Below are 144179 nucleotides of genomic sequence, written 5' to 3' on the forward strand. Positions count from 1 at the left end.
AACTCATATTCTTGATGTAAAAGAAAAGTAGCTTATTAACAATAGAGCATACCTCCATGTTTAAGTTTTACTTAGCAAAGTTTTACTTGGTAACTGAAAGAAATGGAAAACTATATAGTGCCAAGTTGGGAAAAGAGCAATATATACAATTTTATAATGTACAAAATTAAACTCGATAAAGAATCAAGAATGACTGACAGTGCCAAGAAATGGAACATTACTATGCCATTTTATTCACACAACTGAAATGAAAATATATTATCTTTTAAATCAATACTACAGTAAAGGAATAGGCTTAAATGTGGAGTCAATCATATTAATTTAAGTTGATTTTTTGTTAACTTTGTCAAGCATCTCAATTGCCATTGCTTTCAGACAGAATATTTTCCAACTCAGATTTTGTAATTTTGAAGGTGGTTGTAATTTTAGTAATTCAGTTTCTTTGAAAAGTCTTAAATAGGAAGTATTTGAAATAGATACTTATAGTACATTAAAAGTCTCTGATCACGTGAAAGGGTGATGGCAATGAAGAGGAAACAAACTTTTACATGCAAGCAAACATGTAGAATGCATGTGAGAACACACTGGTGACTTCTGCACAACAAAAAATAAAATGTCTTGAGGATGTTTTAAAAAGTGTTTTGGGGAAGAAGTTCACATAGCTCTCTCCCCCAAATGTCTTCAAAATGTTTTATTTCTCTCAACCTGGGTTTTTCAAAAATCACTAAACTAGCAATCTTTTCTTTCCAACTTGGGTTGAAGATGTTTCCTGAGCAAACAAAACCAGTCAGGAAACACTTTGTTTCTCCTGCCCAAACCTCTTCCTTTCATTTTCACTGGTCATGCCCACCATTTTGTGTGCTGCAGTGGAGATTCTCTGAACATTCCCCAAGGAGGTTTCCTCTGCTTGCAGCTCATCTGCACATGATTTCCATGTAAAAAGCAGTTGAATGAAGTTTGTTTTCCCTACCAATGCCACACATGTGTAGTTTTTTTTCTTTTTTGTTTTCAGGGGATCCCTGCAAAGCTATGACCTTACGATTAGAGAAGCTCCAATATGAATATATTTGTGTTGCTGTAGCTTTGCAGACATCCCCCTCAAAATGAAAAAAGGGAAACATGACACGTGCATAGGATAGCTAGACGAAACAAACTTCATTCATCTACTTTTTACATGGAAATTGCACACAGATGCGCTGCAAACAAAGGAAACCACTGTGGAAAACCTTCACCAAATCGCAGAGGCATAGAGAATCTCTGCAGCAGCACACAAAATGGTGGATGTAACTGTGCAACTGACAGAAGCTCCATATAGCAGGTGGGGAAAAAAGATCCATTTTGGCTGGCAATGCTTTTGGCTGACTATTTTTGGCAGGCTGTGTGCAAACTAAAAAAGCCAAAATAAATATTTTTAAATGTCTGCAGGATAGATCCAGGGGAGTATTGTGGCAATCCCTATATCATCTTTGAAAGGTATATTGTATAGTGTACTTTTTCTTCTCTCACTTTCTTTTTCTAACTCCCCTTCCCTCAATTCATTTGTCTCACAGGAAGGCATATTCAGGTGCCCAAATGGAATCTATATCTTTCCCCAAAGGATAAATAGCTGCTCAGAGCAGGATAGAAGGACTTACATTGGAAAAATAGCATGGTGAAAGATAAAAGTTACTTAGTGGCCATGACTGGCATTACCCAGAAGACTAAGGGACGAAGACTTTTTAAAACAGCACCCGATGACAGCATGTCATCACATCCAGCTGTGTAATTGTGAATTCACTGCATTGCACAATTCTCTAGAATGTCTCCCAATCTATATGGTAAAAACGATAGTGTTCCAGGGAAATCCCAGAGCACCCCACAATGTAGTAAAAACGTTTTTTTTTTAAATCCAGGTTGCTTTTTTTAAAAAGCTGTCTACATATAAATGCAATATTTCTTAAGAAAAGAAATGTGAAATGTTCTGAAATAGAATTTTGAGCAATGAAGTATGACGCAAAATCATCATGTATTTTTCACAAAAGAATGGTAACTTTCTGGACCTTTAATTGTTGCTATGCTGTATTTGTTGATTTTTAGAGTGCAATAAATATGACAGTGCTGTGTATACTTCAGTTCTATTTAACCAGACATACCCACCCCCACCCCCCAGTTAGAATAAGATATTAGACATATTTAAATGAACCAGGAGGTAAAGCTGCCTGGGAAAATGAGATTTAAATGTCTAGAAAAGTAGATTAGCCTTTTCCACTTGATCTTTGGTGAAATAAAGTTGAACTGAGATGTTTCAAAGCTGACAAGTTCTGGTGAATTCCACTTTATCTTGGCATTACTGAATCAGAGAGCAGAGGCCATAGGCCTTATGGCCCTTTTATTCTTCCACTGTTCCGCTGAGTTGAGTCTTATGTGAGAAGTTCTATTACATGTATCTACTGAATAGCTAAGGCCTCACTAATCATTTCACAGTTCATAATAGGTGTCTGCCAACTCTATCGACTCTTTCTGGTTATTGGAAAGACCAGAGCCCCTATGATTAATAGCATGTGACATTTGATTTTTTTTAATGCAAAGCAATCACAATGCAAAAGTTTCCTAAGTATGCATTTCATTTTGCCTATTTAATTATCACAACCTGTTCTCTAACACCTATTTCCTAAGAAAGTTCCATTAGGACTGAAGTGTTATAGTTGATTAATTGTTAAGAAAACTATAGAGAGAACTGGTCTCAGTCATACTTTTTTCCTTTGAACATTACAAAGCATCCCTCCTCCTCTGTGTTTTTAGCTTGAGACAAATTCTGGAATATTTGGACTGTAAATAGAAACACATGAACTATTTACCAGTCAAGGCAAAGTGAGCTGAAAAAATGACTCATAAATTATCATTTAGTTATAGATAACTTTTGTGATATTCATCTGAGATAGGTTCTACGGACTCTCATTAACCTTCCAGCATTCACCCATTGCATTTCCATGTAGCCCCATTTAACACTATCAGTCTAAGTAAAATGATTTGTGGGTTAGAGTTTAACTCACTGCAAACAGCAATAAAGGAGTTCTGTAGGTGGTTGTATAACTATGAAGATTAAGTCCCAGTGGTTTACTAAATGCTAGGAAAAGTTCATAAATTATGTTTCACTTCACTTTTTGCCTGTGCAAATAGCTTCTTCTCACTCATCCATTCTCTTTCTTTTCTTCACCACTTTTTATCAGCATCTGACATTTAAGCCCAGCCAGCCTTGAGTTCGTTGGTATGCCATAAAGCATTGCTTCTCATTTTGCTTTTAGTAACACATAACACAAACCACATATAAAGCTGATTAATTTTTCTGTTGGTGATTGTCAGGATAGTCAGTGATTGTCAGTATAGTCCAATTTTGATTGGTGATTGCCAGTATAGTCCAATTTTGTCTGATCTCAGAAGCTAAGCAGAGTCATCACTGGTCAGTATTTGGAATGGATGTGACCAATGAAGCCACTATGCAGAAACAAGCAACAGCAAACCACCGCTTCACATTTCTTGCCTTGAAAACACTATGAGATCACAGTTGTGACTTGATGGGAAAAAAATGCTAGGAAATGTATTTTAGGCCCTTTCTGCACGGGCCAGAAACAGCATCCTGGGGATGGCAAAAACGCTGTCCCCAGGGAGCTGTTCGCATGGGGGGTGCAGCTGCTGTGCAGCCGCCCCGCCCTCGCGCCTCCCGAGCGGCGCGAAGCTGCCGTTTTTCGACCTCGCTTCCCCAGCGAGGTTTTTGGAAAACAGCGGCTTCGAGCTGCTGCCATGCAAACAGCAGCAACTTGAAGGCGCCCTCCCTCCCCCTTTTTCACTGTTCACCTACCATTTCTGTGGCTGTCCGGCGTGTCGCCAAGGTCTGGGGACATGCCCCCTGCCCTGCAATGCCGGAGCAGTCGCACAGGGCAGGGGGGCGTGTCCACAGGCCTCGGCAACGTGCTGGACGGCCACAGAAACTGCAGGTCGACCGGGCGACTGCGCTCCGTGGGGCCGTCTTCCCGGTTGTTTCTGGGACCGTTCGTGTGAATGGTCCGAGGGGGGTTGGGTCGGCGTCGTGTGCGCCGACCCAACCCCCATCATGGCCATGCGGAAACGGCCTTACTATAAGCAGAGCTCTGTATCCACAATGAGCAGTATTTAATTTTTTGTTCCACTAAAGTGACAAGAGAACTGATTTTATTAGATGCCCTTTCTGGACCCAAAATGGCCACTAATTACCAAACTGACACTAATTATAGTTTGAACAGTAGTTCTGATTAAATAGAAGTAACACATTTGATTTTGGAATAAAATTCCAGAATTCCCTTGTGGATGGCATAACTAGTGTTTTGAACTTTCAAAACCAAAGAGATGCCATACAACCAAATCGTATATTTACTCCAAAGCAAGCGGGTCTAAGTGATTGCTGGGACTTACTTGCGTCAAAATGTGCATCAGATAAAAGGCTAAAACAGCCAGAAGTAAAAGGGGTGTTTTTTCCCAGTCTATTGTATACATAGATCTGAGGATGGCTGAATAAATCTTTGAGATGAGAACAAGCACTTAACCATCAATTACTTTTATTGCCCTAACAAAGGTATAGAATAGAAAGGGAGAATGAGACAATCTGCTCTTGAGCCCAATCCAAGGTTCTAGCTTTATACTTTCAAGACCTACATGAATTGAGAAGTAGAGTATCTGGAGGACCATCTCCCATATGCGCCTGTCTTAGAATTAAAGTCAGAGGCACAGGCTCTCCTGACTGCTCCCAGTCAAACAAGCTCATCTGGGAGTGCCACAAGGCAGAAAGGCAGCTAATAAATATGAGAGAGAGTAAAATAGGGGAGAGACATACCCTGCCTGTTTCAAACAGGTCTGGTAATGTAGGAAGCTCTGGTGATGGTAGCTGTAAAACTACGTTCAGTAGGCTACCACCTGCAAAAATGGAAGGATTGAGATGCTTGAGCACATGTTGTATTGGCCAAAGTTGGGGAAAAACTAGGATCTACAATAGAATTGGATCAAAAATACAGTCTTGCTTTCTATTAGTGAATTTGAATTTTTGATTCACCCAAGGAAGAGAAGGCCAATAGGCACCACGTGAGCGAGATAGTAGAACAATTTGGATGAGATTATTGAATTACCTGAGAGGCAGACTGGCAATAGTTCATTTAACAAAAATCAGGAGGTGGATCGATGGTCTTCCCTGTGCTCAAAATTGATTTATCAAGGAAAAATTCATTGTGAGAGGAATCCTGACAGTTTTAGCTATTGTCCTACAAACCTGGCTAATTCTTATGGACATGGATTTCTAATGGACAAGCCTACATTCCTGTTTGGGGGCAGTTAATAGTGGCAGAATGATCAAAATCCTGCCCATCTCCTCAAAGATTCACTTTAAATCAGATCTGAATGTTCACTAAGCAGGTGACAGTCAATCAAAGCACTGGGAACCTCAACAGAGTTGTTAGGAGACCAGAGTGGGAGCAAAAAGTAGTTAAACAGTAGTTTTTCTTCAGGCAGGATTGGTCACCAATGAGGCAACATAAGGATAGTTTGATTGGTTGGTGGGAAGGGCAGAAGAAAAGAGAAAAAGGGCAGAGTTTATATGGGGGGTGACTGCTGTCAGGGGTGAAATTGTTAAGCTAGCAGCACCAAAATTTCAGAGTATCTTTAGGAGATCCTCCTGACGATACCACCCAGGTTTGGTGAAGTTTGGTTCATGGGGGCCAAAGCTATGGACCCTCAAATGTGTAGCCCCATCTCCTATTAGCTCCCATTGGAAACAATGGGGAATGGGGCATCCCCTTTGGGAATCCATATCTTTGGACTCCCTGGACCAAACTTCACAAAACCTGGGTGGTATCAGTAGGAGTAACTTTCAAGATCCACACATTGAAAAGCTTCTCTGTAATTTATGAAACACACTTATTTTCTTCTGAAATTCTCTAATATGCCCCAGTTCCATCTTATCTGATATGTTTGTGCCACATGAACAGTAAAATCAAGCATGAAAAATCAGTTTAGGAAACATTAAATGAGACTAATTTTTCATTCAAATATATCTAGAATCTATATTAAACAGTATGTTTGACTGGGAATATATATGCAGGTTATGACATAATCTACTCAGTGTTCAGTGGCTTTGGCACAGTTTGGATAGGATTTCATGTTTTCTTTTACAAAAGAGTTAGCTAATTTCCTGTCATTCCTTTTGTAATTTCTCTATGATCCACAGCACAGTAGTCAAAGCATTAGCTCATTAAATCTTTATTGAAGTGTAAGGAGTGGCATCATTAAGTAATCTGTATGAACTTGCTTATTTGTTCCTTTGCAATTCTGCCTCTGAATAGCATATTCTTTTAGGATGACAATGTTATTGAACACTCAGAATCTTCCTACCAAATAACTACTGGCAATGTTGACTAGTAAAAAGGGATATTCTGTTGCCTAGTAAAATGTTGACTAGTAAAAAGGGATATTCTGCAAGAACAACACTAATAAAAACTAGTACTTTATGATAGGATGGAGGTGCACAGAGAAAACCATATATTTAGTTGAAGCTCCACTTACTGTTTTTTTGCACAGTAGTTCTCAAGATAGAAGAGACCAGCCTCCATTCAGTTTTACAAGTTGGTTGTATTTTGGAGAACTGTGACTAATAACAAACATCAACTGGACACAAAAGGGCTTTGTGTGTGTTGTGTGTGTGTGTTTGTGTGCATTCCACTTGGAGCTTGGATGTCCTACGAACCAGTGAAAATCCCAGAACACAAGTCTGGGGGTAAAAAGGTGCTTTGAAATTTCTGCAAATCCAAAATCTAGCACAATAAACTCTTGAGAAAAATGGGAAATAAACACTTAACCAGCATGTAACTTTATTCCCCTATCCAAGATACAGAACTATGAAGAGGGAAATCAGGAAAAGAAAACAAGACAATGCTCTTGAAAAAGTACCATCATGGTTTGCCCAAGATAATCCAATGACAACCAAGTACATTTTAACAATCCTAGGGCCACTCCCCACTTACCTCTTCTAAGTGCAACGCTGCAGTGACCCCGCGTAGAAAAGCCTCCGCGGCTTTTGACCATGGAGACATTTGTTCCCCACTCATTTGCCATTCAGGAAATAACGCGGCGGAGCAAGAGGAGGAGTTCCATGGCAATCGAGCGTTTTGATTGGCTGGCACGCGTGTGCGTCATGGACACATGGAAGTGGCGGCCAGCCAAAGGCGGGCCTCCATTTTGATTGGCTGACACGAGAAGTTGTTTTTGATAGGCTCGCAACGCGCACGCACCTATCCGCAGCGAATTGATTGGGCAGAAAAACGAAAGTGAAAATCAGTTTTGGTTTCCACCGCCCATAACCTCGTGCGCTCAGCGGCACTTTGCCATGAATGGGCGCTGCCAAGCTGCAAAGTTGTAAAGCTCGAGCAAAGGGAGCAATGTTGGCACGTCGCGTTGTGCACACGTCTCAATTTCCGCGAGCGTGCATTGTAAAAGAGGATGTCGCCTCGTGTCTATGTCATCACGTAGCTTCATGTCACCCACTTTCTGACGGGGACACCCTCCCTAAACAAAATGGAGGATCCTTTTTCCTGATTGGCTGGAAAGCTGTGGGTCACAGCGAATCAACCACGCATAAACAGCCGAGGTTCCCCACCACCCCGTGGCAATAGCGGGGTTTTGGAAAATGTTGCTTTTTGAAAAGGACCTAATTTGACATGCGCCAAGGAGGTGGGAGAGTGGCAAATTCTGGGCAGCTGCGCAGTGGCCGCTGGTGATGTGGGGAACATCCAGGATCCCCGTGTCTTATCAAGAGGTGACCCCCGCAGCTTATGGTGAGTGGGGAGCGGGCCCTAGTTGCATTGCTATAAGCTAGTGCCCAACTAAAGGTGACTATAGGAAAGACTTGCTAGCAGATAGGGCTGGAATCAGGAAACCAGCTGAAAGTAGGGGGGTGGGGCGGTAAAGTGTGACTTTTTTTCTCCATGCAGTTGCCAGCCAAATAAACAGCTATTGTTATATCCTGAATTGAAGTTTGGATTTAGTTTTTTGTTTAATAAATGAATAGGTGTTTTATCTCCAGTATCCTGGGTTTCCTATTCTATGGATATTAGCAGGAAAATAATCTTCAGATGAGTAATTTGTATGTTTGAATAGTAGTAAAATGTTCTGAAAGAATGTGTGCTGTTATATTGACTTAAAATATTTTTCCAAGGAATCTGGAGCTATTTATCACTGTATGGATCTGATTATGGGCTGCAGAGATTGTACATATCTTTTCACCAAAAAGAACTAATACCTCAAGTTTTAGTTTTATTGCTTTTATTCAGGAATTTTGATTCTGAACCCCAACACTATGTAAAAAATTTAACTAGCTTTCAGGAAATGAAATCAACCATTCACAAAGCATACCAAGACCTGTACAGTGTTCTTTCCTTCGCTAGCGAAAGCCTATGTCTGTGGATATTTTCAGATGTCAAAAAAGTCAATTGTATATTGGCCAATAAAATAGAATCTTTGGCAAACTCTATGACAGATATATCAGAAGCAGTTGCCTACATCTGATCGTATTTATCAAGGACCTACTGATGTTATGCTGTACAAACTGGAGAGATATGAACTTGTTTCATTTTATGTTTGTTTTCTTAATTATATTAGATATTAAAATTATGTGTCTTAGTTTTTTCCTTTTTTGTTTCCATTGATTTCAATTGGAAACACATTTTTTCTCTATCTAATTTAGATGAAATTGTACCCCTCATCCTAGGCATCCACTGTGCCAAATTGTAGACTGATAGAAAAAAGGAGCCCCATTTTACAGGCAAGTTGGCAGCCAAGGAAAGTAATTAGATGGTACAAATAATATATGATAGAAAGGGGAATTCATGTTGTGACTGTTTGCCTCCAACAGAGGCTCATGCTGCAAGTCATTTTGTCTCTTCTCTCTGGGTGACCAGCTTCATTCCTCACCAGCTCCTTTCCTCAGTTTTTTTAAAAACATTTTATTCAGAGGTGGTTCCCCATCTCAGGGCAGGTGTGATACCTTTTGGCCCTGCCAAGCCCCCTGATGGTTCTTTGCACAGTTATTCCTGTCCAGCAGAGCAGAGAAGAATCTCCCAGTAAGTTCTTGCTCCTCTTGTGGGCTTCTTTCAGCCCTGCCTCTATTTTCTTCCCAACCTGCTCCAGCCTCTGCACAAACATTTTTACCCTGGTCAGGCTTACAGAGATGCCAGGCCAATGTCTGCAGGTGATGCTGTGCCCCACTCACATTTATTTATGCACATTTGTATGCCACAGAGCTCAATAATATATTAAATACATGGGAAATCTCTGCCCCGCCCAAACCTTGCTTCAATGTATTGTTGAAGGCTTTCACAGCCAGGATCAAATGGTTATTTTGGGTTTTCTGGGCTGTGTAGTCAAGGACTGATAATTTTTGCACCAACATTTCACCCACATCTAAGGTTGGCATCTTCAGAGATATGAGGGCAGCCATAGATACAGATGAAATGACAGGAGCAAATCCTGTCCTTCGCCACACAGCCCGGACAACCCACAAACCAACACCCTGAATGTGTTCAGAAAAAATTACCAAAAGAATTAGAGTACAGTAAGTAAGATATGAGAAAAAGCAGGATTCCCTTATATGCATGCTGTAGCTCCTCCCGAATGCATACTTTTAAATACATTAGAGATGGCAAAATTTTTGAGCTTGGAGTATCATAAATTCAGAAAATGCCTAACTTGGCTCTGCTGGCATGTTTCAAAAGATAAACAATTATTTACATATTTATTTATTTTTAAAAACACAGTATAATCATGTGTGGTGCTGTGTATTATATAAAGAAATGTCAAACAATTACAAAAATGACTCAAACTCAAATAGGAAGAATAATTGTTGGGTGTTGGTGAACAATGGCATGTCACCCAAGATGTCATGGTGCACAAGTCATAGGTTCACCATCACTATTATTACATGAACAGCTAGACATTTAAGTAATTACATGTAGAGGTCCTCTTCCTTCTTCATCACATCTAATTTGCACCTGTATTTTATTTAGCTGAAATTTTTTTGCCTGTCTTTTCCCTTTTAGGGATAATATATATAGGTGGGAGATATTTTAACTTCAGGAAATGGCTTAGGTTTTTGCCGCCATTGCTCCTACCTACAGCAGTTGCTTTAAAATAAAATTAAGGATATCATATGATCTCATGTTCTTCTCACTGAGCTCTTGCACCTTGTTTGGTTTGGTCCAAGGGCTGCAGTCAAACATCAGATCTAGCTGACATTAAGCTCACACATTTATGCTCTGCTGCTCTTATTTTCTTTCAGTTCCACTGAAAGCATAATGAAGGCAATGTAGGTATATAGTTAACAGATAGCTTTAAACTAGGATTCCTTCATTATGCTTTGTGCATGAAGCAAGAGAGGAGGGAAGAATATGTATATCCACAGAGCAGTTTGACAGATTCAAGCACATTCAGGCTGAATAGGAACTGAACACAACTCAGTCTAAATTTGTTTTGCTCATGTTATTGTCACTGTTTGCCCTGGATATACATTAACACTTCATGGTAGTTGTTGCCTGGTATTCAGGGAGTACATCCACTCCTGTCCAATCTACATTTGTTTTCTTGCAAAGAAAAATGATACAGTAGCATATTTGTTGGGCTACCTAAGCAGCAATGTTGTCTTTTGCCAGGAGAAGAGATATAATTTGTCTTATTTCCTCCCTTTATTTGCAAATAAGGAACAAAGGGGACAAAATCAATTGGATCTAGGGGTCCCAATTTCCAGTGAGGCCTGGAATTTTAAATGACCACCTGAGGCCGTTTCCGCACGGAAGTAGATGACGCCGACCCGACCCCTCTGGGACCGTTCGCATGAACGGTCCCAGAACCGGCCGGGACGACGGCGCAGAGCTGCGCCGTCGTCAGGGCGACCTTCCTGTCCTGCGGCCCTCCGGCACGTCGCCGAGGCCAGGGGACACGCCCCCCTGCCCTGCGCGACCGCTCCGGAGTCGCAGGGCAGAGGGGGCGTGTCCCCAGGCCTCGGCGACGCGCCGGAGGGCCGCAGGACAGGTAGGTCGACGGGACATGGGGGGAGGGAGGGCGCCTTGGAGCCGCTGCCGTTCGCACGGCAGTGGCTCCAAGCCGCCGTTTTCCAAAAACCTCGCTTCCCAAGCGAGGTCGGAAAACGGCGGCTTTGCACTGGTCGGGTAGAGCGAGGGCGGCGCGGCTGCAAAGCAGCTGCGCCCCCTGTGCAAACGGCTCCCTGGGGACGACGTTTTTGCCATCCCCAGGGCACCATATTCCACCCGTGCGGAAGGGGCCTGATTTCCAAATGACAGAGATCACTTCCCCTTGAGAAACTGGCTGCTTTGGCAGGAGGACTTTATGGCACTATGACCTGCTGAGGTCCCGTGCCTCTCAGGCTCTGCCCCGATATCTCCATCAAAAAGGCAGCATAAGTCACTTCAACCCAATGGGAGTTTCTTTGCAGCAGGGATGCTTTTTTTTACTGTTCATGCTTCCCCATGCCACCAGGAAGCCTCCATGGGAGTGGAAGGGTGGTGCCAAATTGGCACCATGGCTCGCCACCACTAAGTTTGAATGGGGCTGCCTGTCTAGCAAACTAACATTAAACCAAAGGCAGCAGGAAAAAAAAGGAAACAATAGAGGTTGCATGGAAAAAACCAAATGGAAGTTGAATGGAAAGAACAAGGAAGCAGCAGGTGGACAAAATGGCAGATTGGCTTGGGACACTTCTCAGGAAGAGAATCCCTGAGCAAACAAAAAAACTGCAGAAAAACTCCACTGCGAAGCAAACAGCTGTTGATGAGTAGTGTAGGCATAAATGGTCCCAATCTGATACGGGGGGAAAAACATTTTTTTAAATTTTAGCATAATTTTTTTGCAAACTAGAACCTAGTTCATCAGGAGTCCACATATGTTTATGCTAGATTTTTTAAAAGTATGAATATATAAAATATCACAGGATTTCAGAACACACTAAGAACTGTGCTGCAAAGTAAACAAATTGTGTTCTGTAAGTTATACTTTATGTATAAGCAGTAGGGAATTCAAATAAAGTTCAAACTGTTGTATGTAACAATCGTGAAATAACACCATCTGGGCCTCTTTTATCGACTTAATTTTTTTCAGCATTTTGTCCCATATATTTTACAAATGAAAAAGAGCAATAATAGTGGTGCCACAACTATAGTTGATATGTCTCCTCACATCTCACCCCTGCCCTTTCAGCTCATGTTTCCTTATTTCTTTGCCCATCTGACATTTCCTATCATTGATATAGTCTGCTTCTGAAATGGCTCGGTGTCTCAACAGTCATTTTCAGTCTTTATGCATTTGTACAAAACATATGGCCATATCAGGTATGTCTAGACACTACAGAAAAACGTGCTCGATAGACGTACCTTGAACATTAAATACAAACATGATTAAGAGGTTGAGACTTGGATTTTAATAACTGTGCTTTTAGACTTCATTGAAAAACCTGCTTGAAATTGTTCCATTAAACATTCATTTGTGCGATGCATAGCTATAATAGAATGTGCAATGCTTTCTAAAAATGTGTTTATCTGGTTTCAGAAAATGCTGTGTTCTGAAAATAAATTTCTGCAGAACTGGCAGGGCCTTTGTGGAACGCTGCTCAGCTTCAGTTAAAAAATGACATCATATGTTTGCCATTATTTATTTATTTTTATTTTAGAATTTATTTTCTTGTAGATTATAATTCTCCATGTTTTCAAGAAAAAATTACAGGGAAAAAATTGATGTTAGGTAATGATAATGATACCTTTAATGGCATATATAAATGATACAATGGAAGTTAAAAATTGGCTTTAAAAATAGATCTGTTAAAACATGCATCATAAGAGCTAAAATATTAAACCAGTGAATTGAGGTTGAGTCTAATAAGCATTTGGGAACGTTCAGTGATGACAGCGCACAAGAATCTAGCAGTTTGTTCAATAGCAGCAGTTGAATTGCTGTCTAGAGAGGCACAGAGCCATGCACACGGGACTTGCTGGAGGCTAGAGCAGGCTGGCCCCTGCTCAAGCAGGTGGGATGGAGGCAGAGGAGTGGGAGGCGCTGGAGCAGTTCAGGGCAGAGCTGCGAGTCCACACAGGACCTGCTGGAGGTTGGAGAAGGCTGGCTGCTGTTGCTCGAGGGGCTGAACAAACAAAATGTGTCCCTTTCCAAACACCAGGGAAACACTCAGACCCAAGTTTTTTGCCAATCGCCTGCACAGATCAAGCCTAGGGTGGAGGAACCAAGATGCATTTAGGATTTTTTAAAAAGCGCACCAAGGCCTTTGCTAGAATTGCTTTTATTTTTCTGTTCCTGTTGCATTTTTGTGGTAAGTCAAGTGCTATGATGACATGTGAAGGAAAAACCACAGAGAAGATGGCTGCTCCACCAATTTAGCTTTCCTGAAGTTTTCCCACCCCTTGCACAACATTCTTGCTTAGGATTGCCTTCCTTGACTGCCTTTTTACTTCTGTTTTTGTGGTGGGGGTTTATTGGGTTTCGGAAAGTGAAAGTTTTGTAGTAATGCACTGCTGACCCAGCAGCACCGTGGTAGAACGTTGGGACGCCAACGGACCTACGGCCTTCTGGTCGCACCGCACCCCCACTCCTCATCCCCCTATGAGTCACGGGTCATGAACTGTCTGGCTCAGTCACCGGGCGCAGGGACAATGGTCTTGCCCCCAGGTGAGGATTAGGCTCAGACGCTTACGCTCCTCTCCGCACGTAGCCAGGTGAGCTCATGCATCACATGATGATCTCCCGACCTCCCGCTCTCCCGGAACTCCCCCCGGTCCTCCCTCCTACACGCCCCCGATAGAATAACAATAAAAGGTGCCAGGAACCAGCACGCGGGAGACTCGCTAGGAACACGGACCTCCGGGCTCCCGCTGCTGGCGATCTCCACCAGATGTTATCTCCGCGTCTCGTCTCGTTCTTACGCTGACCACGTGGGTCGACTACAAGTTTTCCTTCCCTCTCCCCCCACACCCCTCCCCTTTACCCGCCAGGCCCCCAGTGTGACAATAGTGCAGTTATGTCAGGAAGATTCTTAGCATTAAACCTAAGACCTAGTTTTGGGGAAGCAGTGTAGGTAACCCTATTGAGTGCTGTTAAACCCTATTGATTTTCATGGGAAAAACTGAAGCGTGATCCTTTACCTGGGAATAACCTCGGTTGCTGGCAATGGGGCTTGCTTCTGAATAAACCTTCCTAGGGTCATGATTCACCTGTTCGAAACATTGCATGGTTGCTTCATCAAGCTTACTCTCGAGTAATGCAAGCCTCGAAGCCAACAGTTTTTTCTAAACTAAAACCTCAGTAGTCAGGTTAAATTGCTGTGTTGGTACTTTGCGATAAATAAGTGGGTTTTGGGTTTTTGCAAAGTCTTACGGGAGTCATAGTTTTCCACCTTGCCAAGTTATTACTTGACCCAACCATCCACGACCCTAGAGAGAATCAATTTCATCTAGCAAAAGTGGCAGCAAGGCATAAGGAAATGAAACTATTTCACCAGTGCTGCTATGCAGCTGAAAAGCTGTTCAACAGCTGCTTGAGTTGGACAGGCAGTAACATGAAGGGATCACTTCAAGGGTGATCAGAGCTGTCAAAAACGGTTTGCTGTGAAGTTGTTACCACTTCTACTTGATATTAGTTGATGGACCACCTACTAGCACATAATAGACATCTTGCACCTAGTTAGTATTTACAAGTCCAGTTTTGGGATGTTTATGTAGAAGCTGTATTTATTCAAAACATTTATTTAAGAGGCATGTTAACATTCTATTACAAGCACTGTACAAAAGTAAAACACTGTAACACTAATTTTAAACTTCATAATTAAAAAGTACAACATAATATAAGAAGCATCATTTTAGATTCTGCACTGATGTATTTAAGCTGCCTGGTGAATCTTCCTAGAAAGCAACCGTACAGTTGTGGTACCACTGCTAAGAAAGCCTTGTCTCAGATGGTTGTTGTGGGTATTCCGGGCTGTGTGGCCGTGGTCTGGTAGATCTTGTTCCTAACATTTTGCCTGCATCTGTGGCTGGCGTCTTCAGAGGTGTATCACAGAGAGAAGTCTGTTACACAGTCTCAGACATTATCTTATGAATAAACAGAACAGAGAAGAGTATGTTCAGTTTATCTCAAAAGAATGGGGAAGTATACCTGCTTCTAAGGTACATTGGGCTTTATAACCTTGCATTGCACCTAGAAGCTTAATTATTGCACAAATAATATAAATGTCAAAATGCTTCTGCAACCTACTCTGTCAATACGAAAGCTACAGAATGTTGTGGCAGCAACAACCACTGGCATCTCTTCAAGAGCAGCTCCACACAGCCTGATTATTTACCATGGTTATATTTCCAAGTAGACAAATGTGTTAGTCTGTTGCAGCAGAAATGAACACAAGTGTTGAAGAACAGGAAGAGTTGGTTTTTATACCCCTGCTTTTCTCTATCTTAAGGAGCCTCAAAGTGGCTTACAATCATCATCCCTTCTTTTTCCACAACAGTCACAGGCATCTTGTGAAGTAGGTTGTACCGAGAGCGTTCTCAGAGAACGATGACTGGACCAAAATCTCCAGCAGTCATCATCTGGAAGAGTACAAAATCATACCCAGTTCTCCAGTTGCCACTCTTAACCATTTCACCACACTGGCTCTTGTGGAAATTTAAGGATTAACACTTTATTCCAGTATAAAATTTGATGCATGAAATGAGACTCTAAAGAAGTAGCTCTGATTCAGGACAGCTTATTTTGGAATATAATTTGAATAATTTTTAAAGTGCTACAAAGTTGCCTGTTTATTCTTGAAACTAATTTATTATACCAGCGTTTCTGGAAACCCGCAATAGTAGGGAGTCAGGAAGACTTAACTTTCCCTATAAGAATATAAGATGGTTACCAAATCTGCTTTGGACATGCCACCAGCAGTTAAAATCAGCACCCAGTGTACCCCAGCAGTCTCTTCTGTCATTGGCGGTCCTGTAAAGGCCATAATATGCCGTCTGCCTTATCTGGTTTACCATGGAAGCCATGGCAAACCAGCCCAAGTCTATGTAGCTCGGGGCTACTTTTGCAGTGAGTCACCAATTTGGTGGCATAAGTTGCAAAGAAGAATCGCCCGAGCCCCGGTGTCTTTTTTCCCCTTTTTATTTCCTTCTCCTCAGAGACGACTTATGGTCACCGACAAATGTTCGAAGTATGTGGGAAGGGGGCTCTGCTCCCACCCACCCCTCTTTGATGCTCGAGCGCAGCTTAGTTTGAGGCGCTCGTCTCCTCTTTGCCAATCCCTGGCTGGAAAGCAGGGCAGCCGCTTACGCACCCCCCCCCCCCCTTCCCGGAGCGCGCCCGTCTCCAGTCACTTTACGAAGCCAGCGGCTACTTGTGAGGAAGCAGAGAGAGGCGGGCGAGAGAGGGAAAGGGGAGGGGACGGCCCCGAAGACGACATCGAGCCGGGCGCCCTCCGTCCTCTTCCCCTTCCCTCCCTCCCCCTTCCCTCCCTCGCCAGCCACTCGCCTCTGAGGCACAGGCAGAGGGCGCCTCAGCCATGCCCGGTCCCTGCGGTCGCCGCCGCCGCCGCCGCTCAGCTCCGCGCGCTGAAAAGGCTCCCGCTCCCCGGCCCCTGCTGCTGCCGCTGCCCCTTCCAGACCCCCGGGGAAGCCAGGAGGAGGCCAAACCGCGCGGCTGCCCCACACCGGCTCCGCTCCTCGTGGGCTTATAGTCCCCCTCCAGGGTGACTGAAGAGGAAGCTTTCTCTCCCCCCTCCCTTTTCCATTGGCTCGGGAACTCTTGCAACCTCCCTGGAGCCCCGAGGGCGCCCGGTTCGGATGTCCGGCTTCCTGGTGCTTTTTTTGCAAAAAAATATATTTCACACACACTTTTCCCCCCCCCGCTTCAACCTGACAGACCCTAAGTAAACCCGTGGGCGAAAACGACCAGTCCGGCCAGCGCAGCGCCTGGCGGGCGAGCGGAGGGGCGGGAGGGCTCTGCGGCGCTTCCAGCTCGGGGCAGTTTGCGCGCTGGAAGTGGCCGGGCTTGGAGGGAACCCCACGGCGGCGGCCGACCCCCCGCTCCAGCCCGCCCGCCCCGCAGCCCTCTCTGCACGATGCACTTGCTGGGCTCGCTCTCTCTGGGTTGCTATCTGGCTGCTGCCGCCGTGGTGCTGCTGTTGGGAGCTCCTGAGCCGGCCGCTGCCTATGAATCCGGGCAGGGCTACTACGAGGAGGAGCCCGATCTGGGGGAGGCGAAGGTAAGCAAGCGCCCCCGGGAACCCTGGGGCTTGAGGTGGCTTCCCACCGCCGCTCCGTCTCCCCAAGCATCATGTGACCGGATCACTTGATGTGGATTAGTCCCCCCCCCCCCTTTATAGCTGGGTGATCAAACAAGGTCCCTTTCCAAGAACACCTTTTGTGCGTGGCCTGGAGACTTCCAGTCCACTCACCTCCTTTTGCACGTGCAGATAGGGGTCAGGCTAACGAACACGGAGCTTGACTGTTGCTGAGTATGGCTAGTGAAAGATGCTTGGGGTTGATTGTTGCTCTCTGCCTCAAAAGGTGCATTTGTCTGCGTGTTAGGCAAGGCATGTTGTCTGAAACTTTTGACCGTTTGAGTCGTCTGCTTTGGGGTTGAGCTGCACAATCGTTTTTGAAATAATAATAATTAAAAAGTATATTAGTTTACACGCGGTCTTCCGGTCCGTACAGGCTTGTCTTTACAGATTGTGAGATAAAACGAGCGCAATAAGGTGACTTCTGACCTGCACAATTAAAGCAAGCCATTCAGTCCCGGAGGATGTGCGGAGCAATAATAGTTGTTCTTTCTCTTATCTAATGTTTGCATAGGACTTTAAAGTACTGCAGGTACAGATAAGGACTTGGAGCTTCATTGCTTCCTATAAAATGCACAGTCTAGCCTACCACCTAGCAAAGGGGACTGCTGTGTTAGTAGATCTGTTGGAAGGTAGGAGGATTTCCCAGCTTCTTCATCAAGGGCAACAGTGTGGAACTGCCTATAGTCTGTGTCCTTGGGAGTGGAAAGTGCGCGCTGCTGAAACTTTCCAGTTTGGTTCTGAATAGCTGTTGGCTAAAAACTTTGAAAGGCTTTTAGGAAACTGGGGTGTTTGGCAACATGACTGCAATGAAGATTCGCAAAGAGAAGCAGTGACAAAATCAGAGAGTTTAATTGTTTTCTGAAGTTTGCTGTGGTGTTTCTGAAAGCAGTTGTAATTTCTAAAGGACAACTTGGTTTTCAGGAAATTAACTTGACCTTTCTGTTTGAAAGTGCTGTCCAGAAAATTCTTAGCTTCCAACAACAGATTCTCGAAAGTTCGCTTTAATTCAGAATTTAAGTGTAGCAAGATGTGAGCATAATATTTATTGTAAGCCTTAGTTTTAATTTAATTTGCTGTCATTTATCAAGTAAAAAAGATGTTTACAAAATAAGCTTCTGTGCAAACCGTAGCTTCGGGACATTTCCAAATATTTCTGTCAGTTTAAACTTAATAGCTAATCATCCCACATTACAGAATAAAGATTTTTTGGTGTTTGTTTTCTGTAGTCTTTGTGTATATGAACATGCAGCTAAGCTTCCCAAGGAAAACTATTACCCACATTGTTATGAAGATAAAAGAACAGAAATTCACAGGAACTTGTTACCTAGATGTGTGCATGTCCAATGTCAGAGGCTGAACTTGATTACTTCAGCTATAATGAATGTCTAAGTAATTTGTAGGATACCTACATGGCGTTGTGAATACTGCAGTCTTCCAGAACCCTTAGTGAGAACTGAAGAGTATATGACAAGACTCAGTTCAGTTTACATCGCAATGTAGGGTCTTGTCCATCACACTATACTCTATACTTTTCTGAAAATCAGAGACTCTGTGAGAAGCCTGGGATAATAAAACTAAGGAAGTGAAATGTAGATGAACTGGGAAGGCAGTGGAACAGTGGGCATTAAGTAGATTGAATGATTTCTGTGAGGGATGAAAAATCAGTGTTCTGTGCATGTGTGGGGAAGTATGCACACAGTCCTTCAGGTCATTATAAGTTTTGCTATCTGGCTGTCATGTGTCTGGCCAGCATAACTGATTTTTAGTAGAACAATTCAAGTGAGAACAATTGAAAGGATTTAGTCCCTATTTATTCTGCATATTTGTCCCACTGTGATGAGAGAAAGCTGAAGGGAAATTCTGAAGGAATTAAAAAAAGATTAGATAAGTAAACTGTAAGTAATTGTCTCAAGGAAAATGTAATCATACTGCCAAAGTTAAGTTACTTTTCTCAGCTCCCCATTTTAAAATGTAGTGCTTTAGAGATTTGCGTGTTTATTGAAAACATGCTTTCATTATTACCTTTTCCTTGTGTAATATTTTTAGTTGTGTATGTGCTACCCTATATAGCCTGTATGGTATCACAATTGGATTAGGCCTGTGGCTAGGTTGGCTAAAATTCCTGCTTACTAAGAAAATCTCAGCCTAACCTACCTCTCAAAGTTCTTGTGAGGATGACCTGAGCTTCTTGGAAATAAGAGCCAGATCAAATGTGCTAAATAAATAACGCTTACCCATATCACACTTTCTATACATTTAATACTGAGTAGTTTATTCCCATCGGTGTAAATATATATTGTGTATAAAATGCCATTAAGTCTCAGCTGATTTCTGGAGTCCCATCAAGAAGATTTAAGGCAAAGTGAGAAGCAGAGATGGTTTGCAAGAGCCAAACTGAAAAATTGTTTGCCTTCTTCTGCAGAGTCTTACTTGGTGGTTTTCCTTCCAAGAACCGACCCTACTTAGCTACTATTGTTACCTATTTGAGTTTAACTATTGCTGGAGCTGGACAAGTATCCGGGGTGACACCAACAAGTATCTCTTTAAACATAGAGAAAGAATGTAGATCTGCTTTCCTAATCACTGCACCATTTCATTAAAAAAAAGGGTTTGAATTAGGTGGCTTTTCTATTATTGAAAAGGGAGGATGGGGACCCTTTTTGACCACCAACAAGGCTGCTTTGGGGGGGGGGGGAAGGGTCATGGGATCATCATGAGCAAAAGCCATGCAGGATGGGCTGGAGGAAAACTGGGTGAGATTGAGAACAAAAATCTAGCTGGATCCAACACTATGATTTGTATAATAATGGACAGCTTTCAGATGCTGTCATCTCTGAAGAAAGGATAAATAAAAACTATATCTTACTACTGGTAGTTAACCTGTAAGTATTTTGAGAGCCTAAGACCGTTCCTTAGAGGAATTGCAGAGTTAAAAAGTACAGAAACTATTTGTTATCTCTCCAGAGTGGGATTCCCAAATTCCATAGGGGAATATTGGGTTGAAAAATGACATATTTAGTATATTTTATTTTTCATATATACATTTCATGCTAGTCTCCCATCCTAACACAGGTTACATCCCTGCCAGTTTGACGTCAACAATGCTGCCACCTGCATGATCACCCCAAATCATTCACTGAACCTCCAGTTAGCTTCTTCTGATGTGCAGGCCCTGTTTATTATAGCATCTGTTAAAAAAAGGTTTTTATCCAGTTCTTATTCTATACTAGGGGTGTGGTAGAACACATAAAGGTGTGGATGGTTGATAGCTTTCAGTTCTGCTTTTCTTCTCAGTGGCTGTTTCTGCATGGCACAATTATACCAGGTTACAATTGGTATCTTACAATCCAGGTCTGTTTTATCCTGGTTTCTCCCTTCGCATGGCTGCCCATTTCTGTGAAGGAATCAAGTGAAGACCTGGAGGAAATACTCCAGTTTGTTTCACATGAGCTCTTTTGTATTTACACTGTAAGCATATCCGCGCATGTGCAAACATCCCTGGTGTCCCACATTCTGAGTGGCTGTTGTTTTGGGGCGGCAGCTTGAATGAACGTCTGTGCCCTGCTACCTCCACAAAAAGGCTGCACTTCTGATTGGATGACCCACAGCAAGGGCGGGGGGAGAAACAAACCGTCCTTTTTCCAGTTCTAGATAGGGCCTGGTGCAGGCCTCAACATGGCAAGTGGGAGCAAAAAACAATGGGGCACAGCATCACAACACATTCTCACTCACGTTCTCATATTTTTGTGGGAAATGAGAGACACCCCCCACCCGTGATATGCCCACTAACATTCGGCCCAATGTGTACATCTCACTAGCTATGAGCTTTAAGCAACAGTACATGTACAGAAAATAAAATGGGGACATTTTGGGACTCCACTCCTGATTCACCCAGGTGAAATGGCACCTGATGTCCTTGGGGGAATGTCCTTGGGGGAACGTTTCAGGAAGGGTGGGCAGGAACAGTCGGCTCAGCAGAGTTGAAAACTGACATGACGTTAGGTGGGAAGATCAGGGGAGTGGGCAGCAAGGCAGGGAGATCAGGCGGCTTGGCGGGAAAAATAAACTAGTTCTGCTCCTGTGGTGTTTGCACGGTAGTGTGTTCACCGTGGGATTTTTTAAAAAAAAGAATCGCCAAACTGACGATTTTTGAAAATCTCAGGATGAGGGAAATATTACGGGACAAACCTGCTTTAGGACCAGGAACCATGCCAAACTGGGATATTTTCCTTCCTCAACCTGGATATTTGGACAATGCAGAAACAACCAATCTCAGTCTCCTTGGTTGGCTACATGTCATACTAGGGAGGAGGGTTCTGGGGGGAGTTATTTCTCCATTTTGCTATTCCACATGGAGTAATCTTTGTATGCTGAACAGCACAAATTGAGAAATAACTCCACCCCATGCTGTTTCAACACAGGAAAATGGCTTGGGGTAGGGAAGGCAGGAACTCTTCTCCTCCCCAGGAAGCGTTCCAAGCCCACTGGGCTCTTCTTTATTCTTTAAAGGTCATTTCCTGCAACTACTGTACAGCTACAGGGAACCTGAATTGGGTCTGGAGAAACCGAGTTGCGTCCTGGTTCCTTAGACTCAACTAATTAAAAACCTGAATGTGTAGTTTGGCCCTGAGATGAACTTGCATAGCACACTGTTAACTAAAATCTCACTTTTGTTTCTTAAGTAATTATTACATTTAACATAATTGGATTAATATTAAAGTTTAGAAATCAATAACTTATATGTGTATTACTTTAAAAGAATTGGGGCCAAAGTAAATGTGACAGTAGCAGATCTTATTTTAAAATGCACATCTGATCCAAACTTGTGGAATCAACCTCCTCATTTCAAGATTTTAAGCACTACATTCCCAGAATGATTTACTTCCTATGGTCTTGATTCCTACAGGCCCTATTTCTTTAGCTGGACTTATTTCGGAAATGGGCCTAGCTGTGAGAAAAGTGCTTGGAAAAGAGACTTTGAGGAAGCAAGTATAATCCATCATCCCTTATCTGTGCATTTCTTTCAGTTTGTACTCTGAGTGTTCACTTCAGGCATTAAGTCTGAGTATGATCAGCACCCTTTGCACTGCAGATGAGACTTGCATGTCCATTTGGAACACTGATCTAGGTGCAAACCTTACCTTTCATATAGAGTGCACCCCAATCAAAAGATAGCACTCATTGGTGCTTGTTGACCAGTAGTAAGTCAGCAGTTGATTTATTGGCCCTTATCCAATTTAGGTATTTTCCAGATACATGATCAGAATGTCTATTGTCTTACTTCTGAAAAGGAAAAGTAGAGTTAAGTGTCAACACTGATGTCGCTAATGACAGTTCTCTTCAAATCTACATATGACCTCCTCCAGTGATTTTATGTGGATGTTGAGAAGAATTGGGGACAGGCTAGAACCTTGCAGGATACTTAGGTATTTGTGATCAAGTATTGCTCCTCCAGCACCACCTTTTGCTATCAGCTAACTGAATAAGATTAGACCCACTTGAACATGATATTATATACTCATCTTGAGCAACTGGTTCAAGTTCCCCAAGTCTTATAGGTAATCAATTGGCAATAATACCAGATGTTGTTTGGTTTTTTTTCATGGTAAAGGTGAAAATCCTTTCTTTTCAACAGCTGTGTAAGTTTATCTCATTATTATTATTTGTGTTTTAAGTCTGTAAGCTATTTTAAGAATGCACAGTTGGATTATACATTGAAGAAAAAGATCATCTGTCATTAAAATCCTAAAATCTTGGATTCTTGTAGAAGGAGCGAAATATCATCTGTTAAGAATGTACCTTCATTTGATCTGCAGTTACAATTGATAGAATCCCCTCTTCCTAGAACAGTGGTGGCGAACCTGTGGCACGGGTGCCAGAGGTGGCACTCAGAGCCCGCTCTGTGGGCACACGCGCACAGAGTTCATCGGGGGGGGGGGAATTGCCCCCCTCACACACACACATCTAGGCTGGTCTGGGCCCCTGGACTTGATGTGCATACACCTCAGTGAGCAGGGAGGACTCAGCTGCCTGTGCTCCAGGTCGCTGCTGCCCGGGGGAGGGAGGGTTGCAGAGGTGGCAGAGATGCTAGAGAGGCACAGAGTGGTGCATGTGGGACTTTCTGGAGGCTACAGCAGGCTGGCCCCTGCTTGAGGGGGTTATTCAGGTTAAATTGCCGGGTTGGCACTTTGTGATAAATAAGTGGGTTTTGGGTTGCAATTTGGGCACTCAGTCTCGAAAAGGTTCGCCATCACTGTCCTAGAATTATTTCTGCAGAAACCCTTGGTTATTGGAATTGCAAAGTACTAGGTTATCTTTACCGTACAGTATAAAAAGTAATTTTATTAATAAACTGTGGGAAAAAGACTATCAAGTTCTGTTTGTCTCTGGCACTCTGTAGAGAATATGTTTAATCCCTGGTTATTTTTATGAGGGTGTTATGAATTACTGCAGTGCAAACTGTGCAATAGGATTTAGGATAGAAGCTCCATTCTGTCTCAATCAAACACAATGTGAGTATTTTAATTTTATTTATTGACAGCGTCCTACACTGAGACAGGATTTGGTAAAATTAAGCCCCTTCTCATTTTGTCACCCACTGAAACCACTCCTAATTATGGTCTTGTCATAAGCCTCTTGAGACCAAGTTTATAGTCCATGTAAAATGTTGTTAAATTGCAATTTGTAGAGTGCCTATTAAGCAGTGTTTTTCATTATCCATCTAATATAAACATAATAACAGGTTTTTTTATCCCTAAAAATAAAACAAATTACCTGAACTATTTTGAATCATACCTGTCTCTCTTTCATGCCACATTTACCAGATCTGTCACACTGGTTGCAATAAATAACCCCATTCTATTGGGAAAAGTGAAGTTTAACTGCTTCATATACCTTTTAAAAATTGCATATTGCATCAAACTTCTGACATTGTCCTTTTCTTTTCTGGACTTGACAGTATAGACAGCTACACATTAAAATGACAGAACTGTATATCAGTATATCTAAATTTTAGCATGGCCCCATCTGTGGATACTTAAATCCAGAGGTTGGCGCCTGGACATACATTACAGATCTTTCTGCAAATCTTAATAAAAGCCCTAGGTTTGCAGGAAAAAAATAGAATTTAAGAAATATACATGGGAGGGTTAAAACCTCTCACAATTGTAAAGTGTCCACAACTTTAAGAAGAGTTTGGATTTATAACCCACTTTTCTGTCCTGTGAGGAGATTCAAGGTGCTTTACACAGTCCTTTCTCTTTTTCTCCTCACAACAGTCATTGTATGAGGTATGTGGGACTGAGCGAGTTCTGAATGAACTGTGACTAGCCCAAGTTCACCCAGCAGAAATGTAGAAATGGGGATCTGGTTCATCAGATAAGAGTTCACCGCTCATGTAGAGATGTGGGAATCCAACTCGCTTCTCCAGATTAGAGGCCACCTGCTTTTAACCACTACACCACAGATGCCATCAGTGGCCATCGGTAAGCAATCACAGTAGTATTCAAGCCTTGGTTTCTGTCAGGAAAAAGACTGGGCCCTTTCCAAGGCTGTTTGGTCCCTTGAAAGAGGACTCGAAGAAGAAGAAGAAGAAGAAGAAGAAGAAGGAGAAGGAGAAGGAGAAGGGGGACGAGGAGGGTTGGATTTATATCCCCCCTTTCTCTCCTATAAGGAGACTCAAACTCCTTTCCCTTCCTCCCCCCCACCCCCACAACAAACACCCTGTGAGGTAGGTGGGGCTGAGAGAGCTCAGAAGAACTGTGACTAGCCCATGGTCACCCAGCTGGCATGTGTTGGAGTGCACAGGCTAACCTGAATTATAAGCCTCCACAGTTCAAGCAGAAGAGTGGGGAATCTAACCCGGTTCCTCCAGACTCAACAGCAACCACCACTGATTTGCTACCAGTCAACTTTCATGATTTGCCCAGGACTGACTGCTTGCTACTGTTCAACAACAACCACCCTACTAAAGCCAGTGTGGTGCAGTGGTTAAAGTTTTAGGATCTGGGAGAACCAGGTACAAATAACCACTCTGTCATGGAAGCTAACTGGTTGGCTTTAGGCCAGTTACATCTTCTCAGCCTAACCTATTTCACAATGGTGGAGGACAAAATGGAGGGCAGGAGAATGATTTAAACTGCTTAGGATCTCAATTGAGGTGGTGAATAAATAGATGATAAGTATAGCTGAGAAGGCAGATTAAAAACAGTTTGGTTGGTGGATGCAAAGAAGAGAAGAAAGTAGGGAAAGGTTGCGAGTAGGAATAAAAGAGAAAATAATGTGTGAGAGAGGGATATGGTAAAATGAGATGTTCCCTGCAAGTCAGGCAGGTCCCCACCCCAGAACTTCACCCAACCCTGAGCTCAGCACTGCACAACAGAACCATAGTATTCCCAGTTATGGACTGCCAGGGGAGAGAAGAAAGTTGTAGATAAAGGTGGGCTGGCTGGTGGGTGGGTGGGTGGGAAGCAGGAAAAGGGGATAGGATATGAGGGCTTCCAGAGGACATACTGAGGGAAGGGGAAATGAGATTTCACTGGAAGTCCTCCAATTTATATAATAAATTTATATTCTGCTTTTTCATCAATGGGGACCCAAAGCAGCAGAGGTGTTTCTCCCATTGAGCAAAGTGGGCAGCTGCCCAGAGCGCCACCTTGTGGTGGGCGACAAAATTGCAGGTTCGTTTGTCAGGGATTTTGTATTTTCAGTGTTTTTTCCGTTTTTGGCTTGCAGGGGGTGCAGATTTTAGGCTAGCAGCACCAAACTTTCAGGGATTTTTTGGGAGACTCTCCTGATGATATGATCCGGGTTTGGTGAGGTTTGGTTTAGGGAGTCCAAAGTTATGGACTCCCAAAGGGAGTGCCCTCATCCCCCATTGTTTCCAATGGGAGCTAATAGGAGATGGGAGCTACACTTTGGACCCCCTGAACCAAACTTCACCAAACCTGGGTGGTATCATCAGTAGGGTCTCACAAAGATACTCAGAAATTTTGGTGCTGCTATCTTAATAATTGCACACCTGACAACAGGCAACCCCTAAATTTCTTCAGATTCTCTTTTTAAATCCACTCCCTTCCTGCCAATGTTTGTTTTCTTTCTTTTATTCTCTCAATGCCTAATAAAGGTGGTGGTGGTGGTGGTGGTGGTGGTGGTGGTGGTGGTGGTTATTAAATCCACCCCCTTCGGCATGGATTTAAAGGGAGAATCTGAGGCCCCAGTTTTAACACTGAAAGTGATGCTGTTTCAGGGTGGGGGATAATCCAACCCAAAATAGCATCACTTTCAATGTTGTTTAAACTGGGGACCCCAGATTCTCGCTTTAAGGTGGATTTAAAAGGAAAATCTGGGCTCCCTAGTTTAAACACCATTGAAAATGATGCTGTTTGGGAGTGGATTCCAGCATCACTTGTTTAAACGAGGGAGCCCAGATTCTCCTTTTAAATCCACCTTAAAAGGAGAATCTGGGGTCCCCAGTTTAAATAACATTGAAAGTGATGCTGTTTCCCCCAATTGGGGGGACTGGATACAACACCATAAAATGTTTTCATAGCAGTAATAAAACATTTTGAAAATATTTTCCAAAAATTATTTCTGCTGTGTGGCATGGCCCATTGCTGTGTTCATATTTGTGAGTTGTGGGATGTTCTATAATGTGATGGTGACTTTGAAACGACCTGGTGGAAAAAATCATTGTTTGGTCATGGTGGGGGAGGGTGGCCACCCATGCAGGGGGGGGGCATCAAACTCAGATTTTGCGCAGGGCTCCAGTTTGCCTAGGTACGCCTCTGCAAAGCAGTCAACTCAGAAAAAAATAAGACAGTGAAAATAAGAATGATAGGGGAAGCTGGTCTTTTGCTAATGTCTAGGCTCTGACATTCAGATGTAGAGCCAGAGGACAAGAGTTTTGGCTTGCACCTCTGAGCATACCCACTGTGTGCAGACAGAACAGACTCAGTAAGACATTACTTGGTGCTAACTATAGCAGGATCTTCTCTGTTTTCTTCATTGTTGTTCCAGTTGCAAATTCAGATGCTCACTTATTTCCTGTCTGTCATTCATGTTAACAAAGCTCATGACAACTTTTTAGCTCCAAAGTATACTTATGTCTCATCAAACTGGAAAAAAATGATGATATGCAGCACCATTATTGTCCATGTTGCTTTATGGAGCATTGTAAGTATAAATAATGTTCCAATCTCAAATTTTTTACACTATAGAACAGACAACGGAAAGACAGAATTACACAGAAGTCCTGTTGAACCCTAAAGACTAACAAAATGTATGACAGCATGAGATGTCTTAAGTTAATGCTTATTTTGTCACGTTTCTACTCTAGATAGTTTACAGTGTTTTACATTATAATAATTCTAGAGAGATATCCTTGTTAGTTTGTTGAAATAAAATGTGCTCATGAGCTTGGTAGCACCATAAAGATTAACATATCTTTGGATCCTTTTCCTAGGACTCTTTCCACATGCAGATACATACCAGATTCTTACTGGAACTGCCTTTGGTATTAAAATAATTCCAAGTTGCCACATGTCTAGCAGCTTTTAACAGTTTGGCATCCAACACCTTCCTTTTCTATATTAGCTAAGCTGGTATTATAGAATATTCTTTTGCCACAGGAGTGCCCCCTGGTGGCTAGTCAAACCATGGTGGCCATATCTTTGGACTTTTCTGCTCCCTGTTGCTTTAGGAATCCCAGAATGCATGTATGTACATGCATCTTTGAATATTCATATATGTTTATCTGAGATCTGTTCTTAAATATAGCTAATTGAGAGGGGGAAGGTTTATCTCCATAAAAAATATTGGTTTTATTCTATATTAGCGATTGTCCAAACATTTTGCAATCAGTCAAAGAAAAGTGGGAAGCTAGTTCATAACCCTAGACACGTCTGTACATATTTCAGAATGAAATTCTCTGTAGAGTTTTGGTAAAAATATTCTGCAGATCCCTTGGCTTTGTCCTTAATTTATGTTCTAATGTAGCTTTTTAACCCATTTCATCATTCTGGAATGGTTTAAGCTTGTAACAGTTACAAGAGAAGTTGCTGTTTGGATTCTGAATGAGACCTATATGACTCAAAACTGTTCAGATTGGTTTTTTGATTGGACTAGTGGTGTTGACAGAATATGGTTAACACATCTGCAGTAAGTATGCTTTCCAGGGCAGAACAAGGCAGGAAGTCAGCAAAGTGGTAATAAGCAATCCTTGCTTTCTGTGTAACCTATCTAGATGTTCGACAGGGAGCTGCAAGCACAGGCATATTCCGTGATTACCTAGGTAGAAAGGTACAGCAAAGTGCAATATTGGCACTGATGATGTTAACCTTAGAATAGCGGGGCTGAGTCAACAGCAAGTAGGAAAAACAGCAAAAGCAGCCCAAGTGTAGGATTCTGATGTGAATATCTGCTGCTCCTGTAGTATTAGCATTTTCTGTTCTGTAGTTTTTTCCTTTTCTCAGTGTAGGCAGTTTGTTTCTGAACTTCAAATGGTTTACCACTGAAAGCAAAACAAAAAAACCACCCTCCAATCCTCCCCCCCCCCCATAAAATTGAGTTCATATTTAGTTAACCCAACATGTTTGCTAGATCATGCCAGGAAAACATATTCTATAATTATGTCTAACAAGAATTACTAAGGTTGAAATGAGTGCTGTGTTTTTCCCCCCACTTCCACCTCCATCCTGAATAGTAGTGTTCTGCCTCTAGAGTATACTGGTGGGGAAGGAGGGTAGTATTACACATCTATTTATTTGGTTAAATGCTATTTGCCAACATGTTAAATGCTATTTGCCAAAGGCAAGCTGCAAAGTCTATGGTTGTTAGATGAGGTAGGTCAGAGGAACAGGAGCCAATTTAGCATTACTGATTTCATTTAGAGAATATCAATTTTGCCTCTTCAGATAACATGTATGTTGACTGGTACAAGGATGCAGTGGTGGGATTCAAATAATTTAACAACTGGTTGTTTACAAGCACCGTTTTAACAACTGGTTCTGCCGAAGTGGTGTGAACCTGCTGAATCTCACCCCTGCAAGGGTGCTTCATTTTTTGGAATCAGTGGGTTGGATTCTTCCATGTGATCTTGGAAGAGACATCATATCTTAGTATAATTCCATTGGCATTTTTGTACAGTTTGAATATGATTTGATCAAATGAGGTCATTTAGTGGCAGGAGTTACTAAAATGTTCCTTACGCTATGCCTTGAGCACGCAGAAATACAAGGCGGGACACAATCAAGCTGACACAGTACAAGGGCTGTGTGCGATGACTTGCATTTACACTCATTCAGTGTGAGTGGAAGATCTTGTGTGAGTGGAAATGACCAGTGTTTTGCTGTTCTATAGCCAACCTGCCCTGTACATTCCTCTTCTGATACACTACTAGCTGGTACTAAAAAATAAAGAGGAGGAGATAGAACATTTCAAATTTTACCTCCTAGGTGGAGGGGAAAAAAAGGGGACAGCTCTAGCACACGATCCCCTTCTTCAGCAACTTGTGGTCTGGGAGGGATCATTTTGGCATAGGCTAGAACAGTGTTTCCCAACATTTTCAACATCACGGTACCCTTGACCTCACTCTTAATATCTCACGGTACCCCTGCCATCCTCCCCACCTTCCCCTCCCAGTGCCCCTGCCTGCCTGCATGCCTGCCTGCCACCCACCCCCTCCACCTTCCCCTCCCAGTGCCCCTGCTTGCCCCCACCGCCCACCCCCTTCTCCTCCCAGGGTGAAAGGAAGCACTGTGGGGTGGGAAGTGGCTACTGACCTTGCAGCAGGTCCTGCCCCCTGGGCCAGCTCCATGTCCTTGCTGGCACCGGTGGAAGACATTGCAAAAGTAAGGGGGGCTGGTACCCTGGTTTCCGTGGTACCCCTGGAACATGCTCACGGCACCCCAGGGTACCATGGAACCCTGGTTGGGAATCACTGGGCTAGAATCTCGATACAATGCTATATTGAAGCAGAAAAAAAAACCCCACTGAGCAATGAACTCAGAACAGATAACCTGTGTGGAAACCACCCTGGGCAGAAAACTGCAAATTGTCCCTGCTTCTATTTTAGGATCACATCCCATTTAGAATAGTTGTATCAACTTTCATTAGTATATTTGAATCAATGTATCCCAGGTATTAATCCAGCTCTTTGGCCATCAGTCTTGCTAGCTAGCAATGCTATAAAACTAAATTCTTATACAATTGCATAAGATTCTAGACCGTCAGTTCTAAAGAACTGAAACATCTTAAAACAGTTTTTAAAACAAAAATAGGATGTATGTGTTATATGGTAATGCTTTCACATTCTTCAGCAGGTACTACTGTGTATAATACTGACAACTTATTAAACATTATTTCAGTTGCGCAAAGGTCTTGCACTAACTGCAAGTAAAATAATGGCAGATTTTTGTCCTTTTAATTTTTTTGTCAAACACTGTAAAATACTGTGTACTGTGGCATAATATAAAATGAATATTTCAACTAACTTGTTTTAAAACAACAACCATTTGTCAGGTAAGCTCTCCTACTGCTTAGGACAGATGGATGCAAAACAGAAAATGTATGAAAAACTGAGTCTGTACTCTTACACTAGTTTTACATGCAGAGCAGAGAATCTCCTGGGGTAAAACATTTATAGATTCTCCAAATTCTGTTTAGAAAACTCTGATTTTAACTATGTACATACTGTGGATTGACTCACTGGGCAGTGAGGGAGAAAGGCTATGAGCTATATGAGCATGGAGGAAGAGCAGGCATGAAATACATTCATGTACAGTTATTTTCATATAGCCCTGCTCCCCCACCCCCAACTTCAATGTAATTGCCAGGATGCCTGCATACTGAGAAAGGGTGGAGGAGGTGCCTGCACATATACACCCTCCCTTTGATAACAACATTGCATTTTGCATCATATGAATTGGTCCTTGAATGAATGTGGGAAGGTTAGATCAATCACTGATTAGCATTCTGAAATTAGGATATGAGCTGTCACTATTATCAGGTAATGCTTGCAAGCACAGTATTTTGCATAGATGACTAAAGTCAAATGGAGTTTTCAAAGACCTTAAAGAATTATAGCACATGGATGTTTCTGTTTGCATTTTGTCACATATCTGTGCAGTGAAATCCAACAAGAATATCTGAAAGCTGCAGACAAAAATCAGAGGATAAAAGTATAATTTAGCCACATCAAATAAATAGTAAACATTATATTTTTCTGCCTGCTGAATGTAGGGTTTCCATACATTATAAATTTGACTATAATGGCTATAAATGGTATCAAGCAAAATGGTAGAAATTCTGCCTGCCCCAAAACAGAAACTCCATAAAATACATTATAACACAGCAGCCATAATTTCCCCAAGTATAAGCTGCCGGGATAGGGAGTACAAAAGTTGAAGATCAGGGGGGTTTCATGACCTTCAACTAGCTCAGTGCCTCTGGCTGTTTCCGCACGGGCGGAATACAGCGTCCCAGGGACGCTAAAAACAGCATCTCTGGGGAGGGGTTCGCACGGCCTCGCAACTCGTGAGCAGCGTGAAGAAACAGTGGCTTCCAACGGCTGGAAGGCACCACTTCCCCCCTTTCCCGAATACCTACCTTGTCTCCTGGCTTCCGGCATGTCGCAGAGCCGTCGCTCCAGGCTGCAGGGGTGTGTCCCCTGGCTTCTGCAATGAGCTGGAAGCCAGGAAACAAGGTAGGCATTTGGTGACTGTGCAGCCTGTGCGAAGGCTGCGCCGCCGTCTGCTGCCCTCCTTGGACTGTCCATGCGAACGGTCCCGGGGGGGGGTGTGTGTGCGTCGGCATTGTTTATGCCGATGCACCCCCACACCATTGCGGTGCGGAAAGGGCCTCTGATTCAGAGTCCTGAGTGGAAGAACACAAGGAGCCAAGGCCACCAGCTACACAGAAACATCAGGACCAGGAAGAGCATAACACAGGCCCTTAGTCTTCCAGGAGACACTTTCACTGTGCAGGCATGGCAATGGCAAAAGGCCCATGCTGGGCCAAAGGAGGTGGAATACTCAATTGACTGCCTGCAACTCCACCCCAGGCAATTAGAACAATAATTCTTCACCAGATTCTGGCCAAAGCACAGTGTAGCCACAGAAGATCAGTGCCTGCCACCAGGACACTTAAGCCTGTTTACACCTAAGCCTGGATTCCAAATTCTTATAATTCTTATAAGCCAACTAGCGGGGCCCAGCCACGCGCTGCTGTGGCAATTGTCCTTCTCATGACAGTCCGCAACCCACACAGATGTCCATGCAGGTCCAATGATCCACAGCATAGCCTTTTGGGGTGGTCAAATGGAATCCCTCTTTCCCTTTTCAATTCACATTGTTATATGGTGCTGTCTTGTTTTTTTAGTATAAGGTAACCCTTTCCATTCCACAACGGAACTGTCCAGAGGCTGGTTGACACGCACAGTCCTGGCATGGGTAAGGCAGAACTGGGGCAAGGAGGCTATCCCAGTCAGGCAGCAGAGGCAGGGTGGTGAGGCGCTCAGATCGAGACCAGCTCCCTGGGTTCTTAAAGGGCCATGTGCAAAAGAAGCAGAGCTGGTAGTGTTGGTTCGCCCCCCACCCCATGGATTTTCTTAGAAGAAAAGGCAAACCGCAGCTCGCTTTTAGTAAAAGAGAGCTGTGGCAAATATGGGTGAGGAAGTGGATAAGTGGTGGTTGGATGTGAGGGAGGGCAGAGTGAGGTGTGTGAGGATGAGCTGGATGTTATGAAAGTATGTGTGTTATGTGGTAGCAGTGAGTGAGGCACAGAAAGTGAAAGTTACCTGCGTGTGTGGAGGGGGAAACCCCAGCTTGGTGTCTCACATGGCAAAGTGTGTATGTGTTTCACTTCCAGTTGTATTACCTAACAGTGTTACCTATTTACTGTTTTCACTGCTCATCTCTGCCCATCTGCGCGAACATTCTAAGCCCTCATACCAAGCCCTCAGGCCACAGACATGATGCACAAACATTCTAAGGGTGACAGTTAAACACAGCCAGCTTCATGGCCTGGTGCGCCAGGAAAAAGATGTTTTACCTGGCACAGGTATCGACTTTCGGCGTTTTGAAGGTCCGATTACCTGCCTGCAACAGGGAGGAATGTCATGTGAAAATTTTGGGGTGATCCATCCAGCCTTTTTGGCGTTACGGAGTGACTAACAAAGTCACTGTTCGCTTTTTATATATATAGATTAGACTTTAACCACTCTTGTAAAACACTGTTTGATAAACATCTTTTTTCAAATCCACAAGCTTGCATTTTGGAAAATGATATATAACAAGTGAGGAACAAGTAGGCTTTTGATAGTTATTTTATGAGGTTCATTAGTTCATGCTGAATAATTCACAGCCTGATTTGAGAAAATCAGTGCTATGAACTTTGTTACTTCTCTTGACAAACTAAATACTCTGCAGTTGAATCAAAGAAGAGACTTGTGGAAAAGCAGTGTTTTCTCCAGTTCCTCCCCAGTGATGAAATCAGTGAAAAACAGGCATGACAAGTAAACACAGATTGTATAATGAAACTCATTATCCTACACACATGCACACATTCACTCACACTTAGATGAGAGCTCTGATTTTGCAGTATTTAATTAACTTGCACAGACTTGCACTCAGCCATTGGTAAATTTCTTATGGACAGAAGTAAACCAAAAAATGCCAGCAAAGCTTAAAAACAAATGTTGAAGAAGGAAAAGGTGCACTGGAGAAGGAAGTCAGCAGTATTAATAGAGTGTTGAACAGTTTTTACTGTGTGTTTATATATGACAGCAGTATGTAAAATGTGTGAGCAAGCAGTGTATATAAGTTGTGTAAACGAGAATGTGACTACCGTAACTTTGATTAGGTAGGCCTTAAAACACTAACTCTCAGTGTTCCTGGTTACTGCCAAATATTTCCAGGATTTTTCAGGTCCCATTCCCTAGTATCCTGGAAAATTCCAGATACCATCCAGAGATACAAATAGAAAATGCTGATAAAGGATACATCTAGATGCATATCTGTAATGGAAATAGAAACTGAAGAAAATAACAAAAAGCTGGTCTCTTCAAAATGAGTGACATGATTTTGCTAGCACATTTGCAGGGGACCATCTCTTGATCAGACTCTGTCCCATAGGCTTATTTTCACTTAAATACATCTCCTACCATAAATACTAATTCAAGAATCAAAGAATTTGCAAAGCTGCAACATGTGTTAATATTGCAACAGGGTCAAGCTACTTTTTGACTTATGGCAACCCTGTAGGGTCTTCACGTCAAGTGACTTTCATAGATGATTTTCCATTGCAAGCCTCTGAGCAGGAACCCTGGTATTTCCATCTAAATACTGATCAGGGCCAACCTTGCTTAGCTTCAGAGATCTGAGAAGTTTGGGCTAGTCTGATCTGGGTCTTGATCAACAGGATCTTATCTACTTCAGTATTATAAAATAGATAAGAATCTAAACTTAAATGGTTTTTGGCCAAAAAGTGTTTTTATCATGTTCTATAGAGTAAAAATTAATTGGATATCCCATATTTCATTAAGTATTAAATACTGGACTTGGTGTTAATGTTCCTTTTGCTAATAGGTATAAAGGGCATTCTTTCTCTGCCCCGACTTCCTAATAGGGTAACAGAATCATTACCTGTTTTATATGCTATTGATTCCATCTTCCATCTATAAATAGTTGATCATCTTGGGCTGTTTTCTACGTATTTCCTGTTCATTGTCTCAAGTTCTTCTAAAAATGTATAGCACTCTGAATACTTGTGATGGAAGTCTCTGACTTAAGGAAGGCAAGTGCCTCCTAACAGCTTCCTGTCTCTGCCTCTAAACTTGAAAGGAAGGATCACCCATATATTAAAGATGTTCTTCCTACCTCCAGGTAGAAGGAATACTTATGGTAAGGCCAGTGCACCATTAGGGACAGTTGGGTGTTCATGTTTACTGCCAAATACAAACCAAATAAAATGTCCCATTTCCTTATTTATCCATATTAAATTTATCATCGAATACTTTACATTCCCATGTATTGTTTGTTGAATTATACACTGAATAAATGTACACTGAATAATTTGGAATAATTTGGAACAGTCCTTCAGGACCATCTTATCCCATATGTCCCTGCATGGCCTCTGCATTCGACAGAGGCCAATTTGTTGGTGGTCTCCGGCCTCTCAATGATGCGGCTGGCCTCCACTGCCTGGCGAAACACTCTACTGCCAGCTGTCCAGGCCCTGCGGGATCTCAGTGAATTCCACAGAGCCTGTAAGACTGAGTTGTTCCACAGGGCTTTGGGGGGGGGGGGAAGCTGATGTTCGCCCCCTCCTTTTGTTTTCCTTCTGTTCTCCTTTACCTCCTGGACCCCTTAACATCTATGGGGCCCCGCTCCCTTTCCTTTTCTGGGAGGGTTTTTATGAAGATTTTAAAGCTGGATGCCAATATTTGTGTATGGTACGCTGTTTTCACTGGGTTTTCAATATGATGTTTAGTGGAGTCTATATTATGTGTGGTTGTGTTTGTGTATATGTTCCTTTAGTGTTGTTTTAATTTATTCTGTGCACCGCCCAGAGACCTTCAAGGGAGGGGTGGTATATAAAATTGATAATAAATAATGTGAATAAATTAATAGTCTTAACCAATCCTTCTTTGTTTGAACAAACCTATTTATTTATTTGATGGCTCTTTATTTTTTTTTATACTCATGGTCTAATATTTTTTTTATTGACATTTTTGTTAGAATAGGCTACATAAGGTAGGTGGTCTTCTAACTAATATTACTGCCATGGTAATACTGTCAGGTTCTATAAACTGTACAAAAATTGTTTAACAATTCTGAATTCATGCTCTATGACTTTAGAAGAGGCCCTTTGTTTTTGCAATAAAGTTTACCATTTGTTTGCAGCACTATTGCACATTACTTCATGAAGTATGGGTATTATTTATTCCCAAGAATATATTACTAGTTTCTGTTGTCCTTTGTTAAATATTTAGATTGTATTTTACTTTTGTTTACTCAACGTTCTAACAAATAATATGTAAACATTTGTAAGAATAAGAATGTTGCTTATTAATCTGGAACATATTATAAACAGAGGTAAGTAGTGAGATCAGTTTCCACAACTGATTCCATCATTTAAACATTCAGGGCTGTCAAAACTCAGTGATGATAAATACTGGCGAAGTCAGAGTAACATAATAAAATAATTATTCACTGGTTGAGATGTCAGATTTTAAATTACCAACAAGTCAACTATAACATATAACTCGATACAAGGAATAAGGCTAATGTGATATGAAAGTGAAATATTAGCACAGTGCTAATTAATACGAACTTGTATTTGAATTTACCAAGAATAAGCAGTCATTTTTTATTTCACCAAGCAACTCTTTAAAGTTTCAAGATAAATACTATTCCCCATCAAGTAGGTGAAATGTTCTAGCTCATTCCATCAAGTTATTCTGCCCAACTAGCAATAGCTAATAATATGTAAGAAGTTCTAGCAGCATTCTCTCCTGACGTTTCGCCTGCATCTGTGGCTGGCATCTTCAGAGGATCTGAAGATGCCAGCCACAGATGCAGGCGAAACGTCCAGAGAGAATGCTGCTAGAACACGGCCATACAGCCCGGAAACCACGCTGCACCCCAGTGATTCCGGCCGTGAAAGCCTTCAACAAAATATGTAAGAAGGCTTCTTAGCATGTCATTTGAGACTGAGATTTGAAACTGAGACTGAGATTGAATTTGGGAGATCCATCTCACTATCAACTTAACCAAGGAGCGTTTTTTTACTGACAGGCTCAGACTGTAACACATTTTTACCTGAGTCTCTCCATAGACTGTGGGATACTCTGAGTTGATCTGATATAGGTAAACAAGTTTTGTGAGTGAGCTAAAAGAGAGCCCATCTCTGAAGAATGGTGCCATCTCTGTACATCCAGTAGTTGTAAAAAAAGGTTTAAGGCTAACTGGAAAGTCATTGTGTATCAGTTAATTTTAAAAAGAGAGAGATAAGAGAAATGTCAACAAAAGTGAGAGCAACAGTAGCAGTAGACCAGGATGAAAAAACATACAGATAACAAGACAGAGGGAAGTTCTGTTACTCTAACTTTGTGCACCTAATGAGCTTTCTGTCATTCTTTATATCTGCAGATATAATTGAGTAAACATAATTATTCAAAGTAGCACACACACTGGCCTGTCTGCAGGAATAAAATGCAGTAAGCTGCCCTCTTCTGTTTTTCAATACCTCTTTCATTTGAAAGACATCTTTCAAGATGTCTTTCAAGAAGAAGACATCTTCTGATAACTTGGAGGTCTTTTTCTACAGTCATCTCCTTTTTGTATTTTTCATATTGAGTCTGTATACTGTTTAAAAATATACTGATCTTTTGAATTATAATTATTTTTTATTCTTTAAACTATCAGTAAAATCCATTGTGGGGGGAAATGAAATGGGCTCTAGAAAACTCAGGGGGCAAGCAAGCATTTTCTCCTGCAATGGGCTTTACTGAGGCTTGACCCAACCCTCCCCCTCCAGCTGGTCTGCTTGCTTGCCTACTGCGTCTCTCACTTGCTGCCCACCAACCCCATTGCCCCCCCTTTAAAAAATCAACAAACCTTTCATCCTTCAGAGGAAGCCCTCCTCCTCATGTCATATCATCACTAGATTCCCTGTGGGTTGATGCCATTTTCTAGTCCACCTTCCAGTTTTTCAATCTGGTACAGTAGCCCGCTCCACCATCTGGTACAGTAGCCCGTTCCACCCCGTCTATCATTGATGGGGTGGACACAGTTGGTAAGCTGTTTTCCTGACTCAGCTTACTGTCAGGGAAGGGGAGTGGGAGTTGCCCAGAGCATTCTCCTGCAGCCGCTGTTGACCACAGTTATCCAGGCACTGCCCCACCGGACCCTGGTTGCTCCTGGCTGGCGGGGAGGGCAGGCAGGGACTGGTTGGTTTGCTGCTGGGTCAGGCAGGAGGATGACTTGCCGTCTGTGCCCCAAGTACTGGTTGCTTCTGGGTCAGGGGGAGGGAGGGCAGGGGATTGGCCAGGCTGCTGCTGGGCCAGGTGGGAGGGTGGTGGAATGTGGTGGGGCCAATTGCCATTCAAGACTCACTTGCACACACGGCTTGCTTGAAACTGAGTCCTGCACATTGATTCATTGGAGATGAGTGGTCGCTACATGTTCCATACTTAGGCAATTATGTCTAAGGATTTGTTCTTTTGAATTAATAAATACGTTGAAAGAATAATGAATAAATAAATGAAATAGTTTGAGTGTTATTTATTTACTTTCATTTTTAAGAGCTAATTTTGTAAGAGAGATTAATTTTTACTCTAAATGCTTCAAGTCATATGAATAACAAATGAACCCAATTCCTGCCTTAGATCAGTGGATGTATGGCTCTGCAGGCGGAAGCAGCATTACACCTGTTGACTGACTACAACTTGCACAAATTCAAGGGTCTGAATTAAGGATGTTGCTCAGCATAGTATTTAAACAACAAGGATTGAGGCGTTTTAATAAGACTAACAGCCCCATTCAAGAACTGGCCGCCAGGTCTTTTCCTGTTTTACCCAATCAGGGTTCCCAGCAGCGTGGGGAGGCTCAAAAAGTGCAAAAGCCACCCTGCCCCCAAGAAGCCTCTATGGGCCACAATAGACCTACACCACCATTTTGGTAGCTAAAGTCTTTAAATGTGGCCCACCAGCATAATGCTGGCAAAGGCCAGAAGGGAGCTGACAATAACTTTTACCTGCCTCCACTACACCGGTAGCAGGGGCCCTAAGATGCCCATTCCATTGTGTGTGTGTGAGGGGGGTAAGTGCCTTGGTGAAGGTGAATCCACTAGTGTGGTGGCATGCTACTCCCAATAGCAGATCTGCTATTAATTGTGGAGGGCTCTCAATTAAGTGAAAATTAATATGTACAAAAATCCTACTTGCACTGTACTGCATGGTTAATAAAGCATACAGTGAAGCAATCTGGTGAACACTAATAAAGAGATGAACTATCAAACTGACTATTGAATAATTTGGTTTTTATTTGCAACTGAGCCAGTTTTAATAGATTTATATTGCAATCGTATGCATTTACTCCAGTCTATTGAAATCAGTGGGCTTACAATAGAATAACTGCATAGATTTGTACCAGTCATTACTTTTTGATATATTTATATGCATATTCTATCCAATCCCATTAATTGCAGTGTTATTACAGTCATATCATTGATATCTCACTCTCTCAGAATTGAAAATACTTTATTTCAGAACTGCATAATTCCTTCTTCACACATTCAACATAAAGTTTTACTGTCAATCATTATTTTACTGTTAACCATAAAAAGTGTTAAAATGCAAATATTTAATGTTTTTTAAATATTTTTGTATTTATCAAATATTCACAGTGCAATCCTAAACAGTTACACCCATCTAATTCCTTTAGTTACTCTTAACACATTTTAACCAACTTGTCTTGTACACAAGTAAACCTATAGTCCCTGTTGAAAAATTGTATTTAATTTTTATCTTAAAAACTATGCCAATAAATCTTTGAAAACGAAATATTCTAACAGGTGTAATAGCTACAATTACTTTTTATTATTGCATATTAAACTGTCAATATCTATTACAAGCTCAGCCAAATATGAAATATCCACCTGGGGTACAGGAAGAAAGAAGTCACCCCATGAAAGCAAAAACACTGTATTTTATGTTGGAGAAATTCATTATTATTTCTTCCAATAAGCAAATTGTTGATAATATAAATACAATATATTGTTTCTATTCATGGCTTTGCTTGTACATCCTGACAAAGTTAATTAGCTGTCTTGGTATTTGTATGAATTGTATATAAAGAAGAAATAAAACGTCATTCCCAGCTCTGTGTTGGAGGTTTCCAGCACAGTTATTTATTGTTCTGCATCCCAACAAACTGATTAAAAAATAGTTCAGTGCTGAAAAAATATTATAGTTAAAACCATGTTTGTTATTTATTTTGCTTATTTAGAGCCCCTTTTTCTCACTAAGTCTCAAGGCAGATTACAGTGTACAAAGAAAAAAATGTGATCATACAGTGTAGGGTATTAACAGAACCATGTAATGCGGCTAGGAACACAAATATGATGTGAACTTAAAATAAAGATATTCAAAAAACAATGCAAATGTCCAATGCAATAAAACTAGGAAAACAAAATTTAACGCCAATACTAATGCACTATGACTAGGAATACATAATTAAATTGCAATTGGAACAGCAAATTATCCAGGCCAGCATAGACATAGAAGTAGAAGAAGAGTTTGGATTTATATTCCCCCTTTCTCTCCTGTAGGAGACTCAAAGGGGCTTACAATCTCCTTTCTCTTCCCCCCTCACAACAAACACCCTGTGAGGTGGGTGGGACTGAGAGAGCTCCAAAGAGCTGTGACTAGCCCAAGGTCACCCAGCTGGCATGGGAGTGTACAGGCTAATCTGAATTCCTCAGATAATCCTCCACAGCTCAGGCGGCAGAGCGGGGAATCAAACCTGGTTCCTCCAGATTAGATACACGAGTTCTTAACCTCCTACGCCACATGCCATGTACAAGGCAATACAGTATCCACTTTCCACTCCCATGTAGAGGCACTCTTTTGGATCATTCAGTTTCACTGCATGATCAATTCCATTGCAAGAATGCCTTCACAAATATTTCTATACAGCACGTTTTGCAGAAAGTTAATACTGCAAGAGCTTTCCTGACCTCCTCTCGTGGATAATGTGGGGGCCACCACTGTGAATGTACATGAGCTGACAATTTCAAGTTTTACCAGTCTGTATGGAAGAAGCTTCAGTGGTTCTCTTCAAAACTGCCAAGACAAGAGTGCAGTAGGAGAGACAGTCCCATAAGTACACGGTGAAGAGTTTTGTAGGTGACAGCTATGTCTTTTTCCATGGAAATAGGTCAGTTCTATTGTAGGTCAATCCGCGGCGTCTGCCTGGACCTTCTTTGTAGTAGAATGCTCCGTGGTGGTCCTAGTGCCTACCTTATTCAATCCCCCCCCCACACACACATTTTAGAGCTCTTTTTCTCTTTATTGTAGCACCCACCATTTTCTGCAAACTTCAGGAGCCTCCATGCTGCTGCCGGTGCCACCATTTCCAGTACGTTGCCAGGAGTTTCCTCTTCTGTCAGCATATCCAATGGCTATTTTACTGTGAAAGATAGATGAATAAAGTTTGCTATTCCTTGCAATCTGTTGCCATGTGTCTTTTGTTTTGAAGGAGACATATTCCAAGCTTCACAGAGTTGATATAAGAGAATCCCTGCCACGCAGAGGGCTAGTCTATCTCCCATTAACAAGCATACTCAATGCTGCTTAATGAGAGGTAGACCAGCCCTCCAAGCGGCTGATGAGTCACACATATATAACATCCTGACCAGAAGAACAGTTTGCCTCTCTGGCATTCCCTGCAAGAAGGTAAAAGAGAGCAGATACAAACACTTCCTGTAATCAAACGTTTGCAATGAACTATAGTCAAATCTCTCTGCACACTGGAGCCTTGAACAAATGTACTTTGTTTATAATAGTAAGTTGATGTTTATTTAACCCATTCTTTTAACCTCTGTTTGCTTTTACCCACCATGTCACCCTAACGTTGAATTAAAAGAGTTGTCTTTAATTAAAGGCACATTTCAGTTTTTCTGCATTGATTGCAGCAGTGTTAATTTCAAACAAGGACTCATCAGAAATGAATTAATACACTAGGGTGCCCTCCTCCCTTGGGAAACAGAATCTAAGAATTCTGTAAGTATCCAATAACAGGCAGTTGAGATACAAAGGGATGCAATCTGGGGATTCTTGAAATCACATCTTCTGTGTAACATAAGCATGGTGGCTGCTTAGAGGAAAACACAGTGCAAAAAAATTTCTGCTGGGATATGTGATCTGATGTACACTGGGATAATTAAAGACAGCTTTGGGAATGTGGGAGTCACCTGTGTCAGTGAGTCCCATTTGAGGAAATCACATGCTTGTGATTGCAAACCCAACGACAGGTCATTAACTTTAACCTTTGCCCCTGCAGTCATTTGGGGTACAGCTATCCATTAATCTAAAACAAACATCCAACACATGGATTATTATTGAGGTGCAGTATGGGAACATATGTATGGGAAACATTTGTGATTTGGTTTCTTCATCATTTCCCCAAAAAGTAAACCAGCTTATTGATCCATCAAGTATCGCCTAATAAGACTGGCAGCAGCCATCCAGGATCCGAGCCAGAATTCATTCAACATTCATTAACCATCCTATCTGTAGGTTCCCCCCCACCCCCGTTTTGCTCTAATCTTTCATAGAGTGTTGGACTACGAAGTGGGAGACCCAAGTTTGAATTCCCAATTGTCCCACTGAAGCTCACTGAGCCAGTCACACGTTCTCACCCTAACATAACTCATAGGTTTGCTATAAGGCTAAAATGGAGGAGAGGAGAATGCTGTGAGCCACTTTGGGTCCCAATTGGGGAGAAGGTGGTGTATAAATGAATTTAACAAATAACACATTTCTGTCCACAACAGAAGCAGGTTTATTAACAAAATATTCGTTCATTTATTAACACAAATAAGTATACATGCATAAGCATCTTCACTATTGAAATACTTGCTCTCATAATCTGATCCCAAAGGGATCTTAGTGAGGACATTTCATGATTCTCTTGAAGAAAGTCAAGATCCCAGAACTGCTGCTCCTTCTTGATCAGATGCTGGATGAAACTGCTCCACACCTCTGGGGTCACTGCAAACATTCCTTCCTCGAATAAATTCTTAACATCATTCAGTTTAAACGTGGTGTTATTAAGTGCCACATGTCCTTTCATGTAGCTCCATGCCAACACAATGGGGTTCAATTCTGTGTGTACAGAGAGGGGTGAAGCACTTGATGCCCAGCAGCAGCAGCCATCTCATTGTCTGTTCGATACTGAATGAATCTGTGTTTTTCTTGTTGCACCAAAATAGGAAGCTCAGGCTTAACTTGATCAGACTCCCAAGAGATCCCCTTCTCTGTTAACTGTGTCCTGATGGTTTTCCCTTTCTGGATCAAGTCATTGAGATCTTTTTGGACCTCACAGAGTGATAAGATGCACTCTCTCTTAGAATCACGCTGTCTGGAGGCAGTTTAGTCAGCAACTCAACAGACCGTTTTTCGAAGTTGTCCACAGTCATTTCCTGATGGTAATCGCTTGTGGTTTTGGACTGAAACAGAAGCAATGCATCCATCACAAATCCTTCCTCCCGAGGAGAGCGAGCACCGATCAAGTGACTGCCCTTGCCAGATGGCTCTTTCAGTCCTGTACACAACCTTCTAAGGAATGCATCCTTAGCTGACTTGACAGTTTTGTCTTGCAAACATTTTGAGACTATTTCAGACTTGTCTGCCAAGGTGCAATCCTTGTTGCACCAACTATAGGCAAAGCCAGTGTCTTTCAAAATGCAGTACTGTTGTTTTGTACAATACTTCTAATGGTGCAGCGAGAAAAACTGTCACACTTCACATTGCTTTCCTTTCCCAGATTTGTGAGGAAGTTTCTTGTCTGGTGTTCCAAGAACTCTACTTGCTGTGCCTTGTAGATAGCCCTGGAAGATATGCCAGTTAAACTTGAGGTTTCTTCCACACATTCCTCGTTAGTGAGGGTCAGCTGCTCTTCCCAAATGTGTGAATCCACTTTCAGGGTTGCTTGCTGAGTTTGCCTTCAAATTGTCTGCCCTCTGCGATTTAATCTGAAGTAACACCAAAGAGTTATCTGTAGAGTTTGAAAAGGGTGTAAATGTTTTAACCATTTGAAGTTTACCGGGCAATATGCTTCTCTTGACTGTTGCAGAAGTTGCCACCCAAGTTTTTATATATATAATTTGAGTGTAAAATCCAATGAAAGTTCAGTGCTTTTAAGTACTAATTTATTTCAATGAAAAAGATTGAAGCATTCCTACTGAAATCCATGGGACTGAAGAGGGCTGAAGTTGCAGTTGAATTGCACTCTGTGTGTTTTTTGTAGAGCCTTCAGCACACGCTCTGAACAAGGGGGAAAGAAGCCATAGAAAAGCTCAGTCTTTCCACGTTGGCCCAGAAGTTTACTGATGTAGATTTTATCTGCTTCCAAGTAAGTTCATTTAAGATTGCAGCCAAAGGCTTCTTTCACATGAGGATTTTTAACCATGTGATTTGGCTGTAATCTATATATATGAATGCGAAATACCACTCACTCACTCACTCACTCACTCACTCACTCACTCACAAACCACCGAAGCAACACACATGAAATTTGGCACACCTGTTCCTTACGTACTCCAGGTGCTCACTAAGAAAGGATTTCCCAAATATTCACTTCAACTCGATTTATTACCTATTTACTGTTTTCACTGCTTATCTCTGGCCATCTGCGCGAACATTCTAAGGGCAAACCAACAGCTCAGTCCACAGACATGCTGCACAAACATTCTAAGGGTGACAGTTAAATACTATCAGCTTCATGTCCTTCACCAAGGTGCACCAAATGCACTTTAACACTGCCCTTCACAACAAATGTGAACCTATCCCTTTTGCTGAAACCACTACAGGGAGAAGAGGAATTAAACACAGAAAGCGCTTTACACACTGCATTGTAAAAAGACAACTACAGGAAGCTGCTGCAAAATATGTGAAAACAAACCCATCAGTCGACAGACAGGCTGTGAGGAAATATGCTGCATGTCACCCCAAAGTTCTCAAACAGGTTGGAAAGAAGTATGTTGAACGTCACCCCAAAATTCATAGAGAGCCTGTGATGAAGTATGCGTAGCGAAGCACGGGTGCCCTGCCAGTCTTTTATATCGTTTGACAGATACCAAAATATTGTTTATGTGGCACTCAGAAACAATTCATTAACCTACCAGTACTATGATCATGATGATTAGCACAGTTTGTGAAACTGAGAGTATTTTGGGAATTCTGGAAATACTTTTGAAATGCAAAGAGAAGTTGTCACACTCAATTCCTGTTGATAATGCACACAAGTATATGTATTCACATATAACCACTGAGAAGGAAGGATTTCAGAAGTTAAGCTGGGTCAGTACTCGGGTATAAGCCTTCCTTCAGTGAAACTTTACTGATCAAATTTGCCCTTCCATTTTTTCAGTTATGAACTCTAAAAGAGGAAATCTGAAAAGGCTGGCCTTTCATTGGTTGAACTGCACTTCAGAGATCTCTTTACCCCTGCACCACAGCCCTGATCTATATCTATACCATTTTGTTTTTAAAAAGCTAGGCTGATGCATTCTAACTTGTGGCATATTGTCTTGTGGCATATTGTCTAGTTTGGCCCTGAGTAGTGTAATATAGAAAAGATGGTATTGGGGGCAGCAGAACCAGGGTTGAGAGTGTGTTTCTCAAACCTATTTTCATGTCTCATTTGGGTATTCCTTAAGGTTTTAGAAACTTTGGCCGTTTCCCCACAGCCACGCTGGGGGGGTGCGTTGGCATATACAACGCCGACACACACACCCCGGGACCATTCGCACGAACGGTCCCGGTAGGGGCAGGGAAGACGGCGCAGTGCTGCGCCGTCGCCCGATCGACGTACCTTCCCTGCGATCTTCCGGTGCGTCGCCCAGGCCAGGGGACACGCCCCCCTGCCCTGCGCGACAGTACTGGCGTCGCAGGGCAGGGGGGGCATGTCCCCAGGCCTGGGCATTGCGCTGGAAGGTCGCAAGGAAGGTACGTCAATCAGGAAAGGGGGGGTTGGAAACAGCGGCTTCGCACCGCTGGGGGGGAGCAAGGGCGGCGCGGCTGTGATGCAGCTGCGCCCCCCATGTGAACAGCTCCCTAGGGACAGTGTTTTTGCCGTCCCTAGGGTGCTGTAAATGGCCCGTGTGAAAAGGCCCTCTGTCCCCTTCACAAGCAAAAGAGTTTTTAGAAAAGGAGATTAATTAGGATCAGCGTTTTCTCCAATTGTACTCATTTAGCTTCGAAGTATCAGATCCCTTAAAACCCCTATAGCATCCTTGACCATGTCAGGGGGAGAATTTGGTTTGTAAGTTGCATTCTGCAAAGTACACATTCTTTAACTGTATCCATCCTCCAAGGTGCTTCAAGCTGTTATATTTTCAAATAGGCAAATATCCCTTGCTCTGTTTTTCCTTTTGTTCTCTCCCATTAAATAATAAACTGTTCTCAGTATTTTATTGCCCTTCGATAACAATTAAATATTTTCAGTCCTTATTAGAAATGTGTTTGGATTTTTTCCCTTGCTTAATTTACAAACTAATACAGACTTCCCCACCAACCCTATCCACACACACCTTGTCAGTGGATAGTGAAGATTTGTTGCATTATTGAAAGTTATGAGTCCATTTTGTTCACTCGCAGAAAATGCAGCAATATTTATTTATTCAATTTTTATCCCACTCTCCCCCGTCTCAGCAGACTGAGTGGCTCAAAACAGTATAAAAACAATGAAATAATACCATTATAAGAAACAATAATACATTAAAACATATAAAGATGGTGCTTGGTCCAACCAAAAATGGAATGGCTCAGAAAGTTTCCAACTCTATGTCCTAAAACAACTTCAGGGTAACTGAAGAAGGGAAGAGAAAGAAAGGGAGGCCAGCTATGATGGAAACATAACGTTGCTGCCATCAACTCTAGGTGCAGAGAAATAGCTCTGTCTTGCAGGCTGTGTGGAACTGAGAAGTCCCGCACAGCCCTAATCTCATTTGACAGAGCATTCTACCAGACTGGGGTCAGGGCTGAGAAAGCCCTGACTCTAGTTGAGGAGAGCTGGACACTCTTCAGGCTGGAGGCAACTAGCTGGTTGTTACTAGTAGAATGTGACACTCTCTGGGAGACGTATTGGGGGGATGCTGCCGCAGTCACTCTGGTCCCACATCTCTTAAGGCTTTAAAGGTCAGAACAAAACCCTTGAATATTATGTAGGAACAGAACACTTTGGGGGTTGGGCGGTATAAAAATCAAATAAATAAATAAATAATCTTAGTTTTATTGGGAAATTTGGAAAACAGGGGAATTTAATATAACAAGATCTTTTCAGAAATGATATAATTGTCTCTTATCAAGAAGTAATTATATATCAAATATGAAATAAAGTAAGAAATCATTAGGAAATATGCTACTCTAATGGAAACATACTATTGGTAGTCTTAAATGTTAGAGAACGTATATGAAAGATTTTGGAATTGAAATTAATAAAGCTCAAACATTTCAGGTGAATTGGAAAAAATATGCAGATAAGAGTGATTTGGAAAGGGTTCTAGCACTGCATATAGCATAATATGTCTTCAAAAATTATTCTAGATTGTAGGAATCTCGAAGACAGTTCCAATATGCTCCACTCTAATAGGCTTCAGAAGATTTATAGATGGAGTGATGCGTAAGGATGGAGGTGTGAGAACCAATCTTTTGAGCATGTTTGGCAATACTGTTTAAAGAAATTCTATGTGTGTATAAAGTATTATTAAGTCACATCTGACTTATGGTGACCCTGTAGGGTTTTCAAGGGGGTAGACATTCAGAGGAGGTTTGCCATTCCCTGCCTCTGCTTGAGCTGAGACAGTTCTGAGAAAACTTTGACTGGCCCAAGGTCACCCTGCAAGCTTCTAGACTCTCCTGAGACCTTGCCATTAGGATGTATTCAAGACATTTAATTTGATAATTACTGGTGGCAGCAAAATATTGTATAGCGAGACGTTAGAAAGGTGCAAAGGACCCAGACACCTGAAGCTGGCTGTTAAAAATTTGGGATTTTACACTGATAGAAAAAGTTATAAACTTGCTTGGACTGAAAGTACAAAAGTACAAAATTACAAAAGTAATACAAACATGGTTTATGTATTGTGGTATTTTACAGTATTTTGGAAGAATCATAAGCAATCTCAGGAGTTTCATGTGGTTAACCATAAACCTTATTGGTTAAGAATTATTCCATTTAACAAAACTTGTTGCCAAAGTTCTTGATAACAAAAAAAGTCAGATTAGCAAGAAATATAGTATCACTGGTGGCTCCTGTTGTGGTTTTGTCTCTCGTTTTTATATGTACAGAAATGTGGCAAAATTGGTGCTATTTGGGTGCTGTGTGGTTTCCGGGCTGTATGGCCGTGTTCTAGCAGCATTCTCTCCTGACGTTTCGCCTGCATCTGTGGCTGGCATCTTCAGAGGATCATTGGTGCTATTCTTTGCACGTTTATTGAGTCTCTACGCTTGAGAGCAATGCTTCATTTATTTGATGCCATATATTCTAATTAGAACTAGATACCCACCCACTAGTACTTTTCTGTACAAAGTGTCCAGAGAAAAAGAAAAGTTGCATCTGAAACTAGTATCAATGAAGTAGGAAAATACAAATGACTGAAAATAACAAAATAACTCTTTTACTCTTTTCTGCTTCTCCTTTCATAGTGATTTTCAGTTGTTATTTCTTTGTGACATGATCGTAGTGTTGGTTTTTAACTTCCTATTTTAGGTCTGACTCTGGCAGATTTTTCTATATGCCCGTATTACAAGTTTACTTTCCTGTATATAAACTGCCTCACATGTATGGCTCTGAGATGTTTGCCAATGCTTGGCTGAAATGAGAAGAGTTTCTTAAGTACTATTGTTGCTTGAATAAGCCATTTTTGTGATTATATGTCAGCAAAGCGTAATTACTTTTGTGTTATGAAATGAACTCAGATAAAAAGTATGCATTTAAATTTAGGAGCCTTCAATGAATAAATAACATAGGGTACACACACAAATCTCAGACATCTCATAAGTATGTTAATCTGACTCCAGACAACATAATAGCAGTCATCATTAATTTATTATTTAGTTTTGTATTTCTTTTACTGTTTCTTAGCACAAAAGTTTTTATTAAGCTGCATATTTTTGCTATATGCCAGCTAAATCCTTGCCGTAGTGAATCTTTCCAAAATAAGAAAAAGCATTTGGAGCCCCTGTCAACTTTAAAGGATGAGTTTCCTTTCCTTTTTTTTCTTCTTTTATCACATTATTTATTACATTTATTTATTAAAGCATTTATATCTACTTTTTCTTGTGGTTCAAGCCAGTTTACAATAATAGTTAAAAACATTTCCAAATAAAAATAAGACATCTCAAATCTTTCCATATCTCCTTCTCTTAAAAGATGCCTACCATTTGTAGCGGCAAAAAACCAGCCACTGCCAATGGTCGTTTCCCCACTTTTAAAATAACGTGGATACTCACTGGTTTCATTTGCTGCGGGATCTTTTTAGCGTGAGGTCATGTTCCCCACCGCAGCTTCCGCCACTTCATCCAAGGAGTGCGGCAGCCACGCAGCAGCCCGGCAGGACTCCCCACGATCCACTCAGGGGGTGTTCTGATTGGCTGCTGCGTTGTGCTGCGGCGGGAATTTTTTAAAAATTTTCAACTGGACGAATCAACGTCCAGACAGATCCATGACTATTTGTGGACACATCGCTCCCACCCCCCAGCCTGCTCCCTCCCTCCCAAGTTACCACAAAGTGGCAGACTCCAAGGGGAGCAGGTGTGTGAACCCACCGCTGCTGGCTCATCCCCCGAAAGTGCTGCCCCAAGCGAGCCACTGCCCCCTCCCTCCCCCTCCCCAGTTTCCCAAAGCAACAGATACAATGGTCCCCAGCAACGCGCCCGTCACTCCCCTTAACCCTCAGCAATCGAGCTACATCCTTGCGACTGAATCTTTTTAATGGGGGAGCGGAGGGTGGGGGAGAGATGGGAACTCCTATTCTCAGATCAGAGTTTCTGAGAAGTTCACCAGGGCTTTTTTCTTTGGATGCGTGCCTGGGTGGCGGACGAGAGCGGAGGGAAAGGCCGTTGTATTGAAAACTTTTTCGGAAAACGCTGGCCATAGTTTGGGGATCATTTTCAACTAATCCTAGGGCTCCCTCACAGAATCTTCCAGACTTGGTATGAATTGTGCCTCTTAGCTATAATAAGCACTTCGTCCTTCCCATCTAGAAGTTTCTCAGCTGCATTGAATGTTCTAATTAGAACTGACTTGGGAATACATCCTTGAAGATAAACAATAAGCAAAAACAAAACCTTGCATATAGTTAGAACTAGAAGGTTCTCTTAAAATGGTTGCTTTCTTGACAGCATTCAAACCTTCTCAAAAGTCCTGGCAAACAAGCAGGCCTTGCAGCACTCCTGAAGATTTCCAAAAATGGGCCTTCCCTCCCTTCTTCAGACACTCATTCCACAAACTAGAAGTTCTGGGCTCTGGTCTGGTGAAATTGCCAACAAATGGGAGACTGAAGGCTGTAGTTGGTGCACAGATATACATGGACAGGAGGATTAAAGGAAAAGTTAGTCTGTCAAAGACTTATAAAAGCTTCCTTAAGGGTAATGGGTTGGTACAAGGTAAACCCACAAATTTATTTATTCATTTATTAGACTTTTATACCACCCTTCCCTGGCAAGCTCAGGGCAGTTACCAACATATATATTATAACAAGCACTATATCACAACAATAACTGATTCCCCATAGACAAGATATAAATATAACAACCCATTGAAAATCACATTTAAAAACACGATTTGTTAATCCATCCAACAGCAGGAATGTCCTATAGTCTGCTGGCAAAGGGCCAAAGGTGAAACAGGTAGTAGTGGTAAAGAGAGGCCTAGTCCAAACACCGCATCTTCCTCAACCATACACATGGTGAAAAAGCTCTGTCTTACAAGCCCAGCAGAACCCCATCAAGTCCTGCAAGGCCGGGGTCTTAGTAGACAGAGCATTCTACCAGGTTGGGGCCAGGGCTGAAAAAGCCCAGTCCCTGGTTGAGGCTAGCCAAACATCCTTGGGGCCAGGAATTACCAGCAGATTTTGTACAGCCGCTAGGTTCACATCATCAAGAGTTGGTAATTGGCATACCCCATCTAACCTTTCTTGGCCTACCCACAGGACCTATGTGTTCAGAGGATTTAACTTCAATCAGCTCTCTTTTAACCACTCCACAGCTCCTAGACAGCCCACCAAAACGTCAGGGGTGGATCCAGATGACCATCCATCAAGAAATACAACTGGTGTCATCAGCATATGTATATATATGTTAATATCAGGGAGAGAATCACATCAACGAATGGTGCATGGAGGTTCTGTCACCATCTGCTCCTTCCTCAACCCTAGAGAAATGAGCACAGCCACTGCAAGGCTGTTTCATGAATCCCCAAATCAGCAAGGTGGTTGGTCAAGATATTGGGATTGACCAAGTCAAACACAGCTGTCAAATCAAGTGCCGTGTTTCCCCGAATATAAGACAGTGTCTTATATTAATTTTTGCTCCCAAAGATGCGCTATGTCTTATTTTCAGGTGATGTCTTATATTTCTGTATTCTGTTCATCAGGCATGCTTCCAAACAAAAACTTTGCTACGTCTTACTTTTGGGGGATGCCTTATATTTCACACTTCAGCAAAACCTCTACTACGTCTTATTTTCCGGGGATGTCTTATATTCGGGGAAACAGGGTAGTAACAGTATCGTCTGCCCACCTCAGTCCAGGTGTCTTCAAAGGTTGTCCATGAGGTTGGTCAGAGCTTTCCCTGTCCCATGACCAGCCCACAAATTTGATTGGAAAGGTTCGAAGGCTGATGTTTTCTCCCAAAAGCCCTGGAGCTGCTTCACAACCATTCTCTCAACCACCTTACCCTCACCTTACTCATAACACTGAATTCCACCAGGCTTGCTGACTTCAGTAAAGTTTGTTTCCAAACAAGTGCATACGCGATTGTAGCCTAAGACACAGTGGAAATGTTTGTACTGTATGTTTGTTCCCTATCAATTTTATGCCTAAAACTAATTTAGGTGTAAATGTTTAGATGTCAGTGGCCCAGCTGACAGTCATTTAGGGTTAGTAATGCAATAAAATTGCCATAATAGAGCATATCTTTACTTTTCCTTGAGCATGTATGTCAAAGCCAACAAACACAATTCAAGAATGTAAAAAGCATTCATCATTTTAATCTGAAGACAATTGTTTTACAGGGGAGGATTTAAATAGAAAGGGTCATGAGATTAATATCTTATCAACCTTTGTGTGATATGAAAAGTAATTATTTTTGCATATTTTCTTAGCAGGCTCATGCAAGCAAAGAGCTGGAAGAACAGTTGCGATCTGTATCCAGTGTGGATGAACTCATGACAGTTCTTTATCCAGAATACTGGAAAATGTTCAAATGTCAGTTGAGAAAAGGGAGCTGGCAACATAGTAGAGAACAATCCAGTTTTGATGCAAGATCGGCAGATTCAAATCCAATAAAATTTGCTGCAGCACACTATAATACAGAGATATTGAAAAGTAAGTGTTAGAAATCTAATTTCTTCCAAATTCTGTAAATCCAAATCCTAAAAGATATAAGTTCTGTCAAATGTTTTAATATTTATGCACTGAAAATAAAAACTGCTAAGACAATCTATATTAATTCTTGATTTAGTGTTCTCAGAACTTTAGACCTCTCCAATGATTAGAAATATATATTTTCTATTTATATTTTCTAGTTATATTTTTAAAATGTTGATAAGGGGGAACACTTGTGCAGCAAGTCTGTTGATTTCTCTCTGTGATACACCTCTCAGGAGGCCAGCCACAGATGCAGGTGAAACGCAAGAAACAAGATCTACCAGACCACGGCCACACAGCCCGGAAAAGCCACAACAATCTATCCCTAGAGCTTTCCTCTTCCACACCCAAACACTTTTATGCATTTAGTATCTAGGAGCATCTGCTACCGTGCAGCTAAGAGGCTGGATTATGTTATTCTTCAGCTAATATTCTGATCACTTCTTATTCTGTAGGTTCTAGGGGCAGAATGTGGTACCGTATTTCTTTTGAGGTCCCAGCTTAAGCCTTGCAGAAAATGACAAAGGGTGCAAATAAATTTCATTCTGATGCTGCTCTTCTTGATATGCTGGTCAGACACACATATTCTATGCTTATGCAGAGCATCGTTTGTAAACTTGCTAAAGTTCAAGCCTTGAAGATAGCACCCGTTCCCTTATAAGGTTAACAGGCTTTGACCCTAAGACTCAGGTTTTGGGTCTCATTCTCGGATAGCATGTTGGAATCTCAGAGCACCAGTTAGCTCACACATTTGAGGATAATGAATGAAGATGGGAGATTGTAATCAATCACTAGCAATTTAACCACTTAAGAGATTTCGTCTTAGCCATGTCCAAGAGTGTTTCTTTTTACTGCATTTTACTCTAACAGTTCCCCCCCCCCCTTTTAACTAGATAACAACTTCCTTTGCATATTTGTTTGGTTGGATCACCCTTTTATTTTTCTTGCCCATTTTTACCGCTGGCTTTTTTAAAAGAAGAAGTACTATGAATATAGAGTTCCTTTTTGAAAAGTTCTATGAGAATAAAGTTCCTCCCTCTGATGGCCATGGCCACTGTTTAGGTATGATCATGGCCCTTTTATAAGATAAGCAAGTTTTAACTAATATTAGTGGAGACTAATTTTGAACTCTTAAAAAACTGTTTTGTAACCTATGAGCTTTCCCTGTGACTTGGCAGGTATTGATAATGAGTGGAGAAAAACTCAATGCATGCCACGTGAGGTATGTGTAGATGTGGGGAAGGAATTTGGAGCAACAACAAACACCTTCTTTAAACCTCCATGTGTGTCCATCTACAGATGTGGAGGTTGCTGCAATAGCGAGGGCCTGCAGTGTATGAATATCAGCACAAGCTACATCAGCAAAACGGTAGGTTGTTATCTCAGCTGCTGTACTTTCAAAGTTGGTTTCCTTTCCTAAGTTTATGCAGTTTGTATGCATTTTTAGTATTTATTTAATTTTAATTTTATTTCATTTCTATACTGCCCCTCCCCTTCTGGGCTCAGGGCGGTTTCCAACAGACCATATATAACAATATACTATTCCACATACGATAAAACAATATGCTACATTCAGCTCATTGAAAATTCAACAAGTTAAAACTATTCAATACAGGTGGGTGATGGTGAAGTCCCGTTAATCGAGGACTAATTGAAGGGTCAGATGGGGAGAGGCCAGAGATGGTAACCGTTGCCACCTCAACCATATGCCAAGTTGATATATTTTAAAGGAAATAAATTGTTCTATTATTGAACTATAAAATTTAATGTGTAAAAAATCATTAAGAACTATGATACGCTTTAGGTTCATACCACAGTGACTGGTAAATTGAGGTAGGGTGAAAAGAACATGTATCAGAGGTACAATATTTAGGACACACAAGATTTCCCACAGATCTCATTTGATCCCACAATCTTGGGATCTTGGTCGGAGGTTTTAGCAGTCCAGTTTTGATTTAACTTTTTTCATGGATTCCACAAGCCCTTCTGGTCTCTTTACCAGGCCCACCATTCACTGGACAGCCTCTTTTCAAAGTGCACTGCAAAATGCGTATGCCCCACAGAGACTTTTGTCCTTTGTGTTTGAAAAATTACAGCCAAACTATGGCAATCCATTATTTCTCAAGGCAAGAGAATAACAGAAGTGTTTGCCATTGCCTTCCTCTGCATAACAACCCTGGTATTCCTTGGTGGTCTTCCAAGTATTAACCAGGGCTGACCCTGCTTTGCTTCTGAAATCTGACAAGATCAGGCTAGCCTGAGCCATTAAGGTCAGGGCGCTCTGTTCTTTAGTGTCCTCAGAACAATACAGTGGGAGCCACATCTGATACAAAGCAAGCCGTATTGTCTGTACATGACATTGAGATCAAATCTTGCTGGGTAGCTGACTGACTAGAGTCATCGTTCAAAAGACTCTGACTCAAGTTCAGATCAGTCTAGCCACTTGATTGGAAGGGATTTCATGCTGAAGAGACCTAGAAAACTTTCAGAGCTGCTTAAAAAATTAAAAAGATCAGCATCACACAAAACTGAGATTCTAGTATTTAGTTAAAAACTGCCATCGGCTGTACTGTTTATGGATCCTGAGTGGCTTCTCTCTGTCTGCATAATGAAATCTTCTGCACTGAAAAATGGAATTAAACCAGTTTTATACCTGAAGTAACTGTGGCCCCTTCCTCACACGCAAAATAATGCGTTTTCAAACCACTTTCACACCTGTTTGCAAGTGGTTTTTGCCATTCCGCACAGCTTCAAAGAGCACTGAAAGCAGTTTGAAAGTGCATTATTCTGCATGTGCGGAATGAGCCTGTGACTTTCTGAGGTGACTGTTTTGTTAGGACTGTATCAGCTTTGTACCACTCAGCCACATGCTACAGCATGTTTTCTGGTTTGTTCTCAGAAGTAATCCAGAATTTAGGGGCAGCTGATTCCCTTTTCTTCTAGAATGTACATTGTCCTCCTTGTTAAAAAGGTGAGAGTGTCCTGTTTTGCATAAAAGCAACTCCGCAAAAGCACATGCCGAACAGTTTCTATCTGTTTCAAGAAACAAGGACAGAGTCTGTCTTTAAATGGGATTTTGTCAAATTTCCCCTGGAAGAGAGCAGAGGGTAACATGTTCATTCTAGCTAATGAAAAAGCATGTTGCTGTTGCAAGGAAATTAAATTATTTCAGTAATGGACTTTTGATCCGTAAGATGGTAAAATGCCCAACGACCGAGAGGAGCATACTCCTCATGCAAGGGATTCTAGTTTCTGTAATTTTATATCCAGCAATCATGTTGTAGGCTTGTCTTTCCTCCAACAAATACAACAGTTCTTTTTCAATACCAGTGGACTTTATCTTCTTAATCACCAAGTTGGTCCATTGGAATTGGGTGATATCTTGGAGTAAAGAAAAGGTTAAGCTGGATGAATTGGATTGATAGTGAAGACGTAGCCAGTATTTGACCATTTGCATCCATTCTTTGGTCTCCAGCAGATACGGACCCATTTCCATACTCAACAGGGTATACCCTGCAAATGTAGTAACCCCACAATTTTTCTCAGAAAGAATTATTGTGTGCTTTCAATGTTACTGTTAACTCCTCGATCCATATTGGTCAGGTTCTATTTTGCATTAGCTGAATGGGCATGAGATGGGCTCACTCTGTGTCTTTGTAAAGGACCCTTGTACCCCAGGAGTACCCTTATAAACTCTCAGGGATCCCTAATGTCCAATTTAGAAACTTTGAGCTAAGTCAAAAAACTATAATATCATTTAATTACTGACATCGATAACTGCGTGAAGATTGTTTTGAGAAGTCACAAGTATTGTCTACGAAGTGTGACTAGCAAATGTCAAGCTTTTACTGACACCACAGAGTAGTAGTGTTTATCAGCTTCGCCCAAAATGGCAGATGTTAGATGAAAGAGCTAATAGCCACAGATTAATTGTTGGAATTTGGGAGATCTTATTATGAGCAAATGCAAAATGACAACCAGCCTAAGAACCATTCAACACTCTGAGGAATATACTGAAAATCTCCAACAAACAAAATGCCTTTTTTTTTCATTTTCCAAACAAGTATTTACTAGATAGGAAAGATGGCACATAAAGCCTTAACTTTCCTGCATTCTGCCTTCGAGTGATAGTAGCTGGTCTGCTTAGAATAGAAGACTGCTTAGAATAGTTTATAATTATTTATTTCATTTTTTTCCCATTTATATCCTGCCCTCCCCAATAGGGCTCAGGGCGGCCAAGGAATCACAGCTATTCTAGTTATATTTACAAATATTCTTTGTATAAAAATTTCCATAACAAGTCAAATGCCAGGATGTGTCTGAGGAGCATGCTGTCCTACAAAGCATGTTGTCCTACTTTGGCTGTTATTGAGATATTTTATTAGACCTCAGTACTCTTCGGCATGCAAAAATACACAGTGAATATTTAATATGGTTAACATCCAGAAGAATTTAAACCGCGGATCAAACAGCAATAGAAGTGGCTACCCACTTTCTAACCCTCCTCAGATATTTAGAATCATAAATCACTCCATCAAAGTATTATGTTTTTAGAAGTCAATGAATCAGACTACAAAGAATTTGAACAATTCTTTTTTTTAACCCATCTTTAGTTTTGTGAAAATGTGAGTCATACTTGTTATTTTTAGTGTTATTTCTGCAACCATGGCTACAATAAAAAGACTAAACTAAGACTTAGAATCCTCACTGACCATGTGCAGGGAACCAGTATGGCCCCTAATCTTATCAAACAAAAAATTGCTTACTGAGATTTTCAGGTTTTAGTATCACTCAGGTCACTGTAAGGACATAAATATTTATGTCCATAGCTTCTGTCTCAAAGTTTACAGGGAAAACATCTTCTCAAAGTAGATCTAAAGAAATTTGTGAAATATTTTCTCAGAGAAGTAGGCAAACAGTTTTAAGTGTCATGTAACATTTGAGATATACATTGTGCTCACAGTCAGAATGTAAAGATATATGGATTAGTGGTATGCTTAAATCATTTTTAAAGTGTGTGGGACAACTTTCCCATGCATTTTTGTTCATTTAGATGATTTAGTGAGTGCTGTTACAATTGACATGTATATTAAATATGAGCCTCCATTTTCTAGTACAGCATTTTCATTTCTTTCCACATTTAACAGCGCATCTTGGTTTTATTGAGAGAAGGTGGCAGCATAAAAAACTAGCAAAAGTGAACTAAATATGTCATTAGTATTGCCATTTAGAGACTGTCTGTCTGTCTGTCTGTCTGTCTGTCTGTCTGATGCAGTTGAAGGTCAATATATGTTGATCCCACAGATTTCAGTGTAAGCATTAATCACATACTTAAATCTTTAACACTTAAGTAAATCCAATTCAAAAGCCTTAATTTTGGCTGGTATCACACCACAACTTTTATAAGAAACACAAATTAGGCAAAGTAAATCTTAATCAGACTTTTAAACAACATTTTCTTTAACACAATTCAAGTTACTCTTCTAAAATTAAAAAAACTTCTATGAACTTAAAATTGTTTTCTCTATTCTGTTTGCATAAATATGACATGAATAAATACAAATTCAAACATGCAAATATATCATCTTTCAAGCAAGAAAATCTTGCATCAAATGGGGTAAAAATGCAATAAAAAGTAAAGACTGAAAATATAAGGAAGTGAAGAGGGACAGTGTGAAGAAACTAAGTTCCACTATGCAATTTTTTTGCTTCTTCAAACACTGGTTCAAGCTTTAAGACCTTCAATAAAATAATGAGTTGAATGTAACTGCTGTGCTTGCAATGTAGCAAACCCTGGCCTTTTAAAATTGAGATAAGGGACCAGGTGTTGGGAGTGAAATATGGTTTCAAGCTTGACTCCTGGCCTAGTGGCCCCATGCAAATGGACAGCCAAATCTGGCAGTAGGAGTGAAGCATGGCCACCCTGCTGAATTTGCTCTCCCTGGGGCACTTGCTATTCTTCCAACCTGCAGCCACCGTGACCCTCCCCGGTGCTGGGACACAATGCCAGACATGGTGCCAGCATCCCAGCATACCTGTCACTGCCAGTGTGGTGGGGGCATGGTTAGGGGAGGAGCCAGCAGTAGTCAACTTTAGACTAAACATGTTCTTTAAATCTAGCAAACTCAGTGGGGCTTCTTGGTGGTGGTAAGGCTTTTTTGCTTTGCAGGCCTCCCATGCCACCAAGAATCCCCTGTGGGAGTGGTGGGTTGATGTAGTTGCAGTGCCTGGCCTCTTGGATGGGATTATATGTCTTCAAAGTCATAGAACCACATTCCAATCGTTTAAGATGGTGAAATTATTGTGTCACTGTAAGGGGAGGGTTTATGACTACAGATACATCCTGCCTTGCTATCTCACTCTCACCCTTTAGGTCACCTGGTTATCAACTGAGTTTTGTTATTGTCTTACATCACCAGACATGCATTTAATTGGTTTGTGGGCCCTGGCCATCTCAAAACCTCCACCCCTTAAGGTTCAGAATTTTCAGCCTAGCTAGTATTCTTCTAGTATCTTTCAGCCTAGCTAGTATTCTTCTAGTATCTTTGCTACAATTCCTTGAGCCATCATTTGGATCTTGAGAAGTGTGCTCTTGGTGCCTTGATACCTTGGTACACTGTGACTTAAGGGCTAGAAATGCTGCTTTATTGATGCTCTGGATAGAGTGGCCTTTTGGAGCTGAAGGATTACGGCTGGAATGGTTACCGTAATCTTGCTTCTTTAATTTTGAAACTTGCCTTTTGAACCAATGCTGTTTTACTTTGTAGTTCTTTGTGGTTTAGGTTTTATTTTAATCCTCATTGTTTTGTTCTCTTGATAATATTCTTGCACAGTTTTAATAAATTCATTTAATCATATTTTGTGATGTTTTTACATTCAGTCTAATTTTAGTCCTAAATCCTTGTGGTTATGCCAGGTTAATTGTTTCAGTGAAGCTTGTACTGTAGATGGTTTGCCTCACAAGAGTGACTTTCTTGACCATAATCCCTGGATAGTTAGAGCGTTGCCCCTTGGCTTCTGGCAATTTGGGTAGAGATAGGGGCTGGAGGTTTTGTTCTGACCCTTTCTAAAGTGAGTTGCCCTTGGACTAGGGTATCTCTACAGACAGTAATATCATTCCTTGCCAGGGATATTATCTGGTCCAGTGGTTCTCAACCTTCCTAATGTTGTGACCCTTTAAATCAGCTCCTCATGTTGTGGTGACCCCCAACCTTAACATTTATCCATTTTACAGATGGAGAACACTGATGCAGAGAGTCTTAGGCGACCCCTGTGAAAGTGTCATTCGACCCCCAATGGGGTCCCGACCCCCAGGTTGAGAACCACTGATCTGCTCTAAGATTAGCCCTGCTTGGATGTAAACCTTCTGAACTGAGTAGTTAAAACTGGACTGTATATTGAAGGGTTAAATTAAAAACATTAGGCTGCTCTGAAAATTATTGTGCAGATAATTTAATGATCATCCAATAGTCTGCATTAACAGATGATACATAGTTAATCAAAACCCATGTAATTTGAAGCAGCTGTGTTTAAAATCTATTTCAGATTCAAATATGAGGGATATGCTATCAAACAGTTTAGCATTTAGGAACAATTTTTGATTGTTTCTTGAATTCATCTGGCACAACAATGTTTACTTTATGACAGGTTAAAGATTACTCTGAACACAAGAAGGTTATATTTCAGATTTTGTTAATAAGGAAATATCTAAATAGTAGCATGCCTATTTATAGAAAATAAATTAGAAATCTTGCTGTATGATATGTCCATATATTTTTTTTAAAGTAATAAGCCACCCATTCAAAACAGGAAAGTTGAAGCAAGCTACTGTATTATTATGTATCATGAGAACTAATTATCTATTTTATGTTATTTTATAGCTTGCAATGGTGTACCGCCCATGGGGACAGGTGGGGTCAAATGGCCCTGGGCACAACAGTGGGGGACCCTGCAAAATCGCCCCCAACCACCCCTCTCCTGTGATGACCTGGCTCAGAAGAGCTGGGTTGACATGGGGGAGGTGCCTAAAGATATAGCCGGTCTGCTTCTGTGGCACCCTTCTGAGCCACCTCCTTTCCTCTCCAGACCCTCGGGGGTGAGGCTCAGGAGTGCTGCCAGCCTGCTGCCGCTGTGGTGCCCATTCAAGCCACTCCTGAGCCTGCCCCAGGCGCAGGGGGTACCCAGAGGAGGTGCTGTTCCCAGGCGTCATTTCCCCCGATACGCCTCTGATAGCTTGTGATCAATTTTCTAATCCATTTTCTAAACACTTTCTAAAACTATTATATAATCATTTTCTAATAATCTAATAAAACTGTCCCCTGATGGAAATACCCCTTGAATTTTGGGATTCTGAATAACTTTTTATCAGAGCAACACTAATAATGTCAAAATCCATAGTTCTTCCAGATTTATATCTCCAGAATTTGTGCCGTGAGAATAAATGAACTCAAGCAAGAGGAAAAGAAGTCTTGGGGTAGTGCACAAAGAAAAAAACTTTGAATGAAGAAACATATGTATTTCAGTCAACAATTGGAATCTTTATTTTTTAAATTAAGCTAGTTGAGGAGAAGATATTTTATCTTCATTGATGTGAAAATGGAGAACGGCAGGGTTTGTTTGTTTTTTAAAAAAAGGTTGTTTTAAATAACGTTTGTAATTTTATTAACTCTCTACTGGTGTGAAAGTTGAAATTATTATCTATAACCTCAAGCTATCACTACAAATAAATACCAGTTATAAAAGTTATAATACACTCAATGAAACCTAGGCCGTGGCTATGCCAATCCAGGAGTGGAAACATAAAAATTGGGACTGGACCTATTCTCAGTGGTTTCTGCTGAGTTTTGAATGAATGAATGAATGAATGAATGAATGAATGAATGAATGAATGAATGAATGAATGAAATGGGCTGCCATCTGTGAGGATGCATACCCAACCCCTTGCTTAACCACTGTGATATGTCCCATGGACAAGGAACAGTCTTATATACACCTCAAAGGTATTACTAAATCTTTTACTATATAATTGTCACTTTGTTACAGAGTTGTATTGGGGGCGAAAGGTGCCACTACCTTTGACACTGCATAACCTGTTATTCACCAACTGGGGTTCCACGGGGGGATGTGGTAAAGTGTGCTTCATACCCAGCACACTAAGTCATACTGGGGTGGATCCTAAGTTCCCTTCTAAACATATAGGCAGAATATCTGTTTACATGACGTTTCTGCTGATTCTCCCCCTTCCACTGCAGTCCCCCACATTTGTCCTGAGGTTCCATTAACCCCGTGTCCTGAATTTTCCGCGCACCACAGGCGTGTGCCCGTTTCACGGCGCGCACACACCCCGTCCCCTTGTAGCTCCGCCACTGCATGAGTTGACACATTGACATTACATGTTCTTGTAAATAGGGTTGCCAGTTCTGGGTTGGAAAATACCTGGAGATTTTGAGAGTGAAGCCTAGAAATGATGGGGTTTGGGGAGGGAAGGGGCCTCAGCAGTATATAATACCATAGAGTCGCCCCTACAAAGCAACCATTTTCTCCTGGGGAACTGATCTTGTTTATCTGTAGATCAATTGTAATAGCAGTAGATCTTCAGGTACCACCTGGAGGGTGGCAATCCTACTTGTAAACAAACTGTTTCCTTTTATTCCTGCTGGGGAAGAATGGTTAATTGTAGTAGTTAAAAAGCAAAAGCAATTGTGCTATATAATCACTGCACTGCATTTATAATACAATGCCACCCACAAAACAGTAGTACAGCAATCATTTACCACCTTGACTAACACTGCAGTTTTAAGCAGTCATTCAGAATCATAAATCAGGTTATTCAGTGGGCTTACTTCCAGGAAAGTGTTTTTAGGATGACACTGTAAGGAACTTGCCCATCTTACCAAAAGCTTATTGAGCGGTTTAGGTGAAGTTTAAGCATAACTGATGTTTGGAAAATATTTACGACGAATAATTTGCATGGTAAATAATAATTTGCATTTTTTTCCCTTTCAGTGCAATATTGCTTTTAAATAGATTTCTTCTTTTTTCCCTTTTATGTAGTTGTTTGAAATAACCGTTCCTCTGTCTCATGGTCCCAAACCCGTAACAATTAGTTTTGCCAATCATACATCCTGCCGATGCATGTCCAAACTGGATGTCTACAGACAAGTTCATTCCATCATTAGGCGCTCCTTGCCTCTGACACAACCACAGTAAGTATAACATATTTCTTCCTGTATTGCTATAAAGCTAGTAAAATCAGTTTAACAACCTTGTGCTCGTTTTGACAGTAAAGTAAATCATCCAGTATTAGAGGAATAGCACTTACCAGTTCCAAAACTCTGTTCAGTACCCCATGATTTCATTAGGACTTTTCAAGTTTTCTAGATGTTAACATGAGGGGTATATATTTTTTAAAAAAACCTCCGGCAATGGTAAGTTAGTAATACTTGCTGGAGTCCCAGAATCTTTGCCAGACTCCAGGGTCTGCAGAAATAATTCACTTTTCTCTGCCTAGAAATCTAGACACTTCCTTTATCTCACTTACCAGTGGTATTGAATATTCATTAATACTCATGTTGAATACTCATTGCGTGCAGATGTGTGGAGGTTCACTCCATTGAACACTGACACATTGAGTTGGAATAGGAAATTGGCCTCTGAGCAAGGGAGTGCACAACGTTCCTCTCATTTGCTGGCCTCAGAAAGAGGCCGAGCCACGCAGGCGCTGCCTTTTATAGGCAAGCCAGTTCCCCCCGTCACGTGAGTCGTCCACATTGGCAGCAATGAGGAGGGCAGCCGCTCACTCTCCCCTGATTCCTGGGGCATGTTTCCTGGGGCTGATTCCTGGGGCACATTTTAATTTTGTACCAGGAAGCCCAAAATAGTGTACTAGCACTAAGAACTCTGTATCTCAACGATGATAATTAATGTTACAATTTGACTTTTGGTTTTCAAGTCCTGACATGCATCTTCTGCAACTGAATCTAGTATCTGATCTGTCAGACATATTTACACTAATTCTTTAAAATATATCAAAATTTGTTTAGACCAGTTGTTCCCAGTGAGAAAGCACCACAGTTGATAGTCTACTTTCTTTTTGATTTCCATTGTAAATATTTTAGTTGTTACTATATTAGTTGTTATTTAATAAACTGCAATTCAGGAGATTCACAGTGGCTGGGTTTGATTTTTAATCAGTTTATTTCATAAACCTGACTTAGGGATGTACTCAATGTGATGTGATAACTTTATTTTTTTGGTTTTTTAAAGCAATACAATTTTCTAAGAATGTAAGAATAAGATTTTGTTTCTGTGTTGTTACAGAATTTGTTTTCTCAGCATCTCTAATCAGAGAAAGAAAATATTGTAAATCATGTACAGAATGATTCATCACAGCATTAAGCTTGTGTTGTTTCTTTATGCAATTAGCAGAGATACATAGAATACTTCTTCCATGTGCACAGAGCATATTGAAACAATAGTATTGAATAATTATTTTTATTCAGAACTGATTTTGAAAAAAATAATTTCCCTAGAAACAACAGGATGTAAAAAAATTCTGTTACACTGAGGGTTATACTGCCATGTGAAGAAAGTTCTCCAAAATGCAAGAAAAATCATTAGCAAAGTAGAAATGAGTTTGTTTAGGTAGAAAAACTGAACTAGCATAAAAGTTAAATAGCTAATGACCATGTTAATTCCCAAATTTATCCTTTCTGAGTTTTTATACTTCTGTTCTTTACAGAGAGCTTTTAGAACTTGGATATTGTTTTTATATTAGGTGTTGGAAACTTTTTAGTAAAGCAGAGAATGGCATTTTCATTATGGAATGCATAAATCACAGACTTTACAGTATTATGTATTCTGGTTTAGATTAAAATGGACCTTATAGCCTACTAAGCTTTATAGTAGTTTAGTCCAGACTTGGAAAACACTGTTTGCAACTGTGGTACAGAATGTGAATGAAATCCGCTATTTCTAAACTGGTATTTATTTGCTGAAATATCTAAGGACCCATGCACAGAAGCACTTGTCTTGTATTTTCATTGTAATAAATCAATAGTATGTTTTATCCCTAGGTGTCATGTGGCAAACAAAACTTGTCCAAAAAGCTATATCTGGAATAACCACATTTGCAGATGTTTGGCACAACATGACTTCAGTTTCTCTTCATACCTTGGGGATACAGGTAAGCAAATATGCTTTAGAGGATTACACGCAATTTATTGTGGTTTATACGTGTAAAGCAGAAACTAAACACACTGCAACAAAGATACTAAAATTAAGACTTCTGTAATCTTTTGTAACATTTTCCTTATAGTGCATGGCACAATTTACCTGTGTCCTCCATGTTCTCTGATCTGAGGGAATATAAATTCATTAATATAAAATAACTAGCACAAAAATGTGAAGTTAGCAGTTATTTGTTCCATTTTTGGTAATGGCTGGAGCAGAATTAATTCCTTCCAATGCTTGCTGTGCTCATAGAGTCTACTGAAGGTTTCCATGATATCTGTGGACCTAATAAGGAGCTTGATGAAGAAACGTGTCAGTGTGTCTGCAAAGGAGGAGTGAGACCGTCCAGCTGTGGAACCCACAAAGAATTAGACAGGACATCCTGTCAGTGCACATGTAAAAATAAACTGCTGCCTATCTCATGTGGACCCAACAAAGATTTTGACGAAGACCGATGTCACTGTGTATGTAAAAAAACATGTCCTAAACATCAACCACTAAATCCTGCAAAGTGTGTCTGTGAATGTGTAGAATCTCCAAACAAATGCTTTTTGAAAGGAAAAAGATTTCATCAGCAAACATGCAGGTAAGTAAAAATTCAAACATTTTAAAGTATTGCAGCAGGTATAGTACAAGAATAGTTTTTCTTCATGGCTTATGAAACTGAAGCCTGTTGAGATCTTACCACAAAGATACATATAAAGACAACAACATTTATAGAATTATATTTATTTCAGACTCTAAAAATAGGCTTTACAACTAGTATGACAAATCAAAGGCTTGATTTTTCACATCACAAGACCTCATGAGATCAATTGAAGCAGCAGAGTTGGCAGTTCATGAAATCATTACTGTGTGTTTGTTAAACCGGGTTAAGCAAAATTGGGCATGTATGGTGGAAAAAATTAAATGGATGAAAGAGAGCCACTCAATGCAATGGAAATTCTCACTTTGCAGTGAATGTACATTGCAATGTATGCAGCAAACCAGTAATGTGCCAGTTCAAGGACTTGATAAAGGACAGAAAGGTTATTTACTTCTGTGAATATACTGCTGTGTGAATGAATAAATGATTTCTGCTGTGTGAAATTTCTGCATGTTGGGTAAAGAAATCTGTGGGGTCAGGAAATTTGTGATCTTTCGGTTATATAATTCAAAGCTCAAAATAAAACTTACAACCAGAAAAACAAATTAAAAATAACTTCCTAAACCTATCTCACACAATGGTTTTTCTTATTTACCGTAATTTGTTCTGCAGTTTTATATCCAGCAAAATATTACTCGTAGCAAAACTAAGCCATACAGAGAACTTTACACAAGTTGTAGCAGGCTGGCCCATACTGGTTGTAAAATTCTTGCATCTTCCCCTTTCTATGCTGATTTCTTCAAAGCCATGTACATTTGATGAAAGATTAGACTGTGATGTAACCATAATCCTTCGGTAAATATGGACTGCTAATTTTGTTTTTGCAAAATATAATCCTTAAATCAAAACTTTTTAAAAAGGTCAGACACCCAGCATTTTCCCTCACCAGCAGCCCTTGGAAACCGCATACTAATAACTGTCAGATTATTATATTATCTATCACCACTTTCAGCTTCAGACAGAGTAAACTTCTTTGTGAGAAACATACAGCAGGATTCTAAAGCTTGGCTTAATCCCAGTTTGGGGGGAAAGGGGATTTTTTCCCCAGCACCTCAGTTTAGACCACATTTGGGCTTGATTCCAAGGGAAGATAAGTGAAATTAGCACATGAGCACAGCACCAAACTATGCTTCTGCCCATCCCAGGCAAATCTTGTTTATTGTATAATTGCAAGGAACAAAGAAAAATTGAATCCAGCCAACATATACCACGGGAAGTTCAAAATTCCTTGCTAGAAGATCTTTGCATCCTTGCTCCCATTTTAGGCTATCCATAGTTTTGACCAATTAATCTCGATTGATAAAATTCTACCTGGAAAAATTGTTGAACTGCACATAGTCCCACAATTTCAAATCTGTAATTCCAGTATTATCTGAAAAGCTGTTAGGCTTCTGTGGGAGTCTCAGGTGGATTCCGCATGGGCCAAAAACAGCAGTGTGAAAACGGTGTAAACCCTTTTACACCATTTTAAACCATTTTATACCATTTTCACACTGGTTTCACACCGCTGTTTTTGGCCCATGCGGAATCCGCCTTAGTAAATCCTAAAAACTCTTTCCTGAGAGTAAGTCCCATTGAGCAGACCTGAGTAGGATTTTCAGCAGCCTTGTTTAGTATTGCAATATCAGAGCAGCAATGAACACAGCAGTTCTGCAAATATTTAGCTTGCTGTGTACACATTTTATGCACCTGAAGAAAAGGAAGACTCCTGGAACATATAATGTAATGATTTACATACCTAAATCATTGTACATGATTTATATACAAACATAATTTAAGTGCTGTTCATACCGGAATTTTGTAATGTGAGTGGCTCTAAACCAGTTTTCATCTTCAGATAAACTAACTAACAGGAGGAAAAATGGTCCAGGATGAGGATACTGAAAATACCTTTGTTATCATAATATCACTCCCTATATTAGTCAAATGAGTGTCCTGTACACAGACATTCTGGGCAAGAAACTTTATAAGACAAACCATGAGGGTGCCCGGTATACATTTATTGTTTTATGAAAGCAAAAACAAAAGCATGTTCCCCAGAAAATAGTGAAAATCAAGAACTGCACTTTCATCCCATCTTCCATCTGTCTCCACATTGGCAGTAGAGACCATTGAGAAGACTCAAGTTCTCAGTTGACCAACCTAGGAATTAAGCTGAACAGAAGCAAGTGGCTACCTTTGGATATGTCCATTCTGAGTTCAGTAGACCTTTCCCTGATGGGATCATTTTAATTAAGCTGCAAGACAGATCCATAGACAAGAGACAGCCCATCAAGGTGCAGAACTGCTTCTTTGCCTTTCAGTGCAGAGGCTGAACGGGGGGGGTGGGTGGGGTGGTAATAAAAGAACACTGGAAATCGTCTCTTTCTCCCAGGTTCTTCTTTCTTCCCATCCCCCCCCCCCCCCCGGTGCATTTTTTCCAGGTTCATACTTGAAAAGTTAAGTTTGGAAATGTATGAGGAGGGATGTCTCTACAGCATCATCGTATACTAAGTTTGATAAAAACAGGGAGGTAGAGAATTTAAATAGAAATATAAAATATCACTGTGTTGTAACTTGAAACTTTTTTTTGCACTTGATTCACTGCCAGAGTTTGAAAAAGTATTACTTTGTCTACAATACACACCAGAGGCGATTTGGCATTGATACTGAGAGGTTATGTGAGGTCACCCTGTTTCAAAAACAACCACAAGAAATTATCAGAGTATGGCATATTTGTTTATTGCTATTGTTCTGCAATCCTTGTAGAAACAAACTATCCACTGATGCAAAACATTTATTTTGTAAGCATGCTGGCTAATGAAATACTTGATTACTTTCCTGACTGATGTGCTATAAATTAGTGTTTTCTTTTCAGCCCTTTCAAGTTGTCATGCATATTAGCTCTGAAAGTGCACACCCATTCAGTTCTAAACATCCATATTGCTCTCACTGATGTCATCAAAACTCTGCATGAGCAAAAATGTGTATGTGGGTGTTTCTTTAGTACAAGCAGAGGTCCATTATTACGGAACTTAGAGTTTCCATGAGAAAATTACTGGAAAACTTAAAAAAAAAATAACTGATCTGAAGCATACTGTGTACACGCGTACACACACACACAAAAAATAATACTAGCAGAATGTGCAAGTAGTATTGAATAAATAAATGTTACAATGTGATAATACTAATCTGAATAAGTTAACTATTTACAGACAGTTGCCTTGATTTGTAATGGTTGGTGATTTATTAGAGGTGCACATCTTTCTCAGTTAGTAATTTGTTGGAGTGTTTGCTTCAATTAAAGTCCATGATCAGCTACCCCACCCACCCCCAATACACATACCACCACCACCACTTAACGTATATGTCCAGCTATTTAATGACTTTTCTGCACAGTTTGTTTAAGCAGTCTCATGGTATGTTTCTGCCACAACAGCGTAATAGACTCTCTATGGTGCCTGTCAAAAACTCCTAGTCCAAGGGATTTGGGGGTGAGCAGAACGCAAAATCCTGAAGTATGAGTCCTCCCACCTCAGACTTGGTAGCTGCCACTGGCACCTTTCACTACCCAACCAACCAGAAGCCAAGGGGCAAGCTTCTAACCTTCCTGGGATAAAAGTCAAGAAAGTCACCCCTCCCAAGTGCACCACCTGCAGTATGAGTTTCACAAAACAGTTACCCTGGTAGATGTAGCCACAATGTGCTGGGATTAGATTGAAGCCAACAAGACAAAACGTTACAAAATACAATTAAAGGAATTCATTAAAATTGTGCAAAAATATTTCAATAAGAATAATAGCAGTAAGGATTTAAAATAACAAAGGTCACCTTCAGATGAAATGGCCGGATTTATCTGCAGACTAAATTGTCCTGTTTCTCACAAATGACAAGGCTAATTAATTGGAATGTGGCTCCACTGTTCTTGATCTCGGAGACCTAAAAGGAATTCAGGATAGAAACTCCTTCATCCAGCCCTTGGGTTCTTATCTTGGTTGCAAAAGGTCACAGCTTTGCTGATTCAAACAACAGCGCAGTTATTTTCCACTTTTAAACTTTTCACTTGCAGGCCTGAAGCCTGAGCAAGAAACTACATTGAGGGACTCAGTTTCTTGACAGTGCCCTGTTTGCAAAAATCAACCTCTGTTTTATCATACTGCACTACCATGTATCTACCTTGCTGCAATTATGAAATATAATGCATCAGAATGCAAAAATATTTGTGATGATTATAATAATACTGAAGGTGCAGTCAGGTAGTTGGGTGCCATATAGTCATGTGTCATGTACTTCTGACATTTGCAGTTGTGAAATGATGCAAGTTAGTAAAGCAAAGTTTGTAAAACTGCTCATTTTGTTTCTATATTATATTCTGCTTTCATTCATTTAAAGATTTACCTCTACTACCATACAGTAGTCCCAGCTCACCATAGCTGGGTACAATAGTACCAGCTCACAATTTCTAACCATTAATAATACAGAGGCATTTTAAAATAGTCCTATGAAGGTAAGAGGCTGTGAGAATACTAAATGAACTTCAGACATACTGTTATAGGCTCTGTGTTCACTTTCAGAATCCATACTATTTTATTGAGTTCTTGTAGAGCATTCTTGAGTAGGCTTATCATATTTTCCTATGAGAATATTGTAGATCCTATGTAGATCCTATGTAGATCCTATGGAGTCTCAAAATCATGCTAGTGTAAGAGCTCATGTAATGTCTATAGTTTTTCCCAATGTCCTTTTCCCATCTTTTTTCAGTTGCTACAGACCACCATGTACAGTCCGAACGAAACGCTGTGAGTCTGGATTTTATTACAGCGAAGAAGTGTGCCGTTGTGTTCCCATATATTGGAAAAGACCACTTATCAATTAGTGAAGAAACCATCCCCTGATATTTTGGTGTACATTTTCCTGTTGTTGTTTTTTAAAAAAGACTTCTGACATTCTGAACTCCCAGTGCACCAGAGACACTAAGAGATAGACTTATTTGTTCTCTTCCTGAAACTCACAAAAAGCAGATGTAGGAAAAATGGACTTTCTTTGCATAAAGAATTCATGAAGGACTTGATTGTTGCCAATGACCAAACAACCTAGGTTTTCTTCCTTGTGATTTTTTTTAAAGATAATGACTATATAATTTATTTCCATAAAAATATTGTTCTGCATTCCTGTTTATAGCAGTAACAATCGTTAAATCTCACTGTGATCAATATTTTTATATCATGCAAAGTATGTTTAAAATAAAATGAAATTGTATTATATGCTGCTAAGAATGTTCAGTGTGCTATCTCATTACCCAGTCTTTATAGCTGTAGTTCAAGAACATGAGTAATGATTTTACAATATTCTTCTGGACTCTTAGCAAGGCTTCTTAGTCAGTAAGAGCAAGCGACTGGATTGAAGGAGCTTCCTGTGAAAGAACAGCACTTTTTTTGTTTAAAAATTAACACGTATGTTCTTGGACCCTCAGAACATGACAGTATACTCAGTGAATCTTCACAATTCAGCTTGACAATAGCTGGAGAGAGCTCACTATTCGAAAGGTATTGTTGAAAGGTGTGTGATGCAGCATCATTGCTGAAACTAAAGTCAGAGGCTAATCAGGAGGAGGAGGCTAATGAAAGATTTCCTGAAACTTATGTACACTGTATTGAGTTAAATGATGGAAGATTAGTGGATATCAACATAATAAATCAGTAGTGTTCCCTCTAATAGTTATTGTATCAGCCCTGTACAGATGAATAAGACAGTGAAAAGAAGAAAGATTGGTAAGGATTTTGCATATTTAGGGGACTTTCCAGTAAGCAGAATATTGTTTCTGGTTTGAAAATAGACAGGCCTTCTTGACAACTGCTGTAAATGTTTAGAGACCTCCAGCAGAGGGGGAAAAACAATAAAATCAGCTGATTTTATTATAGCAGGAACAATTCCCTCCCCATTCTTTTGTCAATAAAAAAGCAGATCTCATCGTGTAAAGAAAAGGGGGTTAAATCGTCCTTCTCTACCGCACAAATGGAGGCTGGAGCTGATACACAGTCGACCCCAAAAACACATTCAGAAAGAGACAATATTGCTGCCCAGGCAACAACGAACTTTCCCTTGCTTGTTTGATGCTGGTGACATAGAGTAGAGAGGAATTAAATCCCTCCCTACACTATACTTCTTAAGTTGGAACTCCACAACCATCCCAACTTCCATCCTCCAATGATTGCTTTGGGGGATTGGCTGCACACTTCCTGTAAGTCCAGTGTTATTAGTGAATCTTGTCACTCTATTAATACTAAACCAGCTGCTCTTCTGCAGTGGCCACACCTAAAAATTAAATCACTCACAGACAGGATATACCTATCCAGATAATTCTGAAGACCTTCATAAAAATGTGGAATAATCTGAAGGGCAAGAGAACCTTTACAATGTCCTGATGAGTTCTAAAATGCTTCAGAAAGACAAGAAATATAGACACACAAAGGCTTTGCCAGGTGGATCTGCCCTCTATTTGATTTGAGGGGAGAGATTGCAACAGCACATGCACTGCATCTGCAGACTCCTTAAAGTCACTATTTTTGTAACTGCAATGTACTATTTGGCCCAACTCAGCTGAGTTAGTTTCTTGTACAAGCAAATCCTCCTGAAACTTTACAGTTCCAATGAATAATGATTACCACAGAGAAGCTTATGAAATTTTCTCCCTCAGATTTTCTGCCCATGTTTTGTTAAACTTAACACCATTTATCTTTAACCAGTAGGGTCTTTTGTGTAGTGAGGGGGAAAGAGTGCCCTTGGGCAATGAGGAGGAAGGAGCCTATGGACTCTGGGCATCAATTCACATCCACATAAGTCTTGTGCAGCTTCTGCAGTCCCACCCCTTTCTAGCCAACTATATGACATGGCATAGGTGGGTGGACCAGAGAGTGGACTATTCCAGTTTGACTCGTGCTGGACTTTATTTCAAAGGAGTGGGATCTGCAGGAAGGCTGGATATTTGGAACCCTGCATCTGAATCTTCAACCATTCTAAGTTGTTTTTCTAGGTGAGATTTTTTTGGGTATACATGTTAATGTGTATCTTCTTCCCATTTTGGTCCTTTCTTGGGGAGGGGATGGTATTAATGCAAACATACACTCATGTTGATCAAGGCATACTAAACATATACAGTTGTACTTTTAAGACACACTATTGTGTGTGTTTAATACACATAGTTATGTGCTTTAATACATACAACTGTTGCTGCACATGGATTGTTTACAGAGCAAAAAATGAAAGGATAGAGGCAAACTGTCCATGTCCTAATTCTGAAATAAATTAGACATTTCCATATGAAATGAAAGCCAACTGCAGTAAAATGCAGGTCAATCCATGGCAATGTATAAAAATGTAAATCAATTAATACTTTGTTGCCATAGGAAAATATAAGTGCCAAATATTAACTCTGTTTTGTGATGTGGGTTGCCTTTTAGGAATTCAGAACAACATCACCTGAAACAGTACTCATAACTGCAAATTGATATATAAGGTATTTATATGTCATTATGATTTCACTGGAAGCAAAAAAAAAAAGAAAGCTTTACAACATTCTGACCTGGAGTTTTCTCTATGTATGAGTTGCATATTTTTGGAAAAGGTAAGTCTAGAATCTCTGTCTCTTTTTCTTATTTAGGAAAATAGTGTAGAATACTTTTTAATCACACTGTTAATCACACATAGCTTTCTATATATATAGGCAACCACAAAACTGTGATTTTGGGAAAGGGTGGGATAAAAGTATGATAAATAAATAAAATAAATAAATTTATGGGTGGAAAACCTGAGAAAACAGTAGCAGCATCTAAAATAGTATCATATCACTACAGAGATGCAAATAACTATATCCTAGTTACTTGTATAAATTATGCCCATGCAAATGTTTTCTTAGAGGCCATCATTGCTTAACATTGTCAGTGAAAGTCTAGCCCCTAAAATGAAAAAAAAAATCACACAACAATTAAGAACTGGCAGGCAATTGAGGCAAGAATACACCAAAGTCAATCCAGAAGATCTAATCAAATGCCATCATGAAACAAAATTTTGTTCAGCGGGCTCCTAAAGATTGAGAGTCAGGAGTCAAGACGTACCTCCCTGATGAGGTTGTTCCATAACCATGGAGCTGTCACTGAAAAGGCCCTTTCTCATGTACTCACCAGGCAATCTTCTTTGATTTATGGAACAGTCAAGAGAGCCTCTCCCTGTTACCTTAGTTTCAAGGCAGGAATGTTAATGGAGTGGACAGTTGTTCAAATACCTCAGTTCCAAGCTGTGTAGGGCTTTAAAGGTCAAAACCAACACCTTTAATTGGGCTCAGGAGTTGATTGGAAGCCCATGTAATTGCTGTAGGATTGTGGTCAGATGATCCTGGTAACTGACCCCAACTAGCAATGTGATCTCAGCATTTTGTACAAGCTGCAGCTCCTAAACACTCTTCAAGGGTAGCCCCAAGTAGAGTGCATTGCAGTACAATCTAGATATAAGTAAGGCAAGGATTACTGTGGCTATACCCTTTTCAACAAAAAGAACTAAGTAGAATTGTAACTTCATCTGTCGCTGGATCCTCTTTGTTTTATGATTCTCCATTTGGATCCTAGTGCCTACCAACAAAACTAGATAGGGACTAAGACCCAAGCATTCTAAAACAAAGAGGGTCAAGTATATGGCAGATGAAATAATGATTCTACTTAGTTCTTTCTGTTGAGAAGGGTATAGGTGCACCAGACAAAACTGAGTGAAAACACTCTGAGCCACAGCAGGCATCTGATTTTCAAAATGGACTGCTGTTATCAAGCAGCACTCCAAAGTTACTTTTCTGCTAACCCAGAACTTTTCTGTTTTGTCAGGATTACCTTTCAGCTTGTTCACCATCACCCACCCTATTCAAGCACCAGTTTAGAACATCAGCAGCTTCCTCAGAAAGATAGAGCTGAATATAATTTGCATATTGGTGACAACACAGTCAAAACCTCCTGATGACCTCTTCCAGTGGTTTCACGTAGGTTCATGGGGGTAAGATCAAACCCTGCAGAACCTCACAGTCCAACAGTCATGGAGCACATTAGGAATCCCCCAGCACAACTTTCTGGGACCAGTCTCAAAGATAGGATTTGAACCACTATAACCTGGTGCCTCTCAATCCCAGTACTGAGATTTGGTCCAGTAAGATACCACTGTTGATGTTATCAAAGGCTGCTAAGAAATCCAGCACAACTAGCAGGGTTATACTACTCCTGCTGTCTGGCTCTCAGTAGAAGTAATCAGTCCAGGCAACCAAAGCAGTTTCTGTTCCAAATCCTGATCTAAAGCCTGATTGAAAGTCAGTCTCTTCCAAGAGCCCCTGAAGCTGAGAAGCAACATCTTGGAAAATTAAAGACTGGTGGGAAGTTCTCCAAGCAGATGTCAAAGGTACATCATCTGGGCATGTATCCATGCCAGCTTCTAACCAGAGCAGATTTGCTGCCAGTGTGTTTTTTGTTTTGATGAATTCTTTGGAACTTGTAAGTTTTGCCATTTATGAGTTAATCTGCATCCTAAAGCAGAATTATACTCCTCTAATTCCAATTAAGTAAATGTGTTGAGAAGGTTTTTACTCTGCTTAGGATAGCATTTTAGATTATTAAGATTCAGTATAGTACATTGGGAGGAAAAAGGTTTTTAAAAGAGGTGTAACCTCTTTTTGGATTTTATTCCTGTATTGAGTCACCCTATCTTTTTTGCTTTAGGTGTGTGACTGCTCTTCAAGCTAAATTAATTAACATCGTGTAGGTTAATTTATAGGTGGACTTTTGGGGAGATTCAAAATAAGGTCTCAAAGGAAATTACCGGTATATGGGAAACTGCTAGTGTAATCCTAGGCAGAGCTACTGCAGTCTAAATCCTCAGATTTCAATGGGCATAGATTAGAGCAATTCTGAGTAGGGTTGCACTGAACATTAGCTATATCAATATTTGTTACACACTTTGCTTCTGATGATAGATAAACAACATAAGAATCTTTATCCAAGAAATAACGCAATAAAATTCCAAAGATAAAAAGCTAAAATTAAATAGGATTGGTTAAGAATAAAATGTAATGAAAGGTTACAATCATTAATTTTTTTAAAAGAAATTTTAAGACCACACTGGAGCAATCCCAAACAGGTCTCCTCAGAAGAACGGCCCATTTTATTCAATAGATAATTATTCCTGTGAAAGTATATGTAGGTTTGCAACCATAGAAACGTGAGTAATAGAAAATGCAGATCTTTCAATGAGACTGAAAAGTATAGCAACTGATTGTATTGTCGAAGGCGTCCATGCGGGAATCACTGGGGTGTTGTGGGGTTCTGGACTGAATGGCCATTTTCCAGTAGCATTTGCTCCTGATGTTTTGCATGCATCTGAGGCTGGCATCTTCAGAGGTAGTAAAGCAAGTGGAGTATATATACCAGTGGAATGTCCAGGGTGGGAGAAAGAACCATTTGCATTGGTTAACAAGTGTAAAGGGTGCAATTAGCAAGTGTGAAGTGGAATCCACTTATTTTTAGCATATGTAAGTAACAATGACTTTGCATAATCAGTTAGTGAGAGCATCTGCATAGCAGTTGCCAGGCCTTCAATCCATTTGATTGCTTTCTGCCTGGAGACATCCTGTGTCTGGGTGGTGTTCACTAACCATTGTCTTGATGCAACTTTCTCATAGAAGTCCACATTGTATCCAGTCAGCAGAAGTTGCAATAATAATGATGGTGAGATGTCTGGAAGAAAAGAACAAGATTAATGTTTTTAAAAGATTGCATATTTTCATCAAAAGATTGAAAATTAGTGATATAATAGGCTATGTTTCATTTCTCTGTTATTCCAAATATCTGCTTGATAAAAGTACAGTATGTTCTATACCAAGGGTAGGGAACCTGCGGCTCTCCAGATGTTCAGGAACTACAATTCCCATCAGCCCCTACCAGCATGGCCAATTGTTCTATACCAAACAGTGCATTGTATGCAAAGTTATTCCAGGCTAAGTCCATCAGTTTCAGGAAGGAATGTCTTTACCCTCCCAGTTGCAGCTTATTATTTAGTTTGTTATTTATATTTGACTTACTGTTCAATAATTCAGTTTTATGTTCTTGGAATGCAAGATCTAAGTTGTCTGTAAATTTCTTCCTTTCAACTGAAACCTAGCAGGTTTTTGCAATATTATCAAATAAACATGTATTGTCACATGTCTTTAATTTAAATGTCCATTAAATCATATTTACAAGACAGCCTTAGTGTGTATGCAGCATTTTATTTTTCTGTGTGGAAAAAAATGTTTAGATTCTTGTCATATTATATAGTAATGCTCAAGTTAAACATTAAAAACCAGTACAGCTGGCAATGCTGAGCAATAATCAGAATCATATTGGAACAGCAAGTTAGATTTATGTATATTTATAGGAACAGAATTGATAGTGGATGAAGCAACCTAGAAGAGAGAACCAAAGAAAGAATGACCATTGACTGAACAGAAACAATGGTGAGGAAGCATAGGTTGATTCTGCACAGGTAACATAGGTTCATGTAACCCATTTGAGCTGCTTATGCTGCCATTTGCACAACGGATACAGGGGCCAGCCGGGATAGCTGGGTTCCTAGTAGCAGGAGGCAGCACGGTTTGCACACAAAACACCATGTTTCTGTGTAAACCACACAGCTGAGAATCCCCTCAACTCAAGAATCCCCCTAACTGGTTAGAATAGTTCCCACACACTTTGCCTAATACTCTGCAAATGCAGGAATTCAACACCTGCTTTGTTAACATTCAATTAACCTTGAACAATTAAGGAAAGGAATATCCTTGATCTGTTTCTGTATTTGACTTTATTGTTACATTTGATGATGGTATACACCAGTGGTTCTCAACCTTCCTAATGCCGCAACCCCTTAATACAGTTCCTCATGTTGTGGTGACCCCAAATTATTTTCATTGCTGCTTCATAACTGTAATGAATATGTGTTTTCCGATGGTCTTAGGTGACCACTGTGAAAAGGTTGTTCGACCCCCAAAGGGGTCATGACCCACAGGTTGAGAACCGCTGTTCTAGGGCATGGACTAGGAGTAGGCCTATGGTCCGTGTCAGGTTTTGCCTCATAGTTAGGTTCAGATGACAATTTATGAGTAAATGAATTCTTTTTAAAAACCAAGTTAGGGTTAGGGTTAAGTCAATGGCAGGGGATCTGATTCGGGTTAGGGTTGCATTGTGTTTTAGGGCATGGAGTAGGAGTAGGCCTATGGTCTGTGACAGGTTTTGCTTCATAGTTAGGGTTCGGGTGACAATTTATGACTAAATAAATTCTTTTTAAAAACCAAGTTAGGGTTAGGGTTAAGCCAATGAGAAGGGGATCGGATTCGAGTTAGGGTTGCATTGGGTTCTAGGGCATGGACTAGGAGTATGGCTATGGTCCGTGTCAGGTTTTTCAGGTTTTTCCTCATAGTTAGGGTTTGGGTGACAATTTGTGACTAAATAAATTCTTTTTAAAAACCAAGCTAGGGGTTAGGTTTTGCCTTATAGTTAGGGTTCGGGTGACTATTTATGACTAAATAAATTCTTTATTAAAAACCAAGTTAGGGTTAAGCCGACGGCAGGGGATAGGATTCAGGTAAGGGTTCCATTGTGTTCTAGGGCATGGAGTAGGAGTAGGCCTATGGTCCATGTAAAGTTTTGCCTCATAGTTAGGGTTCAGGTGACAATTTATGGCTAAATAAATTATTTTTAAAAACCAATTTAGGGTTAGGGTTAAGCCAACGGCAGGGGATCGGATTCGGGTTAGGGTTCCATTGCGTTCCAGGGCTTGGACTAAAAGTAGGCCTATGGTCCATGCCAGGTTTTCCCTCATAGTTAGTGTTCAGGTGACAATTTGTGACTAAATAATTTTTTTTAAAAAACCAAGCTAGAATTAGGGTCAAGCCAACAGAAGGGGATCGGATTTGGGTTAGGGTTCCATTGTGTTCTAGGGCATGGACTAAGAATAGGCCTATGGTCCATGTCAGGTTTTGCCTCATAGTTACGGTTTGGGTGACAATTGATGACTAAATAAATTCTTTTTAAAAACCAAGTTAGGGTTAGGTTAAGCCAATGACAGGGGATCGAATTCGGGTTAGGGTTGGATTGGGTTCTAGGGTATGGACTAGAAGTAGGCCTATGGTCCGTGTCAGGTTTTGTCTCATGGTTAGGGTTCGGGTGACAATTTATGACTAAATAAATTCTTTTAAAAAACCAAGTTAGGGTTATGGTTCGGGTTAGGGTTGCATTGTGTTCTAGGGCAGTGGTTCTCAACCTTCCTAATGCCGCAACCCCTTAATACAGTTTCTCATGTTGTGGTGACCCACAATCATAAAATTATTTTTGTTGCTACTTCATAACTGTAATGAATTTGTGTTTTTTTATGGTCTTAGGTGACCCCTGTGAAAGGGTCGTTCGACCTCCAAAGGGGTCGCAACCCACAGGTTGAGAACCGCTGGTATACACGTTTTTGCACATACAGTATGCCCGTGAAGGGAAACTGCTACCTACCATAGTTTCTCAGCACATTCATAAGCAAGTAAAGCACACTCATATATAAGCATTGTAATTGGTGATCTCCGTTCAGGGTTCATCTCATTTTCCTTATGAATGCCATCCATGTAGGAACTGTGGCATGTCAACAGCAGTATTCAATGGGCAATCAAAAATCATTATCATTCATATTTTTATTCAGAAAATTTTATATGATGTCTTTGTGAGATCTGCCTGATGCAGTTTACTGCTAAATTAATAAAACACAATTCTGAAAAAATCTATTATACAAGCTGCTTAAAAAGAAGCCAATGCCATTAAAACAAACCAGTACATGACAGCGGCACACTGAGCAGCTTAAAGTGGTACAGAAGTTTGAGCCGTAAACAGACAATAAAAATATTTTAAACCTCTTAGCTAAAATCTTGAGTAAAAAGGAATGTTTTATCCCTGCACCTAAAAAAAGTGAGGTAGGAGCCAGGATACACTCATTGATAAGGGCATTCCCAAGGTGAGATGTGGCCACTGAAAAGCCCCATCTATAGTTGCCACCTGACTCACCTTTGAAGGTGGGAGAACAGAGAGCAGGACTTAAGAAGAGGATCTTAACTGGCTGGCTAGACAATGCAGGTGCAGGTGGCCTTTTAAATATGCTGGCTTTTAAGAGCTTTAAAAGTAAAAAGCAGTGATTTGAATTCTGCCTGGAACCAAATCTGGCAGTGCAGGAACAGTTTCTGTTAGTTTACACATGCAGATGTTTGCAAGTGACCTCATAGAAGAGGTCAGTTAACTTCATTCATATTCCACTCTACCTCAAAGAAATGCAAATTAGAGTTCACATGTAAAGTAATCCATTTTTACCTCAGAAGCTGAGAGAGATTGACTTGTCCAAAGTAATCCAGTGAGTTTTGTGGCCCAAGCAGGGATTTATACACAGATCTCTTCTGTCTGAGGGTATTATCAACTGCAAAGCCACATCGGCTTCACAGGCGTTTCCCACATAATTGGATATCCAAGTAGAGAAACGTGTAGGAAACTTGACTTTCGTTTTTCAGACCATCACATCATCAGTCACTATTTTGTTCTGATTCCCTTCATTAGATATCTACTCAAAACACTAGCTTGGGATAAACAACATGAAAATTTTCAGTTTGTTATTGTGGGCTGCTGACATTGTGTTAAATTAGGAAAACACCCTAACTCAGGGGTAGGGAACCTGCGGCTCGAGAGCCGCATGCGGCTCTTCTGTCCTTGCACTGTGGCTCCATGAGCTGAGCCGCCGGCCCCATCCTTGCCCGCCCTGCAAACAGCAGGGTGGGCTCACCAACTGCCCAAGGTCGGTTGGGCTGCGCCATGGGCTTCCCCTCTCACCCGCCCTGTTGGAGCGGGGCGGGCGCTTTCCCTGCGGCTGGCAAGGCTGAGCCGCCGGCTTCATCCTTGCCCGCCCTGCAGGCAGCAGGGCGGGCGCATCCATGCGCTTCTCAGAATGAGCGGAGTAAAAGATAAGAAAATCCCTATATATATAGTGTTATCTTTATTTTAAATGTCAAAAATTATTTGCGGCTCCAAGTGTTTTCTTTTCCCGTGGAAAACGGGTCCAAATGGCTCTTTGAGTGTTAAAGGTTCCCTACCCCTGCCCTAACTGAACTGTGCAAATAAGTATGGCTGTCGGATTCATCTGCTGCATTCTCAACACTTACAATCTACTCTAAGAATCTGCCAAGTCTTATGTTATTAAGCAAAGACAATCTTCCCTCATATCCATTTAAATCACTGAAAACATGTTAAGTGTGTTCTTTTGGCAGTCTTAACCACAAAGTAGGCTGAACATGTTTCAAGGATTTCATGTCATTCTAAAAAAAAAAAGTACACAATACTATCCATTTTGTTTTAACAAAAGAAAATCAAAAACTTTTGACTAACTGCTCTAAAGGGGTGCAGGAATCAGGGACCAGTACTTTGCCCCTGCAGAAGTCTTTACAAATTTAGCACTCTGACGTTAACCCTTTATTTTCTAAGAATTGCTTGGAAACTGGAATTTACACTTCATTATATTGGCCTTTTCTGCAGGAATTTACAACATATCTTGCTGTGAAATGCTTTTTTTTTGGTTTTAATTCTGCACTTTTTTCCTCCATTTGATTTCCTTCCATTTTTTTCATAGGCCCCTTCCGCACACGCAAAATAATGCGTTTTCAAACCACTTTCACAACTGTTTGCAAGTGGATTTTGCCATTCCGCACAGCTTCAAAGAGCACTGAAAGCAGTTTGAAAGTGCATTATTCTGCATGTGCGGAATGAGCCATAGTTTTCCTGAACACTTTTACTGGAATGATTTTTAAAATCCTTTTCCAAGCTAGCTTCCTTGAGAGTGCAATCATGTTGAACCAGTCTTTATTTCTCTGCCCCTCCAAACACCCGGCCCTTATGCATGCTCCTGTGTACTCACTCAACCTCTTTAGCCATTTATTCCTCCCTCGTATCCTCCATTTTTGAAAGGATTTTTTAAAAAACAAAATCTTGATTGCATTAGCAATGTATCAGAAGGGTGTTGATTGTATCAGCTTTGTCAATTTCATCCTGAATGAATAATGTCAGCTAAAGTAGAGATACAATTATCTTGAATTAGGTGCAAGTGAAATTGACAAGGGAAGATGCTTTGGAAAGATAACATTGAAAAGAGGCTTCCGCAGTAATAATGATGCTTTACTGCAGCAGTCCCTTGTCAATTTCTTCCTGTCAAAGCAACATCCCTTAATAATGTCACTAGCTCCTATCTGCAGACACATTGTATCTTCACCTTAAAATGACATCACTTATTCCGGATGAAGCTAACATGGCTGATGCAATTGACCTGCCTTGTGTCTTTGTCCTCACGTTACATTGCTAATGTAATAGAGAAGAATAATTCTAAAAATTTCATTCAAAAATGGAGGACGAGGGGGATGAGGAAATGACTGAAGAAGAACGTGGTTCTTCTGCTTACAGATGACATCTCACCATTATTAGGAGTAATGCATTTTTAGCAGCACATGCAATTAATGCAACTGAAGAGCCAAAAGGGAAAATGATGGGGGGAAATGGAAGTGGGCAAAATGATTTCACAGAAAACATTCCCAAGACACAAGATCTGACCACTGGGAAATCTGTGGTAAACTGTGTGTGCAGAAAAGGCCATTGAATAGTTTCAGTGTCAGGACCTACATTTAATCCCAACTTGAAATTTAAAACCGATTTTTACATTGTCATGATGTATGTGCAACCTTGTTTGTACAATTTGTTCCACTGACTCACTTCGTAGGTAATGTCAAACCATAGTTTGGCATTATTTGAATGAATCTTGGGCCTCACATGTTCTTATCTCTTCCCTCTGCCCTTTTTGTGTAGCAATTTCCATCCTTTCTTTCTATTTCAAGTCATCCCATCTGAACTGATCAAACTGTGATGCTATTTTTTCTGGAAATATATGCAACCCATTCCCAGCAATTAAAAATGCCTTACTGCATCTTGAATTTCACTTGCACCCAGTCAAATCTGGGCTACAAATCCTTCCTTGCAAGTTCTCTCCCTGCTCCCCAAATACACAATTTAAAAAACCTAATCAAGTTGCCCACAGAGTGAGAAAGAAAGATGGAGAAAGAGGAAGGGGGAGAAAAAGAGATAACAAATTCATGGGAATTCAGGGGTGGAACCTTGGGAGGAGAGATTAGGGGAGGGAAGCAGGAAATAATGCAATCAAACCACCCTCCAAAGTAAGCATTTTCTCCAAGAGAACTGACCTCTGTCATCCAGAGAGCAGTTGTAATTCCAGGTGATTGCCCGTCCCCATTTGGAGGTCAACAACGCTATTCCCATAATGGAAGTGGCTACTTTGGAGTCTATGGCATTATACCCGCTGGGTCTCTCCCCTCCTCAAACTCCAGCCTCCACAGCCTCCAGTCCCCAAATCTTGAGGAATTTCCTAACCTGGAGTTGACAACCCAATCTCCTCCCAGCCAAACCTCCCATTTTTATCTGTCCCTCTTTCATGTTTCCTTCCCCGCTCCCAGCAGCCTCAACTGTAGCCTAGTTGTGTAGTATGGGCCACTGGGCAGGGCCCACTTGAATATTAGGGAACTCAGTCACAAGGAATTATGAAAGGTACCTCACTTTAAGAAGGATATTGACAAGCTGGAATGTGTCCAGAGGATCTGCTTAAAATTGCATTGTGTCTGTGTCTTATATGATTCTGTGTCTATGATTCTATTCAGCGCCCCAGTCACCAGATTGAAGCATACTCAGATTTGGCTGTCTTTGCTACTAAAATATGAGATGATGATTAAAGAACAACATTTGACAGAAGCACTGCCAGTTCTTGAAAGAAGAAATTGCATAAATATACTATCAGGAACAGAAACAAATACTATCAGGAACACAAATATGCTACCAAGAACATAATCATATAAGACACAGACACAATGCAATTCTAAGCGTGTCTAGTCACAAGGGTCCTGGTCTACCCAACAGGGCTTACTCCTAGGAAATTGCACCAGCTGCTGAATCCTTGGATTACTGCCTGCCTGCGTTATATTCTTGCTGTTTGTTTGCCGCCTAGAGAAGATGATGTCAAAAAAATTGAAATAATTGGTTTATTTTTAAAAATAAGTTGGGGGTTTTGTGTATGAAGAGTGCGGTTGCACTTTTTTTTTTCTTTGACCTGTTGGTGTGTTGGGGGATATCAGAACCTTGTGAGACTTAAAGAGCCTTTGTCTTGAGTTTGGTTGTTTGGTATCCCTGTTGTGCTGTTAAAAGTTGCTTTTTAGTTTTAGGGCCTTACATGTGTGGGTGGCTCTCTTGGTTTTTTTTGAAGCTATTTTTGTTGGGATTTGGGGGGGAAGGGTTCTTTCATTTGGTTAGAAACCCTCACTTTCTTCTGTTATGGGATGGGGGATGCCAGGCTAAATGTCCTTGTGAGGCCTGAGGTACTGGTTGTCTTCTGTTTAATTGTGCGGTTCTTGCAGGAGAGGATTTGCAGATTAGTTGGTTGGTAGCAGAGGGTTTTTGTGTTGTTCTGTCCTTAAAAAAAGTCTTTCCCCAAGAGCCTCAAAAGTTTTTCTTGTAGACTTTAAAATGTAACTTTCTAAGAAAAAAAAGCCAGAAAAAAATCATCGTATGGTTATTTGGTTGTTTGTTTTGTTTTGTGGCTATGTGAAAATTTTCAGGTCCCCTGAACCCAAGTCCCAAATTACAAATTAAAAAATTGATGAACAGCCCTAATACACACACACACTCCTATTTACCATATGCACTTCCAGGCATTCTTTATTTCTAAACATGGGTTAAGAAATTATCAGTACTATGTTGCTGAGCGCACAGAAAGTTTCAGGCACAGATGCCACTGCAAGTTAGCTTTTTCTTGGCCCTACAGACTTAAAAGCACACATATAACCATTTAATGAAGCATAACCTATTAGCACCCAGTGTTAGACATGGACTCTGTATTCTGTGACTCATAGTAGGTCCATCAATTTCAATTAGCCAGAATGGTTGAATTTCCATGATCACAGATAATATACTTCTTAAGGTCAAGTGTTGTGTGAGCAAATGAGGAGGATTTAATTTTCAAGTCTTGTTTGTGGCCCTTCTAGGGCTTCTAGTTGGCCATTGTGGAAGGATGGATCATTGGTCAGATCCAGCAGGGTTTTGCTTATGTTGCAAGTTATGATTATAATTAAATATTTTTAGCATAATGTAAATGGTATATGACAGAGTGAGCTTTGACTCATGAAAGCTTATTCCTTGGAAAAAATTTGTTAGTCTTTGAGGTACAACTGAACTTGAATTTCAATCCCAGTGATAGGACTGCATTCCATACAATCAATTATGAGTCCTCTGCGAAGAGGGCGGTATAGAAAACAATAAACAAACAAACAAATAAATAATTCTTCACAAATTACTGTTCCCCAAAAGACTGATGCATAAAAAAGCATGTGCTCAACACCAAAGTACAACTTTGGCCACAACTTACAGTGCAGTCTTAAGGAGAATTACTGCAGCCTAAACCCATTTGCTTTCTGTCTCCATTCAAAGCAGTTTGAGGTCAACGTATCCATGGCAAAGTTCGTCAGCCTTTACCATGCAGTCCCATAAAATTAACCACATTCTAGGAAACAGGAAATGACTGCGGTGTCTCAAATATTACTTTGCGGTAAGTGCTGGCACAACCCAATTTCTTAAAATTAATATTGTATATGAATGTTTTCATGGGGTGCTAAGCCTTAGATTAGATGTTATGTGGTCTTATTCCAGAATGTCTGACTTGTAAAAACAGATTGAAACAAGTGGCACAAATAATACTTATCATCCAGTTAATCTCAGCATATGTTATGTGATCTCATGCCTTATGATGTTGTGTCTTGTCCAAATACGTTCACAAACTTCAAAAATATTTCGTGGTATTAGAAGAAGACACAAAAATGCAGTTATTCCAAGATGCTTGAAGGAACCCAGATGTTTTCGTTTTGTCCCAGTTATTGGAATGTGTATTTGCTTTATTTATTGAAATAACTAGTTTAATAAATTATTCTAAGAACATATACATACATTCATATGTGCCCTTTTATACACAAACGCACACACAGATATCATCCCCGCTCTTGGGAAATAACATGATAATTCTCACATCTTAGCAAAATACACATGTTGTCACATGCAGTCAGTCTTACAAATTATGCTCTTAAAAGTCCAAAAGTTATTACAAAGGCCCTAAATTGCATTCCAAAAGCACTACTCTAAAAAGGATTGAGTGTCAAAAAACAAAACACACATTTTCCAGGTTGCTATTCCACACAGTGACTCTTGACATTAATTCAACTATTGCTATAGTTCAAAATTCTGGAAAGGCAGAACTGGTTATTGTCATATACAAACTGAAAGGCAAAACCCAAAGATTTTTGGAAGAAAGTCAAAGAGGTATTTCAAATGTTTTGGTATAAGACAAAGCCTTCCTTGTTCCATAGTAAAGCACATATTCTTTGGGAAATAAATTCATATCTTTTATGCCATAAGCAATATTGCTTCTGTGTGACCTTGAAAACCCCAACCATCATCCAGAGAATACTTATCAGTCCACAATTATGGCTGGTTGCTAAAGCAGAAGATAGATATATGAATGTTTGTTTGAACTGTACCTCACTGCTTGCAGTACCCTTGGAATTGAGTGGTCTTTGCTTTTACACTTGAAGTGTTTCCTGAATCTAAATGATGATCAACTTATTTGACTTTCACACAGGTGTTCTTTCATTTGTTGCCTCTTCCTTGCTTCTATCTAGCTTTCAAAAAGTAAGCCTGTACTTCTGCAAATATCTATTATGGACATGACTCACAAGAGCAATAGGTTATTTACTAATCAGTAGACAGAAGTTTGAGTGAGATAAAAATCTTTGGATTAAAACAATGATCACCAATGAGTACAGGCTCTGAACAATAAGCAGTTGTGCAAAATGAAGCCACGTCTCCTGAACTTTATGTACTATCCATTGTTAATGCTTAGGAAACTTCACACACACACATCCAAGTACCTGGATCTCTGATAGAAGAATAAATGTTAATTCAAGAGTGTGTTTTCAAGCCACTTTTTCCAAGGTTGGCTGGTTACTAGACAAGCAACAAGGGAAAGATGGCAACATGATGCAATCTGTGTGTGACCAATAAAGAAGACATGACTAAAAATGTTTATACCATTCTATGGGCTTGCTTGATGAATTCTCTCTCCTGCCTCAAATGAATTATCTTCTAGTTCAACCATGGATTATTTCTTTTGTCTTTGTTTCCTTGAAAGAGCTCAGAGCAGCATTTTTGTTTTATGGCTCAGTGATGTAAATTAGGCTGAGACAGTGATTTGCCCAAGGCCAACCCATGAGCGCTGTGGCTAGTAAATATCTGAACCTGCGTGTCCTGTATTTCACCTCATTAAACCACACCATTATTTCAGAAAAGGGATATCATAGAACACATTTTTGTATGCTGTGAAACACATATGCATGCACGCACACACTGAGAGAATGAGAACAAATGTTTAGGCAATTAAAAAGTTTTGGAAGAGCTGGTTCATATGAGCAAGCAGATGCACTTTCTGTAATGTTTTCCATCTTGCTTGTGTTTGTGCAATCAATTTCATTCTGCAAGCAGCACTCAAGATTTCTTCTGCCACTAGCCTCTTCCCAGTAAGGACACTTTCTGGCACATCTTCTAATTGTTTTGGCCTGATGAGGCTATAAATTTAAATCCAGCCGTTTTGTTATTTACTTTACTGGACCTTCCATACTCAGAACAAAATATCACAAAATTTCAGCTTTTCTTAAAGAATAAATAGTGAGCCTTTAAAAAATAATCCAGCACTATTGTAAAATTGACTCACACATACTTTCATGCCAGCCCCAGGGTTAATTCTGGAAGACCTACTTAAGGCCTGCTGTGTTTGTTTGCCTACTGCACTCCAAAGTGCAAGAAGCTACTGTAGCATGGTTGACATCTTTGTACAAAACTACAGTTATACTGATTGGAATGATCACTATTTAACTGATTAAGATGAAAGTGGACATTACACACAGCTGCATGTAATCCCAGTACACTGTCAAGTCTAATCATGTATCACTTTTATCAGGTTACTACAACAGATGCTGAAAGAATGTTAAATTCTGCAAAGTCCACCACTTGTACTTTTCCATCCTTGCACATTCTGGGAGCTAGCATGGTGTAGTGGTGAAGAGTGGTAGACTCTAATCTAGAGAACTTTGTTTGATTGCCCAATCCTCCACATGAAAAACAAACTCTAATCTGGTGAACCAGGTTTGTTTTCCCTATTCTTCCAGAAGAAGCTTGTTGGGTGACCTTGGGCCAGTCACAGTTTTCTCAGAACTTTCTCAGTCTCACCTACCTCACAAAGTTCCTTTTGTGGGGAAGGGGGGAAAAGAAGGTGATTTGAAGTCGCTTTAAGTCTCCTTTCAGTAGAGAAAAAAGGGTATAAAACCAACTCCTCTTCCAGTAGTGGCACGGATTTTTTTTCTCAGTAATCTGACATATTCCTTTTCTGTTTCTCTAATTAGCCTTTAACTAAGGGACAACTCCACCTAATCTAATATACAATACTACTGGTTTTCTATATTTTCAGCCCAAGTTAGAGGCATCTCTGCACATCTCACCCAATCTTGCAGGGGAAAGGTACCACTTACACAACATTTGTATACAACTATCTCAGATGTCTTCATTCTTGGAGAAGTGCTACACCATTAGAAATGTTTGTTCTGCCTGTATGGACTACCATTATGTATTCATAAGAGAGTTTTAGCCAGACATACATGAAGAGTCTCAAAATGTTATGTAGCATAAATACCACTGTCAGTCCAACACACACAAATACAGCAAACTGGTGGGATACTATCTGACAGTGCCTTTACTAAAATATTGCCTGTGAAGTCAGACATCTTTCTCCAGGGTATATTGGACTCCCTTGGAGCACAGTGATTAATTTTCTGAAGATGTCAGTCATCTTCATTAATTCCAAAATAATACCAAGAGGAGGCAGTAAGTCCCAGAATAAGAATGTGCCTGACAACATTCCAAATTTATTCCACCTCTGCTTCCCTTACACCTGAGAATGCATTTGATCACAATACTCTGTTTTAACTCTATTGTTCTATAAAATGTGTTTGCTGGATTTTTCTGTGTGAAAATAGCATGAGAAGTCTGATGACTGAATCTTCTGACCATTTTAGTCATTCTGAGAAAGCTCAAAGAATCCCAAGAGAGTTCCAAAGAACAATCAAGTCTTGCATCAAGGAAGTAAAAAAAGGAAGTGCCAACCCAGTGGAAATTTATTTATCACACACTTGAAGACTGCTGAAACAACAAAAAGTCTGGCTTCACAGGGCATGTACAAAAGTGGTAGGATTAGTCTGGCGTTAAGAATCAGTAACTTTATTCAAGCAAGTGTTAAAAGTGTTTCCTTTGTTTCTGGGCACTCCAATAAAATTGTGGGGGTGGGGGAAGAAAACCGTAATAGAGTCATCAATGTGTAATCAGTGAGAAACTGCTGAATGTTGCAGGAAATCACCTCAGTGAAGACCAAATGCTGCAGTGCTAATTCATTTTTAATTACCATGCATTATTGGGAATACATTCCTAATAAAAAAAATTAAGAGAAGGTTTGGTTTTTATAGGCTGCTTTTCTATACCTCTAAGGAGCATCAAAACATCTTATAATCGCCTTCCCTTCTCCTGACATTTTATGAAGTAGGTGGGGCTGAGAAAACTGTGACTAGCCTAAGGTCACCTAGCAGGTTTCATGTGTAGGGATGAGTAAAGAAACTTAGTTCACTGGATTAATAGAGACGACTTCTAAGGCACCTTCCTTATGAGGAGAGGCTGCAGCGTTTGGGACTCTTTAGTTTGGAGCGGAGACGGCTGAGGGGGGATATGATTGAAGTCTATAAAATTATGCATGGGGTAGAAAATGTTGACAGAGATAAATTTTTCTCTCTTTCTCACAATACTAGAACCAGGGGGCATTCATTGAAAATGCTGGGGGGAAGAATTAGGACTAATAAAAGGAAACACTTCTTCACGCAACGTGTGATTGGTGTTTGGAATATGCTGCCACAGGAGGTGGTGATGGCCACTAACCTGGATAGCTTTAAAAAGGGCTTGAACAGATTTATGGAGGAGAAGTCAATCTATGGCTACCAATCTTGATCCTCCTTGATCTCAGATTGCAAATGCCTTAGCAGACCAGGTGCTCAGGAGCAGCAGCAGCAGAAGGCCATTGCTTTCACATCCTGCATGTGAGCTCCCAAAGGCACCTGGTGGGCCTCTGCGAGTAGCAGAATGCTGGACTAGATGGACTCTGGTCTGATCCAGCAGGCTAGTTCTTATGTTCTTATGTTCTTATGACTGCTGTACATGTGGAGCAGTGAGGAAATCAAACCCATTTCTCCAGATTAGAGTCCACCACTCTTGATCACTACATCACACTGGCTGCATTGTAGCTGATGCTAAATGTAAATAAAACATTAGTACAGCCACCTTGGTGGCCAAGAAGTGGTAAAATCTAAGAATTCAAACAAAGGGGAGATTCTTCCTCAGTGTATGCATCAAAACCTCATCATAACTTCTACCTTGCCAAGGCCTATCTCTAAAGTAATACTGCTGCCTGGTAAGTAACATTTAAAGTGTAGCTAACCACATATAAAACTACAATAGCAATACAACAAATCTACAGAACAGTCATAAATAGTAGCATTAAGCACCATTCTGGTGATCCAAAACAATTTCTGCTTGTCTCTGAATTTTTGGGAGACTTCAGATGTAACACAGAAGCACCAGGAAGTATTTTTCTTCATGTTTTTAAAATCATGTGCAAAAATCAAAGTAGTGCTTCCCTTCAAGGGAGAACTGCATGTACTACAATGGTGGAGTTCAGATCATACATCTTTTTATAGTGTTATACCCTTTATATGTCACACTAGAAGAGCAAAAAAAGAATTATGACTCATTCACTCTTCCTCTTCTGGTCCTTCTGCATAATATCCAAATTTTCTAGTTGTATAGTTTTACAGAGTAGACATCCTTCAAAGTTAATATGGAAACAGAGGATCATTTCACTCCCTGATCAAAATAGCTTTTTCCCATGGGGATTGAGGACCTCAAATAAATCTATTAGAATGTTTCCATGCTCTTTGAACTCCAGCGCTATCCCATTCTACTTCACACCACAATATTCTGGAATAGCTTACAATTTTCTCTGTGATACCTTTCACTTATATGAAACTGTGGATGAACACCAATAAAAAGAACAGGGTATCCTCTACAAGCTGGTCATATGCCCATGTACAAACACAGCTGCTGGAGCACTTAATGTGACAAAGAAGTCTGTGATAAGGAGCCTGCTACAGCATACACATGATGAAAGCATGTTTCATTTTAGTGGGAATGTTTCCATCACATGCCAAACAGATCAGGTGGGGTGAGCAAGGTAATTCCTCGAGGCACAATAAAAAAGACCCTGATTCATTTATACAGAAATACTCACACTTGACAAAATATTTTTGCATTCCATTTGCCTCCACATTGCAAACTAGTGCAAAACATATTTCTAAAAGTGAAGGGCTGTCATTTGTTACTTTTCAAAGACAGATTTCTAAAGTGTTTCACCAATTGGATTAGACAAATTCCTATTGGAATCCTCTTCATTCTGCATTCCTCTTGCTGTCAAAATTATGAAGGGAAGATTTCCATTGGTTTCCTATGTCTTTCTGCTTTTTCGGTTTTCTCCAAGTAATAAACATTACAGACTTGTAAAACCAACAAATACAGTCTCCATTGAGAAGATCTATTTTCAGCTGCTGGTGGTATGCTAGAAAGATCATTCAACTAAATCAACTACTGTAAACATGGTACCGGACAATGGGAGCAAATCCTTTATGATAAAAGTGATATTCCCAAAAGCTATTCTAGAAAGTATAACTATTCTAGAAAGTATAAAATAGGTAATATAGGGAAGTAAGAACAGCCTTGATAGATTATACCAAATCCAATCCAGCATATATTTTCCAAAAGCAGCAAGTCACATGCCTCTTGAAGGTCACAAGTAGTCCCCCTTGCAGGCTTAAAGAACTGCTAAATAGTAAAAAGAAACACCTTTTATCTTAGCATAAGCTTTTGTGGGCTATAGCCCATTCTAGCAAGTGTTTATGATGAAGTGGGCACTAGTCCACAAAAATTTATGCTAGAATACAAACTTTGTATTCCTCAAAATACCTGAGAACTCATGTTTTTTTGTAATAGGTTAATCTGTGGTTTCCAAATCCCCTCTGGCCACTGGTGGGGAGTGTGGTGATAGGTTTCCCAGATCCAGGTTAGGAAACTCCCAGGGATTTGGGAGTAGAGCCTGAGGAGAACAAGGACCTCAGTGGGGCACACATTCCTCAGGGGATCCCCAGGTCCCACATGAAAGCTGGCATCCCTAGGATAAGATGGCCTCTCTGTACAGACCACCTAGTGGACTCTCTTATTTCATAGCGGCTCCAGTGGACTAGTCAACTCCTTGGTCAAGTAGCTTAGGACAAGGGTTCCTCACTCTGGGTTGGGAAATTCTTGGAGATTTGGGAGTGGAGCCTGGGGAAATAAGGATTTAGGAAGGGGAGAAAGCTAAGCTGGGTATAATGCAATGCAGTTCAGTCTACAAAGCAGCCATTTTCTTCAGGGTAACTGATCTCTTAGGTCTGGAAATAGGCTGTAATGCTAGGATATCTCTAGGACCTATGTGGAGCTTGGCAACTCTACAAGGGACACAGTTGCTCTACTATGCGGACCTTGGCTAACTCTACTAGGGACACAGTTGTGTTGAAACCCTGTAAAACCTGGATGCAAGAGGGCCAAAAGTAGCCATGTTGAATAAATCTGTGAAGCTGTGAGCTGTGTTTCCATAGCCTTAGCCAACATAAGTCCCCTCTCTCCCTCTCACCTAGAAAGCAGAAGTTCCTCTTGCAATTTATAGAATTCTGGGAAGGAAGGCTGACCTTGGATGATGCATTTCCACATGAAGACAGAATATGTGCATGCAAGTTAAGGGTAAAACATATTATTATACAGTCCAAGATATGGTGGTAGATAAGTCCAATCAATTTTGCCACAAGGAATGCACTGACCAGATTTTAAAAAAACTTCAGATAAGAATCCAAAAATTACATTGAAAGTGGCTGAGTTTGCACATGTTGCTGGACAAGGGAACATGAATTAGTGTGCATTGCATTCCTCTTATATTTGTTAGTTCTAAATGTTTCCCTTTTATGCCATTAGAGGTATTTGTTGCTATTGTTGTTGAGGATGATGCATATCTAAACAATAATATTCCACCTCTTTCTCCTTTGCACCACAGGCTGAAAAGAAGCAAGAGGCAGGACTGTTTCTTTTCAGCTTACATGACAATGCTGGCTGGCTATAGTCTTGCTCCTTCACTTTGTTCTTTAGTGACAATATCTGCTGGCAGCACAAGGCCCACATTTGTTGTTGTTATTGTTGTTCAGATTTTTGTCATGCTTTTCTACCTTCATAGAGCTACCAAGGTGGCTAACAAACTGTAACATACACATTAACATATCACCTTAAAAGCCATTAAAGACAACACAAAAATACATAATTAAAACAGGTTAAACACAGAGTTTAAAATAAGTACAAGAGATAAAAAGAGCAGTGACAACACTGGAGAGAAAGGAGGGATATCTGAGGGAATGTTAAGCAAAACAGAAAGGCCTTCATCTGCTGGCAGAAGGCAGCAACAGAAGAAGACATGGAAGTCTTCCTGGAGAGAAGATCAGAGTTTTGGTATCACTACTGAGAAAGCTCTGTTTTGGATTGCTAGCTGCCTAATTTCAGAAGGTGGGGGCACCTGAAGCAGTCCTCTGAAGACAGTAAGGTGGGCTCAAAAGGTAGTAGGTGGTCCTTCTGTTGGTCCCAAGCCAAACAGGTCTTTGAAGGTCAAGATCAGTACCTTAAATTGTGCCTGGAAACAAAGGGGGAGCCATGAAGATAGACCAAGAGTGGAATGAAGTGGTCCCTACTACCCATTCCAGTCAACACTCCACTCCAGCACTGCAGACACAGTCTTGTATGCAGGAATCACCTTCTGGCATAACTTAGCCAATTTTCCCTTCCAGTGTATCTCCATGCAAAACCTCCACGCTGCTAACAATGTGTATGGTCAAATATTCAGTCCCACTGTCCCAACACTGGAGGTGACATGGACATGATAAAGAAACAGAAGCCAGGTTGAAGCTACATAAAAGAAAGTAACATTCTTAATTCTTGTTAACAACACAAAAGTAATTGGGATCACTGGAGAAAGGGCACTGTATCGCTTTACTTTATGAGAAAAAAAATGAAGAGTTGCCCATCTTCCCTATTCAGAAAAGTACAATAGGACAGAGACACAGTAGCACAGAGAGCAAAAATTGCCCTTTACCTTTAATACTCTGTGGCTTTCTTCTTACTGACACGAATCATACACATAGCATGAGACTGTAGGAACTATTTTATGAATTAGTATGCTTCTCACTTCTCACTCTCAAGGTTAACTAAGAAACTGTATGTCTTGGATCCTAAACAATTTGTTTTGGTATTAAAAAAATAATTTAATCGATTTTAGTTTAACCTATCTGATTGGCTAAACCTAGCTTATGCTTTCCTGAGAAAGGATGAACACACAAATAGATTCATGTGGAACTTTTTTAAAAATATCAATATATCTAGTCAGTGTGATTGATGTCCATCTATTGAAACCTAAATCTGGAGACTGGAACTATAAACAGACAAGACAGATCTTTCTGCAAACCTGAGAAAAGCCTGAGAAAAGCAAACCTGAGAAAAGCCCCAGGTTTGTAGAAAAATCTGGGAAAATACATTTGATGGATCATCGACTCCAGCTGTAAGAAATGAATGCTCTCTGTAGCTTTTATGGGGGTTCCACACAATGAAAACATTATTGCCAGCCTTCAATATACAGGTCCATGTAAGCTCCAGAAAGCACAGCACAGCAAAAATAAAAGCAAAAGAAAACTGAGGGCTGACAGCTGATTCGATTTCCAGACAGTAGAATATCTGTCTGTCGTACAGATTGTCAAGCCAGAAAAAAGCAGGACTCACAGTCTCGATGACAACACTGTGACTTCAATATTTCATCCTATAATTGTCTAAGCAATGGAATGTTGCAACAATGAACACTCCACCAATCGATGAGCAGAACTCATTGGTGGGCAATATTCCCATCGGTGAACCATATTCCATCCACTCTCCCATCTGCCTTCCCCCTACCCAGAGGCAAGCCCAGATCTGCCCAGTATCCTGCCGGTTTCCCCCATTCTCTGACAACCCCCAACAGCCCAGCCTAGCATCAGTGCCTTGGAATCCACTGCCTGCCAGCCCTGCTAACACCCTCCCGGTTTCCCCACCCCTAGCCTCACCTTTTGATCCTCCCCCACCACAAGTCACTCATTGCCACCCTCCTCCCACCCCAAACCTCAGATTGGCTTTCAACTCTACTCCACCCCAAGCTACTCCTTTCCTCCTTCCCCTCCCCCAAGCCATACCTTTCCACTCTCCCCCAACCCCAACCTACTTCTTGCCATCTCACCCCGACCCCAAGGCACAGACTCAGGATCAGGTAGGTGAAAAGCATTGTGCTGAGAGCAGGGAGGAGGCAGCTACTGTCCAGGTAAAGTCCATAGCAACAAGAAATGCTTTCTTGCCCTTCCCTTTGCTACAGCCCATTGCATCTCCTTCTGCAATGGACTTTGCTGTTGGTCTATTTCTAATTAGAATTAGTCCATAATGAATAAATGCACTAAAAATTTTTAGTTGCAAATACTTTCAACATCAATAAACTATATAAACTAAAATGACAGTAAAAGAAGTAATAGAATATCAAAGGCATGGTCTCTAACAGACTCCTCTGTTACTGCTCCTAAAAATTATAATATCCTGCATTATACTGAAATATAGTACTAGCATAATACAACATAAGCAGGTGTCTTTCTGAATGCACATTAAGATATTAAATTTCCATTAGCAAGACTCCTTTTAGGATTACAGCACCACCTAGTGTGTTGCAATATCATCCTTTCCTCTCTCGTATTAAGACTGTCTCACTAGGGATCCATTGAACAGATTTATTGTGAATTATTATTCATCTAAAAAGGGAGGTCTCTCTTTGTAGCAACCATTTTAACCATCCCTAAGAATACAAGAATCATTCTGATCCTTTCCATTCAAGTTTGCAAATTCACAACAGTCTAATCGTTTTATTCTACAAAATATATTAAATATGCTTGTCAGTCTTTTCTCCATCAGGGGCTACTTATACCTCTTTGTTGGCTTTGATTTGCCTGAATGTTAGGGGAAGTTTTTAGATAGCATGAGCTACAGGGTTATCTTTTAATGTCTGGTGTTACTATTCTAGGGCTGTTATCATTTCTTTCTGATAAAAGCCTTGGGAACTTTAGCAGAGCCACACAAGTGTGGTTTCCCCAAACATGTAGACGAAGCTGTGAGAAAAAAAAACAGCAGAAATTTACCAGGAAATTCTCAGTATGACTATTTTTGTTTCCCAAAGGATCTCTACTTTCAGTTTGTCTCCAAGTAAGATAACTTGCTTTAAAACTGACATCCTTTTTCTCACAAAATGGCAAACATTTATCAAAAACTACTCCTGTAATTCCTGTCTTTAGAATTTCTGGTTTTAAATCACAGCAGTACTTTATCACGACCTAATGAATTTTATATATTTAGCAAGTAATCCACTTGACAAGTAACGGAATTATACGGATTGTGAGAGTAATAAACGGGGGAAAAAATCTTGTATTTCTAAACAGAGATCTTAGACTTCATTTTTTTCAGGCACATATATCACTTCTCCATTAGGGGTAATCTCATGCCATTTCTTTTTTCTTAAACATTTTCCTGTTTCTGTACATAGCCCCATTTGGTGGATTTTTATTTTACATTAAGCCTTAACATTTTGTTCTGTTCTGAGAGGCTTTAAATATAACACCTGTGAAGGCATCTTTCTGTAGTGTTCTGAGGTGACATGTGTTACGCTGTCTCCTTGCCTCCTTAGCATTTCCTACTTTTTTTTGCTGCCACCAAAGGCTCTTGCATTATAATTCTTAGTTGGACCCCCACCCCAAAAAAAACCCAGGTTGGCTCAGTTATATTTGATAGAATGACAAAATAATGTGTGAAGGTGGTTCTGAAGTAAAAAGGGCTCTTTACTCTAAATAAAACAGTTGTTTTAAGGGTATTGTACTTAGACGTTCTGGAGATTTTTAAAGAGAGGCTGGATGACCATCTGTCAGGAGTGATTTGAATATGTACTCCTGCATTGCAGGGGGTTGGACTTGATGGTCCTTGGGGTCTCTTCCAATTCTATGATTTTATGATTCTAAGTATAACAGCATAATAGCTTCAGTAAAGTTCATAAGCATAATGGTTTCATATAGATACAGTTCTTTCTCTAAAGCTCCTTAAACAGTCTTAGCCACACAAGCTAATAATTTGCACAAAACTTTAATTTCCTTACTTGCCATTAGACTAATAATTTCTATAAATAACACATCGTTGCATGCTCCACAGCTTTTCACTAAAGCTCTTCGCACACTAAACAAAACTGTGTCTCTACAAACCAGTTAACTCCACCCCTTAGGATACAGCTACTATCTAATCATAACATACTTCAATCACCCATACACTCTTCCCCTTTCTTACAATGGAGTAGTATGTTTTAACCATATATATATGTAAAGCACCACATTTAATGACAAAACTAAAAACACATGCAAGATATTTACATGCCAAAGCACCACAATATTTTTTTAAACAGATAAAGTTCTCTTCCCTTCCCTCACAAACTAGATTTCATGTTTCTTGCAAAACTTTCTATTTAATGAGATCCAAGATGCCAGATTACACATCTCTGAGGCTTTTAGAAATGAAGATATATAAAAGTAGCTCATGAAACAAGACTTCCAGGTTGGTACCAGCAGTGGTCTACCGCTTATAGGGACATGGGTTATCCCATGTCCCCAGGTGCACACCATTTTGTCACATGGAGGGGCAACGGGTGCCCTCCACATGACGAAACAGCATGTGCCCGAGCTGACCACCGTGATGCCCCCCCATCCTTGCAGGATTGATCCTGTTCTCCCCAGAAGCCAGCCTGCAGGGATGGTGGGGGGCTCTGTGGCAGGTGACAGTGGCACCTCACCCTCCTGGGCTCCCTGCAGGCCAACTTCTGCCCTTCCCCCAAGCCCTGCCCTCTCCTAGCCTCCATTCTGGCTTCAAGTGGAGCATGGGGAGTCAGGTGGGGGGGCATGGGGAACCAAGCAGGGGCTGTGCAGGGAGGAAGTCATGACCCCAGGTGCCATTTAGGCCTAGTACTCCACTGGGTACCAGTTCAGACTGCAAACAGGGAATTACACGGGGCACTCCTGGGGCAGGGAGTGCTCATGGAACAGACTGCACTCTGCTGTCATGAATGGGGGCCATGACCTCCTCTGTGGAGGAAGTGCACATGTTTCGCTGGGTGCAGCAGCATGGCATCGAGGAAGCTATGGAGGCAGTGGCTTGCCAAACACTAGGATAACTCTAGTACCTGAACCACAATTGCCTGGAATGATTCTGGGGCAAAGAAGAACCTTCTGCAGGATCAGGGCAGTTTTGGGTGGTGCAACTGGACCGACATGGAGAAGATGCTGCTGCGCAGGAGCTGGTGGTGGAGCAAGCCAGTGTGGTCCTTCCTTCTGACAGGAACTATTCCACTATCATTCACCTCCATTCCTTCTGGCCATGATGGTGAAGTGGGTTTCTGCTCTGAGTCACACTACTCAACGATGTCAATCCTGAAAAGATGAAATGAATCCTTCTAGCCAGCAGTGGCAAGCAGAGAGAAGATAGAGGTCAGCAATGGGGTGCCATCTTCACTGTAGCAGCTGCAGGGGCAGACAGGGATAGACGTGAGGTTACTGTGGATGCAGGACATGACTGTAAGTCTTCATGGACCAAGGTTGAGCATCACAGCAGGTAGATCCCACATCTTTGGATGGTAAGGCAATGGGAGCTGCCACCTCCACTTCGGTGGCCCTTATGATTGCACCATCCATGCTCTCCCCTTCCACCACCATGACCAATCTCCACATAGAAGAGAAGGAATTCGTGCAAAGTGGAAAAAAGAATTCTCCTTTTGATATATTTTGGCACATGAGGACAATGTAAACAAAGCATTTCAATCACCTGGGTGGTATCAGCTGCTAGTATAGAAGTTTTGGCTGGAATTTTTGATTAATAAATGGGTGACTTCTACTGGTTTTGACTCCAAAGGAGGCTGCCGTGATGGAGGCTGCTATGAATTTCCCACCACTCAGGAAAGGACCATGATGTGGTATTTCTACATTAAGCATCTTTTTAAATGTTGGTTACAGAAATAGAAAGACACTAAACAGAACAGACCATTAATCAATTCAAGAAAGCTGACTAAAAAGTTGAGAACAGCACTGCAGTCAAAAGAAGGCGAAAGTCTATTTTCACCACACACAATAAGTCCAGAACAACAGATTCTTGAAAGCAAGAAAGAAAATGAAATGAGGCATCATAAGAGAGGTGACACTAGAAGTTAGGTGTAATGTGTTGTAAAACATATCTTAACTTTCAAAAGATTATTATGTTGTTTGACAACCAGCCTTCTATTTCGTATGTCGTCATGTGGCATTGCTTCAAAATCTGTCTGCATATCTATGTATCAGAGAAGGATTTGGCAGCTCTCCAGCTTGAGAACTTGCAGGGGCACAAAGCTATAGTGAGATCTTTCAGCAAAACCTTTATTTTTTAAAAAAATAATCTTATTAAGTTTAATTTACTGTATCTTAGAATAACTTATTTGTGGCTGTATATATATAGCATGTTCTGACCCTTTACCTTCACAAATAAATAACCTTAAGAACTGTACATAAAATGTAGATATATTTTATGGAACAGAATTTAGGGGTATTTTATACTAACAACTTTTCCACATAAATCATATTTTAGCTAGACATAAAAATAACAGATCTGACCATGAAACTTTGAAAATCCAAGGGATCATCCAAGCCAATCACATCTCTTCAATAAAATGGAGACAATCATCCAAGTTTTGGGCAAAAAGGGGTCTTTTTCTGCACAACACAAATAAAACATCTTGTGGATGTTTTAAAAAGAACCATTTTGGAATTTTTTTGCCCACATATGGACAAATAAAATATTGGCAGGGAAAACAGTTCTTCCCCCCCTCCCCCCTCCAAGTTCTTACTTTCAGTTTCCACTGGGCAGCTCACACCCGCCAATTTCCGCTCTCTTCAGGAGTCTCTGTGTTGCCACCATTTGCTTGCAGCTCATCCAGGTGTCATTTCAGTGTACATAGTTCTTTAATAAAGTTAGTTTTTCCTGACGATTCTGTGCATACACAATTTGTTCATTTTTGTTTTGTTAAATGAGATATCTTTCAAGCGACAACACAATATGAGAATCGGCTGCGATTCATTGTGATGTCATTGTAGCTTTGAAGATTATCTGCAAACTGCTGAGGGTGGGAAAACAGGATACAAGTGTGACAATAATTAGTGATACCACTGAGTGGATATAGATTTGGGCTACATATTTCTCTTGATCATAAAGTCAGTTTTTTTTTACACAACTATCTTGTCACGAGGAAGGAAGATGGAGTAGTATAGCCTGATACTGGAAGCTAAGCAGGATCAGTACTTGGAAGGGAGATTACCAAATAAGACTCTGCAGAAGAAGGCAATGGCAAATCATCTCTGATTCTCACTTGCCTTGAAAGCGTCTTGCTGTGGCCACCATAAATTGGCTATGATTTGACTGTCCTTTACACACACAAATGTATTTTCATGAAATCCAATTACAAATGCAAGTGATATTGAGCTTGTATGTTACCTTTGCACACTGAGGCCCCTTCCACAAACGCAAAATAATGCGTTTTCAAACCACTTTCACAACTGTTTGCAAGTGGATTTTGCCATTCCGCACAGCTTCAAAGAGCACTGAAAGCAGTTTCAAAGTGCATTATTCTGCATGTGCGGAATGAGCCTGACATTGGTCGAACTAGGCAGCCAAGAAGCTGCTGTTGGTGCATACTGTGTGACTTTCAAACGTCAACTTTCCAGGTCCTGGTATGGGAAGTTAAGTTTGGGTGTACATAGCTATCAATTTGAGTGATATCTGGAGAAATGCGAGACAAGCTAATCTCTAATTAAGCTAAATCAATCTTTAAAATGATTTAAAAATACAATCAAATCAATTTTACACAAAATAGGCTGTCCAACAGAAAATAACAAAACAATCATATTTCTTTGCAGATGATCATTAATGGTTAGTTCATGGAACCCGCATGTGAAGGTAAGTGTGGTGCCCCCAGCAGAAAGAACAAAGGAGAAGAAGCAGAGAAATGAGGAAGTGTTTCAGACTGAGGAGGGAAGAATTGTCTTTGAACCATGAGTAGAGGCTCATTCCGCACACGCAAAATAATGCACTTTCAAGCTGCTTTCACAACTGTTTTTGCCATTCCGCACAGCTTCAAAGAGCCCTGAAAGCAGCTTGAAAGTGCATTATTCTGCGTGTGCGGAATGAGCCAGAAAGAAAAAGGATGGTGGTTTGGGAGAATAGGGTTTTGAAGCTTAGTCAAGCAAGGCCAGGAGAAAAGGGATGGGTGACTAGTCTGTAAGTGGGAAGACACTGAAGGTTATCATCCCATGAGTACTGGTAATTCAGTTCAGCCTTTATGTGGAGAGGATCCATGAAGTCACAAACCTAGCACGCGATGAAGGGCTAAGACAGGGTCTCATGGGGACATGGCTATCTCATTATGAGTTTCCTATCATGGTTCTTCTGTTGCATCCAAGATGCATCAGAGGTCCCAGGAGTGTGGTGGATGCTAAGTTCATCAAACCCTTCTAGAGATTTAAAATTTCTTCACTGCTTTTGTCTTACTGCTTCTTCTGCTGCTGGAGATGCCACACATATATGTTAATCAAATTAAAGTATTAGTTGTTTGGAGTTTGTGAATGTATTGCTATAAATATTATATAACATACACAGCTAGGAGTGAGAAGTGACACATGCTTGGACAAGAGTACCCCTTATTTCTCCCCTTGCAGCACTGGAGCAACTTCTAGATGGTACATGAGAGGCATGCAGGTGTCTATCATGCATCAAACCATTTCTCTGCCTGTCTTAATCCATCCAATGGTAGCTGAACTGGTATTATTAGGAGGAACAGATTTGAAAGAAAGGGACACTATGCTGGAATATCTTGCTTATGAAAATCAGCTAGTGTTAGGTGTGATGGCTTCTGTTCCTACACTACTTTTGCAGTTCTGAATGACCAAAACAATACCAGCAAATGTTATACCAACACAAGATCCTTAATTCTAATGAATTCAATTATATCAGTTTAGCATGCTCAGAATCCAAAAGGGACAGGGCATCACATTACACTGGCAGGCACATATTGGATTGTCAGTTTCATTGTGTGAACCAACTTTCCGTTCATTTGAATTACTCCCTATAATCAAAAGGCTCAGCTCTGAATATCCAGACCTCTAAGGAGTAGGCAGTGCCTCTCTCATTAATCATTAGAATTGTATCTTCGCCCTTACAATATTCCAAGGTTATCTAAACCAGCCACCCTGTGCAAGTATTACAGGCAGTGAGGATGTTATTGTTTCCTTGACCTTGACAAATAATATTGTAGCCTACGTCAACACATTTATAAGTACTGGATTATGTTGTTAAAAGATACGGCTGAAATTATGCTTTCCAAACAAAAGATGGAAAAAATCCCTTTCCCTCTTTCTTATTAAGAAATCCTGTCGCATTGCACAATAACTCTGAAAACATCAAAAGCTAAAACAGCAACACACCCCTGGACAGTGGTTTACCTCTCCAATTGCTGAACCCTGCTCTACACTTTTGATTAGAGTAAAAGCTTTGCTCGATTCTAATGGGACTTTTACCTCTAAGAAACAAGCAAGAAATGATGCATAGGTCCCATAATCATGGGGGGAAAGTATGATGAACAGGATATCCTGCCTCCTCCCTATCACGTAATTGCCTACCTAAACAAATAAAGTACAATGCAATTGACACTCCTTAAGGTTAATTGGAATCCTTTCCATATTTCCTTTCAAATGAACATAAGAGATGAAAACGTGTGTTTTTTTAAAATGTAGTATTAGGGTGCGTTCATTGCAGGATTTTAAAAGAAATGAGCATTTCTCTAAAATGTTAACAATATTAATAGAACACATTAAACTTATACATACGTGTCTTTACATCACAAGACCTCCTTAAATCAAAAAGGGTGTTTTTTTTTCAATTAATCCAGTGGACTGCTACCTTGCATAAAGTAGTGTATATGTGCTTGATGAATTTTGATGGGGTTTATTTAGTTTAAGATGCCATATGCAACAAGCAGACCTATTCTGTGTGCAAGTGTGTGCAGCAATGAGATAGGTGGCTTGCCGTATAAACATGCACTTCCTGAAAAAGGGAAATTACATTTTAATTGATGGGAGCTTGGCAATACTTAACATACTAGTGTCAATGTGAGAAAAATATTAGTTGGCTGGTTTTTGATCAGCAATTCCCACATTTGCTGTACTATAAGAAGTCTACCTAGAAAAGCCAAACAATGACCTGAGAGATGTGGCTTTGGGATGGGTGTTGATGAAAATGTTTCCTTGTATTATTTTCATTATGTTTCCTGCTTGCCTCATCACTAATGATTGAGGTGTTAGCCAGAAAATACAGAATATTTTTAAACAGCATCTTAGGGAATGATTTCCTTTATATCTTGAAGTTGCCACATTGTACACATGAAAATGGCCAACGGTGTAGATTATGGGGGAATTAACCCTGATCTCATGACTCACCTATGTGAAAAAATAATGAATTCAACTGGAAATGATTAGAGTTAGTAACTAAAGGTATGATTGGATTTGTTCGATAGAACTTAGCTATAAATACAAAGTAGGGATCTTAAAAGGTTCACACTCAGAATATCTAATTTATGCCTGCTGCAGAGAAGTTACAAATATAATGTATGTTCATAACAGTGTGCTTGTTCTACTCCTGCAATTCAATCCACCAGTTGCTTTGTAAGTAAAGGCTCAAAGGTTGAAATGCTGATACTTAAAAGTTGCCCCATTCATTTTCATGGAAGTGAGAGCTTGCATTCACAAAGTTGCTCCCTTCATTGAAATCAGGGGTCTGTTTTACGATAGTGATGCCTCTACCCATTCTGCCAACCCATGGGGTGCCTAGCAGTGCTGTGCCAAAATAGGGAGCCCATTCTCTGCATTGGCTCAGTGCATCCACAAGGGCACACCATAAGTAAAAATTTGTCTGGACTTGCCCTCACTCACTTCTGCCATGAAAGCATATATCTCACACCCTTCCAAAAGGCATTAAGAGAGCACAATAACCCTGCCCTGGAGATCATTCCCATTTCCAGGCCTGCACTATACACCCCTACAGAGACAAAGGGCATGTTAATGTGTTTGTCCTCTCCACATCTGAGGTGACAGAAGGAGTGGAAGACCTCATAGACCAATTACCCTCTGAAAATTAAATGTAGATTAATCCAAGTTTCAAAGTAAACTGCACCTTTTAATCGTTGTTTCATCGTCCTCACTGCACCATGTTTCAATTGAAGACATCTGAGCCTGCCTCGGATTCCAGCAATGCAACAATCCCCACTGCCGCACGATCGGCTTATCAGGACTCTCCTGATTGGCTATCATGCCATGTTGGGGCGGGAACTTTTCATTATGTCATCAAGTCATTATGTCCTCTCGCGTAGACGTTATCTCAGTCTGACATCAGAAACAAAGAACTAGAGAGTCGTATTACCAAGCGTTCCCGTTCTCTCATTTCCTCGTCAGAGCAGTTAAGCGTGAGACCGAATCAGAAGAACATAAGAAAGTGAAACGAAAACGAAACCTAAAAAAAGCCCTGTGCCTGCATCGCGCATTGGCCGCCACACTCTGATTGGCTGGAAGCATTTGTGTCACTGTGTATGGCGGGAAATTGAAACGCAAATCAGATGCCTGAACCTCCTCACAAATCTGGATTGGTAACGTGCTCTGCAAAAAAGTTGTACAAGCAACAATGTTCTGGGGAAATGCGGGATAAGGGGGGGAGTGACAGGGCCGGGATTGATCTGTGTTCCAAGGTTCGGCGGTGGGGAGGTTGCGAGGAAACCTCAATATTTTGGGGGACTATCCTGGGATATATCACCAGTGAGGAAATCGCCATAGTCTTCAGGCAGTTAGCCCCAGCTCCAGCTCCATCAGCCAGGGTGGCAACTGCATCGGTAGTCCTTTCATATGTCCCCAGAGCTCTGCCATGGAGAAATGGTGCCACATTTTCCTTCCTCCCCACCAATAGATTCAAGCCCCCTATTCATGTTTAACAATACTATTTTTATTTTGATAGATCTAGAACTGGTTCTACATCCTTTAATTGTTGCATATAACATGCTAATTTGTTTTCTTGCAAACCATTCTTATAACTGTCAATACTGATAGTGGAATTACTCCTTGATGTCCAAGAGATGATAGGATGTAATACCCTAGACATTTGTCAATGACCTTTAAAGTCGTTTGAATTGCATTTGCAGTGCACATATGATAAACATTTGGATGATATCATAAGAAGTTTGGACTCCAGTATTAGTCTACTGGGACCACTTATTTCTCATCACAAACATATTTCACAGCTCCATGATCCTCTTGCTAGCAGACAAAAAAGGACTCAAGAAAGCAATCTGGGAAAAATGAACCTGCTTTACACTGAGTTTATTCTTATTGGCAGATATTTACAGTTCATGAAAGCAGTATTTCCATAATCTACCATCAAGCTGTCTTCTGATGAAAGAATACCGAGTCTGATTTTCAAATATAATAACAGGAAAGCTTGCTGCATCTTTGCAAAGGGCAAATAACAAAAAGTTCCAAGTCTGAACTTTGCTGCCACTGAGCAAGGCACAACAGGAATTATTTCTGGGGTTTTTTAAAAAAAAATTATTTGAATATGCAAACTGACTTTCATTTAAAAAACCCCAAAAACTTAGGGTGACTCACAAATCACCAATAAAAAACATAAGAATAAACTTGCTTAACATAGAACAATGATACACACGGGAATCCAACTTAACATCCACAGAAAACAAAATTTTTCACCAAACGTCTTTTAAAATAAAACTTCATGTTAGGCCAGAGGCGAAGCTACCCTGGGGCATCCTGGGGACAAATGCCTCAGGCAGTCACCATTGGGTCACCCTTCCTCCTTCCCCCTTGGACTGGCCCTGCCCTGACAGGAACTCCTGCCTGTCCCTGTCCCACCAGGCACGGTGGAAGCCGCTACCAGGCACCGCTGCCCGACCCTGCCACGCCAGGCCCGGTGGAGGCTGCAGCCGGGCACCCTTGACCCCACCCAGCCTGGTGGAGACCACTGCTGGGTTCCTCTGCCCAACCCCATCAGGCCCCGCCAGGCTGCCCAAGACCGCCGCCAGCTAAGGTAAGTGAAACACAGGAGGTGGGGGCGTAGGGAGCGCCCAGAGCAGGTGTTGCCCCGGGCGCCATTTTTCCCGGGCCAGCAAGCCTCCCTGCCCATGGATTACAAAGCAGTTTTGTCAAGAGTTGTCTGACAGAATGAAAAAGCCTGTTCCAATTGCTTCTTCAGTTTCAAAAGCGAGACCAGCTTCAGGAGAAGAGACCAAGCTGTTCATTTAATCAGCCTTATCCTATCCAGAACTCACAGGATCGATATCCTTAAGAACATCCGCTTATTCAGAAACCACCTGCTTATGTGTTCTGATCTGAATAAATAAATGAGAGATTTAGTTTTTATGAAAAGTATGGGAAAATGGGCAGCACAGCGATTCAAGTGAAATCACTTTGGTTTTTGTGCATCAAAACTTTTGGTACAAGGTTCCTGTTTAATTACTTACTTATGCTAAAACCCATTTGCTATCATCAAGACAAGTCATGACAAAAGATTAAAATCAATTCTGCAATTAAATATGAATTTTGATACAATAGAGGCATGTAATTAAGGTCTGGCTTTATGATTAACATAATTGCCTTTCTGGCATCACTTTCAATGATCTGTTATCTACGTTTTAGATTTACTAAACCTTGAGATTTTCCGCATGCTCGACTTACTCTTGATTTTCTTGGCAATCAAGTCAGAAGAACTGGAATTGGTTTGATCACAGTTCTTGTGCACGTCTGTCCTCTCTGTGCATTTTCACAGTTGTAGAGTCACTTTATTTTCTTTTGCCTTAAATAATTAGGATTTTCAAGGGAGGGTGCTGTCTTCATTGGTCTTGTCTTCACACACACACACACACACACACCTTTATATTTTTGTGAATGTTTATATTGATACATTGTCATCATAGGTTCGTTTTTAAAAGAAAGGGCACCATAATATTAATATGTTGATACACTATTGTTATTATTATTATTATTATTATTATTATTATTATTATTATTATTATTATTATTATTATTATTATTATTATTATTATTATTAATATTTATAAACCGCCCTCCCCCGAAGGGCTCAATTATAAGTTAAGCAGTGTCTTCTGCATGTGCCTTAAATAATGAAGATTTTCAATGTAAGTTGTATCGTCATCAGTGAAGTCAGAAAAAAATGGACATTTCATTTAGACCCATCTGTTTAGATGAGTTTGATGGGGCATCTCAATTAGTGTCCATCAATGGTCCTTTCTGCATGGCACAAATAAAATGTTTAAGGCAGGAAAATAAAACGTTTGCTCCAGGAGTTCCACACAAATTTTAGCCAAAAACATTTTGGAAATATTTTATTTCTGTCTCAAAACAGTTTTATTTGGATATGATAAACTAGCAATCTTTTTCCCAAAATGTTTTCAAAACATTTCCTGCTTGCTGAGCAATGATCAGGAAACATTTTATTTCTCTCACCCAGTTTTGAAGTTCTCACTTTCATTGCTCCCCACCATTTTCTGCTGCTTCTCTGCCACTTGCCATTTTATACTGATTCAGTGATATCTGTGCTATCTCTCACTTTTCTATGCTTTCCTGAATGTTTTTGCATTTGGCAATGTGGCTGTCCACCATTTCTATAATTTCTGTGAACTAATAAATTCATTTTTGCCTGCTGATTATGCAAACATTCTATTTTCCTTTTAAAATTTTTGTGTAAGGTAGATTTAATGTCTCTGTAGCATCAAAGATTCATCTATGTGCCTTTTTTAATTAAAAAACCCATTGTATCAATGGAAACGCTTTATTTTTCTGGGCTATGTGGTTAAAACCCATGAAATGAAACTTTTGGGAAATGTTTTAAATGCTTTGCATGGTAATGGCCTCTATTGTGTCATGAGATATTTCCTTTCACCTATCCTAAATCTACTGCCCAATTACTTATCAGGTGATTTCTAAGTGTCCAGAAAATAAGTACAACTGGACAATATTGTCAAAATGATTCTGAAAAACAAAATTTGAAAAATATGAAAAGAGACAAGCATACATTTAATATTTCAGGTGATGATCTATTTACTCAAGATAAGGGAATAGTCTCAGTTTATTCATTCCCTCCAATTATACTGTGACAGTTATTACCATTAGTCACCACTTAACAATTTCCCAGAAAATACTATCATATAGGCAGCCTGCAATTGCATGAAACCAAGCTGTGATCAACCTATGTGGGTCACTGTGAGAGTGTGTTTGCAGAGTACAAAACTAGTTCCTTTTTACGAACCAGGCTCATTCACTTACCCTCATTTCTGGTCACACAGTGGGACAGCCAAGAATTGGTATGTAGGTAGATTTTCAATAGGGCGTATGCGCGGGGGTCGGCGTCCACCCATTTCTGTTTTTATGCTGTTTTACGATGTTCTCTTTGTTTGCTGTTTGTTATGTCATAGCCAGTTGACAGATTGCGCATGGGGGATGATCGGTTGGAAAAGGGGAATCATGGGAGCTCTTCTGTTAGAATGCCTCCTTAAGAGGTAGGGGTGGAGTGAGCCAGAGGTCCGGACGCCCAGATTGGAACAGGCACCAGGCAGGGGTCAATCGCTCAACTGGCATCCCCTGCTCCAATCTGGCACGTCACGGTCAATTCCTCCAGTAGACGGGCTGAGGAATTTGCTTGGTTCTGGGGGAAAGCACTCATGTTGCCCAGATATTTGGATCACGCCCCCGCCCCATGCTGTGTCATTTTGCTTCCTGTTAACTCCTTGCCAATAAATACAACTGGCTGTGGTCAAATATTTTACCCACAAAAGAATTTGTTACATGTTTATTGGGTCAAAAAGGGGGGATTCATGGGCCAACAAGATTCCGCCTTCGCCCGCAAGTTTCCCCTACTACTCTTGAAGAGTCATATAGCAATTGGGAAGAAGGGATAGCTCAGTGTCCACTGTTTAGACCAGGGATCACCATCCCAGGGATGTACCACCCACAGGGACATGTCCCTGGATGGCAGCCATTTAGTCACATAGGGGTGGGGCAGAAAATTGCCCCCACACCCCTCCTCCTTTGCCCTGGGTGGCCCGGCTGCATGTCTCAGCCTGCTTTGCCTGGCCCAACATCTGGGACCAACTTTGGGGGGAGGAGCACAGTTGGAAGGAGGCACATGCCGTGGTGGCTCAGACTCAGCTGCCTCCTTACCCAGGGTCAACCATCCCATCAAGAAGCTGTACTCTGTTCCTTTTATTTTACAGTCATACTCAAAACTGTACTTGTGATCACATAAACGATATGTTCTCACTGAGATAAGTAAATGATTTGATGCAGTGTTCATCCTTTTAAGCTATAGTGCTAAATTAATTTATTTCCTCTAATTTTTTTCTCCCCAAAGCCTCAGTCATACATCCAAGTGTTGGCAGGTATATCATACTTGGAGGCATTCACAAGCTCTGCGTTGCAACGATTGACCTTTCCTAGTTTTCCAGATGACTTTGGGAGAGGAAGGGATCACAGAAATCATCATCGAGGCCATGCACTGTTCTCAAAGTAAGCATAGTCCAATGAACTAATTTATAGTGGGACTTACAAGTCATTACAAAGTCTATAGGAGACCCCAACCCAAATTATAACAAGGTCCTAGTTTGCATCAGGGTACAGATTTGGTCATCAGAAATGTGCCTCCTCAAAGGCACAATTCAAAGGTTCTGATTTATTTGAAGACTTCTATTCCCTTCACAGCCCTATATGCGATTACAGCCTTTCCATGCTTTCTGTTTTATAGGAGCCAGTGAAAATGCCCATGAAATTTCTCTGAAATAATATTCACTTCAGTTTCAGCATTTTATAAAATGAGATATGTGAACTGAATTCTGGAATTGCAGAAATGGTCTTTTCAAACTGCATGTTTTTGTCTGATAAGCCTTTCCTAACTGTTCACAAATGTTTACCATGTAAATGTCTATTCAAAAAAGACTGGGGCTGACTTGTGAATAACAAATGTGCTGCACAAAATGAATTTTAAAAATGCATAACCCAGAGGGCCAATCATGTATTTAGATGTGCCAACAAGAAAGAAGAAAGCTGAGATTTAAAGAGCGCTTGACTTTGACCTTAAATGGCTGGATCTAAAAAAAAAAAATGCATGAGAAACCAGATCAAAACAAAGCGCTCTTAGTGATGACTTTCTATACATTAACTACCTCGTTCACAAAACTGTAGAAAACGTAGTCCGATATCGTTTACATAAAAGACAAAACAAAATATAACATTAGTTTTAGACGTTCAGAAATTATAAACAAAAATTAATGTTTTCTGTTCTAGTTTATTCATTTAGTAATGTAACTGTTCAGAATACCATGTGTTTGTGACTTGCCAGGGCCACCCAGTTAAGTTTTGGTCTTCAAACACTGGATTCTTTTACCATATGGTAGATGTTTTTAACAGATAACCAGTGCATTTTTAAAAGATAACACTTGCTGTATAATCGTTTAATGGTATTGGGTATTTGGGAAGGAAGACAATTCTATATTAGACAACATGAAAATGTAATTATTCATTATCTAACTCATGGGTGAGGAATAATGAAAATAGCAGGAGGATACTGAAATTAGCAGATGCTTCTTTGCTTTAAAAGCTTGATTTTCCAATGATGTTAAAGCAGCTACAAATGCGTCAAAAAATCATACACAGGATCTTTTTCTGAGCAGAGCTTCTCCATTTCTCCTCAGATATCCCATGAATATGTGACATTAAAAATCATCAATCATTTTTAAAACAAAGGCAGCAGTTGCTACACATTAAAAATTATTCTGACCCAGTAATAGAAATGGACTTTAATACACACATACATACATATACCTACATACATATACATATACAACACCATCCTCCACAATACTATGCACAGAATGGCACTTTGAATATTTAGCATCCAGAACTCTATGTTAGACTGGGGGCTGGCATTAATTGAGGAACAGCTAGGTTTTGCCTGGCAATCCCTGGGACCACTGTTTTGGAATTTTCAGTTTTGGAACAGGAAGTGATGTTGTGACACTGTCCCTAGGGTTGCCATTTCCTCAGTTATGGCAGGGGAATGCACAAGAATGCTTCCTGTCTCCTGCCCTTGTTCAGTGGAGCAGCCACTGGCTCAGGGATGCTATGACTCAAAGGCCAGGTTAGTGGTTTTTGACAATATCACTTCCTGTTTTGGAACAGGGAGTAACACATTGACATTCTAGGAATTTCAATAATCTCAATAGTGATACTTGATTCAGCTTTATCACTAAATTATTATTATTATTCTTTTTTAGATTTCATAGACCGCCCAATCCCCCAAAGGGCTTTGGGCAGTGTACAATAGCAGCAATAAAACAACAAAATACAAAATATAAACATTAAGCATTAAAGTCCCTTAAAATCACAGTAGCAGCATTATCATAAAACCCACATTGATTGATTGATGGTGTCCGATCCAAAGGCTGGGAGGGGAACAGCAATGCCAAAAATAGCAAAGATACAATACAGGGGCAATGCCGGAAATAGTATAAGAATATAATGTAAGGGCATCAAGACGGGGCAAGCAATCCGTGGCTGGCCTCCCCAAAGGCCCGGTGGAACAACTCAGTTTTGCAGGCCCTGTGGAACTCAACAAGGTCCCGCAGGACCCTAACAGCAGATGGAAGAGTGTTCCACCAGGCAGGGGCCAGGGCCGTAAAAGCCCTGGCCCGGGTAGAGGTCAGCTGCATCATTGAGGTGCGAGGGATTGTCAGTAAATTAGCCTCCGCAAATTGCAGAGGCCTGCTTGGGACATATGGGGTAAGATGGTCACATAGGTATGAGGGCCCCAGGCCATGAAGGGCCTTAAAGTTTAATACCAACACCTTGAGGATGATTCAGAATTCCACCGGGAGCCAGTGCAGGTGGCACAACACGGGATTAATATGATCTCTAAAGGAACCAACCGTAAGAAGTCGAGCTGCTGCATTCTGGACCAGCTTCAGTTCCTGGATCAGCCGCAAGGAAAGGCCTGCATAGAGTGAGTTACAATAGTCCAGCCTGGAGGTGACTGTTGCATGGATCACCGTAGCCTGGGAGAGGTAGGGGGCCAGCCGCCAAAGATGAAAAAAAGCAATTTGGGTAACATGGGCCACCTGAATCTCCATAGTAAGAGAAGAGTCCAGGTGGTCCCTCAGACTGCGGGCCGAAAAAGTTTGTACAGAACACTGCAAGCCAGTTACTATCAAGCACTAAGCATAATCTGCATATCACTTCATTTATGCATAAATTCCACTGATTACCAATCAGTTAGTGGGTTTGATTCTAGTTGTCACCTACAAAGTCAATGTATGACTGCCTCTCCTTCTATGTTCTGCTGTGACTTATCGGCTCATCTGGGCAAAGCCTTCTGAAGGTGCCATTCTTCAAATAGGTAAAACCACATGCATTCTCTGTGGCTCCTACTCTGTGGAAAAGTCTACCCAAGACAATCAGAAAGGCACCTACACTTCTAACATTTTGCAAAATATGTAAAGCAGAAGTGTTCAGGAGAGCATACTTATAGACTGAGTGAACTATGATGCAATAGATCAGCTAAGAAGGTAACTTTTATTACGGATGAAGTTTATTTCTACAGTGATTATCTTGTTACCTTCTTTAGATATGTTTGCATGTTCTTGTTTATTTTCCCTGTCTATAATCTCAGCCCAACTACATTATTTTGTTTTACTGGATCTCTTAACCGTTAGCCAAATGTTATCGTATTTTGTAGTCTGCCTACTGATTGATACTATATTTTGTAAACCATCATAAGTGCCAGAAGAAGAAGAAGAAGAAGAAGAAGAAGAAGAAGAAGAAGAAGAAGAAGAAGAAGAAGAAGAAGAAGAAGAAGAAGAAGAAGAAGAAGAAGAAGAAGAGGAGGAGGAGGAGGAGGAGCGTGGAGAAGCAGTCATTATGGGAAGTTGTGAACTTTTTAGAAAGAGCAATATAGAGAATATCCAAAAAGGTGATATGTTGGACATCCATGCAGCCATACTAAGCAGATCAATAATTGTAACAACAGGTATACTTTCTCAAGAGTGGCATTTTTCAAAGTACAATATATTGGGTTTTGTGTTCTAAGTAAAATCAGCATCTCTGTAACAAAATTACAACTGCAAGGGAAGATTTGTGCACTGTGCACTGTGCACAGCGAAAGAGTGATCAGTGTATATTTACTAAAGAACAGACTGTTTGTATAGAAAGGCCCTGAGAAAGATGTGGAATTGGACATGAACCCACCTTTTTGGCTGGCCCAACCAGGACTTTCCTCAAGCGGTACACAGAGACAACCAACTATGCTCTCTTACGAGAAATGCTTATTGGAACTATGGTAAAGGAGCAGATCAATTCCCACCATTATTAGCATACACAAATGAGCATTTAATATATAGTTGTCATCACAATGAACAGAGCCAAAAATATTTCTAACACAAGGTCAAAAATTAAATATGAGCATGTGAAATCACAAGCTGATATACTGCTGGAGCTAACATATCATTTTATGTGAAGTATAAAGAGCATGTTGTTGGACCAGAATGAATGCAAGAGCAAAATAACTATATCTTGTAAGCTATCATTCTCATGAAACATTTGTGACCATTGGAGGTCAGGAAACATCTCTCATTCCTGTTCTGAAGCTTCTGGGACTCAGATACTTGCACATAATCCCTACTTCTTTTGATGACTGAACAGTACCTCCACATGTAGACCTTGCATTGCCAAACAGGAAGGGTTGACAGATAAGGAAGTTTAATTTGAAAAAAAAGAAAGATGTGAAAAAATATAAATGCTAGTCATTCAGTTCCCTAGGCATAGACAAATATTATTGTAGATTAATGAAAAGATGATAGATATTGTCATGCAGTAGGATCCAGGGGTCTTTTGCAAATTCCTTATTGGATGCTTCTTTTTTTCCCAGAAAGTCTTTATGAATCTTTGCAGAAAAAATTAATTTCAAACAAGACCCCAGTAGGCTGAGATTATCACCCTCAAATCCCAAGATACATGTGTGTGCCAGACGTAATGCAAATGTTATACAACCATATAAAGCAAGACATTCAGCAATATTCCCAGTTTAATTTCTCTGCTATGATCATAGACAAAACAGAAAGAAACACGAGACATAAAATGGTCAGTGTTACTGGACACAGGAAACAATACATTTCCCCAAGCCTTTTCTAGGCATAGCAATAACATTAATGGACCATATCCCAAAGCCCCTTTCTTTGGAATGTTTTTATCATATCAGGACAATGTCTAAATGTTTTAAAGGAGATGCAGTGTGCGTATTTGCTGCTGGTCAATGTATCTTACAGGTTCAGCATCATAAAACTTCTGAGACTGCAGATAGTAGCCAGATAAAGAAAAATATTTAGATTGTTAATTTTACTTTCTATTGCTATTTCTTCTTAACGCTGCTTTAATGCTGCACACTAGACACGGCATAAAAGACCAGCAACGCTCTTTGTTAAGGAAAGGCTGCACCCATTTCCTGCTCATACAATCCGAAGATATCAATTCCACATATTTTCATGTATGTCTTTAAAAAGGGTCTCCTTTACAATTATGATTGTTGTACAGTGCTAAATATATCACTCATCTATGCAGGATTACTCCATTTACATCAGCTCTGTGATTGTGCGGCAAATCTCTATCAAACCAACCAAAAATAACTATGAGTTTTCTGATTTTTAGTATCTTTAATTAGTTTTGTCATGCATTACAGATTAGAAGTGAGATAACATGGAAAGAAGAAAATCGCCTAAAAATCAAAAATATTCGCATGAGAGAGTTATGTAGGGCTGGTGGACCCAAAACCCAAAATTATCCCTGGCAAGGAGTGTGTTGGGAGCCCTTTTTCCTGCGGTCAGCTTTTGAATACCTTATTTTCATTGCATTTGTAGACCAATTCGTGTCTTTGATACATGATTTGCTTGCCTGATTTCTTTTTGCTATATAAGATAATGCATGTGCATACTTGGATCTATAACTGTTTATTCATGCTATATATGTGCCAGTACAAACAAATTGGTTTCTTCTAGCCTTAACTTTAAGAACTCTGAAGGGTTACTACATCAAGAAACAGAGCTGCAAACAAGCATTGGATAGATCAATATTAAATAATGTCACAGTCAGCGACACCTTTGTAATAGCCTTTATCTGCACTTTTGAATGGCTAGTTGAACAGACAGTCTGGGAAAACATCCCCCAACCCCAGCAGATCCCAAACCTGGCACCACAATCATCCTTCTTAGTTTTGTCTCCAAATCTGGCCTGTCTCCAGTATGCATGTATTTACTCCAAAAAGCACCTAACACTTGTAAACCTTAAGTGTGACAATTTTTTCATAGCATATCCATAAGGATATTATAGGCATACCTGCATATGGTAATTTGTAGTTCAAGGTAGTGATGTTAATCTAATAATGACTGAGAGAAAGCTGTGTGTTGTAAGCCCAAATGGGGTGAAGGGTGAGGGAAATACACACTCCTGTCTTTATCAACGGAATGATGCAATGTGCTGTTTATCCACATTACACTGGGACAACAGTGAATATATTGTATGATGTGTGTTTACATGAATGTATGCATCCTATATCTAACAAACCACATCCATATTTACACTTATAGCCTGAATGTAGCAGCCCTGGTCATATGTTACAGACAACGCACATACATCCTGTATGTAATTATGTATGTCAGTTTGTATGAAAGAGCCCTGACCTGGATGGTCCAAGCTAGCCCAATCTTGCCAGATCTCGAAGCTGAACAGAGTTGACCTTGATCAGTACCTAGATGAGTTCACACCAAGGAAGTCTAGGGGTGCTACATGGAGACAGGTAATGGCAACCAGCTCTGAATATCTCCTGCCTTGAAGAACCTATAGAATTGACATTAATCAGCTGTAACATGACAGCACGTTACATTACCACCAAGAAACAGCCAATGCACAATCACTTTACAAATGAAATTGGACCAGTACCTTGATAAATGGGGTTTTTAAGTAACATGAGTGTATAATGAGAATTATTCAATGCATGTACAAAGAAAAACCAAATGTGTTCAGTGTAACTTGTGAACAGAACTAGTAACATCTGTGTAGATTTATATGTGGAGTAGATGTACCTTACCATCTGCCCTTTTTGCCTATAGAAAGTAGAACCATTGCAATAAATGCTACTTTTTTACACTGGCAAACTGATTTTATTTATTTGAAGCTGGCTATCACAGTCACATTCAATTTTAGCTAGGGATTCTTTGAACAGCTCCAAGCAGACAGGCTCTCATCTTCCAAAGGGTGTTTGAATATCTTCCAGAATTATTAAAGATATCCAGACTGCAGAAACCATGGCTATTTCTGAAGGGTGGACTATATGACATTAGATCATGTTGAAGTTCCTCCTCTTCCCAGATCCTGTCCTCCCCAGGCTCCACCTCAAAGCTGGAGTTGGCAACACTAAGCACAGACCATAAGTGATACAATGTCTTGGAATCTTCCACATTCCCATAGTAATGTCAAAAGCATTATCCTGCTCATAACAGAACATTTTATTGCAAAATTAGAATATGGATCATGTACCTCCTAGGGTAGTTTCTAAGATGAACCACATAAATACTCTAGCATGTTTTGTACATTAAGAATAAGACAAAAAAAAGGAAAGATCACAAGTTTCTGCACTCAGATTGTCAAAGAAGTTATTGTGTCATCTTGATCAAGATTTGCCACTTCAGGTGCCTGACAGTCTATAAGCAGATGCAACAGTTTATAAGCAGATGAAGCTGTAACAGTGGCCAGATGCATAGCGGCAATGGGGACATCCGTCACGTGTTGGGGCAGGAGCATTTCAGGGATGGGGCAGGGCATGTCGGGGGAGTTTCGGAGGCGGAGCGGGAAGGGGCGTGCATGCAGCTCATGGCCCAGGTGCAGTTCCCCCTTACTTCATCACTGACAGTGGCATAAGAGGCTTGGAAGGAGGTTTTTGTTCGCTACTACTTTTTTGTATAATCTTACATTTTTATATCTAGAACTACAAAGATAATATAGAAAGAGCAGAACAATGGTTAACCAGCCACCCCAGTCTACATCAGTATAATAGAAAGAAATAAAGATAACCTATAAGACAGAAAAAACTATACCTGATTACTCTGTGTGACTTCCCTCCCAAGCATTGTTGTAAAATTTATCTACATCCTTTTTACTATGGTTACAAAAATGACAACCTTCAGCCGGATATCAGTTCTTCATTTTAACTAATTCTTCATTAATGAAGAAACTAAGCTGAAATCTAAGAAGTTCACTTCTACTTTTAATCCCCATTTTGAGAATAAAACCAAGGATCAAAAGCAAGGTATTTGTTGCTGTAACATCTACATCCCTACTCTGGAATAACTTTGCAGTACAAGTAACTTTTATGAAAGAAAAGAGAGCATGAGTTCTCACCTCTTTTACCTGTGTTTGTTAAATCCCCTGCCAATGCAATAGTACTTGCAATTTAAATCCTTATTCTAATGAATACAGAAAACAGTGAACTGCTAAAGGAAACTGGACTAATCAGGGAACTGGACTAATGCCTGGCGTGCTCTGTGTTTTCCTAAATCATAAGGCCCAAAGGGCTACATCAGCAATTACCAGGAACATATTTGTATTACCAAACTGCAAACAGAAGGTTTAAATGATATGGTTTTCATCTCCTTTGCCTGAATTGTAAAGTACCGCACAAGTTGTTTGATTTGTGCTGAACATAGGAGTCCTTCAAAGAATTAGAGTATAGAAACATTGCTATGGTGATGTCAAGCGTCAAGTACAATGAAATCTCCTGGCTGTTTTTTAGAAATGTCATAAACTTCCTTCACCTCACTTCATTTAATGGGGCAACAACTTGAATATAACAAAGTGCATATTTTGATATGCTTCAGTTCTGCAGTCACCCATTACCTTGGTGATATAGTCAGAATTAACAGCTCCTTTAGGGCTTTCATCAGCTGGGATTCCTGCTGTCTTCCTTGGAAGCCAATTCAAAAGACGTCATTTGGCATTCAACCTATGAGTAATATTTGCTAATCCATCAATATGACAGCACAAATGAAACTGAAACCCTACTGTCCTCGCCATTGCTTTGTCATACAATAGTATTTACAGATTAAAACCATCCTATACTTCATTCACTCTCTGGAGTCTCCCATCACTGAAAAGGAGAAATGGAGCCTCAACCTCAGTTGACAGGTATGATGGATCATCATAAGGCATCATAAAGATCATACCCATGCCACTGGAGTTGCATATATGGACAAGTTTGCAAAAGAAAATGTAATTTCAGCTATATTACCAAATGTTGGACTTGCACTGTAAAAATTACTGAAAATTATATGCAAAAATCAATTGTAAGTGAAGTACAAGAAAGTGGTTGGTTCTAGTAGAGCTCTTTATTTCTCCCGTTCATATTTTGTGGCTATCTGCTGAGCTTCATTTTATATATTTTGATTATCCCTTCTTCCTTTGAACCTGTAAGAAAATAACAGACATAAAAGTTCAAATGTGGTTTTGAAGACAAATATGACAAAATATATAAATTACTAAAACCCAAACATCCATAATCTAGTGTGCATTTTTAGTTGACTAAGTGAATACATTGAAGAAGAACATTGACAAACTTTTACTTCGCAGCAGTGGTGTAGTGGTTAAGAGCAGGTGCACTCTAATCTGGAGAACCGGGTTTGATTCCCTGCTCTGCAGCTTGAGCTGTGGAGGTTTATCTGAGGAATTCAGATTAGCCTGTGCACTCCAACATACGCCAGCTGGGTGACCTTGGGCTAGCCACAGTTCTTTGGAGCTCTCTCAGTCCCACCTACCTCACAGGGTAGTTTGTTGTGAGGAGGGAAGGGAAAGGAGTTTGTAAGCACCTTTGAGTCTTCTTACAGGAGAGAAAGAGAAGATATAAATCCAACTCTTCTTCTTATGGGTAACCCCATATAAGGGCCAGGAGGCCGGCTGTGGTGCCACAGCTGCACCACCCCGCCACTCCAATAGAGGTTTCCTGTTGGTGTGGGGAGGATCAAAAAGTGAAAAAGCCTCCCCTCTGCCAAGAAGCCCCCATTGGGCTTAACATTGGGCTTACCTTTTAGGGGCATAAATCTAAAGGCCCACCTGCCAGCGTAACAAGGCTAATGGCAGCAGGAAGCTGACTAATGTTGGCTTCTCCCCCAGCCACAACTGTGGCCTGCACATGCTATGCCGATGGTGGCAGCAGGGGTGCTGGGATGCTGGTGCAATGTCCAACGTAGAGTCCCAGCACCAGGGAAGGTGGCGACTGCTGCATGCCATTGGAATCGTTCCTCCGTCAGGGCCTGTGCACCAGGGAGGGAGAATCTGCTGGCACTGTGCCATGCTGCTCCCTCAGGTAGCTTCCCCCCTCCTTTGAATGGGGCTCTTAGACACCTTTCAATTAATAACTTGTGTATGTTTTCCCTTAGAAATTAAATAAGATAAAAGGGCAGGCCTCTGATTTATTGAGGATTTTGTTAGCTGTGCAATTTTTTAAAAAAATGTTGCTACAACAATTGCCACCACAGAATAAGAGTCTGCACTGTGTAACTGAAGCTCAGCTATGGCAATTATTTTGTGACTAGCCTTCTAGGCAGCCATTTTATTGATGCCATGTCTGAATTCCAAATTTTTCCACAGGCTTAAAAAGATTGGAGCCTCCTGGCTTAAACATAAAGCTATAGTTACCTTGACAAATTGACTAGAGAAATGGTGGCTAGACAAAAGTGCATTGGAGCATTACCATTTCTGAAGAACTGCCTCTTCTACCAGAAAAAAAGTTATCTGATTTGAATGGAAGCTATCAAACCACATCTTCTTTAGAAAATGACTGCAAGTTTTCCAAAAATCTTAGGTGGAGTAAATCAGTTCTGCTTGTGCAGCAGTGCACTCACTGGCTGCACACTGGCCATGGTGCCAATGATGCCAAACCTTCTCTCATCAAACAATAATCTATTCAATTCACTGTCATAATTTACTTGGTTCTAAACTTCTTGGTTGGTGGTGGAAAGTGTTGTCAAGTTGCAGGTGACTTATGGCAACCTCCTTAGGATTTTCAAGACAAGCCATGGATGGAGATGGTATGTCATTGCCTGCCTCTGGGTCACAAGCCTGGTATCCCTTGGTGGTGTCCCATCCAAATACTACCCAGGCTGATCTTACTTATCTTCTCAGGAGATTGTTAGCTTGGGGTATCCAGGCCAGGCCATTTCTTGGTTCCATTTTACCTAATGTCATTTGCTTCTTTACACTGATTTTACCTGCAGACAGCTTCTAATTAAAAGTATCTAATATAACCTTTTTTCTTTGTCTGTATGTGCTAAATCATGCCAGGATGGCTGCATTTCCTTTGAGATGCCTGCACAGAGTTTATTCCTCACTCTATTAAATCAGGAGTTTTAGAGGCTATCACCAGAATCCCCAAATGAGGTTATTCAATTCATTCTGCAAACACTCAGGAACTTGAGAGGAAAGAACATTATAGAATTTTCCTCTTGCTGCTTCCTGAAAAATGTAAATTAGCACTTTGTGGATGCTGGATCCTGCCCTGCCGCTCATCACAGGTTTGAGAATATGCAGCTGCTTTGTCTATTAAGTTATCAACATCGGTATTGTCTACTCTGATTGGCAGCATCTCCCCAGAGTCTTTTTCATGGCCAGCTTCATGTTCCTTTTAACTAGAGATGCCACAGATCAAAGCTGAGATCTTTTGCATCTGGATCAGATACATCCAGCCATGGCCCTTCCCCTGGTTTATAAACACAAGAGTACCTCTAATAAGATGAAGGAATGTATTGTGTTTGACCTCATCAATTAGCAGATGACTTATTTTAGCACTTGTACATGCTATTCTGAATTGCACAGAGTTGTGGCAATGAACGAAGAGAGAGAATTCAACAAAAAAATATCCATTACAGCAATCTGAGACTGTACTTATGTAGGTATGGTTGATGAGCTTTGCACAACTTGAAAAGGTCCCATATTGTCAAATAATCAAATGAAACACCTAGATTATTATCAACTTTCAAAAAAGCCATAGGGATATCATGTAAATCAGTTCCAGAGCACTGGCCTTTCTTTTTGATCTTTTCCAGACTGCTAAGCCTTTTGAGCTCATTATAAACCATGACACCAGGTACCATGTATCCCTGAAGCATTATTTAATAACATTGTCCCTTCATGAATATTCCATTTTATATCCACTGGACTGAGTGTTCATTCTAAACCCTTTTTTTCTAAACAGATTTCTCTCTGGCAAGAGATTGGATATGGAAAATATCCACTTGTTTCCTCTGTTATAGTGCCTAAAGCACTATCTGTTAATATTGTCTGAGATGGCAATTTGAATTTGTAGTAATTCAAAAACTTTTTCCACAGGGTAACTATAAATCATTTAGACTGTAAGTTGCTTATTTTATTAATCTGTAAAGTGCCACGTATACTAATGACATTATTTTATCTTCATCATGATTACTATTTCTAAGTTGTTTTATTATTATACTTCATAAGGCTCCAGCTTCCACTATCTCATCTTCCAACCAAGGCTTTTGAATTAGAAGTATTTTAGAGGGTTTGAAGACCTTTCTATTATTATTTTAAGTACCCTTCATCCAATGAGCTTGGCACAGTCATACCATTGTGTACATCCAAATCATTCTGCAAAGAATTAGTAAAAAGTGCCTGATTTTAACTTCTCTCATCAGTTGTTACAACAAGTCACCCCTGATAAAATTAGCATATGAATTAACCCAAGTAGGTCATTTAAAAAAGCAAGAGGAGAAAAAGATGGTTGGGAAAGGATTCACATCAGCAGAACCTCTGTCAGTGGTCTGTCTTGGGTACATGTTCTTAAGATTTGAAACATTATTGTCACATAACATAATGAAAAGAGATTTTTAATGGTCTCCATCCAACTTTTTCAATTATCTGAACAGTAGAATCTATTGTGAGTGCTTAGGGTGGGAAGGCAGCATGCAAAAGCCCAATCTCATCATATCTCAGAAGCTAAGCGGCATTGGAAGGGTGACCTCTAAGGAAGGATCTGCTGAGGAAATCAATGGCAAACCACCTCTGTTTAATCACTTGCCTTGAGAGCCTTTTGCTGGGGTTGCCATAAGTTGGCTGTGAGTTGACAGCCCTTTACACATACGCATGGCTACTTGGTGAAATTTTGTCTAAGTTTGGGAGGAGTTTTTTTTAATGAAGCTTTGGTAAGTTTGTAGAGTTTATATGAATGGCCAAGGTCTTTTTAATTACATAAGACCTTGTAAATGTTTCATTGATATATTAAATAATATATTAATAATTATTAGCCCTTCAATGTTTATTGTGATAGTGCTCTCAGTTTTCCCACTATTTAGGAGAAAGTCTACTAAAAGTCTGCTGAAGGATCACAGCCAGCATTAATTAATTATTAATTAGTTATTAATTAAGCACTTACAAGGTGATCACTAAAAACTCTAATGGAGAGAAAGTGGGGAATAGAGAAAGTAAATATAAACACAGTATTCTTATGGCTGCAGAGAGTATTTAATCATGCTAAGTCTTTATCTTCGCTTGTTAGCAGGGCTTATGGATGATTTTTTAAAAAGAGATAAATTTTTGAAAAGAGATAAATTGAGAGGTCCTCCATTGTGATTTACAGAAGAATAACTGAAGTCTACCTTGTCTGACATTGAAAAGAATGAGTAACATATGTTCAAATGCCCTCTGCTTCCAAAACAAACAAAAAACAATATGTCCTCTAACAGGTGCAAGACCTTCATCTGTCCATTTGGATCATAACCTTCTCATAGCCTGCTTTCCAGCAGAAAAAAAAGCAATGAGGCATCACTCTGCCACCTCTGGCAGCATGAGCATGTTTAAAAATGGAGGTCTTGGCAGTAGACTGTTGAACCTCACAGCTAGTCACTAAAAAAAAAGTTTGATTCTGTAAACTAGACAACATTTATCTTAAAGAACAAAGCACACCCATTGAGAGACAAAGAAAAGAAGAGCAGGATGTTTGGTGAAAAGAAAACACAGCTGAACCTGCAGATTATTTTATTTTATTTACTTATTTGTTTTAGAGACAAGAGCATGTTGGCCTTCCTATAGAATTGGTTAGAGCACTGGGGTTCAACAGGCATTTAAATCTTATCAAGAGCCTGATTTCAAGGTATTTTACCGTCTAGTATTAATTCTATTTTCTGGTGGCATTTATTTAGCAGATAGAAGACACTGATAGTCATGCAAAGAAACTAGGGAGAACATACCCTAACAAAATATAGTATGAAGGTATGGTTTCAGGAGGAAAAGGACAAGGAGATATACGAGAAGAGAAAAATGTGTGTACACTTTATAATCTTATACCACTACTACCTAGCTGCTGGTTAGCAATTCTCCCCACACTTGATCATATTTTTACTACTCATATTCTTCCTTTTGGCAAAGTCCAGCTTTCAAATGACTGAACCATGAAGAATGCTCAGAGAAGTATGCAAGTGGGACTCTGCAAAGTAAATGAAGAAAGGTGAAGAGCAACTTTTAAAAAGGTGTGCATGGTCCACTGAGAGATTACTCTTAATTCAAGGGTATATTGCTCCTTTACACTTTCTGATATATTTCAAGGAACAAGCTGTCCTGTGATTTACACTTTAGATATGGGGACTAACCTAGCAACCCCAATCACAAATGATCTGCTGGAAACATTTATCAGGGTGCTATAGAGGTACTCAGGAAGAATATTGCTAGTGAAAAGATAATGGGGAAGGAATCAACCACATGTGTTCCTCAGTCTCATCCAACTGCCCTCCTTATTACAGCCCCTATACTATGATCACATTTTTCTCATTCATAAGGGTTAACTGGATTCAGCCAATTGTATGTGGTTATCATCTGATTTTATGAAAATACAGAAGTTAATTGGAATGATCTTTGCACTACAATAGCCTGCTACTTCAAGGAACTTTAACTTTTAAATTTATTTATTTGAAGACTGTGTGGCCACGAGTCACCACACCCACCATTGCCAGCCAGGAAGGTTTCGGCAAAGAAGCCCCATTGCACCTGCCTTTAGAAGGGTAGAAGGGAGGGGGGCAGCACTTGGGCTGTCCAGTATTCAGATCAGGTCCTATGCTGCACCTCATGCTTTTTTCATCACTTTCAATAAACAGTTTGTCTATGGCCAAAGTATTTTACCCACAGTGGTGTAGTTATTGGGGTATGGGGAACTCTGAGCAGTACTGGTCCCACCCTCAGGTGGCAAACATTTAAGCATAACCTTTCTTAAAGAAATAGCCAATGTAAGTTTAATTGTCTCTGAAAAAAGGCAGTTTCCATTATAAAGAAAGAAGATACTGAACTTCCTGGGTGTGAATGTGTTCTGCTGCAACTGTAGCACTAACAATAAAATGAAGGGTTTTTAAGTCATCTGGAAAGACCAAAAGGTCTTGCCTTACAGCTGTTCACTCAAATCTTCTTTGTTCCATATTAAAACAAATTAATGTTCACTTATAGCAAACAGAAAATCACAAATGCTTCAGCATAACAAAACTGCTAATCTAAGCTAGACAGATGTGGTTATATCATTTATGGACTCAGCTGATGATAAACCTATATTTAAACAAACTAGCAAAAAAATCTTGAAATTTTTATTCACATAAATGTATTCTTTATAGATCTACTTATTTAATAGCCATTGCAGATCCTCCCATGTAGATTAAACATTTTGCACAATTCAATTACAGCTAGGGTGGCAATTTTTGCAAACCCTGGGAACATGGCAGGTTGGCAGAAAAATCTGGATGCTTTAAGAGTGCAATAGCAATGTCTGCTCAGGCAAAACAAAGAAAAGGGTCTTTGATGTCTACGGTTTCCCCAGCCTGCTTCACAAGATCTTGGGAGCCATTTTGTGTTTCCAAGGAAACCTATAGCAATAACCCCAAGGCAGCCTCAAACCCCACCCCACCTCCACCCAATTACTGTGGTATCTGGAGAGCTGTTGAATGCATTCTTCCAAGTGTTGGTTTATGCTCATGGAAAGTAATGCTGGGTAAAAGCTAGTAAAATATTCTGAATAATGTCCACAGCACTGGGTGCCAGTCAGAGGACTCAGCATTCTCTGGCAGTGAGGAATAAAAATGCATGCACCATTTGATCACCCCATGAACTTCTTCCAAATGACCCCCATCTTATTTCTTGCAGAGCTGGAATGTGAAGAAGGCCAATCCAGAAGATCTTAAGCAATGGACAGGTTCATACAGATAATGGATGTCCCTCAGATAACCTGGTCCAAGGCTATTGAAAACTGTAAAGGTCAACACCAGTGCTCTGAGTTGGAAAACTTTGGAAGCATCTGTAACCCAGCCCATAACTGACACTTCCTATAACATCTTGTTCATTTTGATGGGCCAGAAATAACTGCACACCCTTTTTATACCAATGTACATTTCTACTCCTTAGCATGACTGGAAATGATCTGGCTCAGCTTTACTCAGCACCAAAACTAGCAATAAGAAGAACCTGAGGCAGTTAAAACTCACACTAACTTTAAGTATAGGAATAACAGTAGTGGCTGTCCTACAAAGATCAAGAAAGATACAACAATTCAAATTAGTGCAGAAACTGAAGGAAATGTTAACCACACTTGTCTTCTGCATGGGTGGTCCTCTTCATCTTTAGTGCTGTATGCAAAGCTAACATTCATTAGGTTGTGTGATTTCTTGTCTTTTTCAATCAGCTGCTTCCTGCTGTAAATATCAGAGGTCTTACAGTGTACATTGTGTATCCTTCTGTGTGCATTTTAAGAACATGCTTCTCCACGAACTAAACAAATGATTGAACCTAAGAATGAAAACATCTGCGCTTGTATAGTGGGGGACTTTGTAAAGCAGAATAAAGCCACAAGACCAAAGGCCATTCCTCGTTACACCACAGTACAAACAAACATTAGGAAAGTAACTTAACGATGCAACTCGAAACAGAATTACACCCATTTAAACCCATTGCCTTGAATGGATTTAGAAGACTATAATTCTTCTTAGGATGGACCTGACAATCTCTATATATATAAAGCTAACAGTGTTTTTGTTGATGATAGTATACCTCAGTAACTGCTGGGCCAATTCCTCTGAAAATTCCCAGCCACTATAGTCAGCCAGGCGAGAGTGTTTTTAGATGTTCACATACCTGACATTTCACACCTGGCCCAGGTAAAACGCCTTTTTCCTAGTGCTCCATGGTGAAGGACATGCAGCTGCCTGTGTGTAACTGTCACCCTTAGAATGTTCGTGCTGCTTAGAATGTTCGCTCAGATGGCCAGATATGAGCAGTGAAAACAGTACATAGGCAGTAACTCGAGTGGAAGTGAAACACATACACACACACACACACACGAGGGAGAGGGAAGGGAGGGAGGGAGAGGGAGGAAGGGAGAGGTGGCATGCAAGGGAAGAGAGGGAGGGAGAGGAGAGGGACAGAGGGGGAGGTATGCAAGGGAAGAGAAGTGAGAGAGGGGAGACAGTGAGGGGTAGCATGCAAAGGAGGGGAGGCAGGGGGCCCAGCATCTTGATATGACCCACTCACCCCAGTGGAGGGAAAGGGAAGGGAGGGAGGGGGAGGGGTGGCATGCAAGGGAACAGAAGTGAGGGAGGAAAGAGAGTGAGGGGCAACATGCAAGGGATGGGAGGGAGGGGCCAGGCACCCTAGATTCCCTGAATAATGTGGTTACAGTTAAGAAAACCAGGCACGCATTACTCAGGAGTAAGCTCGGTACAGCAACCGTGACATACTTTGAATGGCTGTATCGTGCCCCTCAGAGGGTTTCCTCAGAAGTGACACCCATTGCCACCAACCAAACTTACTCCCAGGTAAAGGATCATGACCAGCCAGCCTAGATGTGTGGGAGGGGTGCCTTTCCATCCTCCCCCAAGGAATGTGGGCACACACATCAATGACATCGCACATTATCAGGCTGCGTGTTTGCATGAGCACGTACTGCTGGCCTCTGCAATTGATTTGCTGCTACTGTTCCTTTCCCATTTCACCACAATAAGCCACAGCAACGCGTGGCCGGGCCCTGCTACTTCTGAAATAAAGACATACATGTTTGTGAGAAAACATGAATATGATGGTGGAGGGGTATTTTAAAAACTAGCTATGAGAAGAAAAAGATTATCAGGGCATTCTAATATTTCCCATTCCCCACCCCTTCCATAAAAATAAAAAATACACATTCAATATTTTAAAAACTCCCTAATTTCTGTGTAAGTATATTTTATTGTTTCTTGCTTCTCAAGCCTTCATCTTTAATAGATGGGAAATTTCATGAATGCCTCCCCATACTAGCCTTTTCAATGTACAAGAATAGTATTTACAATTCAAAAGAATAGCAGGAAATGTCTAATAGAGTTAGCACTTGGTCTCTAGGAAACAAAAAAAATGCTAATCTGAAGACTCCTCTATCGCATTTGAAGCAAAACTGCTCTAGTTGTCCACCAGTGTTATGAGAAAATTAAATGCAGACATTTTCAAAAATATGAAAGCAGGATTAACAGAAAGTCTTATTATATCAGCACTATATAAATATAAAATAAGAGCTGAGTTTTGTGGATTTAATTCTGAAAAAATAATATTATGGGAATTCAGGGTTGTCACCGCATTACAATGCTAATGTTAAATGTACTTGTTTATTAAGCAAAATAACAGGCAAAATAAACAGCTGTCTGTTTTCAATGTTTATCTAAGGATCTGCTAACTAAAACTGGCTGAATGCCTTGTTCTAAAAAAATAAGAAAAATCCCTCAATGTGAAAATCAACACAGTCTTGTTTTATATGCACAGACATAAAATGAAAGAAAACCACAGGAAATGGATAATCTGAAGAGGAACAAGTAGCACCCCCACGCCCCCTCCACTGTCTTGCCTTAATTCCTCTCTCCTGCAGCCTGGCGGGAACTACACTTCCCAGGAGCAAGGTCTCCTGAGAAGTGTAGTTTCCCACCAGGCTGCAAGAGAGAAGAACTGAGGGGGAAGAGAGAGGAGCTAAGGTAACTGGGGGGTGCAGGGGCACACACCCGATGCACGGTGCACACACCCCCTCACTCTCATAGCTCCACCACTGTGCTTTAGGATTGGGAACTGTGTGAACTGTGTGAACTTCTTGGCCAAACTGGGATATTTCTCTTGCTCAATCCAGGATATCTGGACCGTTAAAATAGTGACTAATGCAACACAAGCAGGCATCATCTATAGAAATAAATTTCTCTTTTAGAAGAGTAGTTTTATTCTTATACAAATGTAATCAGCTGGAATTTATCAAAGTTCATACAACTGTAATACCACTGCATTGAATTGGGGGGCGGGGGGCTGTGAGCAGAAGGAAAACAATTGCTTTATAAACACTGGCATGCTTTCACACAGCACTGTATTCAGTAGTGGCAGTATCTGTTTTTATGCTTCTTCTTGTGCAAAATGTCCTACGAACTTTTGCACAAACCTAAAGACATCTCAGAATTTTCTTGTAGAGCATCCTAGTAGGAGCTGAAAAAAGAGAACTCTTGTAAAATGAAGACCAGCTCAACAGGCTGAATGTTACCTTTGATACAACCCAATTCTTAGAAGAGAAACTCAAACTGTAGCATTGCAATGCCAATGCTCAGAGGATACTAGAAGTGCAGAATGAATTCCTTGCAGGAATGTTTACTGAACAGGGCATATGGGAATAACAGAAGCACCAGTTTGATATTGTGTCAAACTGAACTACAAGGAAGATTGTTGGTATCAGGGATGACAGCAGCTAGTTGCTTGGCTTGCCAGCTCCTGTTGCTCCCTCCACCCCCTGTTCTGTTTGGAATTTGATTAAAAGCTTCTCAGTTTGATGAAGCTGCAATATGCTATCATTTTTAAGTACACTGGACTTTGTTTCCTCCCCACAGACTAGGATTCTGAACTGCGGGAGCGGAACAGGATGGGTGGGGACAATGCACTGTTGCTTAGCCACCTGCTTTTTGACTTAATGGTAAACTGGAATATGATCAAACCGGACAATTTTGAATCAGGTTCCTTACATGAGAAGACAGTAGAACAAGAGGTGGGGAGGTAAGAGCGTGGCAGGAAGTTGAATTTGTCCTTCATCATAGTTTTATTCCTGCTTCCTGTAATCTGCAAATATAGACGTTGTGCTGTGTATTTGCCATCTCAACTTTCCTTACACTGAATAGTGTCTGTTCCAATTCATTTTGGCTCATTCTAGCAGCCAGTTCACTTAAAGGATTTCTCCTTTTATGCCGTTTGATTACAACAAAGTTATCAGCTGATTGTGTGCTCATTTGTGTATCTTTCTCATTACAGTGCATATTACAGTGACAAAATGTATTTTGGACCACAGGCACTGATGATAATACACTGGTAGGCTGAATAAAAAGGAAACAGTGAGCATCTCTATTACTGGTAGGAACTCCTGGCTCCTCAAATAATATATTTGGAGGTCAAAAGTTATTCCCATATCCCTCACACATACCTCTGGCAAAGGATAGAAGGGAAGTTATTGTCTAGGGTTTGAAGATGTTTAGTAATTCCCATTAATGGGAACGAATGGGAGTTTAATGGAGTTTGCCGTTAAGGGTATATTGAAGTTTTTAGTTCATACTAGGTTAGATTGCCTGTGTAGGAACTGAAGGAATCGAAGAGGAGAAGAATCAGTGGGCAACAAGAAGGAGACCAGTATGGGATCGGGGATCTCAGTTATTTTGGGGCAGGGAAGGTATAGCAGTGGGAGAAGGCCAAATGAAAGAAGGAGGATGAGATACAACTAAGCTTGCCTCCCTTCTGACTTTCATCCCATCCCAAGATATGTCTTAATATATCCCAAGACATGTCTAAACATATCCCAAGATATGTCTAAATATACGAGAAATCTGGGTACATTTTCTGCTAGGTAATCTGAGATAATTTACTTGCAACTATCTATAGATAGGCTTAAACTTCGTCTGCATTTGAGAAATTAAATTGCGAAATCATTTAGAGCTGATGAATTATTTTATTACTATTTCGATTATTCTGTCAATGAGGATTTCTTAAATCATTAAAAAAATTTCTGCAACCTTTATTAATGTGTTACTCACAAAGGGGGGAAAACATAAGTTTTGCTTGAACACAATAAATTGTAGAAACAGTGCACATTTCGTATCTTCTTTAGCATTCTTAGAATGTTGTACATGTACTGGAGAGGAATTCAGCCTTTTCCAGAAAGGTGCATTTAGAAATATACTGCATGGATACTTTTACTCTAAACTCCATTTAATAGAGATATAAATTATTTATGTAATTTCTTATTTATCAGTGGCGGGGGGAGTCTATGAAAACTTCCTTTTTAAAAAGCATGCCACAATCTCCACTCTGATTCTCATGTTTTCTCCACATTATAAAATTAAGATTCAAATATCATTCATGCCTAAATATAATGAAAGCATTACTTATTTAGAGGCAAATGTTGCCTTCATAATTTAAGGTCAACAAATAAAAAAATATGGAAGCATTCATGAGATACTAAGCAGTAGCAAAGATGTTGCTGGGAATCATTCATTGGATTCATTATATTTTAAGATAGTAGATTTTCAGTACTGGGATAAAGTAAGTTATTTCTGCACTAGTGGCGGAAAGTACTATCAAGTCACAGCCAATTTATGACAAGCCCAAAGGGTTTTCAAGGCAAGAGACAAACAGTTGTTGTTTGCCTCAGCATAGCAACCTTGGACTTCCTAGTATTCTCCCATTCAAGTACTAACCAGGACCAACCTTGCTTAGCTTTCAAGATCTGATGAGATCTGGCCACTCTGGTCAGGGCTTTACTTTACCTGCTTATAAAATGTTGGTGTTTTCAGATGATGCTTCTCTGTGAAGTGGGACACTGAATGTACCTACAGCAAAAAAAAAAACAGCTGCTAGGCCCTTTCTTACTTGCGGAGCCTGCATAAATGGCGCCCTGAGGGACGGCAAAAACGCGCTGCGTCCTTGGGAGTTGCTTTCGCGACTAAGGCAGCTGACATGCAAAAAAATGCAGCAAGGCTGACCTGGCTCCCCGTCAGCCCTCCCCCAGGGCGGTTAGGCTGCTCTCCAAAAACCTCCCTCCCCGGAGGGAGGTTTTGTGTGGGAACAACAGCGCATTCCGGGCGGATGCTGTCACCGAACGGAAGCACCGCTGAATGCACTGTTTTCCCCGTCCCTCTCCCACTCACCTCGTCACCTCCGTCACCCTGCTGGCCTCCTAAGACTCTCCCTCGCTGTCCTCCGACCCTTGGAGGTCTTGCGCCGGCCTCTTTGGGGGCCGCTCGCATGCTCTCGTGCGAACGGCCCCCACCCCTCCGGCAGAATTCCTGCCGGTGGGGAAGCACCCTTTCCGCAGTGCGGAAAGGGCCCTAGATTTCTTCACGACAACGTGGCCTAGACTTACCTGGGCTGCCATTGTAATCCAGGAGTAGTGGGAGTGGGGGGAGTGAGGATAGACCTTGCGTGTCAGCCACATGTCGCCCCAAGATCAGGGCCATTAGAGGATAGGCTGACACAACTTTGTGTGGTCCAATGTCAGAACTTGTACAGCCTGGCCTCTTAAGTCTGGGCAAGGTGGGCCATGACCCTTTCAGCACCACTCTTCTTAACCAGCTGCTTCTTTGCCACCTAAAGAGGAGAGAGAGAGGCTGACCCCCCTCCCCCCGAAACAATACACTAGACAATTGTTTAGTGGAATAAAAAACTGGCCACAGCTTGTTTATTGGTTTGCTGGCAGAGAAAGCAGAGGCTCAGTATAGGTGAAGGATTCAGTCAAAGTTCAAAGGACCTACTTGTGTAATAATCATTTCTAATTATATATATTATATATGTTTCTAATAACAATTTTATACATAATAAACAGATGCCCTTATTCATAAAAGCAAATGCATTATTTTATACTTTAATGACTCTCATTCAAATGGGATCAACCTAAGTTTCCCAAATTATTGCTAAAGAAATATTGTCAGCAGTCACATTAAAACAAACCATGCCCCTCTGATCACAGAAAATTAGTGAAGAAATTCAACAAAACAGGTGCAGAATCCTAGAAGTGTCCTCTGAACAATGTGTCTTATTTTACTGTGATTGCTTTGTTTTCTAAATATTGGCTTCACTACATGTACATTTTCTTTTATCAACAAAACCTGAAGTGACTGATGGCTACTTTTTGTTTGTGGTGCTAGCTCCCATCTGAAAGCTCCACTCTGTGTCAGGGAAAACTTTGTCCATACTATGAACTCCTAAATATTTCCTGATGATATTTAAACAGCTTCCTACACCTCTGCACTGAAAGATTAAGGTCATTTTAGAAACAAAGCAGATGCTGATGTTTCCATCTTTACAATCAGAGAAACCTGCAGAAAGTCAAACATATGTTTTTAGTGAGTTTCTCTAAAGTTTGAGTAATATGCAGTTCTTTCGCACTGCCCTCTTTTTGATCCAGCACAAGTTGCAGAGGTTATGATACAAATGTACATCTGTCTTTCCAAATCCTTATCCAACTCAGTAGCTGGAGTAAACAATGCCACTCTCTTGTTCAAAAACTGCACCTGCACACATCTATACTCATATTCATAGGGTGCAGCTGTAATATTATAGATGTTTGTTTGGGTTTTAGTTTGTATTAGCCTGTGAAAGCACTGTAGACACTGTGTATATAGTAAATAATGCTACATATTAAGGACATATCAATGTTACATATTAATGGTACATATTAAAAACCAGTTACAGTAATCTTATAAGCATTTTGGGGTAATACACATGAATAGTAGATTCTTCCACTTGCTATCACATAGCTAATCAGGGGTTTTTTCTTAACATCCTGCACTTTCTCCAAAGAGCTCCATACAGTAGACTATTCTCCTGTCCTCCATTTTATTCTCACAATAAACCTGTGAGATAGATTAAGCTGACTGAGAATGATTCGCCCAAGGTCACCAGCCAGTTTCTTGGCATGAATCTGGGACTTCCAGATTCTTGTCCAACACACTAATCACTAGTTCATTGTTGGACAAGAGTCCTGGTCAAACTATTAAAATTAAACTGGCCTATTTGTTATCAGATAAGAATCACTAAATAGTTTGTAAAGATTTTGTTCCTTGATTTGCAAAGATTTTGTGCCTTGGCTTTGGAAATGTATTATGAAGGGCCGTTTCCGCACGGAGGCGGAAACGGCTAGGTCGGCGCATTTCGGTCGCCTTACCTGCTCTCCGGCCCTCGGTGCGTCGCCGGGGCTTGGGGACATGCCTCCCCTGCCCTGCGCGCCTGCTTCCGGGTCACAGAGCAGGGGGGGGTGTCCCCAGGCCCCGGCGACGCGCCGGAGGGCCGGAGAGCAGGTAAGGGAAGCGAGGGGGGGGAGTGCCGGGAAGCCGCTGCCGTTCGCACGGCAGCGGCTTCCAGCCGGCATTTCCCCAACAAGAGCGCTTCCCAGCGCTCTGGGAAAATGCCGGCGTGGGGATGGGCGGGTGGCGCAAGGGCGGCGCGGCTGCGATGCAGCTGCGCCCCCTGTGTGAATGGCAGCCTGGGGACGGCGTTTTTGCCATCCCCAGGCCGCCATATTCCGCCCGTGCGGAAACGGCCAAGGAGTCTTAAAGGGTTTCTAATGGGTTTTAATGCTGCATTTTAAACTTTTTGTATATTACTTTTTAAAATATTGTAGTTTTGTATTTTTGAAATAACATTGGGTTTTTCACAGTCACTTTTGGTACATATACTACTTGTTTATGACCATAATAAATTCAATTCATTCACTAATCACTATACCAAGGTGGCTACTAAATTAGAATTCGATCCAGTGATTCATCAGCAGAAAGCCCGGCAGAATAAGTACATTTTGCCATGTTTCTCTTCTCCATGTAGTCCCTTTTGACACCCAGAGAGTTGATTTCTAGCGTTGTGGGCACCACCTGGATGCAGCAAGGATGGGAAACGGAGAAAGTGTCCTCTCAGTAGAACTGGGCTTACAAGAAAAGGGAGTCTCACTTTCCCATCTTCAGTGGAACTCCCTGTCCCATATAGCAGTTAGTCTACATGGGTTCCACAACCCCAGGAATTAGCTTACCTAATGTCAGGAGAGAAACTACTTGAGGAGGAGTATGCACTAAAACCGGCTGCACTTCTGCAGGTTACTCTGCTGGATCCAAGCCATAAGCTTGGAGACATTGCAAGGGCAATGAATCTGGGACTTCCAGATTCTTGTCCAACACACTAATTACTAGTTCATTGTTGGACAAGAGTCCTGGTCAAACTATTAAAATTAAATTGGCCTATCTGTTATCAGATAAGAATCACAAAACCCCACAATAGAATAGCCACTATAACTGAGGATCTCATTTCAGCTTTGACCTTTGTGGTTGAAGCATCATCATGAAGAAAGCAAGAAGTTCTTCCCAGGACCCTTCTGTGTGTCCTGCTGAACAACTGGTGTGCACATTTGTCCTCATCCCCACTTTTTGTGTTAGCTTAATTGGTTTTTGCTTAGGATTCCTTTCATAAGCAAGAAAAAATAGGTCCAGATAGTGTATATAAACACATATACATGCATACACACAGAATGTGTATAGTAGTTCTTTTAAAAACATTATAACAATGCCAACAACACTGTTTAGTTTTAGTAATCTTAAATACAATGTGTGGCACAAAGTGTTACAAGTGTTAAGCTGAATTCCTTGTCTGATTACTGGGCGTGGATCTATCACTGTCATTTGGCTTAAAAAGATACCTGATAGGGGTCAGGACTTTTGACAAACATTTTAATTTCTTCAATGGTTCTGTATGTTTCCCCTATGGGAGTTAACAGTTAGGAGACGGTTTCTAGAAAGCTCTAAGTTTTTGAACAAGAACTTTGAAGTGTGACCTCCAGTTTTCAGGAGGAAGCAAATGTGTGAACATGAATGGAGAATGTTCTATGACAGTAATCCTTTTTCCATTAAACATATGACTAAGAAATTAACATATACTAATTTAAACATAGACTTTTCTATTGTAAACAATACAAGAAAGCACATACTGATAGAAGCCTTGACAATCTTAAGTCGTATTCTTTCTTAGTTAAAAAAAATAAACAAAGAGAAAAAATAGTGTTACAGGGAAATGTTTTATTCTTACTCCACTTGCTATGCTGGTTTCCAATTTGTAGCAAGTATTTTTCAATGCATAGGGAATAATTTCAAAAGATAAGTTTGAAGCTTTGCATTCTGAGAATTTTCTGGGATGGAGCAGGACCAATAAACTGAAGGTTTGATCCCAGGTATTTACATTGCAATGAGATGATTACAAGCAGGGAACTCACAAGAATCTCCTGGGTCATCTCCTCTTTCTCTGAATTCCCCACTCCTCTGCTACTTCTTCTTTCAGTTCCCTGGCACCCTCAATACACTCTCCCCATTTTTTGCTTCCTTCTCTTCATCGCACCCATGAGGCAACCTACCTTTGTCTACTCCTTTAGCATCAGTTTTTCCTCTTTCCCTTCCCATCATAGCCTCTTCCCAGGAGAAGTCGGATCTAGTATCATAGCAGTCAGTAGTATCAGGCTGGGCCCAGCTGTAGTAGATAGTGGTGCCAGACAGGGTGGTGTGGATAGTGTATCTCCTTTAATAACCACTAGGTAAGTTCTCAGACATCAGAGGACATTATCAGGGAGTGTGGTGAGACCCTTTCAAGGGTTATTCTGTCCAAGTCTACCCCTGTTTCCTTCACACTGAATTTGGCCATTTATGCACTTGGAGTCTGCCCTGCAGTGAGCATGCATACTCTGGGTCAGATGTTTGGTTGCACAAATGGTTATCTCTCCCCACTGGCCTTGACCACACCACAGATAAAGCCCTGCAATTTTGAGGCCCAGCAAAATGCAAATCCTCCCCTCACCATGCAGAGAAAGAGAAGGGAATTAGCATGTGTTTGCTTTCTTCAGGTTTTCTTTCTTCTTCTGGCTTTTCCCACCCACACAACAGCAGTTCCTCCCTGCATGGATAGAACAGGAAAATGGAAGGTGAGCAAAAGGGTGGATCAGCTCAGCTGCGTTCACAGCAGTTGAAACAGAAAACTGTAGTAAAAACCCACTGCAAAGCACATAGCCTCAAGGTAAACACTGTATGAATAAAGGGTCTTTGTGTTCCAGCAACCAAGGCTTCAGTGGTTCAGCAATATTGTCATGGTTTCCCAGCAACCACCAAAATGGCAATTGACAGCTCAGTGGGCATTCTTTTATAAAGCTATGGCCTTTTTTCTATTATTTGGGGCAGTTATAACTCCATTCTCTTTTAAGATTTCAGATTTTTCTGCCAACTTGGATCTTCCTTAACAATCTTTTGTTATCTATTCAATATGTATTACAATTTGGAATCTGATATATAATATTTGATTGAGAAAGTGATACAATTTTTCAAATAATTCAGATACTGCCATTGAACCATAGTACCAGTACCCTCGCAGTGGAAGCAGATTTGTAGTACGGTACTAGATATTTTAATCCAACTTTTCACTATATGCAAAAGACAATCCAGTGTATGGCATGCCTTTCCCCTCATATTTTAAAGAGAAAAATATGTGAGATATATGAAATATTTCAGATGTGACAAGTCACCTGAGTGATTAAGATGCCCTCAGGTGACAAATCTGTTCTTAACTCTCAATCCCTTGATTTAAATTAGGAACATGAAAATATAAATCAACACATTATGCAAAAAAAGGGGGCAAGGACTCTAGTTCCTAGGTCACATTGTCTAGACCGACTGGGTAAAAGATTACTTAAGAATAACAGTGTATTTGTTTTAGGCGTATGTAAGAAGAGATAGAGTAGTTTTTGCTGGCAAGATCTGAGGAATTAAGTGATGGCTGACAAATCTTAAGAAGCTTCAAGTCTGCTTAAGTTCACAAATTACTTTGAACAGCATATATTCTGATAATTAGATTTTTGTACACATATTTTTGAGATTTTCCACATACTTCAAACAGAAACCATTAATGCTATTCTACAAATAGTAGTTCCAACAGTTGCAATGAGTTACATTATTGATAGATAGCTATTGGCAAGGTTCCTCCCCGCCCCCCCCCCCCATACACAGGTAAATTGACTTTTGATTTGCACCGCCTTCCCACTCATATATGAATACCAAATAGAATGGAATTTTTCAGAGGACTTCATTTACAATACAAAATACACAGCATTTTCCAGAATTTAGTCAAACTGATAAATGTATTAAAGTCAAAAGTGTTTTTAATAAGCTATGTCAAGCTTCACTGACATGTTCTCAAGGAGGCAAATTTTCGATAAAGAGACTGAACATTGTTGACCTTTTGTGGTTGAGAAATTTTCAGAAAAAAGGGGGAAATGCCAAATAGATTAAAGTTCTCATGCACTCTCACCCCAAATATGTCTCTAAAGAGTTTTGAACCGCATCATATTTATCATATGTTATTTTGACAGTTATCAACCTATCAAGAACAGAAAAAGAACCACAGTTCTAAGACTGCAATCCTGTGTGTATATAACAGTAATATAACAGTCATAATCATGAAATACAAGCTGTTACCAGTGGCGAAGGTCCCACGGGGACATCTGGGGCAGTTTGTCATCTGGGTGCCACCAAAAGAAGTCACGTGGGGGGCACAAAACAGCAAGACCACACCCCCTCCTCCTTGCCCGGTGCTTTTTTTAAGCCGAGAAAGGTCCCTTTCTTGGCTTAAAAAAAACCCCAAACACCCAGAATGGATGCTGCAGTGCCCCTCACACTCTCAGAACTTCCCTCTGAGAGTGAGGGGGCGCTGAAACCTTTAAGCTCGGAGCTCTGGGCTTACTCTTTTTTTTAAGCCGAGAAAGGTTCCTTTCTCGGCATAAAAAGAAGAGGAAGCCCATAGCGCCGAGTTTAGAGGCTGCACGCAGCGCCCCTCTCACTCTCAGAAGTTCCCTCTGAGAATGAGAGGGGTGCTTAAGCTTCTAAGCTCCATGCTCTGGGCTTCCTCTGGGCTTCCTGCTCTCGAGCCGTGGGAGCTGCTGCCCCAAGCAGGAAAAACTCCCTCTGCCCTGCTCCATCGGGCAGAGGGGGGGATGGCGGCTTCCACATTTTCTCGCCTCCCCCCATGAATCCCTGCGCCATGGCTACCCGAAAGCACCGTCATACCTTCTGGATAAGGTAAGTGGTGACGCGCGGGGGGGGAGGGGGGCTCAGAGGCCACCCCAGGTGCAGCTTTGCCTAGCTGTAATATATTTATAAAACAGTAAACATGCACAATAGAATTGGGATCTTTTTCTTAAAGAGATGACTGTGAGTAGGGAGTTTCAACATGAAAATAACAGGGACCTTATTTAAAGGTTTACAGGGGATTATGGAGATGATGAGGGAAGTTGGTACAGTAATGGGAGGTACCTATCTAAACCAATACTAGGAAATACTGTATCAAAGCATAAATAGGACCTTCCGTATCTAAACGAACAACAACAACAACTAAAAATCACCCTGAGCTTCTTCAATTTGGAGCAGGAATTACTTTTAAGCAAGAGGCGCAAACTAGAGGAAAATGGGGAAATAGAATAGAGAAGAAGTGGTCTATTGCTGCAAAGGTGACCACTCTTTCAGATGTGAGACCTAATAGAAGAGAGGAGCAAAATGCTAAGATGGGGAGATAAGATGTACCTGTCCTTGTCTGCACAGAAATCAAGAAGGAAGAAGAAAGGATGTGTTGAAAGTCCAAGTTGCAGTCCATATTGTAGCCCAGGTAAGAATCAGATTTCAGAACTCTGAAGCCAGGCTAGTTATACTATTTTGGACACACAGGATAATATGAGTACTTTTCAGGAAACAAAGGATTATAACAGAGGATAAAGGAATAACTTGGAAGTTTGGAAAAACTATGGTTATAGAAAGTACCATCAAGTAACAGCTGATTAATGGCTACCCAGTAGGCTTTTAAAAGCTAGAGGGGTTAAGAAGAGGTTTGCCGTTGCCTATTTCTACATAGTAACCCAGGACTTCCTTGACAGCCTCCCATCCAAGTACTAACCAGGACTGACACTGCTTAGCTTCTAAGTTCTAACAAGATTGGTCTAGCCTGGGCTATCCACGTCAGGGAAGAATACTACAGAACTCATTAAATTACCAGGGAGGAGCAGCATGAAGTGAAGTTTTTAATTGATTTATAAAGCAGAATTTCAGAACTAGAGACATGATGCTGAGTCATATGTTTTACAGTAACTACAGGACAATTGTGAGCTTTGAATTAGAGATTTAGGCTGTCACAGAGCACTAAGAGTCCCTTCCTGAGGGAGAGGGATAGATGAGTGGCAGCTGGGCACACCATAGCCCTGCTGCATCCAAAGAAGTTTGCAGAGTTAGGGCAAGCCAAAAGAGACAGGAAAGACCCCTGTGCAGTTCAATGGGCTGCACCAGTGGTGGGATTCAAATAATTTAACAACCGGTTCTGGTGGTGGGATTCAAACAATTTAACAACTAGTTGTTTACAAACACCATTTTAAAAACCGATTCTGCTGAAGTGGTGCGAACCTGCTGAATCCCACCACTGGGCTGCACCACCATTTTTGCTGGCTTAAGTCTTCGTCAGCAACAGGGAGCATTCCTGGGATGAAAGGCCTCTGAAAGCCAACTAAACTTGGCTCCATTCCTGGGAATGTTTCTATTGGGGCTGGCAGGTGTTTCTGCACCAGAGGAGTGATGGCACAGTGGCTGTATTTGTGTCTGGGTGACGTGCAGCCATGTGGCTCCCCAGAACCAGTGAAGTGTCCTCGTCCTTGGAAATGATGCCACTTATACTGTATGGGGAGGCATGTACACTGGCAACATGGTCACACTGATTTCAAACCCTTCCCACCCCCACCTCCAATCAGGATCGCACAGTTAATGTTTGAATTGCACTGATGATCAGTGATTGTACACCAATACAGGAAGAAGCATTTTTTTTCCTGCTTGCTTAGTGTGGCTTAATTGCTTTTGACCTGCTGACATACTTGCACCCCCTAATTTCTCCCAAAAAGTTTCCTTGAAAGTTGATGTTGTTGCAAGATCACTGCTGTTTATTGCTGCAATGTGATTGCTGTTTTCATTGCTTCCAGATCCACTGTGAGACACTGCTCTGTGCTTTCCTCATAGGGATTGGGACTTGCTCGTAGTGTTACACATGCAGTACATACATTTAGGATGAAAGTGTGGGGTGTGCTGATGAAAGATTTGGTGGTTGACAACACAGATGCTAATGTAATGAGATACAAGAAGCCTCTTATAAAGGTTTTGATTCTTGATGTAACATCTTTGTACCACTGTCATAATATGTATATAAGTGAAGACTTCAAGTATGAAAAATGCATAAAGGTAATAAGTTATACAAAGCAATGTGGCAAGGAGAACTGGGCTGGGCAAACACTGAAAATGAGGAACCGAGTAATAGCTTGGCCAACATCAACATTTTAAATGGAAACTTTCTGCAGAACAAGTGATGAGACATTGGGCCTTTCCCCACTTACCATAAGCCCCGCGCTACTTGAGGAGAGTAGCGCGGGGTTCCTCCTCCCTCCCCACGGCAGGGGCGGCCACAGAGCAGCCGCCCCGACGCTGCCGCTGTCGCGCCCCCTTAGCGCGCGGCATCCCAGGCGCTCTTCTGAACGGCACCTTTTGACAACCCCGCACAGAGCGCGGGGTCGTGGGGAGGCCTGGGCGCGCGCCTGGGATGCCGCGCGCTGAGAGCAGCGCGCGGCATAGGGGGGATGGAAGGGAGTGGGGAAAGGCCCATTGGTGGGGTCAGTTGGTTGAGTGGAAAATTTCTTGCTAAAATATGCCTCAGTTATCCTCCCTCCCCCCCAAAATGAATGTTCTCCAAAATCACTGCCATCTCTAGTGAACTTTGACTATCACTATGTCCTGCAAGTGATCCTGAACTTTGAACGAGTGGGATCATTACAAAACAAGTTATTATTTAAGGAAAGGAGGTTTTTTTTACTACAGATAGGTAAAAGATCCTGCACTTAAAATTAGATATTCTTAATCAGTTTGTGAATTTCTGATGCATACAATGAACAAACACTAACATGCCTACAGACAGCTGGGACAGTTGGGCTTTTCCAGAGTGTTCTATACATTCCTGTTGGTTGTGGGACATCACTTTTCCTCATATTTTTCTTTGAAGGGCCACTTGAAAATATGGCAACTCTACCTAGTGAGGAAGACTCACTACGATCCTATGTCGACCTCACAGGAATTATCAAGTATCGCCTGAAATCTTTTGTCTTTAAGTGATGACATTAAAGATTTATGATATATGCACATGCAAGCAAACACTCATAACAATATAAGAATTTTGAAAATTCATTTCCGTGTGAAAACTATCACATGAATCATTATTCAGAAAACTGGCCCTTTAGAGGCCCAGGAACTCATAACTCATAGTAACTAAGATCCTTGAACTGAACAAATATTCCAAAAATCTAAATGTGGTTTGTGAGAACAAGCAGTCATTACTCCATGGGCTAAAGGGTCATTGTGGAGATATTACCCTTAGGAATCACTAAACCAACTTCACATAGTTTCATTAATCCATGATATTCTGTGTGATTACTTGATCTTCCAAAATGTTACAACGCACAGAAATACATATATGAGAGATGGAAATAATAGAGAGCATAAAGCAAATTAAAATAAAAATGAAAAGAATTTAAAAAAACAATCAACTTAAGTCAGAACATAAAAGCATAGTGCACATTCAATAAAATGTAAATTGCCTTTTATAACTCATTATCATGTCTGGATAGTAACGATTCCTATTTTTCATCCATTTGTGCTGGTATCTTTTATTCTTTAGAGACTGTGTATTCTCAATTGGACTTCACAGGCTGTGTTTGATTTAGGCTGTCAACCAAATGTTTGATTACATAAGTTCAGAAAGATTTCTTAGCAGACTGTGCTTGGAATATTAATACATATAGTAAAATTTGTGAGATCAGGGCATTCGGTTCAGGAAACCTGACATACCATGAACACCAATTTAAAGTGAGGGAAATAAAAATCTCCTGCATATCCTCCTTAAATGTAACCATATTTGGAGGGAAAGGATGCAATACAAGGAGTTTTATATTGCTGAATGTGAATTTCTCAGAAGGTGTTATTTTCACTGTTCAGTACAGGAACAAATTGGTTTCTATGCTGGCATCATGCTCATAGTGAAAAGAAAAAAATATCCATGTACATTTTCAGAGTGTACTTAATAACAGAAAACTTGTTATGCCAATAAAGGCTTATGTATGTATGATCAAACAGGCCACAGTGCGAAAGACATTCAACAATATGGCATTTACTTTTGTATAGACCTGCTTAGGATTGCTTGCAATGCCAAGTGTCTGAAAGCTTATATATAAACTAGCGGGCCCAGCCACGTGTTGCTGTGGCAATTGTCCTTCTCATCACGGTCCGCAACCCACACAGATGTCCATGCAGGTCCAATGATCCCCAGCATAGCCTTTTGGGGTGGTCAAATGGAATCCCTCTTTCCCGTTTCAATTCACATCGTTAAATGGTGCTGTCTTGTTTTTTTAGTATAAGGTAACCCTGTAGTAGTGCACTGCCGACCCAGCAGTGCGTGAAATTACTGCAGAAGCGTTAGGGGCCTTAGCGGACCTGCGGCCTTGCGGTCGCGCTCGCACCCCTCCTGTCCCCATGAGTCACGGGTCGGTGAACTGTTCTGGCTCAATCACGAGGCGCCAGGGACAATGGTCTTGCCCCAGGTGAGGATTGAAGCTCGAAGCAGCGTGCAGCTCTTCTCGCGTAGCCAGATGAGATCATGCATCACATGATGATCTCCGACCTCCGCTCTCGAACTCCCCAGTCCTCCCTCCTGCGCCCCGATACAGAGTAACAATAAAGGTGCCAGGAACGTGGTAGGGAGACTTCGCTAGGAACCACGGACCTCCGGTCTCCGCTGCTGGCGATCTCCACCAGATGTTATCTCAGCGTCACCACCGTTCTTCGCTGACGGCGTGGGTCGACTACAAGCTGGTGCGAAACCGGGAATCCTCGAACCTCCACCCTGCTCACCGTCGCCTGGGGAAGGGCGCGATACGAAGTCCGCTGGATCGGGCATCCAGGGACCACGTTCGGTATCCCCTGTCCTCTGGATCGGCGCATCCAGAGACACGCGTCGTGAGACACTCTCTGCGTCCGGTGGAACACGGTGAGTATGGGAGCTTGCAAAAGCAGGGCTCATGACAAGCACGTTGGCGAACTGAAAGCGTTAGCGAAATGCGGCCAGGGTCCCGTAAAGAGGGAGCTCGCGCCAAATTGGTTGAGGAGATTGAAGCTCAGTGTCCATGGTACCCAGAGGGGGACATTGAATCTTAAGGACTGGGGAAAACATCGAGCACTCTTAACAGAGCCTCATGGCGCCCGATGTACAGCTGCTACTGGCGATGGAGACAATGTTTTGTAAACCATCAGCCTGCAGACCTATGGCTCCCTTGCCTTGTAGGCCGCCCTCCGCTTCGATCTTTTCACCTTCAATTTCAACCCGGAATTTTCTCTATCCACACTAAATTGGGCCTGTCCTCCTTCTGCCCCCATCATCCTTCACCCATTTCAAACTCTCCAGCGGCTCAACCGCTACCTCCTGCTCCGCCTTCATTTTCCGAAGCCACTGCACCTCCGTCAAGCGCCGCGTAATGGCGGGTTTCAAACTCATAGAGCGTATTAGCCCGCGATCTGCAGAAGAAAAACCCTGGCGGAAGGCGATGCGATATTCTTGCATTGTGCCCCATCCGCTTCACAGATACGGGGAGGATGGCATGGTTGTGAGGTTCGAGTACGCCCTGAGTATAA

The 144179-nt window shown here is 40.8% G+C and overlaps 1 protein-coding gene across 2 annotated transcripts; it reads left to right on the top strand.

Annotated features, from left to right (window-relative positions):
* The first annotated feature begins 16456 nt into the window (after positions 1-16456).
* VEGFC (vascular endothelial growth factor C) lies at positions 16457-76004 on the top strand. 2 transcript variants are annotated; one of them, XR_007245643.1, is made up of 8 exons: positions 16457-17308; positions 52501-52720; positions 53941-54131; positions 62816-62967; positions 64837-64946; positions 65246-65579; positions 70380-71164; positions 73079-76004. XR_007245643.1 is itself a non-coding variant. In XM_048509740.1 (7 exons), exons 1-7 carry the CDS (start codon positions 17165-17167, stop codon positions 70492-70494), a joined length of 1269 nt encoding a protein of 422 aa, XP_048365697.1. In that variant the 5' UTR covers positions 16458-17164; the 3' UTR covers positions 70495-71545. The 2 variants fall into 2 exon arrangements, 1 of the variants encoding a protein (XP_048365697.1); XM_048509740.1 differs by lacking the exon at positions 73079-76004 and having other exon boundaries at positions 16458-17308; positions 52498-52720; positions 70380-71545.
* Positions 76005-144179: the final 68175 nt, after the last annotated feature.

This window comes from Sphaerodactylus townsendi, linkage group LG10 (genome assembly GCF_021028975.2).
Source record: "Sphaerodactylus townsendi isolate TG3544 linkage group LG10, MPM_Stown_v2.3, whole genome shotgun sequence".
Taxonomy (NCBI): domain Eukaryota; kingdom Metazoa; phylum Chordata; class Lepidosauria; order Squamata; family Sphaerodactylidae; genus Sphaerodactylus; species Sphaerodactylus townsendi.

Coding starts and splice junctions, on each gene's coding strand:
- VEGFC (XM_048509740.1), top strand. CDS start 17,165: ATGCACTTGCTGGGCTCGCTCTCTCTGGGTTGCTATCTGGCTGCTGCC. Junction 54,132..62,815: donor CAAGCTACATCAGCAAAACG/GTAGGTTGTTAT, acceptor CCTTTTATGTAG/TTGTTTGAAATAACCGTTCC. Junction 64,947..65,245: donor TTCATACCTTGGGGATACAG/GTAAGCAAATAT, acceptor CTGTGCTCATAG/AGTCTACTGAAGGTTTCCAT.